Source organism: Bombina bombina, chromosome 7 (genome assembly GCF_027579735.1).
Source record: "Bombina bombina isolate aBomBom1 chromosome 7, aBomBom1.pri, whole genome shotgun sequence".
In the NCBI taxonomy this organism is placed as follows: Eukaryota; Metazoa; Chordata; class Amphibia; order Anura; family Bombinatoridae; genus Bombina; species Bombina bombina.
In genome coordinates this window covers 632,938,689-633,082,867 of record NC_069505.1, presented here as the reverse complement: position 1 = coordinate 633,082,867, position 144,179 = coordinate 632,938,689, and the positions used below count along the sequence as shown (strand labels likewise).

Genomic DNA, 144,179 nt, shown 5'->3' with positions numbered 1-144,179 from the left:
TGAAGTCAAGGTTGTGATCTCCTAATTACATCTTTAAGGTCCGATCATTCTCCAAACGAGGAACAAAGCTTCAATGAAACAACTATGTCAGGGTTGTTTCTACTTCTCTTCCTATTCACTGTGGTCCAGCTCTGCCGTTGGGGCTTAGGTTGAGGAGCGTGCGCTATCCCATCCAATCTGGGGTCTTCATTCAGTTTAGGTAGGGAAGGAGTAGTAATGTTAAAATTCGTACTAAAGGTCTCAATGTCGTCAGGTGTTTTATACATGAATACTTGAAAACCCTGTATTACTTTTAGTCAAAACGGGAAGCCCCATCTATATGGAATCTGTTGAGCCTGTAGGTGTTGGGTCAAAAACCTGGTCTCCCTTCTTTTAGCCAATGTCAGCAGGCTGAGATCTGTATAAATTTGAAGTGGTGTTCCTTCAAATGTGATATTTTTGGTCTTCCTGGCTGCTATGAAGATCTTTTCTTTGTCTTTGTATGACTGGAACTTCAGAATGACATCCCTGGGTGGATCAGAGTCTCTGGGAGGAGGTCTAAGAGCTCTGTGAGCCCTATCTAGAGGTAAAGTGATGTCTGTGGCAGAGCCAGTTAGGTGGCAGAAAAGCTTTTGTAGGTAGGTATCCAGGTTTTGTGGTTGAATCAATTCAGGTATGCCCCTGATGCGAAGATTCTGCCTCCTCCCTTGATTGTCTAAGTCTTCTACATGGGCTTGTAGGTTCTCAATGGTGGTAGATTGTTGTGGGATTTGTCTCAACATGGTGTCAAATTCAGTATTTAAATACTCCGTCCCCTCTTCAAGGTACTCAACTCTGTTTTTTTAACTTCTTTTAACCCATCAGTTGGCTTTCTTGTGATAACAGATTAGCAAAGTCCTCTTTTGTGGGCAAAGAGCTGAGGTCATCCTTAGTTAGTGGACTGGGAGGTTTAGCAGGAATGGATGAGGAATCTGAGTCTTCTGACTCACTGTTATTGCCCAAGTTATCTGCCATGAGATTGGGTGTGGATTCAAGCGGCTTGAAAAATTCCTTCAGTGCAGTACTACTGCTCTGTGTTCCTTTAGCAGGTTTTGGGCCTTTAACAGACCTAGTATTTTTTTAGCTAACATTGCAGGTAGCTGTGTCTGCATGGTCTCAGCGCTAATAGGGTCTTGTCTCTTTCCACAGGCTTCAAACTTATACAGTTGTTAAGTGCTATAGGCTTACAATTCAGCAGCAAAAGTTTTTCTCTCCTTCCACCTCTTCTTTCTCTTTTATGCACTGCAGTGAGTCTGGGTTGCCTGTTCCTATGACACTTTTAAGGCTGCCTGTCCAGAGTCTATAGTTATATGGACGTTTCAGACACTAATCCTCTGTTAGGCATCAGGAATATTGCTATTATGAGCCCTTCTGCTGCTGTCGTTTCTTTAGCCAGCCCCCATGTGCTTTTAAATAATTGCAGTGATTTGTTACATGTAGGCGACTGCTAGTTTAGGCCAAGGGGAGGTGTGCAGGACTATGTGGTGGCTGCTTAGGTTTTTTGGTGAAAAAACTATTGGGGCTATACTGTGAATGTGATGTCCGTCACTAACCTCACCCCTGCCCATGCAGAGTCAATGTCGCTATTTCGTTGGGCCTCTTTATGATTTACAAGGCCGCATCTGTCTGATAAACTCCGGTGTGCTACTTGGAAGCCTGCAGTAGTTTCGGTCCTGTTATCAATTCTCCAGGGACAGCGTGTTCCCTGAGTCTAACTACAGGCTTTGTCACCATCCTCTTCAGACCCTGACCCATCACTCACTAGTCTCACTGGGTAATGTATCTTATGACTGTGTGTAGACACACGTCACTACTCTTTTGGGGTCATCTGATGCTTATCATACGCTCACCACCCTCTTCAGACCCTGACCCATCACTCACTAGTCTCACTGGGTAATGTATCTTATGACTGTGTGTAGACACACGTCACTACTCTTTTGGGGTCATCTGATGCTTATCATACGCTCACCACCCTCTTCAGACCCTGACCCATCACTCACTAGTGTCACTGGGTAATGTATCTTATGACTGTGTGTAGACATATGTCACTACTCTTCTGGGATCATCTGATGCTTATCATACGCTCACCACCCTCTTTAGACCCTGACCCATCACTCACTAGTCTCACTGGGTAATGTATCTTATGACTGTGTGTAGACATATGTCACTACTCTTTTGGGGTCATCTGATGCTTATCATACGCTCACCACCCTCTTCAGACCCTGACCCATCACTCACTAGTCTCACTGGGTAATGTATCTTATGACTGTGTGTAGACATATGTCACTACTCTTCTGGGATCATCTGATGCTTATCATACGCTCACCACCCTCTTCAGACCCTGACCCATCACTCACTAGTCTCACTGGGTAATGTATCTTATGACTGTGTGTAGACATATGTCACTACTCTTCTGGGATCATCTGATGCTTATCATACGCTCACCACCCTCTTCAGACCCTGACCCATCACTCACTAGTCTCACTGGGTAATGTATCTTATGACTGTGTGTAGACATATGTCACTACTCTTCTGGGATCATCTGATGCTTATCATACGCTCACCACCCTCTTCAGACCCTGACCCATCACTCACTAGTCTCATTGGGTAATGTATCTTATAACTGTGTGCAGACACACGTCACTACTCTTTTGGGGTCATCTGATGCGTATCATACGCTCACCACTCTCTTCAGACCCTGACCCATCACTCACTAGTCTCACTGGGTAATGTATCTTATGACTGTGTGTAGACACACGTCACTACTCTTTTGGGGTCATCTGATGCGTATCATACGCTCACCACCCTCTTCAGACCCTGACCCATCACTCACTAGTCTCACTGGGTAATGTATCTTATGACTGTGTGTAGACATATGTCGCTACTCTTTTGGGGTCATCTGATGCTTATCATACGCTCACCACCTTCTTCAGACCCTGACCCATCACTCACTAGTCTCACTGGGTAATGTATCTTATGACTGTGTGTAGACATATGTCGCTACTCTTTTGGGGTCATCTGATGCTTATCATACGCTCACCACTCTCTTCAGACCCTGACCCATCACTCACTAGTCTCACTGGGTAATGTATCTTATGACTGTGTGTAGACATATGTCACTACTCTTTTGGGGTCATCTGATGCATATCATACGCTCACCACCTTAACGCCTTACATTCTGCTGGTTCTTACTCTAACTCAAAAATCTTTTTTATCATGCAGCTGCTTGAGGTTATTTTGTACAATAATTACTTTCTATTTGAGGATAAATTCTATCTTCAATTACAGGGGACAGCAATGGTCTCCAACTTTGCCCCAAATTATGCTAATATATACATGAACTCTTTCGAGGAAAAATTTGTTTTTGAAAATCCTCTGTTTCGTGAGTGTGGTGCCACCTGGTGGCATTACATTGACGATATTTTTGGAGTATGGTTGGACGACGTTGGAGCACTTGAGTTCTTTATTGCTGAGTTGAACAGTTCTACATCTAATATCAAATTTAAAATGACATGCAGCGAGGTTAGGATAGATTTCCTGGATGTTTCTGTCATTAAGAATGGCTGTGGTTTCAAAACTGCTATAATTAGAAAGGAAACATAGGAACAGCCTCCTCCAGTGTGACAGTGCTCACCATCCCTCACTCATTAAATCACTTCCCCGTAGCCAAATGTTGAGGGTCAAACGTATAGTTGCTGATTAATCAAAAGCCTCTATTAGACTTTTAGAGATGGGTGAGAAATGTTTTCAGAGAGGGTACCCAAATGATTTGATTTCTAGTGTCATCAAGGAGATATTACCTATTCAGAGAGAAACATTGTTAAAACCCAAACCACCTAAATGTGGTAACAAAAGAATTACATTTGTTTCTGAGTTTTCAAGGCAGAGTTCTGCCGTATTTAAAATAATACGCAGACATTGGGGCATTTTAAACAGTTGCAATCCAAACATAGAGGAATTCTGCCAGGTTCCCATGCCTGCTTATAAACGCAGTAATAATCTGCAAGATGTTTTCATTAAAGCAGACATTGGATCTAGCAAAGATAATCAACAGAGATTTATAACCAATAAAATGTAGGCTGTTTTCCTTGTTTGGGCTGCATACATTGCAGTTCAATTGTTAAGAGTCCTTATTTTTTGCATCCCCATACTGGCCATAAATACCAATATAAGGATCATTTTACCTGCAATACTAACTATGTGGTATATCTAATCAAATGCCCATGTGGGCGGGCCTATGTGGGTGAGTCCACCAGGCGTGTCCATGATCTCATCACAGAACATAATAGTAATATAAGATGTATGATGGTCACAGCACCTGTTGCCCACCACTTTTTGTTGGCTGGCCATCAGATCAACCAGCTTCAGTTTCAAGTTATTGAACAAGTTAAGACCCCTAGAAGGGGTGGTAATATGGATCTATTACTTAAATAATGGGAGACCTTTTGGATCTTTCAGTTGGATACCTTAGAACCGAAGGGGTTGAACAAGGAAATCAACTGGTCAGTGTTTTATTAATGACTCTATTATGATGGTACTTATTAATTTATCATGCCTTTATCATCTATTATGCATATTATGTGGTATGATTTCTTTATTTCATATTGCATTTTATTCCATCTCTCTGTTTAGGGACTCCAATGTTAAATGGTGTAATCCTCTATATCTGCTGGTCACTTTATATATGCTGTATTTATGTTGTTCTTACTAAATGCATGGCATTCTATTTATGTGTGCTACCCCCTTTTCCTATGAGGCGTCATAGCTGTCTTTTTATGTACATCCATCTGTTTTTCCACAAGATGGCACTATAACCATTTAGGTAATGGCAATTCAGAATGTAAGGGTTAAACTCCCAGGTAGTTGCCAATTTAAACAGGTGGTTTGTGAGTGTAATTTTATCACATGATTAAGGGGCATTGGCCCCGAAACGTTGTGTCTGTTTTGATCCTGTTTGGAAATTCAATAAACTAAGTAATAAGTTTTGCACTACTGGATAACCTCCACTTTTTTTGTTCTTTTAGAGCTTGGCAGTAGCTCTTGACGGCTCTCCTAATGGGGACTTGAGTGCTGGATTCCACCCCGCTTTGCTTGTTTGTAGACACACATCTCTACTCTTCTGGAGTCATCTGATACATATCGTACACTCACCATCCTCTTCAGACCCTGAACCATCACTCACTAGTCTCACTGGGTAATGTATTTAATGACTGCTTGTAGACATATGTCACTACTCTTCTGGGGTCATCTGATACATATTATACGTTTCCCTACCCTCTTCATACCCTGAATCATTACTCACTAGTCTCACTGGGTAATGTATGTTATGTAGACATATGTCACTACTCTTCTGGGGTCATCTGATGTGTATCATACATTCACCACCCTCTTCATACCCTGAACCATCACTCACTGGTCTCACTGGGTAATGTATCTTATGACTGTTTGTAGACATATGTCACTACTCTTCTAGGGTCATCTGATGCGTATCATACGCTCACTACCCTCTTCAGACCCTGACCCATCACTCACTAGTCTCACTGGGTAATGTATCTTATGACTGTTTGTAGACATATGTCACTACTCTTCTGGGGTCATCTGATGCGTATCATACGCTCCCTACCCTCTTCAAACCCTGACACATCACTCACTAGTCACACTGGATAATATATCTTATGACTGTAGACATATGCCACTACTCTTTTGGGGTTATCTGATGCGTATCATACGCTCACCACCCTCTTCACACCCTGATCCATCACTCACTGGTCTCACTGGGTAATGTATTTTATGACTGTGTGTAGACATATGTCACTACTCTTCTGGGGTCATCTGATGCGTATCATACGCTCACCACACTCTTCTCACCCTGATCCATCACTCACTGGTCTCACTGGGTAATGTATTTTATGACTGTGTGTAGACATATGTCACTACTCTTCTGGGGTCATCTGATGCGTATCATACCCTCCCTAACCTCTTTAGACCCTGAACCATCACTCACTAGTCTCACTGGGTAATGTATCTTATGACTGTGTGTAGACATATGTCACTACTCTTCTGAGGTCATCTGATGCGTATCATACTCTCACCCTCATCTTCATACCCTGAACCATCACTCACTAGTCTCACTGAGTAATGCATCTTATAACTGTTTGTAGACATATGTCACTACTCTTCTGGGGTCATCTGATGCTAATTATATGCTCACCACCCTCTTTAGACCCTGACCCATCACTCACTGGTCTCACTGGGTAATGTATCTTACGAATGTTTGTAGACATATGTCACTACTCTTCTGGGGTCATCTGATATTTATTATACGCTCACCATCCTCTTCAGACCCTGAACCATCACTCACTAGTCTCACTGGATAACGTATCTTATGACTGTGTGTAGACATATGTCACTACTCTTCTGGGGTCATCTGATGCGTATCATACTCTCACCCTCATCTTCAGACCCTGAACCATCACTCACTAGTCTCACTGGGTAACCTATCTTATGACTGTGTATAGACAAACGTCACTAATCTTCTGGGGTCATCTGATGCTTATCATACTCTCACCCTCATCTTCAGACCCTGAACCATCACTCACTAGTCTCACTGGGTAACCTATCTTATGACTGTGTATAGACAAACGTCACTAATCTTCTGGGGTCATCTGATGCTTATCATATGCTCACCACCCTCTTCAGACCCTGAACCATCACTCACTAGTCTCACTGGGTAACGTATCTTATGACTGTGTGTAGACACATGTCACTACTCTTCTGGGGTCATCTGATGCATATCATACGCTCACCACCCACTTCAGACCCTGACCCATCACTCACTAGTCTCACTGGGTAACGTATCTTATGACTGTGTGTAGGCACACGTCACTACTCTTCTGGGGTCATCTGATGCGTATCATACGCTCACCACCCTCCTCAGACCCTGACCCATCACTCACTAGTCTTACTGGGTAATGTATCTTATGACTGTTTGTAGACATATGTCATTACTCTTCTGGGGTCATCTGATGCTTATCATATGCTCACCATCCTCTTCAGACCCTGAACCATCACTCACTAGTCTCACTGGGTAACGTATCTTATGACTGTGTGTAGACATATGTCACTACTCTTCTGGGGTCATATGATGCGTATCATACGCTCACCACACTCTTCTCACCCTGATCCATCACTCACTGGTCTCACTGGGTAATGTATTTTATGACTGTGTGTAGACATATGTCACTACTCTTCTGGGGTCATCTGATGCGTATCATACCCTCCCTAACCTCTTTAGACCCTGAACCATCACTCACTAGTCTCACTGGGTAATGTATCTTATGACTGTGTATAGACATATGTCACTACTCTTCTGAGGTCATCTGATGCGTATCATACTCTCACCCTCATCTTCATACCCTGAACCATCACTCACTAGTCTCACTGAGTAATGCATCTTATAACTGTTTGTAGACATATGTCACTACTCTTCTGGGGTCATCTGATGCTAATTATATGCTCACCACCCTCTTCAGACCCTGACCCATCACTCACTGGTCTCACTGGGTAATGTATCTTACAAATGTTTGTAGACATATGTCACTACTCTTCTGGGGTCATCTGATATTTATTATACGCTGACCATCCTCTTCAGACCCTGAACCATCACTCACTAGTCTCACTGGATAACGTATCTTATGACTGTGTGTAGACATATGTCACTACTCTTCTGGGGTCATCTGATGCGTATCATACTCTCACCCTCATCTTCAGACCCTGAACCATCACTCACTAGTCTCACTGGGTAACCTATCTTATGACTGTGTATAGACAAACGTCACTAATCTTCTGGGGTCATCTGATGCTTATCATATGCTCACCACCCTCTTCAGACCCTGAACCATCACTCACTAGTCTCACTGGGTAACGTATCTTATGACTGTGTGTAGACACATGTCACTACTCTTCTGGGGTCATCTGATGCGTATCATACGCTCACCACCCTCCTCAGACCCTGACCCATCACTCACTAGTCTTACTGGGTAATGTATCTTATGACTGTTTGTAGACATATGTCATTACTCTTCTGGGGTCATCTGATGCTTATCATATGCTCACCATCCTCTTCAGACCCTGAACCATCACTCACTAGTCTCACTGGGTAACGTATCTTATGACTGTGTGTAGACATATGTCACTACTCTTCTGTGGTCATATGATGCGTATCATACTCTCACCCTCATCTTCAGACCCTGAACCAACCAGAAGACCAACCAGAAGAGTAGTGACTATCACTCACTAGTCTCACTGGGTAACGTATCTTATGACTTATGACTGTGTGTAGACATATGTCACTACTCTTCTGGGGTCATCTGATGCGTATCATACTCTCACCCTCATCTTCAGACCCTGAACCATCACTCACTAGTCTCACTGGGTAACGTATCTTATGACTGTGTGTAGACACACGTCACTAATCTTCTGGGGTCATCTGATGTGTATCATATGCTCACCACCCTCTTCAGACCCTGAACCATCACTCATTAGTCTCACTGGGAAACGTATCTTATGACTGTGTGTAGACATATGTCACTACTCTTCTGGGGTCATCTGATGCGTATCATACTCTCACCACCCTCTTCAAACCCTGAACCATCACTCACTAGTCTCACTAGGTAACGTATCTTATGACTGTGTGTAGACACACGTCACTAATCTTCTGGGGTCATCTGATGCGTATCATATGCTCACCACCCTCTTCAGACCCTGAACCATCACTCACTAGTCTCACTGGGTAACGTATCTTATGACTGTGTGTAGACATATGTCACTACTCTTCTGGGGTCATATGATGCGTATCATACTCTCACCCTCATCTTCAGACCCTGAACCAACCAGAAGACCAACCAGAAGAGTAGTGACTATCACTCACTAGTCTCACTGGGTAACGTATCTTATGACTTATGACTGTGTGTAGACATATGTCACTACTCTTCTGGGGTCATCTGATGCGTATCAAACTCTCACCCTCATCTTCAGACCCTGAACCATCACTCACTAGTCTCACTGGGTAACGTATCTTATGACTGTGTGTAGACACACGTCACTAATCTTCTGGGGTCATCTGATGCGTATCATATGCTCACCATCCTCTTCATACCCTGAACCATCACTCACTAGTCTTACTTGGTAATGTATCTTATATGTATCTATATAACTGATATATACTGTGCCTATAAAAGCATTTATTGTGTGTGCAGTCCTTGTGTAATGCGGCACTTAATTACTGATATATACTGTGCATATATAAACATTTATTGTGTGTGCAGACCTAAGGGATTAAATGCCTACCGGTCGCTAGCCGAAGCGAGGGTACATTTAACAACTTAACTCTATAATAAAAACACAACAACTTTTTGTGGATAAACTTTTAACCGTCACAGGTTAAACATTTATTAATTAAACCGACAAGGATATGATGGCGGCTATATGACAAACCCAGCACTGCAGAAGGTAAGCGGCCCAAACGGAAACTGCAGCAGAGCGGGACCTCTGCTCATAGAAAAATTGCTACTAAGGGGTTAATGAGATCATGTGACCCACCCGCAAGGGGAAGGAGGGGCACCTCACGTGCACTTGAGGCTATCCACCCCTCTCACTTTTAGATTGGTCATCACTCCCCCGTTCACCCTTTCAGCGCAACAGGGCTGTTACCTCCCGCCACCAGATAGCATTGTGATGATAACTGTGCCGCCAACAAACAAATAAAAACCCAACCGGACTTAAAGGAGGGTTGCTATGGCCTTACGAATGTCCTTTATAAAAATATCTAGGACATCTGTTTCTAAATGGACCCTATCCTTTCTATAATAATGCACCTTGTCGGCTGTAAGGGATTCGTGTTTAACTATGAATCCCCCAATACCCGTGACGGTTCTGCCAACTGAGGAATTTATCTTCTTCCTGACCTTATAAGCAGCGCTGTGGCTAGACATGTGGCGCCACTCCAATCTGGGAACTATGTTGGACCAAACGACCAACACCTTCGGAATCCGAGCCCGGATCCAAGCAATATCCGCCTGCATGATCTTGATCAGCTCCAAGACCGGAATCATTGCCACCTAAATGGAGAATTATTACGTGAGGTTTACCTCAGCGTACTAGGGCCTCCGAAATACGTGATGGGAGTGCGGGCCAACACATCCCTCTCTCCCCTAACCATCTAACTGATACTAGGGTGGAAGGAAAGCCCAAATTCTGCCCCCCCCCGGAAGGGCTGAACTATGAATGGAGGCCCAATGCACATAGGAGTGCCCCACGATCCAGATCCTCTTGGCGTCGCTGGAAGGTCCTGCAAAGACACATGGGATTAGCAACTGAAACAACATTACTCAACAACCGGTCGAATATAACACTTAAACTTATTAGAACGCCATCTACCCAAACGGCAGATGGCTTCCACTGAAGAACCCTTCAAAGCGGCATTAGTAGCTGCCCCTATGCGAAATGAATGGGGGGCTATTTTAGACACATCTAAGCCCGCGTGGGCGGCAGCCCTGGCTAGGATTCTATGAAACTGGAACAAAGAGAGGGAAGTTCCATTGCTGTGAATTAACAGGGGGCCCTGTTCTAGTGGTCTATGCTCTAGGAACTGGTTCACCTTCCTTACGGGGCAGCATTGACCATCGGACTGCGATATGGGGATCCAAGCACCTTTGCCGTCTTGATCTGTCTTAGATCTCGGCAAATAAACTAAAAGCGAATCGGTCCGGCCCTGACGTGGCCAAATTGCAGGCCTTTGTCCGTGCTAGACTTGGACAGTGCCACAAGCTCGCTTATTCGTAACGCTACCGAATAGGCTAATGCAAACGCAGCCCTGAATAATAAAAACTCAGAATGAGTAGAGCAGATATGCGGCAAAGCTTCCACCAGCCGTTCAAGCCGGTCGTGCGTGATGGGCTTTCGTTGTGGTTGCAGCTTGCCCCAACCTTTAACAACTTGACGCACAAATTTTGAGTTAGCTGAAACCGGCAAAGCAAACGTGCGGTAAAAGAATGATAAGGCCGCTAAGCGAGAATGAACAGCTCCCTGCCGGACGCCCCCCTGCCAAAGACTTACCAGCCAGTCACAAAGTGTGTCTTGTGATGCCTCAGCAGCCTCCACGTTCTGACGCCGGCAAAACTCTTCCCATTCATGCCAAAGTCTGACATAGGAGCGCCATGTGTTAGGGGCTAGTGACGCCTGCACTAAAGGGAGCAAGGATATCCAGGACAGAGAAGCTGCCAAAGGAAACCAGGACAGGGTAAGCCTTCTGCTGCAGCCTGAGGAGCCAATCGTCTGAACGTCACCCAATCAAACCTTGATAGCGCGTCTGCTAAGACATTATTGACCCCAGGGACATGTTGCGCCTGAAACTGGATATTAAGTTCAAGACAGTGTAACACCAGATGTCGCAACAAACAAACTACTGCCGCGGATGTGGCCAAAAGACCATTGACCGCGTGAACGACACTGAGATTATCTGTCCAGAAGTTTACCGTCCTGTTTGCAAATTGGTTGCCCCAAAGCTCGATAGCCAAAACGATAGGGAAGAGCTCCAAAAGGGTAAGATTTCGGGTTAGGCCCCTAGCTGACCAGTCTAGTGGCCAAGGCCCTGCACTCCACTGCCCCTTGAAATATGCTCCATACCCCTTTGATCCTGCAGCATCAGTAAATAAGTGCAACAACTGACTGAAATGGGTTCGGATCACCATAATCGAATCCCATTGAAATGCTGGAGAAAATTCCTCCAGATCTGCAGATCAGCTCTCATACCTTCGGAAACCCAAATTTTTTCAGAAGGTCTGAGTTTGCCCTTTAGCTTAGCCTCTAATCTACGATTGAAGACTCTCCCCATGGGGATAACTCTGCCTGCAAAATTAAGTAGGCCCAGCAATGACTGTAACTGCCTAAGTGTAATAGTCACGTTGGAAACGGCCGCTCTAACCGCCTCAAGCATATCCCGGACTTTCCCAGAGGGACCCTACAGAGCTTGTCTAAGGTATCGATTTCGATACCCAAAAACGTGATGCAAGTACCTGGGCCTTCGGTCTTGTCTTCCGCTAAAGGGACCCCGAATTGCAACATCAGGATCCTCATGGACTCCATTAGTTGCTGGCATTCGTCAGTTCCCGGACTCCCTACTAAGAGGAAATCATCAAGATAGTGTGCAATGTGGCTATTGTCCGCCTGCTGGGCCAAAACCCAGTGCAAGAATGTACTGAAGGTTTCAAATAATGCGCAAGAGATCGCGCAGCCCATGGGCAAGCACCTATCCACATAAAAACCCCTTTGAAACTTGCAACCCATCAAATAAAATGATGAAGGGTGCAAGGGCAACAGACGAAAAGCGGATTCTATATCCAATTTCGCCAACAAGGCACCTGGTCCTACCCCACGTACCAATTCCAGTGCACTATCAAAAGATTGATAGCGCACTGAGCTAAGCTCTGGGTCAATGGCATCATTGACCGAATAGCCTCTGGGGTGTGAGAGGTGCTGTATTAGACGGAATTTGCCCAATTCCTTCTTGGGTACCACACCTAAAGGGGATATTACCAGATGCGACAAAGGGGGGGAAGGAAAAGGACCTATTACACGGCCCAATGTTATTTCCTTATTCATCTTCTCCCTAACAATCTCTGGGTATTGGTACGCTGATTTAAGGTTACGGTAGCATCTAGAGCCCTCAATAGCCCTTGTCACTGGTATATGAAAACCAGCAGTAAAGCCGTTGAAAAGCAAAGATGCTGCTTGCGAATCTGGATACACTCTGAGCCAAGGCTCAAGAACGTGCACCTTCACTGGTGTTGGTGCTCTTAGGAACAAGAGCGAGCTTGTTTTGTGCTCTACCGGACAAAGAGTCCTGTTTTCTTGCACATTCACTCCCCGCATGGGACCCAGCACAGTATCTGCACACGTGCCTAACTGCACATGAGTTACCTCTGTCGCATTTATTATCTTGAAATGACCAGCAGGCACCTCCCCTGCGCTTCGCTTTGGAAGCACGAAAGGACTGGTTACCAGAGGTGTTGGTGGAGGAGGGGGACCCATGAGAGCCAAGGCGTTGCCAAAGGTGAGTATCAGTTGGATCGAAGGTGAGAACTGGATTACCAGCCATCTTCTGCCTGAATTCCGCATCATACTCCCTCCATGCCCCTTCACCAAACTTCCTCTGGATCCAATGTATGTTGTCGGTGTATTTAAGAATGGCATGACACTGGCTAGGGTATTTCTCTAAGTAGCAAGAAGAGAAAACCCTAAAACAGATTAATCACTCTTCAAACGTTTCCGGACGTTTGAACCTTTTAGGTCCAGTGCCATCTGCACTTTTCTCCCTCTGTCTACATGCCTCAGCCGATATTCAAATATGTTAACATATTTGCCCTGCTGAGGGGGTGTACGATGGTAATGAATCGCCATGCAGGGCAACTTTCCTTTCCGAAACTAGATTAATTGGCGGACGCTGGTCCGCTGGGGAAGTGCTATCCTGCATGGGATCGGGTGGAGCTATCGCCAGCTGCGTCTGTGTTATGTTCCCGACTGAACCTGACTGTATTACATGCCACATTTTCTTAACCATTGCAAACATGCGCTTCTGACCCTTACCCCTCAGCCCCAATGAGGTGTCGCTGTCACATTCAGAGTCTGAAAGGGATGAGTCAACTAGGTCATGTCGGTCGTGTGTAAATGTGGAGGACTTACCGGGGATAGCAACTGCATTGTCCTGCGACTCCGGACCTGAAGCCGACGGACCAGGCATAGGACCCTCTTCCCGTTGGTTTGAAATGTTAGACACATCTCGCTGCAATGATGAACCCGTCTGTTCATGAGGAGCTGCTGAAGTAGACGCAGCTGCAGGCGTGTCAACCTGCTGCGGCTCCATCTGCGTTGCGTTCTGCAACAAAGAGAAGAGATCGCGAGCACTACGGACACTGGTAAAGGGAGGGTTAGTAGCCCCCAAGCCTGACACATTCTGAGCACTCACGCTGGCACTCGAGACACTTGCAACCCCCCTGACACACCAGCTCCCCCTGCTGAATTCTGGATGTTATTAGCCCTAAGCGAATCAGGACCCACTGTTTCATGCACTGCATTCACCGCACTAACTTGCAATTGTAATGGTGCAGATATATTGGCCCCTAACTCATTACCATATAGAGATGGTGCCACATTCATACCTGAAATACCTACATTTGAAACAGATTGTACATTCATACTGTGAGTAGTTGTGCAGCTTCTGGCTGTGTGTGATGCTGCGCTAAATTGATTATGAGCTGCCCTATTGTCTATCTGCGTATGCCCTTGGGCCTGTTCAAGCGCGACATTATGGTGGCCTGGAGCCTGGGCGTGCATATGCATCATACCTATTTGGCCTTGTTGGTGTGATTCCATAGCACTTATTTGCCCGCTTATCTGACTGCCTATGCCTCGCCCTAGCGCATTAGCACCTGATAGCATTCCTCGACCAAAAGGGGTTAATCTATTGCCCCTAGCGGTAACACCTCTCCTTCTTTTAAGTCCTCTGGCAAACTAAATGGCGGACCCTGCGTTAATTCTAAGGCATCTGCCGTCGTCAAGACACCCCCTGCCTACTGCCGCCAACCTGCCGATAACCCGTACCCCTCCCCTGGCCGACATCCTCTGTTGGTGCTCACCTGCTCGGAGCTGAAGAGGATGCGGCCGCTCCCTGGGACTCCCGACACTGTTCTGAAAGACGAACCTGGAACCGGAAGTGGAAGGACGCATGACCGGAACTTCCGGTTGCTCACTTACGGCCTAGCTTAGAGGACCCGACACCGGCATCGCCTGAAGAGAAGCTGGAGGACCCGACGGGGATATCGCCGCCAGGATCGAGGAGACAGCCGACGCAGCCGACGGTGGGATCGCGGATATCAGAGAGGAGACCGCCTCTTCAGGTAAGATTACTGGGTGGCTGGGGGCCGCAGATGGGGGCAAAACAGGTGCAGAGGGCAACACAAAAGTCCCGGATGGGGCAATATGGGTTTTAGAAAAACCGCCCAGGCCCTGACCGGAGTGAAGGCCCAAAACGGGCCCTGTTTCCGCAATGCGGCCTAAGTGCGCCATGCGACCTGAGGGGGAGGCAAGGGCGCCGGTAGGTGAGTGGGCCACAGGCAAGGCTAAAGGGGGATCAGTCAAATATGAACCAGGGCCTGGGGGCAAATTATGACCTACCGGAAAGACCAGAGGGGTAGCTACTTGAGGGCCAAAATAAGTGGAAGGGCCTGGGGTTGCCACGTGGGCTGAGTATGAGGCCGCATCCTGACTAACGGTGCGTGCCTGCCGATTATCCAGGGCATTGATTAGACTGCCTATGGCTGGTGCCCTATCCGGAGTAGGCCTAGAAGTTGGAGAGGCCATGCCCTCCGAGTAGGCCGCAGCCTGTGGATTTTCCAGAGCATGTGGCCTGCCCGAGGGGGTGCCTATGGCTTGAGGCCTAACAACAGGAGCAGCTAATTCTACCTATACTGTACATATATAAACATTTATTGTGTGTGCAGACCTTATGTAATGTGACATATAATTACTGATATATACTGTGCTTATATAAATATTTATTGTTTGTGCAGACCTTATGTAATGTGACACTTAATTACTGATATATACTGTGCATATATAAACATTTATTGTGTGTGCAGACCTTATGTAATGTGACATATAATTACTGATATATACTGTGCATATATAAACATTTATTGTGTGTGCAGACCTTATGTAATGTGACATATAATTACTGATATATACTGTACATATATAAACATTTATTGTGTGTGCAGACCTTATGTAATGTGACATATAATTACTGATATATACTGTGCATATATAAACATTTATTGTGTGTGCAGACCTTATGTAATGTGGCACTTAATTACTGATATATACTGTGCATATATAAACATTTATTGTGTGTGCAGACCTTATGTAATGCAGCACTTAATTACTGATATATACTGTGCATATATAAACATTTATTGTGTGTGCAGACCTTATGTAATGTGACATATAATTACTGATATATACTGTGCATATAAACATTTATTGTGTGTGCAGACCTTATGTAATGTGACATATAATTACTGATATATACTGTGCATATATAAACATTTATTGTGTGTGCAGACCTTATGTAATGTGACATATAATTACTGATATATACTGTGCTTATATAAACATGTATTGTGTGTACAGACCTTATGTAATGCAGCACTTAATTACTGATATATACTGTGCATATATAAACATTTATTGTGTGTGCAGACCTTATGTAATGTGACATATAATTACTGATATATACTGTGCATATATAAACATTTATTGTGTGTGCAGACCTTATGTAATGTGACATATAATTACTGATATATACTGTGCTTATATAAACATGTATTGTGTGTACAGACCTTATGTAATGCAGCACTTAATTACTGATATATACTGTGCATATATAAACATTTATTGTGTGTGCAGACCTTATGTAATGTGACATATAATTACTGATATATACTGTGCATATATAAATATTTATTGTGTGTGCAGACCTTATGTAATGTGACATATAATTACTGATATATACTGTGCATATATAAACATTTATTGTGTGTGCAGACCTTATGTAATGTGACATATAATTACTGATATATACTGTGCATATATAAACATTTATTGTGTGTACAGACCTTATGTAATGTAGCATTAATTACTGATATATACTGTGCATATATAAACATTTATTGTGTGTACAGACCTTATGTAATGTAGCATTAATTACTGATATATACTGTGCATATATAAACATTTATTGTGTGTGCAGACCTTATGTAATGTGATACTTAATTACTGATAAATACTGTGCATATATAAACATTTATTGTGTGTACAGACCTTATGTAATGTGGCACTTAATTACTGATATATACTGTGCATATATAAACATTTATTGTGTGTGCAGACCTTATGTAATGTGACATATAATTAGTGATATATACTGTGCATATATAAACATTTATTGTGTGTGCAGACCTTATGTAATGTGACATATAATTAGTGATATATACTGTGCATATATAAACATTTATTGTGTGTGCAGACCTTATGTAATGCAGCACTTAATTACTGATATATACTGTGCATACCTTATGTAATGTAGCACTTAATTACTGATATGTACTGTGCATATAAACATGTATTGTGTGTGCAGACCTTATGTAATGTGGCACTTAATTACTGATACATACTGTGCATATATAAACATTTATTGTGTGTGTAGACGTTATGTAATGTGGCACTTAATTACTGATATATACTGTGCATATATAAACATTTATTGTGTGTGCAGACCGTATGTAATGTGACATATAATTACTGATATATACTGTGCATATATAAACATTTATTGTGTGTGCAGACCTTATGTAATGTGACATATAATTACTGATATATACTGTGCATATATAAACATTTATTGTGTGTGCAGACCTTATGTAATGTGACATATAATTACTGATATATACTGTGCATATATAAACATTTATTGTGTGTGCAGACCTTATGTAATGTGACATATAATTACTGATATATACTGTGCATATATAAACATTTATTGTGTGTGCAGACCTTATGTAATGTGACATATAATTACTGATATATACTGTGCATATATAAACATTTATTGTGTGTGCAGACCTTATGTAATGTGACATATACTTACTGATATATACTGTGCATATATAAACATTTATTGTGTGTGCAGACCTTATGTAATGTAGCATTAATTACTGATATATACTGTGCATATATAAACATTTATTGTGTGTGCAGACCTTATGTAATGTGACATATAATTACTGATATATACTGTGCATATATAAACAGTTATTGTGTGTGCAGACCTTATGTAATGTGACATATAATTACTGATATATACTGTGCATATATAAACAGTTATTGTGTGTGCAGACCTTATGTAATACGACATATAATTACTGATATATACTGTGCATATATAAACATTTATTGTGTGTGCAGACCTTATGTAATACGACATATAATTACTGATATATACTGTGCATATATAAACATTTATTGTGTGTGCAGACCTTATGTAATGTGACATATAATTACTGATATATACTGTGCATGTATAAACATTTATTGTGTGTGCAGCCCTTATGTAATGTGGCACTTAATTACTGATATATACTGCATATATAAACATTTATTGTGTGTGCAGACCTTATGTAATGTGACATATAATTACTGATATATACTGTGCATATATAAACATTTATTGTGTGTGCAGACCTTATGTAATGTGACATAAAATTACTGATATATACTGTGCATGTATAAACATTTATTGTGTGTGCAGCCCTTATGTAATGTGGCACTTAAGTACTGATATATACTGTGCATATATAAACATTTATTGTGTGTGCAGACCTTATGTAATGTGACATATAATTACTGATATATACTGTGCATATATAAACATTTATTGTGCGTGCAGACCTTATGTAATGTGACATATAATTACTGATATATACTGTGCATATATAAACATTTATTGTGTGCAGACCTTATGTAATGTGGCACTTAATTACTGATATATACTGTGCATATATAAACATTTATTGAGTGTGCAGCCCTTATGTAATGTGGCACTTAAGTACTGATATATACTGTGCATATATAAACATTTATTGTGTGTGCAGACCTTATGTAATGTGACATATAATTACTGATATATACTGTGCATATATAAATATTTATTGTGCGTGCAGACCTTATGTAATGTAACATATAATTACTGATATATACTGTGCATATATAAACATTTATTGTGTGTGCAGACCTTATGTAATGTGGCACTTAATTACTGATATATACTGTGCATATATAAACATTTATTGTGTGTGCAGCCCTTATGTAATGTGGCACTTAAGTACTGATATATACTGTGCATATATAAACATTTATTGTGTGTGCAGACCTTATGTAATGTGACATATAATTACTGATATATACTGTGCATATATAAACATTTATTGTGCGTGCAGACCTTATGTAATGTGACATAAAATTACTGATATATACTGTGCATATATAAACATTTATTGTGTGTGCAGCCCTTATGTAATGTGGCACTTAAGTACTGATATATACTGTGCATATATAAACATTTATTGTGTGTGCAGACCTTATGTAATGTGACATATAATTACTGATATATACTGTGCATATATAAACATTTATTGTGTGTGCAGACCTTATGCAATGTAGCACTTAATTACTGATATATACTGTGCATATATAAACAGTTATTGTGTGTGCAGACCTTATGTAATGTGACATATAATTACTGATATATACTGTGCATATATAAACAGTTATTGTGTGTGCAGACCTTATGTAATGTGACATATAATTACTGATATATACTGTGCATATATAAACAGTTATTGTGTGTGCAGACCTTTTGTAATGTAGCACTTAATTACTGATATATACTGTGCATATATAAACATTTATTGTGTGTACAGACCTTATGTAATGTGACATATAATTACTGATATATACTGTACATATATAAACATGTATTGTGTGTGCAGACCTTATGTAATGTGACATATAATTACTGATATATACTGTGTATGTATAAACATTTATTGTGTGTGCAGCCCTTATGTAATGTGGCACTTAAGTACTGATATATACTGTGCATATATAAACATTTATTGTGTGTGCAGACCTTAGGTAATGTGACATATAATTAATGATATATACTGTGCATATATAAACATGTATTGTGTGTACAGACCTTATGTAATGTGACATATAGTTACTGATATATAATGTGCATATATAAACATTTATTGTGTGTGCAGACCTTATGTAATGTGACATATAATTAGTGATATATACTGTGCATATATAAACATTTATTGTGTGTGCAGACCTTATGTAATGTAACATATAATTACTGATATATACTGTGCATATATAAACATTTATTGTGTGTACAGACCTTATGTAATGTGACATATAATTACTGATATATACTGTGCATATATAAACATTTATTGTGTGTGCAGACCTTATGTAATGTGACACTTAATTACTGATATATACTGTGCGTATATAAACATTTATTGTGTGTGCAGACCTTATGTAATGCAACACTTAATTACTGATATATACTGTGTATATATAAACATTTATTGTGTGTGCAGACCTTATGTAATGTGACACTTAATTACTGATATATACTGTGCATATATAAACATTTATTGTTTGTGCAGACCTTATGTAATGTGACATATAATTACTGATATATACTGTGCATATATAAACATTTATTGTGTGTACAGACCTTATGTAATGTGACATATAATTACTGATATATACTGTGCATATATAAACATTTATTGTGTGTGCAGACCTTATGTAATGTGACATATAATTACTGATATATACTGTACATATATAAACATTTATTGTGTGTGCAGACCTTATGTAATGTGACATATAATTACTGATATATTCTGTGCATATATAAACATTTATTGTGTGTGCAGACCTTATGTAATGTAGCATTAATTACTGATATATACTGTGCATATATAAACATGTATTGTGTGTGCAGACCTTATGTAATGTGACATATAATTACTGATATATACTGTGCATATATAAACATGTATTGTGTGTGCAGACCTTATGTAATGTGACATATAATTACTGATATATACTGTGCATATATAAACTTTTATTGTGTGTGCAGACCTTATGTAATGTGACATATAATTACTGATATATACTGTGCATATATAAACATTTATTGTGTGTGCAGAACTTATGTAATGTGACATATAATTACTGATATATACTGTACATATATAAACATTTATTGTGTGTGCAGACCTTATGTAATGTGACATATAATTACTGATATATACTGTGCATATATAAACATTTATTGTGTGTGCAGACCTTATGTAATGTGACATATAATTACTGATATATACTGTGCATATATAAACATTTATTGTGTGTGCAGACCTTATGTAATGCAGCACTTAATTACTGATATATACTGTGCATATATAAACATTTATTGTGTGTACAGACCTTATGTAATGTGACATATAATTACTGATATATACTGTGCATATATAAACATTTATTGTGTGTGCAGACCTTATGTAATGTGACATATAATTACTGATATATACTGTGCATATATAAACATTTATTGTGTGTGCAGACCTTATGTAATGTGACATATAATTACTGATATATTCTGTGCATATATAAACATTTATTGTGTGTGCAGACCTTATGTAATGCAGCACTTAATTACTGATATAAACTGTGCATATATAAACATTTATTGTGTGTATAGACCTTATGTAATGCTGCACTTAATTACTGATATATACTGTGCATCAGTGGCGTATTTAGGTTTTGTGCTGCCCTAGGCACTCAAAATTCTGTTGCCCCCCTCCAACCCCTGAAAAAAAAGGTTTTAGGCCTGTTTTCACCTTTAATATTTTTGGGGTCAGTGTGTAAAATGTTTTTTTTTTATTTGTTATAACAATTTAAAAGAAAATGGCTAGCAAAACACTTGCATACAGATGGGTTGAATTGCAAGCATCTCATACCATTTTCTCCCTGAGAGAAGGGAGAGAAAAGAAGGGGAGGGGAGAAAAGGGAGGGAAAGAAAAGAAGGAAGGGAGGGAGAGAGAGATTATTAGTAGCTAACGTACATTAGCGCTGAGAGTTTATGATTAGAGATCACATGAATGCAGAGACAGCTAGTTATTAGTAACTAACATACATTAGCGCTGAGAGTTTATGATTAGACATCACATGAATGCAGAGACAGCTAGCTATTAGTAGCTAATATACATTAGCGCTGAGAGTTTATGATTAGACATCACATGAATGCAGAGAAAGCTAGTTATTAGTAGCTAACATACATTAGCGCTGAGAGTTTATGATTAGACATCACATGAATGCAGAGACAGCTAGCTATTAGTAACTAACATACATTAGCACTGAGAGTTTATGATTAGACATCACATGAATGCAGAGACAGCTAGCTATTAGTAACTAACATACATTAGCGCTGAGAGTTTATGATTAGACATCACATGAATGCAGAGACAGCTAGTTATTAGTAGCTAACATACATTAGCACTGAGAGTTTATGATTAGACATCACATGAATGCAGAGACAGCTAGTTATTAGTAGCTAACATACATTAGCGCTGAGAGTTTATGATTAGACATCACATGAATGCAGAGACAGCTAGCTATTAGTAACTAACATACATTAGCACTGAGAGTTTATGATTAGACATCACATGAATGCAGAGACAGCTAGCTATTAGTAGCTAACATACATTAGCGCTGAGAGTTTATGATTAGACATCACATGAATGCAGAGACAGCTAGCTATTAGTAACTAACATACATTAGCGCTGAGAGTTTATGATTAGACATCACATGAATGCAGAGACAGCTAGCTATTAGTAGCTAACATACATTAGCACTGAGAGTTTATGATTAGACATCGCATGAATGCAGAGAAAGCTATTAGTAGCTAACATAAATTAGCGCTGAGCGTTTATGATTAGACATCACATGAATGCAGAGAAAGCTATTAGTAGCTAACATACATTAGCGCTGAGAGTTTATGATTAGACATCACATGAATACAGAGACAGCTAGCTATTAGTAGCTAACATACATTAGTGCTGAGAGTTTATGATTAGACATCACATGAATGCAGAGAAAGCTATTAGTAGCTAACATACATTAGCGCTGAGAGTTTATGATTAGACATCACATAAATGCAGAGGAAGCTAGCTATTAGTAACTAACATACATTAGCACTGAGAGTTTATGATAAGACATCACATGAATGCAGAGACAGCTAGCTATTAGTAGCTAACATACATTAGCGCTGAGAGTTTATGATTAGACATCACATAAATGCAGAGGAAGCTAGCTATTAGTAACTAACATACATTAGCACTGAGAGTTTATGATTAGACATCACATGAATGCAGAGACAGCTAGCTATTAGTAGCATACATTAGCACTGAGAGTTTATGATTAGACATCACATGAATGCAGAGGCAGCTAGCTATAAGTAGCTAACATACATTAGCGCTGAGAGTTTATGATTAGACATCACATGAATCCAGAGACAGCTAGCTATTAGTAGCTAATATACATTAGCGCTGAGAGTTTATGATTAGACATCACATGAATGCAGATAAAGCTAGCTATTAGTAGCTAACATACATTAGCACTGAGAGTTTATGATTAGACATCACATGAATGCACAGAAAGCTAGCTATTAGTAGCTAACATACATTAGCAATGAGCGTTTATGATTAGACATCACATGAATGCAGATACAGCTAGCTATTAGTAACTAACATACATTAGCGCTGAGAGTTTATGATTAGACATCACATGAATGCAGAGACAGCTAGCTATTAGTAACTAACATACATTAGCACTGAGAGTTTATGATTAGACATCACATGAATGCAGATAAAGCTAGCTATTAGTAACTAACATACATTAGCACTGAGAGTTCATGATTAGACATCACATGAATGCAGATAAAGCTAGCTATTAGTAGCTAACATACATTAGCACTGAGAGTTTATGATTAGACATCACATGAATGCAGAGACAGCTAGCTATTAGTAGCTAATATACATTAGCGCTGAGAGTTTATGATTAGACATCACATGAATGCAGATAAAGCTAGCTATTAGTAACTAACATACATTAGCACTGAGAGTTCATGATTAGACATCACATGAATGCAGATAAAGCTAGCTATTAGTAGCTAACATACATTAGCGCTGAGAGTTTATGATTAGACATCACATGAATGCAGAGACAGCTAGCTATTAGTAGCTAACATACATAAGCGCTGAGAGTTTATGATGAGACATCACATGAATGCAGAGACAGCTAGCTATTAGTAGCTAACATACATTAGCGCTGAGAGTTTATGATTAGACATCACATGAATACAGATATAGCTAGCTATTAGTAGCTAATATACATTAGCACTGAGAGTTTATCATTAGACATCACATGAATGCACAGAAAGCTAGCTATTAGTAGCTAACATACATTAGCACTGAGAGTTTATGATTAGAGATCACATGAATGCAGAGACAGCTAGCTATTAGTAGCTAACATACATTAGTGCTGAGAGTTTATTATTAGACATCACATGAATGCAGAGACAGCTAGCTATTAGTAGCTAACATACATTAGCGCTGAGAGTTTATGATTAGACATCACATGAATGCAGAGAAAGCTAGCTATTAGTAGCTAACATACATTAGCGCAGAGAGTTTATGATTAGACATCACTTAAATGCAGAGACAGCTAGCTATTAGTAGCTAACATACATTAGCACTGAGAGTTTATGATTAGAGATCACATGAATGCAGAGACAGCTAGCTATTAGTAGCTAACATACATTAGTGTTGAGAGTTTATTATTAGACATCACATGAATGCAGAGACAGCTAGCTATTAGTAGCTAACATACATTAGCGCTGAGAGTTTATGATTAGACATCACATGAATGCAGAGACAGCTAGCTATTAGTAACTAACATACATTAGCACTGAGAGTTCATGATTAGACATCACATGAATGCAGATAAAGCTAGCTATTAGTAGCTAACATACATTAGCACTGAGAGTTTATGATTAGACATCACATGAATGCAGAGACAGCTAGCTATTAGTAGCTAATATACATTAGCGCTGAGAGTTTATAATTAGACATCACATGAATGCAGAGACAGCTAGCTATTAGTAACTAACATACATTAGCACTGAGAGTTTATGATTAGACATCACATGAATGCAGAGACAGCTAGCTATTAGTAACTAACATACATTAGCACTAAGAGTTTATGATTAGACATCACATGAATTCAGAAAATGCTAGCTATTAGTAGCTAACTACATAAGCGCTGAGAGTTTATGATGAGACATCACATGAATGCAGAGACAGCTAGCTATTAGTAGCTAACATACATTAGCGCTGAGAGTTTATGATTAGACATCACATGAATGCAGAGAAAGCTAGCTATTAGTAGCTAATATACATTAGCACTGAGAGTTTATCATTAGACATCACATGAATGCACAGAAAGCTAGCTATTAGTAGCTAACATACATTAGCACTGAGAGTTTATGATTAGAGATCACATGAATGCAGAGACAGCTAGCTATTAGTAGCTAACATACATTAGTGCTGAGAGTTTATTATTAGACATCACATGAATGCAGAGACAGCTAGCTATTAGTAGCTAACATACATTAGCGCTGAGAGTTTATGATTAGACATCACATGAATGCAGAGAAAGCTAGCTATTAGTAGCTAACATACATTAGCGCAGAGAGTTTATGATTAGACATCACATGAATGCAGAGAAAGCTATTAGTAGCTAACATACATTAGCGCTGAGAGTTTGATTAGACATCACATAAATGCAGAGACAGCTAGCTATTAGTAGCTAACATACATTAGCGCTGAGAGTTTATGATTAGACATCACATAAATGCAGAGACAGCTAGCTATTAGTAGCTAACATACATTAGCGCTGAGAGTTTGATTAGACATCACATAAATGCAGAGACAGCTAGCTATTAGTAGCTAACATACATTAGCACTGAGAGTTTATGATTAGAGATCACATGAATGCAGAGACAGCTAGCTATTAGTAGCTAACATACATTAGTGTTGAGAGAGAGTTTATTATTAGACATCACATGAATGCAGAGACAGCTAGCTATTAGTAGCTAACATACATTAGCGCTGAGAGTTTATGATTAGACATCACATGAATGCAGAGACAGCTAGCTATTAGTAACTAACATACATTAGTGCTGAGAGTTTATGATTAGACATCACATGAATGCAGAGACAGCTAGCTATTAGTAGCTAACATACATTAGCGCTGAGAGTTTATGATTAGACATCACATGAATGCAGAGACAGCTAGCTATTAGTAGCTAACATACATTAGCGCAGAGAGTTTATGATTAGACATCACATGAATGCAGAGACAGCTAGCTATTAGTAACTAACATACATTAGTGCTGAGAGTTTATTATTAGACATCACATGAATGCAGAGAAAGCAAGCTATTAGTAGCTAACATACATTAGCGCTGAGAGTTTATGATTAGACATCACATGAATGCAGATACAGCTAGCTATTAGTAACTAACATACATTAGCGCTGAGAGTTTATTATTAGACATCACATGAATGCAGATGAAGCTAGCTATTAGTAGCTAACATACATTAGTACCGAGAGTTTATGATTAGACATCACATGAATGCAGATAAAGCTAGCTATTAGTAGAGCTAACATACATTAGCGGTGAGAGTTTATTATTAGACATCACATGAATGCAGAGAAAGCGAGCTATTAGTAGCTAACATACATTAGTACCGAGAGTTTATGATTAGAGATCACATGAATGCAGAGAAAGCTAGCTATTAGTAGCTAACATACATTAGCGCTGAGAGTTTATAATTAGACATCACATGAATGCAGAGACAGCTAGCTATTAGTAGCTAATATACATTAGCGCTGAGAGTTTATGATTAGACATCACATGAATGCAGATAAAGCTATTAGTAGCTAACATACATTAGAGTTGAGAGTTTATGATTAGACATCACATGAATGCAGAGACAGCTAGCTATTAGAGTTTATGATTAGACATCACATGAATGCAGAGACAGCTAGCTATTAGTAGCTAACATACATTAGTGCTGAGAGTTTATTATTAGACATCACATGAATGCAGAGACAGCTAGCTATTAGTAGCTAACATACATTAGCGCAGAGAGTTTATGATTAGACATCACATGAATGCAGATAAAGCTAGCTATTAGTAACTAACATACATTAGCGCTGAGAGTTTATAATTAGACATCACATGAATGCAGAGACAGCTAGCTATTAGTAACTAATATACATTAGCGCTGAGAGTTTATAATTAGACATCACATGAATGCAGAGACAGCTAGCTATTAGTAACTAATATACATTAGCGCTGAGGGTTTATGATTAGACATCACATGAATGCAGAGACAGCTAGCTATTAGAGTTTATGATTAGACATCACATGAATGCAGAGACAGCTAGCTATTAGAGTTTATGGTTAGACATCAAATGAATGCAGAGACAGCTAGCTATTAGAGTTTATGATTAGACATCACATGAATGCAGAGACAGCTAGCTATTAGAGTTTATGATTAGACATCACATGAATGCAGAGACTGCTAGCTATTAGAGTTTATGATTAGACATCACATGAATGCAGAGACAGCTAGCTATTAGAGTTTATGATTAGACATCACATGAATGCAGAGAAAGCTAGCTATTAGAGTTTATGATTAGACATCAAATTAATGCAGAGACAGCTAGCTATTAGAGTTTATGGTTAGACATCACATGAATGCAGAGACAGCTAGCTATTAGAGTTTATGGTTAGACATCACATGAATGCAGAGACAGCTAGCTATTAGAGTTTATGGTTAGACATCACATGAATGCAGAGACAGCTAGCTATTAGAGTTTATGGTTAGACATCACATGAATGCAGAGACAGCTAGCTATTAGAGTTTATGGTTAGACATCACATGAATGCAGAGACAGCTAGCTATTAGAGTTTATGGTTAGACACCACATGAATGCAGAGACAGCTAGCTATTAGTAACTAACATACATTAGCGCTGAGAGTTTATGATTAGACATCACATGAATGCAGAGAGAGCTGGCTATTAGTAGCTAACATACATTAGCGCTGAGAGTTTATTATTAGACATCACATGAATGCAGAGAAAGCAAGCTATTAGTAGCTAACATACATTAGCGCTGAGAGTTTATGATTAGACATCACATGAATGCAGAGACAGCTATTAGAGTTTTTGGTTAGACATCACATGAATGCAGAGACAGCTAGCTATTAGAGTTTATGGTTAGACACCACATGAATGCAGAGACAGCTAGCTATTAGTAACTAACATACATTAGCGCTGAGAGTTTATTATTAGACATCACATGAATGCAGAGGAAGCTAGCTATTAGTAGCTAACATACATTAGCACTGAGAGTTTATGATTAGAGATCACATGAATGCAGATACAGCTAGCTATTAGTAACTAACATACATTAGCGCTGAGAGTTTATTATTAGACATCACATGAATGCAGAGGAAGCTAGCTATTAGTAGCTAACATACATTAGCACTGAGAGTTTATGATTAGAGATCACATGAATGCAGAGAAAGCTAGCTATTAGTAGCTAACATACATTAGCACTGAGAGTTTATGATTAGACATCACATGAATGCAGAGACAGCTAGCTATTAGTAGCTAATATACATTAGCGCTGAGAGTTTATGATTAGACATCACATGAATGCAGATAAAGCTATTAGTAGCTAACATACATTAGAGTTGAGAGTTTATGATTAGACATCACATGAATGCAGAGACAGCTAGCTATTAGTAGCTAACATACATTAGCGCTGAGAGTTTATTATTAGACATCACATGAATGCAGAGAAAGCAAGCTATTAGTAGCTAACATACATTAGCGCTGAGAGTTTATGATTAGACATCACATGAATGCAGAGACAGCTAGCTATTAGTAGCTAACATACATTAGTGCTGAGAGTTTATTATTAGACATCACATGAATGCAGAGACAGCTAGCTATTAGTAGCTAACATACATTAGCGCAGAGAGTTTATGATTAGACATCACATGAATGCAGATAAAGCTAGCTATTAGTAACTAACATACATTAGCGCTGAGAGTTTATAATTAGACATCACATGAATGCAGAGACAGCTAGCTATTAGTAACTAATATACATTAGCGCTGAGAGTTTATAATTAGACATCACATGAATGCAGAGACAGCTAGCTATTAGTAGCTAATATACATTAGCGCTGAGAGTTTATAATTAGACATCACATGAATGCAGAGACAGCTAGCTATTAGTAACTAATATACATTAGCGCTGAGGGTTTATGATTAGACATCACATGAATGCAGAGACAGCTAGCTATTAGAATTTATGATTAGACATCACATGAATGCAGAGACAGCTAGCTATTAGAGTTTATGGTTAGACATCAAATGAATGCAGAGACAGCTAGCTATTAGAGTTTATGATTAGACATCACATGAATGCAGAGACAGCTAGCTATTAGAGTTTATGATTAGACATCACATGAATGCAGAGACAGCTAGCTATTAGAGTTTATGGTTAGACATCACATGAATGCAGAGACAGCTAGCTATTAGAGTTTATGATTAGACATCACATGAATGCAGAGACAGCTAGCTATTAGAGTTTATGATTAGACATCACATGAATGCAGAGAAAGCTAGCTATTAGAGTTTATGATTAGACATCAAATTAATGCAGAGACAGCTAGCTATTACAGTTTATGGTTAGACATCACATGAATGCTGAGACAGCTAGCTATTAGAGTTTATGGTTAGACATCACATGAATGCAGAGACAGCTAGCTATTAGAGTTTATGGTTAGACATCACATGAATGCAGAGACAGCTAGCTATTAGAGTTTATGGTTAGACATCACATGAATGCAGAGACAGCTAGCTATTAGAGTTTATGGTTAGACATCACATGAATGCAGAGACAGCTAGCTATTAGAGTTTATAGTTAGACATCACATGAATGCAGAGACAGCTAGCTATTAGAGTTTATGGTTAGACATCATATGAATGCAGAGACAGCTAGCTATTAGAGTTTATGGTTAGACATCATATGAATGCAGAGACAGCTAGCTATTAGAGTTTATGGTTAGACATCACATGAATGCAGAGACAGCTAGCTATTAGAGTTTATGGTTAGACATCACATGAATGCAGAGACAGCTAGCTATTAGAGTTTATGGTTAGACATCACATGAATGCAGAGACAGCTAGCTATTAGAGTTTATGATTAGACATCACACGAATGCAGAGAAAGCTAGCTATTAGAGTTTATGATTAGACATCACATGAATGCAGAGACAGCTATTAGAGTTTTTGGTTAGACATCACATGAATGCAGAGACAGCTAGCTATTAGAGTTTATGGTTAGACACCACATGAATGCAGAGACAGCTATTAGAGTTTATGGTTAGACATCACATGAATGCAGAGACAGCTATTAGAGGTTTTGGTTAGACATCACATGAATGCAGAGACAGCTAGCTATTAGAGTTTATGGTTAGACACCACATGAATGCAGAGAAAGCTAGCTATTAGAGTTTATGGTTAGACATGACATGAATGCAGAGACAGCTAGCTATTAGAGTTTATGGTTAGACATCACATGAATGCAGAGACAGCTAGCTATTACAGTTTATGGTTAGACATCACATGAATGCAGAGACAGCAGGCTATTAGAGTTTATGGTTAGACATCACATGAATGCAGAGACAGCTAGCTATTAGAGTTTATGATTAGACATCACATGAATGCAGAGACAGCTAGCTATTAGAGTTTATGATTAGACATCACATGAATGCACAGACAGCTAGCTATTAGAGTTTATGGTTAGACATCACATGAATGCAGAGACAGCTAGCTATTAGAGTTTATGGTTAGACATCACATGAATGCAGAGACAGCTAGCTATTAGAGTTTATGGTTAGACACCACATGAATGCAGAGAAAGCTAGCTATTAGAGTTTATGGTTAGACATCATATGAATGCAGAGACAGCTAGCTATTAGAGTTTATGGTTAGACATCAAATGAATGCAGAGACAGCTAGCTATTAGAGTTTATGGTTAGACATCACATGAATGCAGAGACAGCTAGCTATTAGAGTTTATGGTTAGACATCATATGAATGCAGAGACAGCTAGCTATTAGAGTTTATGGTTAGACATCACATGAATGCAGAGACAGCTAGCTATTAGAGTTTATGGTTAGACATCATATGAATGCAGAGACAGCTAGCTATTAGAGTTTATGGTTAGACATCACATGAATGCAGAGACAGCTAGCTATTAGAGTTTATGGTTAGACATCACATGAATGCAGAGACAGCTAGCTATTAGAGTTTATGGTTAGACATCACTTGAATGCAGAGACAGCTAGCTATTAGAGTTTATGGTTAGACACCACATGAATGCAGAGACAGCTAGCTATTAGAGTTTATGATTAGACATCACATGAATGCAGAGAAAGCTAGCTATTAGAGTTTATGGTTAGACATCACATGAATGCAGAGACAGCTAGCTATTAGAGTTTATGGTTAGACATCACATGAATGCAGAGACAGCTAGCTATTAGAGTTTATGGTTAGACATCACATGAATGCAGAGACAGCTAGCTATTAGAGTTTATGGTTAGACATCACATGAATGCAGAGACAGCTGGCTATTAGAGTTTATGGTTAGACATCACATGAATGCAGAGACAGCTAGCTATTAGAGTTTATGGTTAGACATCACATGAATGCAGAGACAGCTAGCTATTAGAGTTTATGTTAGACATCACATGAATGCAGAGACAGCTAGCTATTAGAGTTTATGATTAGACATCATATGAATGCAGAGACAGCTAGCTATTAGAGTTTATGATTAGACATCACATGAATGCAGAGACAGCTAGCTATTAGAGTTTATGATTAGACATCACATGAATGCAGAGACAGCTAGCTATTAGAGTTTATGATTAGACATCACATGAATGCAGAGACAGCTAGCTATTAGAGTTTATGGTTAGACATCACATGAATGCAGAGAAAGCTATTAGATTTTATGGTTAGACATCACATGAATGCAGAGACAGCTAGCTATTAGAGTTTATGGTTAGACATCACATGAATGCAGAGAAAGTTATTAGAGTTTATGGTTAGACATCACATGAATTCAGAGACAGCTAGCTATTAGAGTTTATGGTTAGACACCACATGAATGCAGAGAAAGCTAGCTATTAGAGTTTATGGTTAGACATCATATGAATGCAGAGACAGCTAGCTATTAGAGTTTATGGTTAGACATCACATGAATGCAGAGACAGTTAGCTATTAGAGTTTATGGTTAGACATCACATGAATGCAGAGAAAGCTAGAAAGCTAGCTATTAGAGTTTATGGTTAGACATCACATGAATGCAGAGACAGCTAGCTATTAGAGTTTATGGTTAGACATCAAATGAATGCAGAGACAGCTAGCTATTAGAGTTTATGGTTAGACATCACATGAATGCAGAGACAGCTAGCTATTAGAGTTTATGGTTAGACATCACATGAATGCAGATACAGCTAGCTAATAGAGTTTATGGTTAGACACCACATGAATGCAGAGACAGCTAGCTATTAGAGTTTATGGTTAGACATCACATGAATGCAGAGACAGCTAGCTATTAGAGTTTATGGTTAGACATCACATGAATGCAGAGACAGCTAGCTATTAGAGTTTATGGTTAGACATCACATGAATGCAGAGACAGCTAGCTATTAGAGTTTATGGTTAGACATCACATGAATGCAGAGACAGCTAGCTATTAGAGTTTATGGTTAGACATCACATGAATGCAGAGACAGCTAGCTATTAGAGTATATGGTTAGACATCACATGAATGCAGAGACAGCTAGCTATTAGAGTTTATGGTTAGACATCACATGAATGCAGAGACAGCTAGCTATTAGAGTTTATGGTTAGACATCACATGAATGCAGAGACAGCTAGCTATTAGAGTTTATGGTTAGACATCACATGAATGCAGAGACAGCTAGCTATTAGAGTTTATGGTTAGACATCACATGAATGCAGAGACAGCTATTAGAGTTTATGGTTAGACATCACATGAATGCAGAGACAGCTAGCTATTAGAGTTTATGGTTAGACATCACATGAATGCAGAGAAAGTTATTAGAGTTTATGGTTAGACATCACATGAATGCAGAGACAGCTAGCTATTAGAGTTTATGGTTAGACACCACATGAATGCAGAGAAAGCTAGCTATTAGAGTTTATGGTTAGACATCATATGAATGCAGAGACAGCTAGCTATTAGAGTTTATGGTTAGACATCACATGAATGCAGAGAAAGCTAGAAAGCTAGCTATTAGAGTTTATGGTTAGACATCACATGAATGCAGAGACAGCTAGCTATTAGAGTTTATGGTTAGACATCAAATGAATGCAGAGACAGCTAGCTATTAGAGTTTATGGTTAGACATCACATGAATGCAGAGACAGCTAGCTATTAGAGTTTATGGTTAGACATCACATGAATGCAGATACAGCTAGCTAATAGAGTTTATGGTTAGACACCACATGAATGCAGAGACAGCTAGCTATTAGAGTTTATGGTTAGACATCACATGAATGCAGAGACAGCTAGCTATTAGAGTTTATGGTTAGACATCACATGAATGCAGAGACAGCTAGCTATTAGAGTTTATGGTTAGACATCACATGAATGCAGAGACAGCTAGCTATTAGAGTTTATGGTTAGACATCACATGAATGCAGAGACAGCTAGCTATTAGAGTTTATGGTTAGACATCACATGAATGCAGAGACAGCTAGCTATTAGAGTATATGGTTAGACATCACATGAATGCAGAGACAGCTAGCTATTAGAGTTTATGGTTAGACATCACATGAATGCAGAGACAGCTAGCTATTAGAGTTTATGGTTAGACATCACATGAATGCAGAGACAGCTAGCTATTAGAGTTTATGGTTAGACATCACATGAATGCAGAGACAGCTATTAGAGTTTATGGTTAGACATCACATGAATGCAGAGACAGCTATTAGAGTTTATGGTTAGACATCACATGAATGCAGAGACAGCTAGCTATTAGAGTTTATGGTTAGACATCACATGAATGCATAGACAGCTAGCTATTAGAGTTTATGATTAGACATCACATGAATGCATAGACAGCTAGCTATTAGAGTTTATGGTTAGACATCAAATGAATGCAGAGACAGCTAGCTATTAGAGTTTATGGTTAGACATCAAATGAATGCAGAGACAGCTAGCTATTAGAGTTTATGGTTAGACATCACATGAATGCAGAGACAGCTAGCTATTGGAGTTTATGGTTAGACATCACATGAATGCAGAGACAGCTAGCTATTAGAGTTTATGGTTAGACATCACATGAATGCAGAGACAGCTAGCTATTAGAGTTTATGGTTAGACATCAAATGAATGCAGAGACAGCTAGCTATTAGAGTTTATGGTTAGACATCACATGAATGCAGAGACAGCTAGCTATTAGAGTTTATGATTAGACATCACATGCATGCAGAGACAGCTAGCTATTAGAGTTTATGGTTAGACATCACATGAATGCAGAGACAGCTAGCTATTAGAGTTTATGGTTAGACATCACATGAATGCAGAGACAGCTAGCTATTAGAGTTTATGATTAGACATCACATGAATGCAGAGACAGCTATTAGAGTTTATGGTTAGACATCACATGAATGCAGAGACAGCTATTAGAGTTTATGGTTAGACATCACATGAATGCAGAGACAGCTAGCTATTAGAGTTTATGGTTAGACATCACATGAATGCAGAGACAGCTAGCTATTAGAGTTTATGTTAGACATCACATGAATGCAGAGACAGCTAGCTATTAGAGTTTATGGTTAGACATCACATGAATGCAGAGACAGCTAGCTATTAGAGTTTATGGTTAGATATCACATGAATGCAGAGACAGCTAGCTATTAGAGTTTATGGATAGACATCACATGAATGCAGAGACAGCTAGCTATTAGAGTTTATGGATAGACATCACATGAATGCAGAGACAGCTAGCTATTAGAGTTTATGGTTAGACATCACATGAATGCAGAGACAGCTAGCTATTAGAGTTTATGGTTAGACATCACATGAATGCAGAGAAAGCTATTAGATTTTATGGTTAGACATCACATGAATGCAGAGACAGCTAGCTATTAGAGTTTATGGTTAGACATCACATGAATACAGAGAAAGTTATTAGAGTTTATGGTTAGACATCACATGAATGCAGAGACAGCTAGCTATTAGAGTTTATGATTAGACATCACATGAATGCAGAGACAGCTAGCTATTAGAGTTTATGGTTAGACATCACATGAATGCAGAGACAGCTAGCTATTAGAGTTTATGGTTAGACATCACATGAATGCAGAGACAGCTAGCTATTAGAGTTTATGGTTAGACATCACATGAATGCAGAGACAGCTAGCTATTAGAGTTTATGGTTAGACACCACATGAATGCAGAGAAAGCTAGCTATTAGAGTTTATGGTTAGACATCACATGAATGCAGAGACAGCTAGCTATTAGAGTTTATGGTTAGACATCATATGAATGCAGAGACAGCTAGCTATTAGAGTTTATGGTTAGACATCATATGAATGCAGAGACAGCTAGCTATTAGAGTTTATGGTTAGACATCATATGAATGCAGAGACAGCTAGCTATTAGAGTTTATGTTTAGACATCAAATGAATGCAGAGACAGCTAGCTATTAGAGTTTATGGTTAGACATCACATGAATGCAGAGACAGCTAGCTATTAGAGTTTATGGTTAGACATCATATGAATGCAGAGACAGCTAGCTATTAGAGTTTATGGTTAGACATCATATGAATGCAGAGACAGCTAGCTATTAGAGTTTATGGTTAGACATCAAATGAATGCAGAGACAGCTAGCTATTAGAGTTTATGGTTAGACATCACATGAATGCAGAGACAGCTAGCTATTAGAGTTTATGATTAGACATCACATGAATGCAGAGACAGCTAGCTATTAGAGTTTATGATTAGACATCACATGAATGCAGAGAAAGCTAGCTATTAGAGTTTATGGTTAGACATCACATGAATTCAGAGACAGCTAGCTATTAGAGTTTATGGTTAGACATCACATAAATGCAGAGACAGCTAGCTATTAGAGTTTATGGTTAGACATCACATGAATGCAGATATAGCTAGCTATTAGAGTTTATGGTTAGACATCACATGAATGCAGAGACAGCTAGCTATTAGAGTTTATGATTAGACATCACATGAATGCAGAGAAAGCTAGCTATTAGAGTTTATGGTTAGACATCACATGAATTCAGAGACAGCTAGCTATTAGAGTTTATGGTTAGACATCACATAAATGCAGAGACAGCTAGCTATTAGAGTTTATGGTTAGACATCACATGAATGCAGATATAGCTAGCTATTAGAGTTTATGGTTAGACATCACATGAATGCAGAGACAGCTAGCTATTAGAGTTTATGGTTAGACATCACATGCATGCAGAGACAGCTAGCTATTAGAGTTTATGGTTAGACATCACATGAATGCAGAGACAGCTAGCTATTAGAGTTTATGATTAGACATCACATGCATGCAGAGACAGCTAGCTATTAGAGTTTATGGTTAGACATCACATGAATGCAGAGACAGCTAGCTATTAGAGTTTATGGTTAGACATCACATGAATGCAGAGACAGCTAGCTATTAGAGTTTATGATTAGACATCACATGAATGCAGAGACAGCTATTAGAGTTTATGGTTAGACATCACATGAATGCAGAGACAGCTATTAGAGTTTATGGTTAGACATCACATGAATGCAGAGACAGCTAGCTATTAGAGTTTATGGTTAGACATCACATGAATGCAGAGACAGCTAGCTATTAGAGTTTATGTTAGACATCACATGAATGCAGAGACAGCTAGCTATTAGAGTTTATGGTTAGACATCACATGAATGCAGAGACAGCTAGCTATTAGAGTTTATGGTTAGATATCACATGAATGCAGAGACAGCTAGCTATTAGAGTTTATGGATAGACATCACATGAATGCAGAGACAGCTAGCTATTAGAGTTTATGGATAGACATCACATGAATGCAGAGACAGCTAGCTATTAGAGTTTATGGTTAGACATCACATGAATGCAGAGACAGCTAGCTATTAGAGTTTATGGTTAGACATCACATGAATGCAGAGAAAGCTATTAGATTTTATGGTTAGACATCACATGAATGCAGAGACAGCTAGCTATTAGAGTTTATGGTTAGACATCACATGAATACAGAGAAAGTTATTAGAGTTTATGGTTAGACATCACATGAATGCAGAGACAGCTAGCTATTAGAGTTTATGATTAGACATCACATGAATGCAGAGACAGCTAGCTATTAGAGTTTATGGTTAGACATCACATGAATGCAGAGACAGCTAGCTATTAGAGTTTATGGTTAGACATCACATGAATGCAGAGACAGCTAGCTATTAGAGTTTATGGTTAGACATCACATGAATGCAGAGACAGCTAGCTATTAGAGTTTATGGTTAGACACCACATGAATGCAGAGAAAGCTAGCTATTAGAGTTTATGGTTAGACATCACATGAATGCAGAGACAGCTAGCTATTAGAGTTTATGGTTAGACATCACATGAATGCAGAGACAGCTAGCTATTAGAGTTTATGGTTAGACACCACATGAATGCAGAGAAAGCTAGCTATTAGAGTTTATGGTTAGACATCATATGAATGCAGAGACAGCTAGCTATTAGAGTTTATGGTTAGACATCATATGAATGCAGAGACAGCTAGCTATTAGCGTTTATGGTTAGACATCAAATGAATGCAGAGACAGCTAGCTATTAGAGTTTATGGTTAGACATCACATGAATGCAGAGACAGCTAGCTATTAGAGTTTATGGTTAGACATCATATGAATGCAGAGACAGCTAGCTATTAGAGTTTATGGTTAGACATCATATGAATGCAGAGACAGCTAGCTATTAGAGTTTATGGTTAGACATCAAATGAATGCAGAGACAGCTAGCTATTAGAGTTTATGGTTAGACATCACATGAATGCAGAGACAGCTAGCTATTAGAGTTTATGATTAGACATCACATGAATGCAGAGACAGCTAGCTATTAGAGTTTATGATTAGACATCACATGAATGCAGAGAAAGCTAGCTATTAGAGTTTATGGTTAGACATCACATGAATTCAGAGACAGCTAGCTATTAGAGTTTATGGTTAGACATCACATAAATGCAGAGACAGCTAGCTATTAGAGTTTATGGTTAGACATCACATGAATGCAGATATAGCTAGCTATTAGAGTTTATGGTTAGACATCACATGAATGCAGAGACAGCTAGCTATTAGAGTTTATGATTAGACATCACATGAATGCAGAGAAAGCTAGCTATTAGAGTTTATGGTTAGACATCACATGAATTCAGAGACAGCTAGCTATTAGAGTTTATGGTTAGACATCACATAAATGCAGAGACAGCTAGCTATTAGAGTTTATGGTTAGACATCACATTAATGCAGATATAGCTAGCTATTAGAGTTTATGGTTAGACATCACATGAATGCAGAGACAGCTAGCTATTAGAGTTTATGGTTAGACATCACATGAATGCAGAGACAGCTAGCTATTAGAGTTTATGGTTAGACATCACATGAATGCAGAGAAAGCTAGCTATTAGAGTTTATGGTTAGACATCACATGAATTCAGAGACAGCTAGCTATTAGAGTTTATGGTTAGACATCACATAAATGCAGAGACAGCTAGCTATTAGAGTTTATGGTTAGACATCACATTAATGCAGATATAGCTAGCTATTAGAGTTTATGGTTAGACATCACATGAATGCAGAGACAGCTAGCTATTAGAGTTTATGGTTAGACATCACATGAATGCAGAGACAGCTAGCTATTAGAGTTTATGGTTAGACATCACATGAATGCAGAGAAAGCTAGCTATTAGAGTTTATGGTTAGACATCACATGAATGCAGAGACAGCTAGCTATTAGAGTTTATGGTTAGACATCACATGAATGCAGAGAAAGGCAGTGTAGGGCACAATTGGGCCTGGAGCAAAGCTAAGGGTTAAAGCCGTAGGGAGAGATAGGAGAAGAGGGCTGGCTATGGAGGTTAGTTGCAACAATGTTGCATGCAAGGGAGGGGCCCACTACTCACCTTAAAAGTGGGGATCATCAGCTTCCTGGCCCTATTCTTCCTGGAATCCGGTGCAGACGAGTTCTTTCTGTTATTGTTCATGGTAATTCTTAATTTCTGTGAATAATGCAGCGATCCAGACGATCCAAACTCCCTCCTCAGCGCTTCCACGAGTTGGTGTTTGAGAAACCTGGATCTGGGAAACAGAAAAAACAGATAAGTACACAGGATGACATTGAAGACCTAAATTACATAATTCCACCTACACAGTACACTACTTAGACTAGGCCTAGTACTAGTATAACACAGGCAAACATTGTGAGACACACAGTTAGCAGGTTAGATATCCATGCAGCAGGTGAGGGGGTGGAAGGAGACGATTCAGCCTATGCCTCTGTGGCAATGGCTAGGCCGGATGAGCAATCAGCCTGTCTCCAAACAGCTGGCCCTCAGGCTAGGCCTCAGGCGTCAAGTCCCGCTTCAGCACCATCACATGTACCAATTGAGGCTTATGTGGCAAACGCAAATACCCCTGTAGCTAGGCCAAGGTTAGATAGGGCACCAACACGCGGGGCAAGTACGGTCACTGAGGCACCTTTAAGCATGGCGCGGGACCCCTCTCTATTGGCGCCTCCTGTTAGCGCTACTCCGGTTTGGCCTGCTGGGTCTTCTGAGTTGGCCTTCTCGCCGGCCCAGCAGGCCCCCGTTGTGCCTACTTTGATAGCTGGGCCTGAATCTGTGGCCATGATGCCGGCGCAGCATGACATTTCATTATCTGGGCCCGCTTCTGTGGTCCTTCCGCTGGCGCAACAAGCCCCCGGTCTGCCCGTATTAGCCTCCCAGCCCGTCTCAACACCTCAGCAGGGCTTACCTGTAGCAGCGGTATCCTCCCTCATGTCCGCGATTCCTCCATCGGCAGTCCCAGCGGTGTCTTCCATCCTGGCATCATTAGTTGCAGCGATGTCTCCGGCGGGTATGCAGGCTCCTCCGTCGGGTCATCCAGGTCCTCCGGCGGGTCCTCTGGTTCAGCTCCACTCGACGGCGGTGTCCGGTCCTCCAAGCAAGGCCGCTGGTCCTCAGGGTCCAATGGTAAGTGCGCAACCGGAAGTTCCGGTCACGCGCCCATCCACGTCCGGTTCCGGTTTCAGCGTCAGGACTTCGAAGGGACGGTCACATTCTCTGCAGCTCCGGGAAGGTGAGCATCATGAGAGGATGTCGGCCGGGGGTGGGTTATGGGGCCGAAGGGGTCCTCAAGTTCGGCAAAGGAAGGCGCCATCTCGCATTAATACCAGATTGCAATTTAGTAGCATCGGGGCTCAGGATTCTAGTAGCGGGGTCATGCATAGAGGCCTTAAAAGTAAAAAGGGGGTTTCAACGAGAACTAATAGGTTGAACCCCTTAGGTAGGGGCATATTAGCGAGAACCAGGGCGATTGATTATCAATCAGGTTTCAATCCAGGAGGGCTAATAAGTGCGATTGAACCGCAGGGTCAGCACGCCCAGGCTCAGGGACAATTTAATGTGGCACGCCAACATAACGCTCAGGGTCAGGTTAATGCGGCGCGGCAACATAACGCGCAAGGGCAAGTTAATGTTGAAGTTCAGCATAATAGGGCAGATTCTCAGCAAATTAGGGCAGATTCTCAGCTAAGTAGTGCGCCATCACGCACGGTCAGTGGCGCTTCTGGCTTGCACGCGCACAACATGAATGTACACGCTGTGGCGCAGTTAGGGATTTCTAGTGTGAATGCACAGGCTGATCCTATGAGTCACAATATGAATGCACTCGCTGTGGCGCAGTTGGGGAATTCTAGTGTGAATGCACAAGCTGATCATATGAGTGTTTCGAATGTGAGGGTACGCAGTGGTACAAATGATGCTTTGAATGTGATATCAGCACCTCGGTCACGTGAGATAAGGGACAATCCTGCTTCATTGGTTCAGTTACAAGGTAGCAGTGTGAATGCGGGGCATGAAAGGGCAAATGAAATAGGGCAGGCAGGCTTACATGCAAATACCAGGTCAGGCTTGGGCCCTATTAACCCCCCCCTTTGCCGGTGTCCGTAGTGCTCGCGACCTGTTTTCTTTTTTACAGAACGCATCACAAGGGGATCCGAGCATGGAAGCAAACCAGGTTGATAGGCCTTCGGCTTCGGCTGTTAATCCACAGGAGCAGGCAGATGCACAGCAGCGTGAGAGCACGGCTAATTCCTTGCAGCAAAACGATGGTGCGGTTCCTGGTCCTTCTACCTCCGGTATGGAGCATCAGGACGGTGCAGTGGCCATTCCTGGTAAGCCCTTTACGTTTACACATGACCGACATGACCAGGTTGACTCATCCCTTTCTGAATCAGAGTGTGACACTTCACTTGGGCTACGGGGTAAGGGTCAAAAGCGCATGTTTGCTATGGTAAAGAAAATGTGGCAGGTAATGCAGTCAGGCGCAGTTGGCAGCATGGCGCAGGCGCAGCTTGCGATAGGTCCTCCAGAAAATTTGCAGATCAACTTAATTCCGGAAAGGAAAGTGGCCTTACACGGCGATTCCTTCCCCTCTTACACTCCCTCCTTGCATGGTCATTTGAAGCCAAGGACAATTAGAAAAATACAGCAGGGCAAATATGTGAATATATTTGAGTTATCTGCTGAAGCTTGTAGACAGCGAGAGAAAAGTGCGGACGGTACTGGACCTAAAAGGTTTAAGCGTCCTGAAACTTTTGAGGAGTGGCTAATTTGCTTTAGAGTTTTCTCCTCTTGCTACCTGGAGAAATACCCGAGCCAATGCCATGCTATCCTTAAATATACTGATAATATCCATTGGATTCAGAGGAAGTTTGCTGAGGGGGCTTGGCGAGATTATGATGCTGAGTTTAGGCAAAAGATGGCGGGTAATCCTGTGCTCACCTTTGATACAACTGACTCGCATCTTTGGCAACGCCTCGGCCCGCAAGGGCCATCCTCCTCCTCCACCCCCTCTAGCAATCAGTCCTTTCGTGCTTCCAAAACGAAGCGCAGAGGTGGTACCTGCTGGGCATTTCAAGATAATAAATGCGACAGAGGTAATTCATGTGCGTTCAGGCACGTATGCAGATACTGTGCCGGTTCACACTCCGGGAGTGAGTGTGCAAGAAAGAAGGATTCAACATCCGGGAGAACACAGAACAAGCTCTCTCTTGTCGCTAAAGGCCCCAACACCGGTGAAGGTGCGCGCCCTTGAGCCATGGCTTAGGGTGTATCCAGATTCGCGCGCAGCGTCTTTAATTTTTCAAGGCTTTACGGAAGGTTTTCGTATACCTGTGACGAAAGCCATTAGAGGTTCTAGAGGCTATCGTAACCTCAAATCAGCTTACCAACACCCTTCGGTTGTTAGGGACAAGCTGGATAAGGAAATATCTATGGGCCGGGTAGTGGGTCCTTTTTCCTTGCCCCCTTTGCCGAATCTGGTCATTTCACCACTTGGTGTGGTACCCAAGAAGGAATTGGGAAAATTCCGTCTAATACACCACCTGTCCCACCATAGGGGCTATTCCGTCAATGATGCTATTGATCCGGAACTCAGCTCAGTGCGATATCAATCCTTTGATAGCGCTTTGGACTTGGTGCGGGGGGTAGGTGCGGGCGCCTTGTTGGCAAAGCTGGATATTGAATCCGCCTTTCGCCTACTGCCCTTGCACCCTTCATCATTTTATTTGATGGGTTGCAAATTTCAGAACGGGTTTTACGTAGATAGGTGCTTGCCTATGGGCTGCGCAATCTCTTGCGCCTTGTTTGAAACCTTTAGTACATTTCTGCACAGGGTTTTGGAGCAACAGACAGTTAATAACTGCATTGCACACTATCTGGACGATTTCCTCTTGGTGGGGAGTCCGGGAACTAATGAATGTCAGCAACTGATGGACTCCATGAGAATCCTTATGCTGCAATTCGGTGTCCCTTTAGCTGAGGACAAGACTGAGGGCCCGGGTACTTGAATTACGTTCCTGGGTATCGAAATTGATACCGTAGACAGAATTTGTAGGCTGCCTTCTGGCAAAGTACGGGACATGCTTGAGGGGGTTGAAGCGGCTGTTTCCATGGTAACCATTACGCTTAGGCAGCTACAGTCATTACTTGGCCTTCTGAATTTTGCAGGCAGAGTTATCCCTATGGGGAGAGTTTTCAATCGGAGATTGGAGGCTAAGCTGAAGGGCAAGCTCAAACCTTCTGAAAAAATTTGGATTTCAGAAGGCATGAGAGCTGACCTGCGAGTCTGGAAGACCTTTCTTCAGGATTTCAATGGGATTCGATTATGGCGATCTGAGCCCATTTCCAGTCAGTTGTTGCATTTATTTACTGACGCCGCAGGGTCAAAGGGTTACGGGGCGTATTTCCGTGGGGAATGGAGTGCAGGCCCTTGGCCGCCAGAATGGTCGGCCCGGGGCTTAACACGTAACCTTACTCTTTTGGAGCTTTTCCCTATCGTTTTGGCGGTTGAACTTTGGGGCAATGAATTCGCAAACAGGACGATTAATTTCTGGACAGATAATCTCAGTGTTGTCCACGCGGTGAACGGTCTTTCGGCCACATCCGCTGTTGTAGTTTGTTTGCTGAGGCATCTGGTGTTACGCTGTCTTGAACTTAATATCCAGTTTCAAGCGCGGCACGTCCCGGGGGTTAATAATGTATTAGCAGATGCACTATCCAGGTTTGATTGGGTGACGTTCAGACGTTTGGCCCCTCATGCTGCATTAGAAGGCTTACCTTGTCCTGGTTTCCTTTGGCAGCTTCTCCGTCCTGGATATCCTTGCTCCCTCTAGTGCGGGCGTCACTTGCCCCTAGGATATGGCGCTCCTATGTCGGACTTTGGCGCGAATGGGAAGAATTTTGCCCATGTCAGAATATGGAGGCGATTGAAGCGTCTCAGGACACGGTATGTGATTGGCTGGTGAGTCTTTGGTGAAAGGGTTCGCGGCAGGGGGCTGTTCATTCTCGGTTGGCTGCCTTGTCATTCTTTTATCGTACACTTGCTTTGCCGGATCCGGGTAGTTCAAGATTTGTGCGTCAAGTTGTAAAAGGTTGGGGCAAGCTCCAACCACAACAAAAGGACTCTAGGGAGCCTATCACGCATGACCGGCTCGAGCGGCTGGTGGACGCTTTGCCGCACATCTGCGCAACGCATTATGAGTTTTTGTTATTTAGAGCTGCGTTTTTATTAGCCTATTCGGCAGCGCTTCGTATAAGTGAGCTCGTGGCGCCGTCCAAATCCTGCACTGACAAGGGCCTTCAGTTCGGCCACGTCAGGGCTGGAGCAGATTCACTGTTAATCTATTTGCCTAGATCCAAGACTGATCAAGAGGGCAAAGGGGCATGGATACCTATTCCTCAGTCTAGCGGTCACTGCTGCCCGGTGATGGCAGTTAACCAGTTTTTAGAACACAGGCCAGAGGAACAGGGTCCTTTGTTAATCCATGCGAACCGGACTTCTCTATCTTTGTTTCAGTTCCGTAGGGTGCTAGCGAGGGCTGCTGCGCATGCTGGTTTGGACGTGTCGAAAATAGCTCCCCATTCTTTCCGCATAGGGGCAGCTACTAATGCCGCGCTGCAGGGTTCCTCCGCGGAAGCCATTTGCCGTCTGGGTAGATGGCGTTCCAATAAGTTTAAGGGTTACATTCGACCGGTTGTTGAATAATATGTTAGTTGGTAGTGTTTGTTTTCCCTACTAATCACGTGTGTCTTTACAGGACCTGTCAGCGGCGCTAAAAGGATATGGATCGTGGGGCACTCCTATGTTCATTGGGCCTCCATACGTAGTTCGGCCCTTCCGGGGGGGCAGAATTTAGGTTTCCCTTTCACCCAAGTGTCAATTAGGTGGTTAGGTGAGAGAGGGATGTGTTGGCCAGCGCTTCCATCACGCATATCAGAGGCCCTAGTACGCTGGGGTAAACCTCACGTTATAATCCTTCATTTGGGTGGCAATGATGTGGGCGCCATTCCTGTCTTGGAGCTTATCAAAATAATGCAAGCAGATATTGCATGGATCAGAGCTCGCATTCCGAACGTGTTGGTCGGTTGGTCCAATATAGTTCCCAGGTTAAAATGGCGTCATATGTCTTCCCACAGCGCCGCTTACAAAGTTAGGAAGAAGATAAACTCTTCACTTGCTAGAACCGTCACAGGTAATGGGGGATTTGTGGTTAAACACGAATCCCTAACAGCCGACAAGGTCCATTACTATAGGAAGGATAGGGTTCATTTGGAGACAGTTGCCCTAGATATTTTTATAAAGGATATCCGTAAGGCCATAGTAACCCTCCTTTAAGTCCGGTTGGGTTGTGTTTGTCCTTTATTGGTGGCGGCACAGTTATCATTTTAATGCTATCTGGTGGCGGGAGGTAACGGCCCTGTTGCCTTGGAAAGGGTGAACAGGGGGAGTGATGACCAATCTAAAAGTGTGAGGGGTGGATAGCCTCGTGTGCACGTGAGGTGCCCCTCCCCCTTGCGGGTGGGTCACGTGATCTCATTAACCCCTTAGTAGCAATTTTTCTATGAGCAGAGGTCCCGCTCTGCTGCAGTTTCCGTTTGGGCCGTTTACCTTCTGCAGTGCCGGGTTGTCATTATAGCAATTCGTTCAGCCGCCATCTTACCTTGTTGGTTACCATAGTTACTTAGGCCTAGATTTGGAGTTCGGCGGTAGCCGTCAAAACCAGCGTTAGAGGCTCCTAACGCTGGTTTTGTGCGCCCGCTGTTATTTGGAGTCAGTGATTAAAGGGTCTAACGCTCACTTTTCAGCCGCGACTTTTCCATACCGCAGATCCCCCTACGCCATTTGCATAGCCTATCTTTTCAATGGGATCTTTCTAACGCTGGTATTTAGAGTCGTTTCTGAAGTGAGCGTTAGAGCTCTAACGACAAGATTCCAGCCGCTTGAAAATAGCAGGAGTTAAGAGCTTTCTGGCTAACGCCGGTTCATAAAGCTCTTAACTACTGTACCCTAAAGTACACTAACACCCATAAACTACCTATGTACCCCTAAACCGAGCTCCCCCCACATCGCCGCCACTCGATTAAAATTTTTAACCCCTAATCTGCCGACCGCCACCTACGTTATACTTATGTACCCCTAATCTGCTACCCCTAACACCGCCGACCCCTGTATTATATTTATTAACCCCTAACCTGCCCCCCACAACATCGCCGCCAGCTACTTAAAATAATTAACCCCTAATCTTCCGACCGCAAAGCGCCGCCACCTACGTTATCCCTATGTACCCCTAATCTGCTGCCCCTAACACCGCCGACCCCTATATTATATTTATTAACCCCTAATCTGCCCCCCACAACGTCGCCGACACCTGCCTACACTTATTAACTCCTAATCTGCCGAGCGGACCTGAGCGCTACTATAATAAAGTTATTAACCCCTAATCCGCCTCACTAACCCTATCATAAATAGTATTAACCCCTAATCTGCCCTCCCTAACATCGCCGACACCTACCTTCAATTATTAACCCCTAATCTTCCGATCGGAGCTCACCGCTATTCTAATAAATGTATTAACCCGTAAAGCTAAGTCTAACCCTAACACTAACACCCCCCTAAGTTAAATATAATTTACATCTAACGAAATTAATTAACTCTTATTAAATAACTTATTCCTATTTAAAGCTAAATACTTACCTGTAAAATAAACCCTAATATAGCTACAATATAAATTATAATTATATTATAGCTATTTTAGGATTAATATTTATTTTACAGGCAACTTTGTAATTATTTTAACCAGGTACAATAGCTATTAAATAGTTAAGAACTATTTAATAGTTACCTAGTTAAAATAATAACAAATTTACCTGTAAAATAAATCCTAACCTAAGATATAATTAAACCTAACACTACCCTATCAATAAAATAATTAAATAAACTACCTACAATTACCTACAATTAACCTAACACTACACTATCAATAAATTAATTAAACACAATTGCTACAAATAAATACAATTAAATAAACTAGCTAAAGTACAAAAAATAAAAAAAGAACTAAGTTACAGAAAATAAAAAAATATTTACAAACATAAGAAAAATATTACAACAATTTTAAACTAATTACACCTACTCTAAGCCCCCTAATAAAATAACAAAGCCCCCCAAAATAAAAAATTCCCTACCCTATTCTAAATTAAAAAAGTTACAAGCTCTTTTACCTTACCAGCCCTGAACAGGGCCCTTTGCGGGGCATGCCCCAAGAATTTCAGCTCTTTTGCCTGTAAAAAAAAACATACAATACCCCCCCCCCAACATTACAACCCACCACCCACATACCCCTAATCTAACCCAAACCCCCCTTAAATAAACCTAACACTAATCCCCTGAAGATCTTCCTACCTTGTCTTCACCATCCAGGTATCACCGATCCGTCCTGGCTCCAAGATCTTCATCCAACCCAAGCGGGGGTTGGCGATCCATAATCCGGTGCTGAAGAGGTCCAGAAGAGGCTCCAAAGTCTTCCTCCTATCCGGCAAGAAGAGGACATCCGGACCGGCAAACATCTTCTCCAAGCGGCATCTTCGATCTTCTTCCATCCGGAGCGAAGTGGCAGGACGGATCGGTGATACCTGGATGGTGAAGACAAGGTAGGAAGATCTTCAGGGGATTAGTGTTAGGTTTATTTAAGGGGGGTTTGGGTTAGATTAGGGGTATGTGGGTGGTGGGTTGTAATGTTGGGGGGGGGGTATTGTATGTTTTTTTTTACAGGCAAAAGAGCTGAAATTCTTGGGGCATGCCCCGCAAAGGGCCCTGTTCAGGGCTGGTAAGGTAAAAGAGCTTGTAACTTTTTTAATTTAGAATAGGGTAGGGAATTTTTTTATTTTGGGGGGCTTTGTTATTTTATTAGGGGGCTTAGAGTAGGTGTAATTAGTTTAAAATTGTTGTAATATTTTTCTTATGTTTGTAAATATTTTTTTATTTTCTGTAACTTAGTTCTTTTTTATTTTTTGTACTTTAGCTAGTTTATTTAATTGTATTTATTTGTAGGAATTGTGTTTAATTAATTTATTGATAGTGTAGTGTTAGGTTAATTGTAGGTAGTTTATTTAATTATTTTATTGATAGGGTAGTGTTAGGTTTAATTATATCTTAGGTTAGGATTTATTTTACAGGTAAATTTGTTATTATTTTAACTAGGTAACTATTAAATAGTTCTTAACTATTTAATAGCTATTGTACCTGGTTAAAATAATTAAAAAGTTGCCTGTAAAATAAATATTTATCCTAAAATAGCTATAATATAATTATAATTTATATTGTAGCTATATTAGGGTTTATTTTACAGGTAAGTATTTAGCTTTAAATAGGAATCATTTATTTAATAAGAGTTAATTTATTTAGTTAGATAAAAATTATATTTAACTTAGGGGGGTGTTAGTGTTAGGGTTAGACTTAGCTTTAGGGGTTAATCCATTTATTAGAATAGCGGTGAGCTCCGATCGGAAGATTAGGGGTTAATAATTGAAGGTAGGTGTCGGCGATGTTAGGGAGGGCAGATTAGGGGTTAATACTATTTATGATAGGGTTAGTGAGGCGGATTAGGGGTTAATAACTTTATTATAGTAGCGCTCAGGTCCGCTCGGCAGATTAGGGGTTAATAAGTGTAGGCAGGTGTCGGCGACGTTGAGGGGGGCAGATTAGGGGTTAATAAATATAATATAGGGGTCGGCGGTGTTAGGGGCAGCAGATTAGGGGTACATAGGGATAATGTAGGTAGCGGCGGTTTACGGAGCGGCAGATTAGGGGTTAAAAAAATATGCAGGGGTCAGCGATAGCGGGGGCGGCAGATTAGGGGTTAATAAGTGTAAGGTTAGGGGTGTTTAGACTCGGGGTACATGTTAGAGTGTTAGGTGCAGACGTAGGAAGTGTTTCCCCATAGGAAACAATGGGGCTGCGTTAGGAGCTGAACGCTGCTTTTTTGCAGGTGTTAGGTTTTTTTTCAGCTCAAACAGCCCCATTGTTTCCTATGGGGGAATCGTGCACGAGCACGTTTTTGAGGCCGGCCGCGTCCGTAAGCAACTCTGGTATCGAGAGTTGCATTTGCGGTAAAAATGCTCTACGCTCCTTTTTTGGAGCCTAACGCAGCATTTGTTTGAACTCTCGATACCAGAGTTAAATTTATGGTGCGGACAGAAAAAAGCCCGCGGAGCGTTAACAGCCCTTTTACCGCCGAACTCCAAATCTAGGCCTTAGTTAGTTAATAAATGTTTAACCTGTGACGGTTAAAATTTTACCCATAAAAAGTTGTTGTGTTTTTATTTCATTATAGAGTAAGTGTTTTATATTCTGTTCTACGGCTAGCGACCGGTAGGCATTTAATCCCTTAAGGCAGTGTAGGGCACAATTGGGCCTGGAGCAAAGCTAAGGGTTAAAGCCGTAGGGAGAGATAGGAGAAGAGGGCTGGCTAGGGAGGTTAGTTGCAACAATGTTGCATGCAAGGGAGGGGCCCACTACTCACCTTAAAAGTGGGGATCATCAGCTTCCTGGCCCTCTTCTTCCTGGAATCCGGTGCAGACGAGTTCTTTCCCCTCCCTCCCTTCCCTGTTATGAGATGGCTTCCAAATTTAATTATGATACTAGGTGCTAAGTATGCCTTCTCAGGCTAATTTAGTAGCCACATTATTGATTGAGCATTATCAAATTTAAATTGTTGTCCCCTAGTCAGGCGACGGGTATGCCTATTCAGGCTAACTTTGTCAGCCCATTTAGTTATTGGCCTACCATATCCGGCATACCTGGCTTCTGGCGGCTGAGTAGCGGATCCCCTTTTAGGGGGTAGTCCTTATTCCATACCCGCGCGGCGGGAGGTAACGGCCCTGTTGCCTTGGAAAGGGTGAACAGGGGGAGTGATGACCAATCTAAAAGTGTGAGGGGTGGATAGCCTCATGTGCACGTGAGGTGCCCCTCCTTCCCCTTGCGGGTGGGTCACGTGATCTCATTAACCCCTTAGTAGCAATTTTTCTATGAGCAGAGGTCCCGCTCTGCTGCAGTTTCCTTTTGGGCCGTTTACCTTCTGCTGTGCCGGGTTGTCATTATAGCAATTCGTTCAGCCGCCATCTGACCTTGTTGGTTACCATAGTTACTTAGTTAGTTAATAAATGTTTAACCTGTGACGGTTAAAATTTTACCCATAAAAAGTTGTTGTGTTTTTATTTATTATAGTATAAGTGTTTTTATTTATTATAGTATAAGTGTTTTTATATTCTATTCTACGGCTAGCGACCGGTAGGCATTTAATCCCTTAAGCTAGCTATTAGAGTTTATGGTTAGACATCACATGAATGCAGAGACAGCTAGCTATTAGAGTTTATGGTTAGACATCACATGAATGCAGAGACAGCTATTAGAGTTTATGGTTAGACATCACATGAATGCAGAGACAGCTAGCTATTAGAGTTTTTGGTTAGACATCACATGAATGCAGAGACAGCTAGCTATTAGAGTTTATGGTTAGACATCACATGAATGCAGAGACAGCTAGCTATTAGAGTTTATGGTTAGACATCACATGAATGCAGAGACAGCAAGCTATTAGAGTTTATGGTTAGACATCACATGCATGCAGAGAAAGCTAGCTATTAGAGTTTATGATTAGACATCACATGAATGCAGAGACAGCTAGCTATTAGAGTTTATGGTTAGACATCACATGAATGCAGAGACAGCTAGCTATTAGAGTTTATGGTTAGACAACACATGAATGCAGAGACAGCTAGCTATTAGAGTTTATGCTTAGACATCACATGAATTCAGAGACAGCTAGCTATTAGAGTTTATGGTTAGACATCACATGAATGCAGAGACAGCTAGCTATTAGAGTTTATGGTTAGACATCACATGAATGCAGAGACAGCTAGCTATTAGAGTTTATGGTTAGACATCAAATGAATGCAGAGACAGCTAGCTATTAGAGTTTATGGTTAGACATCACATGAATGCAGAGACAGCTAGCTATTAGAGTTTATTGTTAGACATCACATGAATGCAGAGACAGCTAGCTATTAGAGTTTATGGTTAGACATCACATGAATGCAGAGACAGCTAGCTATTAGAGTTTATGGTTAGACATCACATGAATGCAGAGACAGCTAGCTATTAGAGTTTATGGTTAGATATCAAATGAATGCAGAGACAGCTAGCTATTAGAGTTTATGGTTAGACATCACATGAATGCAGAGACAGCTAGCTATTAGAGTTTATGGTTAGACATCACATGAATGCAGAGACAGCTAGCTAATAGAGTTTATGGTTAGACACCACATGAATGCAGAGACAGCTAGCTATTAGAGTTTATGGTTAGACATCACATGAATGCAGAGACAGCTAGCTATTAGAATTTATGGTTAGACATCACATGAATGCAGAGACAGCTAGCTATTAGAGTTTATGGTTAGACATCACATGAATGCAGAGACAGCTAGCTATTAGAGTTTATGGCTAGACATCACATGAATGCAGAGATAGCTAGCTATTAGAGTTTATGGTTAGACATCACATGAATGCAGAGACAGCTAGCTATTAGAGTTTATGGTTAGACATCACATGAATGCAGAGACAGCTAGCTATTAGAGTTTATGATTAGACATCACATGAATGCAGAGACAGCTAGCTATTAGAGTTTATGGTTAGACATCACATGAATGCAGAGACAGCTAGCTATTAGAGTTTATGGTTAGACATCACATGAATGCAGAGACAGCTAGCTATTAGAGTTTATGGTTAGACATCACATGAATGCAGAGAAAGCTATTAGATTTTATGGTTAGACATCACATGAATGCAGAGACAGCTAGCTATTAGAGTTTATGGTTAGACATCACATGAATGCAGAGAAAGTTATTAGAGTTTATGGTTAGACATCACATGAATGCAGAGACAGCTAGCTATTAGAGTTTATGATTAGACATCACATGAATGCAGAGACAGCTAGCTATTAGAGTTTATGATTAGACATCACATGAATGCAGAGACAGCTAGCTATTAGAGTTTATGATTAGACATCACATGAATGCAGAGACAGCTAGCTATTAGAGTTTATGATTAGACATCACATGAATGCAGAGACAGCTAGCTATTAGAGTTTATGGTTAGACATCACATGAATGCAGAGACAGCTAGCTATTAGAGTTTATGGTTAGACATCACATGAATGCAGAGACAGCTAGCTATTAGAGTTTATGGTTAGACATCACATGAATGCAGAGACAGCTAGCTATTAGAGTTTATGGTTAGACATCACATGAATGCAGAGACAGCTAGCTATTATAGTTTATGGTTAGACATCACATGAATGCAGAGACAGCTAGCTATTAGAGTTTATGGTTAGACATCACATGAATGCAGAGACAGCTAGCTATTAGAGTTTATGGTTAGACATCACATGAATGCAGAGACAGCTAGGTATTAGAGTTTATGGTTAGACATCACATGAATGCAGAGACAGCTAGCTATTAGAGTTTATGATTAGACATCACATGAATGCAGAGACAGCTAGCTATTAGAGTTTATGGTTAGAGATCACATGAATGCAGAGACAGCTAGCTATTAGAGTTTATGGTTAGAGATCACATGAATGCAGAGACAGCTAGCTATTAGAGTTTATGGTTAGACATCAAATGAATGCAGAGACAGCTAGCTATTAGAGTTTATGGTTAGACATCACATGAATGCAGAGACAGCTAGCTATTAGAGTTTATTGTTAGACATCACATGAATGCAGAGACAGCTAGCTATTAGAGTTTATGGTTAGACATCACATGAATGCAGAGACAGCTAGCTATTAGAGTTTATGGTTAGACATCACATGAATGCAGAGACAGCTAGCTATTAGAGTTTATGGCTAGACATCACATGAATGCAGAGACAGCTAGCTATTAGAGTTTATGGTTAGACATCATATGAATGCAGAGACAGCTATTAGAGTTTATGATTAGACATCACATGCATGCAGAGAAAGCTAGCTATTAGAGTTTATGATTAGACATCACATGAATGCATAGACAGCTAGCTATTAGAGTTTATGGTTAGACATCACATGAATGCAGAGACAGCTGGCTATTAGAGTTTATGGTTAGACATCACATGAATGCAGAGAAAGCTAGCTATTAGAGTTTATGGTTAGACATCACATGAATGCATAGACAGCTAGCTACTAGAGTTTATGGTTAGACATCACATGAATGCAGAGACAGCTGGCTATTAGAGTTTATGGTTAGACATCACATGAATGCAGAGAAAGCTAGCTATTAGAGTTTATGGTTAGACATCACATGAATGCAGAGACAGCTAGCTATTAGAGTTTATGGTTAGAGATCACATGAATGCAGAGACAGCTAGCTATTAGAGTTTATGGTTAGACATCACATAAATGCAGAGACAGCTAGCTATTAGAGTTTATGGTTAGACATCATATGAATGCAGAGACAGCTAGCTATTAGAGTTTATGGTTAGACATCACATGAATGCAGAGAAAGCTAGCTATTAGAGTTTATGGTTATACATCACATGAATGCAGAGACAGCTAGCTATTAGAGTTTATGGTTAGACATCACATGAATGCAGAGACAGCTAGCTATTAGAGTTTATGGTTAGACATCACATGAATGCAGAGACAGCTAGCTATTAGAGTTTATGGTTAGACATCAAATGAATGCAGAGACAGCTAGCTATTAGAGTTTATGGTTAGACATCACATGAATGCAGAGACAGCTAGCTATTAGAGTTTATGATTAGACATCACATGAATGCAGATACAGCTAGCTAAAAGAGTTTATGGTTAGACACCACATGAATGCAGAGACAGCTAGCTATTCGAGTTTATGGTTAGACATCACATGAATGCAGAGACAGCTAGCTATTAGAGTTTATGGTTAGACATCACATGAATGCAGAGAAAGTTATTAGAGTTTATGGTTAGACATCACATGAATGCAGAGACAGCTAGCTATTAGAGTTTATGGTTAGACACCATATGAATGCAGAGAAAGCTAGCTATTAGAGTTTATGGTTAGACATCACATGAATGCAGAGACAGCTAGCTATTAGAGTTTATGGTTAGACATCACATGAATGCAGAGACAGCTAGCTATTAAGAGTTTATGGTTAGATACCACATGAATGCAGAGAAAGCTAGCTATTAGAGTTTATGGTTAGACATCACATGAATGCAGAGACAGCTAGCTATTAGAGTTTATGGTTAGACATCATATGAATGCAGAGACAGCTAGCTATTAGAGTTTATGGCTAGACATCATATGAATGCAGAGACAGCTAGCTATTAGAGTTTATGGTTAGACATCAAATGAATGCAGAGACAGCTAGCTATTAGAGTTTATGATTAGACATCACATGAATGCAGAGACAGCTAGCTATTAGAGTTTATGATTAGACATCACATGAATGCAGAGAAAGCTAGCTATTAGAGTTTATGATTAGACATCACATGAATGCAGAGACAGCTAGCTATTAGAGTTTATGATTAGACATCACATGAATGCAGAGAAAGCTAGCTATTAGAGTTTATGGTTAGACATCACATGAATTCAGAGACAGCTAGCTATTAGAGTTTATGATTAGACATTACATGAATGCAGAGACAGCTAGCTATTAGAGTTTATGGTTAGACATCACATAAATGCAGAGACAGCTAGCTATTAGAGTTTATGGTTAGACATCACATGAATGCAGAGACAGCTAGCTATTAGAGTTTATGGTTAGACATCACATGAATGCAGAGAAAGGCAGTGTAGGGCACAATTGGGCCTGGAGCAAAGCTAAGGGTTAAAGCCGTAGGGAGAGATAGGAGAAGAGGGCTGGCTAGGGAGGTTTGTTGCAACAATGTTGCATGCAAGGGAGGGGCCCACTACTCACCTTAAAAGTGGGGATCATCAGCTTCCTGGCCCTCTTCTTCCTGGAATCCGGTGCAGACGAGTTCTTTCTGTTATTGTTCAGGGTAATTCTTAATTTCTGTGAACAATGCAGCGATCCAGACGATCCAAACTCCCTCCTCAGCGCTTCCACGAGTTGGTGTTTGAGAAACCTGGATCTGGGAAACAGAAAAAACAGATAAGTACACAGGATGACATTGAAGACCTAAATTACATAATTCCACCTACACAGTACACTACTGAGATTAGGCCTAGTACTAGTATAACACAGGCAAACATTGTGAGACACACAGTTAGCAGGTTAGATATCCATGCAGCAGGTGAGGGGGTGGAAGGAGACGATTCAGCCTATGCCTCTGTGGCAATGGCTAGGCCGGATGAGCAATCAGCCTGTCTCCAAACAGCTGGCCCTCAGGCTAGGCCTCAGGCGTCAAGTCCCCCTTCAGCACCATCACATGTACCAATTGAGGCTTATGTGGCAAACGCAAATACCCCTGTAGCTAGGCCCAGGTTAGATAGGGCACCAACACGCAGGGCAAGTACGGTCACTGAGGCACCTTTAAGCATGGCGCGGGACCCCTCTCTATTGGCGCCTCCTGTTAGCGCTACTCCGGTTCGGCCTGCTGGGTCTTCTGAGTTGGCCTTCTCGCCGGCCCAGCAGGCCCCCGTTGTGCCTACTTTGATAGCTGGGCCTGAATCTGTGGCCATGACGCCGGCGCAGCATGACATTTCATTATCTGGGCCCGCTTCTGTGGTCCTTCCGCTGGCGCAACAAGCCCCCGGTCTGCCCGTATTAGCCTCCCAGCCCGTCTCAACACCTCAGCAGGGCTTACCTGTAGCAGCGGTATCCTCCCTCATGTCCGCGATTCCTCCGTCGGCAGTCCCAGCGGTGTCTTCCATCCTGGCATCATTAGTTGCAGCGATGTCTCCGGCGGGTATGCAGGCTCCTCCGTCGGGTCCTCCAGGTCCTCCGGCGGGTCCTCTGGTTCAGCTCCACTCGACGGCGGTGTCCGGTCCTCCAAGCAAGGCCGCGGGTCCTCAGGGTCCAATGGTAAGTGCGCAACCGGAAGTTCCGGTCACGCGCCCATCCACTTCCGGTTCCGGTTTCAGCGTCGGGACTTCGAAGGGACGGTCACATTCTCTGCAGCTCCGGGAAGGTGAGCATCATGAGAGGATGTCGGCCGGGGGTGGGTTATGGGGCCGAAGGGGTCCTCAAGTTCGGCAAAGGAAGGCGCCATCTCGCATTAATACCAGATTGCAATTTAGTAGCATCGGGGCTCAGGATTCTAGTAGCGGGGTCATGCATAGAGGCCTTAAAAGTTAAAAAGTAAAAAGGGGGTTTCAACGATGTCAAGAGTATGTCAAGGGAACTGAAATTTAAAGAGCTTAAATAAGAATGTAACATCAGGTGCTTTAGAACCACAACTGCTAGGATATGACACTATTAAATAGAGTGTATTGTATTAGTGAATAGTATGGGATACACATGGTGATCCTGCGCAACAATGTGTTACTCAGTAATCACACAATACAATATTAATATACAGGTGCAGTTTCCCACATATCCCCTATGGCTGCCACATGTGTCAGGGTTGACACTGTGGAAGGAAAAAATAAAGCAGCAGGGGTAGTTGAAAACAAACCTGATATAAGAGTTGTATGCAGTGTAATGTTTATAATATTCAGACTCTTGCAAGAGAAAACAAAATATGGCTGCCACACACTGAGAAAAACTTATGGAAGCGAGAGGATCAGAACAAATACAAATAATATTGGCACTCATATAAGTTTAGATTTCTTTTTAGGAGAGTAAGGCAAAGATACAATGTTCTGCGGTAGCTCAGAGGATCAAACTAGAGCAGTGCTTACCAAGCAGGAGCGCGAAGCAAAACTCGCCACAAGCTGAGGGAGTGAGCAGAGAATAGGAGCTGCTGCTATCAGCGGTAATGTGAAGCTGGCGGATGACGTCACCGCGTTCCCGTAGAACACTGCTGAGAGCTGACAGGCAAGGAGAGCGGTAGCTGGAACCGGAGTGCGGCAGAGAGATAAAGCAGAGTCCTCTCAACTTTAAATGTAGAACACAGGAAAAACGATAAGTTGCCTTAAAATAATACAAGACAACAGAGATAGGAGTTTCAATGTTAAGTTTCTCAGGAGTTCAGAGGTTTGTGAACAGCGTTCACAGGATGGCATAGGTTCACAGAGGATCTAGGAAAGATTACTGCAATACTAAGCAATGAGATATCATAAGGAGGAGCCTTAAATAGGGAAAGGAGTGAGTCTGCACTGGGTCTTAAAGGTATAGTGGTTATGATACCTGACAAACGAGAACTAATAGGTTGAACCCCTTAGGTAGGGGCATATTAGCGAGAACCAGGGCGATTGATTATCAATCAGGTTTCAATCCAGGAGGGCTAATAAGTGCGATTGAACCGCAGGGTCAGCACGCCCAGGCTCAGGGACAATTTAATGTGGCACGCCAACATAACGCTCAGGGTCAGGTTAATGCGGCGCGGCAACATAACGCGCAAAGGGCAAGTTAATGTTGAAGTTCAGCATAATAGGGCAGATTCTCAGCAAATTAGGGCAGATTGTCAGCTAAGTAGTGCGCCATCACGCACGGTCAGTGGCGCTTCTGGCTTGCACGCGCACAACATGAATGTACACGCTGTGGCGCAGTTAGGGATTTCTAGTGTGAATGCACAGGCTGATCCTATGAGTCACAATATGAATGCACTCGCTGTGGCGCAGTTGGGGAATTCTAGTGTGAATGCACAAGCTGATCATATGAGTGTTTCGAATGTGAGGGTACGCAGTGGTACAAATGATGCTTTGAATGTGATATCAGCACCTCGGTCACGTGAGATAAGGGACAATCCTGCTTCATTGGTTCAGTTACAAGGTAGCAGTGTGAATGCGGGGCATGAAAGGGCAAATGAAATAGGGCAGGCAGGCTTACATGCAAATACCAGGTCAGGCTTGGGCCCTATTAACCCCCCCCTTTGCCGGTGTCCGTAGTGCTCGCGACCTGTTTTCTTTTTTACAGAACGCATCACAAGGGGATCCGAGCATGGAAGCAAACCAGGTTGATAGGCCTTCGGCTTCGGCTGTTAATCCACAGGAGCAGGCAGATGCACAGCAGCGTGAGAGCACGGCTAATTCCTTGCAGCAAAACGATGGTGCGGTTCCTGGTCCTTCTACCTCCGGTATGGAGCATCAGGACGGTGCAGTGGCCATTCCTGGTAAGCCCTTTACGTTTACACATGACCGACATGACCAGGTTGACTCATCCCTTTCTGAATCAGAGTGTGACACTTCACTTGGGCTACGGGGTAAGGGTCAAAAGCGCATGTTTGCTATGGTAAAGAAAATGTGGCAGGTAATGCAGTCAGGCGCAGTTGGCAGCATGGCGCAGGCGCAGCTTGCGATAGGTCCTCCAGAAAATTTGCAGATCAACTTAATTCCGGAAAGGAAAGTGGCCTTACACGGCGATTCCTTCCCCTCTTACACTCCCTCCTTGCATGGTCATTTGAAGCCAAGGACAATTAGAAAAATACAGCAGGGCAAATATGTGAATATATTTGAGTTATCTGCTGAAGCTTGTAGACAGCGAGAGAAAAGTGCGGACGGTACTGGACCTAAAAGGTTTAAGCGTCCTGAAACTTTTGAGGAGTGGCTAATTTGCTTTAGAGTTTTCTCCTCTTGCTACCTGGAGAAATACCCGAGCCAATGCCATGCTATCCTTAAATATACTGATAATATCCATTGGATTCAGAGGAAGTTTGCTGAGGGGGCTTGGCGAGATTATGATGCTGAGTTTAGGCAAAAGATGGCGGGTAATCCTGTGCTCACCTTTGATACAACTGACTCGCATCTTTGGCAACGCCTCGGCCCGCAAGGGCCATCCTCCTCCTCCACCCCCTCTAGCAATCAGTCCTTTCGTGCTTCCAAAACGAAGCGCAGAGGTGGTACCTGCTGGGCATTTCAAGATAATAAATGCGACAGAGGTAATTCATGTGCGTTCAGGCACGTATGCAGATACTGTGCCGGTTCACACTCCGGGAGTGAGTGTGCCAGAAAGAAGGATTCAACATCCGGGAGAACACAGAACAAGCTCTCTCTTGTCGCTAAAGGCCCCAACACCGGTGAAGGTGCGCGCCCTTGAGCCATGGCTTAGGGTGTATCCAGATTCGCGCGCAGCGTCTTTAATTTTTCAAGGCTTTACGGAAGGTTTTCGTATACCTGTGACGAAAGCCATTAGAGGTTCTAGAGGCTATCGTAACCTCAAATCAGCTTACCAACACCCTTCGGTTGTTAGGGACAAGCTGGATAAGGAAATATCTATGGGCCGGGTAGTGGGTCCTTTTTCCTTGCCCCCTTTGCCGAATCTGGTCATTTCACCACTTGGTGTGGTACCCAAGAAGGAATTGGGAAAATTCCGTCTAATACACCACCTGTCCCACCCTAGGGGCTATTCCGTCAATGATGCTATTGATCCGGAACTCAGCTCAGTGCGATATCAATCCTTTGATAGCGCTTTGGACTTGGTGCGGGGGGTAGGTGCGGGCGCCTTGTTGGCAAAGCTGGATATTGAATCCGCCTTTCGCCTACTGCCCTTGCACCCTTCATCATTTTATTTGATGGGTTGCAAATTTCAGAACGGGTTTTACGTAGATAGGTGCTTGCCTATGGGCTGCGCAATCTCTTGCGCCTTGTTTGAAACCTTTAGTACATTTCTGCACAGGGTTTTGGAGCAACAGACAGTTAATAACTGCATTGCACACTATCTGGACGATTTCCTCTTGGTGGGGAGTCCGGGAACTAATGAATGTCAGCAACTGATGGACTCCATGAGAATCCTTATGCTGCAATTCGGTGTCCCTTTAGCTGAGGACAAGACTGAGGGCCCGGGTACTTGAATTACGTTCCTGGGTATCGAAATTGATACCGTAGACAGAATTTGTAGGCTGCCTTCTGGCAAAGTACGGGACATGCTTGAGGCGGTTGAAGCGGCTGTTTCCATGGTAACCATTACGCTTAGGCAGCTACAGTCATTACTTGGCCTTCTGAATTTTGCAGGCAGAGTTATCCCTATGGGGAGAGTTTTCAATCGGAGATTGGAGGCTAAGCTGAAGGGCAAGCTCAAACCTTCTGAAAAAATTTGGATTTCAGAAGGCATGAGAGCTGACCTGCGAGTCTGGAAGACCTTTCTTCAGGATTTCAATGGGATTCGATTATGGCGATCTGAGCCCATTTCCAGTCAGTTGTTGCATTTATTTACTGACGCCGCAGGGTCAAAGGGTTACGGGGCGTATTTCCGTGGGGAATGGAGTGCAGGCCCTTGGCCGCCAGAATGGTCGGCCTGGGGCTTAACACGTAACCTTACTCTTTTGGAGCTTTTCCCTATCGTTTTGGCGGTTGAACTTTGGGGCAATGAATTCGCAAACAGGACGATTAATTTCTGGACAGATAATCTCAGTGTCGTCCACGCGGTGAACGGTCTTTCGGCCACATCCGCTGTTGTAGTTTGTTTGCTGAGGCATCTGGTGTTACGCTGTCTTGAACTTAATATCCAGTTTCAAGCGCGGCACGTCCCGGGGGTTAATAATGTATTAGCAGATGCACTATCCAGGTTTGATTGGGTGACGTTCAGACGTTTGGCCCCTCATGCTGCATTAGAAGGCTTACCTTGTCCTGGTTTCCTTTGGCAGCTTCTCCGTCCTGGATATCCTTGCTCCCTCTAGTGCGGGCGTCACTTGCCCGTAGGACATGGCGCTCCTATGTCGGACTTTGGCGCGAATGGGAAGAATTTTGCCCATGTCAGAATATGGAGGCGATTGAAGCGTCTCAGGACACGGTATGTGATTGGCTGGTGAGTCTTTGGCGAAAGGGTTCGCGGCAGGGGGCTGTTCATTCTCGGTTGGCTGCCTTGTCATTCTTTTATCGTACACTTGCTTTGCCGGATCCGGGTAGTTCAAGATTTGTGCGTCAAGTTGTAAAAGGTTGGGGCAAGCTCCAACCACAACAAAAGGACTCTAGGGAGCCTATCACGCATGACCGGCTCGAGCGGCTGGTGGACGCTTTGCCGGACATCTGCGCAACGCATTATGAGTTTTTGTTATTTAGAGCTGCGTTTTTATTAGCCTATTCGGCAGCGCTTCGTATAAGTGAGCTCGTGGCGCCGTCCAAATCCTGCACTGACAAGGGCCTTCAGTTCGGCCACGTCAGGGCTGGAGCAGATTCACTGTTAATCTATTTGCCTAGATCCAAGACTGATCAAGAGGGCAAAGGGGCATGGATACCTATTCCTCAGTCTAGCGGTCACTGCTGCCCGGTGATGGCAGTTAACCAGTTTTTAGAACACAGGCCAGAGGAACAGGGTCCTTTGTTAATCCATGCGAACCGGACTTCTCTATCTTTGTTTCAGTTCCGTAGGGTGCTAGCGAGGGCTGCTGCGCATGCTGGTTTGGACGTGTCGAAAATAGCTCCCCATTCTTTCCGCATAGGGGCAGCTACTAATGCCGCGCTGCAGGGTTCCTCCGCGGAAGCCATTTGCCGTCTGGGTAGATGGCGTTCCAATAAGTTTAAGGGTTACATTCGACCGGTTGTTGAATAATATGTTAGTTGGTAGTGTTTGTTTTCCCTACTAATCACGTGTGTCTTTACAGGACCTGTCAGCGGCGCTAAAAGGATATGGATCGTGGGGCACTCCTATGTTCATTGGGCCTCCATACGTAGTTCGGCCCTTCCGGGGGGGCAGAATTTAGGTTTCCCTTTCACCCAAGTGTCAATTAGGTGGTTTGGTGAGAGAGGGATGTGTTGGCCAGCGCTTCCATCACGCATATCAGAGGCCCTAGTACGCTGGGGTAAACCTCACGTTATAATCCTTCATTTGGGTGGCAATGATGTGGGCGCCATTCCTGTCTTGGAGCTTATCAAAATCATGCAAGCAGATATTGCATGGATCAGAGCTCGCATTCCGAACGTGTTGGTCGGTTGGTCCAATATAGTTCCCAGGTTAAAATGGCGTCATATGTCTTCCCACAGCGCCGCTTACAAAGTTAGGAAGAAGATAAACTCTTCACTTGCTAGAACCGTCACAGGTAATGGGGGATTTGTGGTTAAACACGAATCCCTAACAGCCGACAAGGTCCATTACTATAGGAAGGATAGGGTTCATTTGGAGACAGTTGCCCTAGATATTTTTATAAAGGATATCCGTAAGGCCATAGTAACCCTCCTTTAAGTCCGGTTGGGTTGTGTTTGTCCTTTATTGGTGGCGGCACAGTTATCATTTTAATGCTATCTGGTGGCGGGAGGTAACGGCCCTGTTGCCTTGGAAAGGGTGAACAGGGGGAGTGATGACCAATCTAAAAGTGTGAGGGGTGGATAGCCTCGTGTGCACGTGAGGTGCCCCTCCCCCTTGCGGGTGGGTCACGTGATCTCATTAACCCCTTAGTAGCAATTTTTCTATGAGCAGAGGTCCCGCTCTGCTGCAGTTTCCGTTTGGGCCGTTTACCTTCTGCTGTGCCGGGTTGTCATTATAGCAATTCGTTCAGCCGCCATCTTACCTTGTTGGTTACCATAGTTACTTAGTTAGTTAATAAATGTTTAACCTGTGACGGTTAAAATTTTACCCATAAAAAGTTGTTGTGTTTTTATTTCATTATAGAGTAAGTGTTTTATATTCTGTTCTACGGCTAGCGACCGGTAGGCATTTAATCCCTTAAGGCAGTGTAGGGCACAATTGGGCCTGGAGCAAAGCTAAGGGTTAAAGCCGTAAGGAGAGATAGGAGAAGAGGGCTGGCTAGGGAGGTTAGTTGCAACAATGTTGCATGCAAGGGAGGGGCCCACTACTCACCTTAAAAGTGGGGATCATCAGCTTCCTGGCCCTCTTCTTCCTGGAATCCGGTGCAGACGAGTTCTTTCCCCTCCCTCCCTTCCCTGTTACAAGATGGCTTCCAAATTTAATTATGATACTAGGTGCTAAGTATGCCTTCTCAGGCTAATTTAGTAGCCACATTATTGATTGAGCATTACCAAATTTAAATTGTTGTCCCCTAGTCAGGCGACGGGTATGCCTATTCAGGCTAACTTTGTCAGCCCATTTAGTTATTGGCCTACCATATCCGGCATACCTGGCTTCTGGCGGCTGAGTAGCGGATCCCCTTTTAGGGGGTAGTCCTTATTCCATACCCGCGCGGCGGGAGGTAACGGCCCTGTTGCCTTGGAAAGGGTGAACAGGGGGAGTGATGACCAATCTAAAAGTGTGAGGGGTGGATAGCCTCGTGTGCACGTGAGGTGCCCCTCCTTCCCTTTGCGGGTGGGTCACGTGATCTCATTAACCCCTTAGTAGCAATTTTTCTATGAGCAGAGGTCCCGCTCTGCTGCAGTTTCCGTTTGGGCCGTTTACCTTCTGCTGTGCCGGGTTGTCATTATAGCAATTCGTTCAGCCGCCATCTTACCTTGTTGGTTACCATAGTTACTTAGTTTAGTTAATAAATGTTTAACCTGTGACGGTTAAAATTTTACCCATAAAAAGTTGTTGTGTTTTTATTTCATTATAGAGTAAGTGTTTTTTATATTCTTTTCTACGGCTAGCGACCGGTAGGCATTTAATCCCTTAAGCTAGCTATTAGAGTTTATGGTTAGACATCACATGAATGCAGAGACAGCTAGCTATTAGAGTTTATGGTTAGACATCACATGAATGCAGAGACAGCTAGCTATTAGAGTTTATGGTTAGACATCATATGAATGCAGAGACAGCTAGCTATTACAGTTTATGGTTAGACATCACATGAATGCAGAGACAGCTAGCTATTAGAAATTATGGTTAGACATCACATGAATGCAGAGACAGCTAGCTATTAGAAATTATGGTTAGACATCACATGAATGCAGAGACAGCTAGCTATTAGAGTTTATGGTTAGACATCACATGAATGCAGAGACAGCTAGCTATTAGAGTTTATGGTTAGACATCACATGAATGCAGAGACAGCTAGCTATTAGAGTTTATGGTTAGACATCACATGAATGCAGAGACAGCTAGCTATTAGAGTTTATGGTTAGACATCACATGAATGCAGAGACAGCTAGCTATTAGAGTTTATGGTTAGACATCACATGCATGCAGAGAAAGCTATCTATTAGAGTTTATGGTTAGACATCACATGAATTCAGAGACAGATAGCTATTATAGTTTATGATTAGACATCACATGAATGCAGAGACAGCTATTAGAGTTTATGATTAGACATCACATGCATGCAGAGAAAGCTAGCTATTAGAGTTTATGATTAGACATCACATGAATGCAGAGACAGCTAGCTATTAGAGTTTATGATTAGACATCACATGAATGCAGAGACAGCTAGCTATTAGAGTTTATGGTTAGACATCACATGAATGCAGAGACAGCTAGCTATTAGAGTTTATGGTTAGACACCACATGAATGCAGAGAAAGCTAGCTATTAGAGTTTATGGTTAGACATCACATGAATGCAGAGACAGCTAGCTATTAGAGTTTATGATTAGACATCACATGAATGCAGAGAAAGCTAGCTATTAGAGTTTATGGTTAGACATCACATGAATGCAGAGACAGCTAGCTATTAGAGTTTATGGTTAGACACCACATGAATGCAGAGAAAGCTAGCTATTAGAGTTTATGATTAGACATCACATGAATGCAGAGAAAGCTAGCTATTAGAGTTTATGGTTAGACATCACATGAATGCAGAGACAGCTAGCTATTAGAGTTTATGGTTAGACATCACATGAATGCAGAGACAGCTAGCTATTAGAGTTTATGGTTAGACATCACATGAATGCAGAGACAGCTAGCTATTAGAGTTTATGATTAGACATCACATAAATGCAGAGACAGCTAGCTATTAGAGTTTATGATTAGACATCACATGAATGCAGAGACAGCTATTAGAGTTTATGGTTAGACATCACATGAATGCAGAGACAGCTATTAGAGTTTATAGTTAGACATCACATGAATGCAGAGACAGCTAGCTATTAGAGTTTATGGTTAGACATCACATGAATGCAGAGACAGCTAGCTATTACAGTTTATGGTTAGACATCACATGAATGCAGAGACAGCTAGCTATTAGAGTTTATGATTAGACATCACATGAATGCAGAGACAGCTATTAGAGTTTATGGTTAGACATCACATGAATGCAGAGACAGCTATTAGAGTTTATAGTTAGACATCACATGAATGCAGAGACAGCTAGCTATTAGAGTTTATGATTAGACATCACATGAATGCAGAGACAGCTAGCTATTAGAGTTTATGATTAGACATCATATGAATGCAGAGACAGCTAGCTATTAGAGTTTATGATTAGACATCACATGAATGCAGAGAAAGCTAGCTATTAGAGTTTATGATTAGACATCACATGAATGCAGAGAAAGCTAGCTATTAGAGTTTATGGTTAGACATCACATGAATGCAGAGACAGCTAGCTATTAGAGTTTATGATTAGACATCACATGAATGCAGAGAAAGCTAGCTATTAGAGTTTATGGTTAGACATCACATGAATGCAGAGACAGCTAGCTATTAGAGTTTATGGTTAGACATCCCATGAATGCAGAGACAGCTAGCTATTAGAGTTTATGGTTAGACATCACATGAATGCAGAGACAGCTAGCTATTAGAGTTTATGATTAGACATCACATGAATGCAGAGAAAGCTAGCTATTAGAGTTTATGGTTAGACATCACATGAATGCAGAGACAGCTAGCTATTAGAGTTTATGATTAGACATCACATAAATGCAGAGACAGCTAGCTATTAGAGTTTATGATTAGACATCACATGAATGCAGAGACAGCTATTAGAGTTTATGGTTAGACATCACATGAATGCAGAGACAGCTATTAGAGTTTATAGTTAGACATCACATGAATGCAGAGACAGCTAGCTATTAGAGTTTATGGTTAGACATCACATGAATGCAGAGACAGCTAGCTATTACAGTTTATGGTTAGACATCACATGAATGCAGAGACAGCTAGCTATTAGAGTTTATGATTAGACATCACATGAATGCAGAGACAGCTATTAGAGTTTATGGTTAGACATCACATGAATGCAGAGACAGCTATTAGAGTTTATAGTTAGACATCACATGAATGCAGAGACAGCTAGCTATTAGAGTTTATGGTTAGACATCACATGAATGCAGAGACAGCTAGCTATTACAGTTTATGGTTAGACATCACATGAATGCAGAGACAGCTAGCTATTAGAGTTTATGATTAGACATCACATGAATGCAGAGACAGCTATTAGAGTTTATGGTTAGACATCACATGAATGCAGAGAAAGCTAGCTATTAGAGTTTATGGTTAGACATCACATGAATGCAGAGACAGCTAGCTATTAGAGTTTATGGTTAGACATCACATGAATGCAGAGACAGCTAGCTATTAGAGTTTATGGTTAGACATCACATGAATGCAGAGACAGCTAGCTATTAGAGTTTTTGGTTAGACATCACATGAATGCAGAGACAGCTAGCTATTAGAGTTTATGGTTAGACATCATATGAATGCAGAGACAGCTAGCTATTAGAGTTTATGGTTAGACATCACATGAATGCAGAGACAGCTAGCTATTAGAGTTTATGATTAGACATCACATGAATGCAGAGACAGCTAGCTATTAGAGTTTATGGTTAGACATCACATGAATGCAGAGACAGCTAGCTATTAGAGTTTATGGTTAGACATCACATGAATGCAGAGACAGCTAGCTATTAGAGTTTATGGTTAGACATCACATGAATGCAGAGACAGCAAGCTATTAGAGTTTATATGGTTAGACATCACATGCATGCAGAGAAAGCTAGCTATTAGAGTTTATGATTAGACATCACATGAATGCAGAGACAGCTAGCTATTAGAGTTTATGGTTAGACATCACATGAATGCAGAGACAGCTAGGTATTACAGTTTATGGTTAGACATCACATGATTGCAGAGACAGCTAGCTATTAGAGTTTATGGTTAGACATCACATGAATGCAGAGACAGCTAGCTATTAGAGTTTATGGTTAGACATCACATGAATGCAGAGACAGCTAGCTATTAGAGTTTATGGTTAGACATCACATGAATGCAGAGACAGCTAGCTATTAGAGTTTATGGTTAGACATCACATGAATGCAGAGACAGCTAGCTATTAGAGTTTATGGTTAGACATCACATGAATGCAGAGACAGCTAGCTATTAGAGTTTATGGTTAGACATCACATGAATGCAGAGACAGCTAGCTATTAGAGTTTATGGTTAGACATCACATGAATGCAGAGACAGCTAGCTATTAGAGTTTATGGTTAGACATCACATGAATGCAGAGACAGCTAGCTATTAGAGTTTATGGTTAGACATCAAATGAATGCAGAGACAGCTAGCTATTAGAGTTTATGGTTAGACATCACATGAATGCAGAGACAGCTAGCTATTAGAGTTTATGGTTAGACATCACATGAATGCAGAGACAGCTAGCTAATAGAGTTTATGGTTAGACACCACATGAATGCAGAGACAGCTAGCTATTAGAGTTTATGGTTAGACATCACATGAATGCAGAGACAGCTAGCTATTAGAATTTATGGTTAGACATCACATGAATGCAGAGACAGCTAGCTATTAGAGTTTATGGTTAGACATCACATGAATGCAGAGACAGCTAGCTATTAGAGTTTATGGCTAGACATCACATGAATGCAGAGATAGCTAGCTATTAGAGTTTATGGTTAGACATCACATGAATGCAGAGACAGCTAGCTATTAGAGTTTATGGTTAGACATCACATGAATGCAGAGACAGCTAGCTATTAGAGTTTATGGTTAGACATCACATGAATGCAGAGAAAGCTATTAGATTTTATGGTTAGACATCACATGAATGCAGAGACAGCTAGCTATTAGAGTTTATGGTTAGACATCACATGAATGCAGAGACAGCTAGCTATTAGAGTTTATGGTTAGACATCACATGAATGCAGAGACAGCTAGCTATTAGAGTTTAAGGTTAGACATCACATGAATGCAGAGACAGCTAGCTATTAGAGTTTATGGTTAGACATCACATGAATGCAGAGACAGCTAGCTATTAGAGTTTATGGTTAGACATCACATGAATGCAGAGACAGCTAGCTATTAGAGTTTATGGTTGGACATCACATGAATGCAGAGACAGCTAGCTATTAGAGTTTATGGTTAGACATCACATGAATGCAGAGACAGCTAGCTATTAGAGTTTATGGTTAGACATCACATGAATGCAGAGACAGCTAGGTATTAGATTTTATGGTTAGACATCACATGAATGCAGAGACAGCTAGCTATTAGAGTTTATGATTAGACATCACATGAATGCAGAGACAGCTAGCTATTAGAGTTTATGGTTAGAGATCACATGAATGCAGAGACAGCTAGCTATTAGAGTTTATGGTTAGAGATCACATGAATGCAGAGACAGCTAGCTATTAGAGTTTATGGTTAGACATCAAATGAATGCAGAGACAGCTAGCTATTAGAGTTTATGGTTAGACATCACATGAATGCAGAGACAGCTAGCTATTAGAGTTTATTGTTAGACATCACATGAATGCAGAGACAGCTAGCTATTAGAGTTTATGGTTAGACATCACATGAATGCAGAGACAGCTAGCTATTAGAGTTTATGGTTAGACATCACATGAATGCAGAGAAAGCTAGCTATTAGAGTTTATGGTTAGACATCACATGAATGCAGAGACAGCTAGCTATTAGAGTTTATGGTTAGACATCACATGAATGCATAGACAGCTAGCTATTAGAGTTTATGATTAGACATCACATGCATGCAGAGAAAGCTAGCTATTAGAGTTTATGTTAGACATCACATGAATGCAGAGACAGCTAGCTATTAGAGTTTATGGTTAGACATCACATGAATGCAGAGACAGCTAGCTATTAGAGTTTATGGTTAGACATCACATAAATGCAGAGACAGCTAGCTATTAGAGTTTATGGTTAGACATCACATGAATGCAGAGACAGCTAGCTATTAGAGTTTATGATTAGACATCAAATGAATGCAGAGACAGCTAGCTACTAGAGTTTATGGTTAGACATCACATGAATGCAGAGACAGCTGGCTATTAGAGTTTATGGTTAGACATCACATGAATGCAGAGAAAGCTAGCTATTAGAGTTTATGGTTAGACATTACATGAATGCAGAGACAGCTAGCTATTAGAGTTTATGGTTAGACATCACATAAATGCAGAGACAGCTAGCTATTAGAGTTTATGGTTAGACATCACATGAATGCAGAGACAGCTAGCTATTAGAGTTTATGATTAGACATCACATGAATGCAGAGACAGCTAGCTATTAGAGTTTATGGTTAGACATCACATGAATGCAGAGACAGCTAGCTATTAGAGTTTATGGTTAGACATCACATGAATGCAGAGAAAGCTAGCTATTAGAGTTTATGGTTAGACATCACATGAATGCAGAGACAGCTAGCTATTAGAGTTTATGGTTAGACATCACATGAATGCAGAGACAGCTAGCTATTAGAGTTTATGGTTAGACAATACACGCTGATCTAAGCAGTGCACAGACGCTTACAGTCCGTTTGTTACTAATTCCGGCAGTAAGCACTGCGCTCGCAGACCCACCACAGCTGATAAGGGGAGACAGCGTATCGGCACAAGGTCTTCTCCTCTATTTTTTCTGTTGTCCCCACTCTCATGTATCTGGTTACAGTCTATAAGTCAAAGATCAAATTTTTTTCTATTATCTGATAATGAACTTGCCCTCTGCTGTTTTTTCTTAAAGGACATGATATGTAAAATATGGTTATTTTGAAAATAATGCATATATATTAGAGATGTTATTTCTAAGTTTAATTATCACATATTCTGGCCTTTACATTTAAACTGTTATTTGGTAATATTCTGTTCTTATTGGTCTATTACAGATATGTTTATGAACATTTAAATGTACTTTCAATTGTTATTATGCTGATACACCTAGGTATTGTACATAGGATTTAATATGGCCTATACTATGTAGCTCTCTGACTTTTCTGTACTTCAATTTTATTTTGCTCATGTTATGAGAAATGTTATGTTAAGATTGCTGCAGATATGGTTATGAAAACAATAATAATAAAAAAAGGTCTTCTCCTCCAGCCTCACCTTGTAAGAAAATCCACGGGCAAGTTTCTCACCAAGAACGCTTCCACTGCAAAAAGGCCAGCGGCTCTAAATGAAGCAACGGTTTAAAGGATCACTGCCTGTGAAGAGCGACCTTAATCAGCGCACGTACCTTGTCTTCTCAGTAAAAGCCTGCACTTTATCGCTCACTGTACTGTGTGCTGACTTTTAGAGAGAGGATAGGGCAGATGTGCTGCCCCTCCCAAATCTGGTGCCCTAGGCACCAGCCTTGTCGGCCTATGGCATAATAAGCCCCTGGGTTAATCAAGTAGCTTGTAAGGTTATATTTTGCTGCAGTGTAGGGATTCCCCTCCCACCCCTGATCTTTATCTGATCTCTTCCAAACAGCTTGGTTCCCTCCCACTGGTCACCACCATCTTAGGTACTGGCAGACAGTCTTTCAGTATGCAGTTTAGAGCATTTTGTTATTGTTTATTTATGTATTTATTTCTGTAGTGTAGGGATCCCTCCACACCTTTCTTACCCTCCCCCCTCCCACTGTCCAACACCAGTAATAAATTAGTCTTCCGGTAGCAAAATGATATTTTTTAAATTTGATTTTATATAATTATTAATTTTATATATTTTTCTGTAGTGTAGGGATCCCACTCACACTCCCCAACTCCAAATATTTTTTTTCCTGTAGTGTAGGGTCCCCCCTCTAATTCAAATTTTTTGGTAGTGTAGGGACTCCCCATATTTTTTAGTAGCATAGGGCCCAATCCCTCCCACTCCGTTCATAACATTTTTGTAGTGTAGGGAACACCACCCTTTCTCCCCCCTCCTCCGCTGCGTTGCCCACCCACCTCCCTCCTTTTGTCTCACTCAGCACCAATGGCGGATCATCTCTCTGTAATGATCGGTGATCTGGCTTTAGGTATATACAAGCAATAGGGCAATAAATGCATGTTCTAACGTATTATATTGTAACATTTTTATTACAGATTTATGTTCCATAAATGGACATACTCCTGGACACAATTACAACAGACAAGGCTACCAGTCACCATGATATTATTTTCCTCTCCCTTATTTAACCCTCTACGGGTGCTGTTTGGTGACACTGAACATTCCCATTCTGGGCACTGCCATCTTGCAGAGGAGGTATTTTTGCACTCTGTGGTGAACATTCACAGATCAGTGATGGTGACGTCGTTTTCACAGCTCTATTGTGCGCTTTAGGTTTGCATGCAAAATACGGAGCAGGAGGGTTACATTTTTTTCTAAACAGATTAAAAGTTACATAACATATATATATATATATATATAAAAAAGCTTAATGAATAGTATAGCGCAATGCAGCCACTGCTGAGATGTAACGCTCATGCTCAGTATCGTGCGCTAACCTGATAGGCAGCTGTCAAACACCTGCCATTGTCACTAGTCTATAAATGGCCACCACTTCTGTATGAAAATACAGACCCTCACCAACCGGCTCCTGTAAGGTATAAAAATAAGATCTGAAGAGCACAATAACATAACAAGTTGTAACGAGGCTACTGTAATCATTCCAGCAGTTCATTGTCCCTTTTAATCAGATAAAAAAAAGGCAAGGTTGGGTTATTGGGTATTGCAGCAGTGCGGTGTGAGAGTTCACAAGATATTCCTGGTAGGGTGGTGGGATTGTGTGATTAATGAATGAGACGAACTGATGAAGCCTAGAAGCTTATACGATATAGTTCTGAGGGTCTATAAGATGTAGGGGTCATGGGTGTTGGTTTGGTTCCTCAGTAGATGACCATGAGAACACTGGCTGTTGTCTGATGTGAGGAGTTTGTGGTCCATTTGTTGATACAATTACAGAATAACTGAGCTGGAGAGAAGAAACATATGATTTGTTATAGATTGGCAGACATGTTCCTGGCAGAACAATGCAGTATGAGGAGCAGCAAATGGGTTTACGTGAGCTTGTTTGTTGAGCATGAAGATAAGTCCATAGGACAATACATTCACGTATATACGCCCAGGATACATACTGGTGTTGGCACCCCATTCACGTATATACACCCAGGATACATTCTGGTGTCTGCACCCCATTCACGTATATACACCCAGGATACATTCTGGTGCCTGCACCCATATTAAAATAAATTGTAGTCTCTTTAAAAAAAAAAAAAAAAAAAAGTTATATATATATACACATACTATTTATGTATATTTATTTACATAGTGGACTTGGTCTGAGTCTCATTCATATATAAGGTACATATCCAGTGCTGTCACAGTCTGAGAAATAATGCCATAGGCCCCTTATTATCCTCGTTGTGCTACTAGGAGCCAGCTTTCCTGATGTCAAGGAGGGGGCTTCTCGTTATTTTCTGATGGTATAGTTTCTTCAGTCAATTGTTTATTTTCTGATGAGGCCACATCTTCTTCTTCAGATGATGTCATGGCTTCTTCTTTTAAGGATTTGATTTCTTGGGCTGGAGTCTTTAGGTTCTCAGACAGAGAAGTTTCCACCTTTGCTGATGTCTTTTTATCATTAGATGTTGCCAGAAATCCTCGGTAGACACCACTCCGATCCATAGCTCGGCGAAGCCGCTCCCAGCCACCTTCCTCCCCATGCAAGGCTTGGTTGTACAGTCTGGTGTGCTCACGAAGCTCACGAATGGATCGTTGGGTTTCTCGGCTCCTGTGCATGAGGGCTATGGATCGTAGGGAGGCTTCTATAAGTGCAGGTGGAGGGCGGATAGGCACTGTTGGAGAAGATGTATCAGTGGAGGAAGAAGAGTAGGCAGGCTGGGTGGGTTTTGGGGCTAGACGAGGGGCTATACGAGGGTAAGACCTTAGGATGGGGAGGTAAGAGGCAGAAGATGAGCGCTTGCGATGACACCGAAGGGTAGGTTGTAGCACAATGAGATGAGGCTGGAAGTGATTGAAAAAAAAAAAAAGGTATCAAAATTTGTGTGATAGCCACACTGAAGGGGCAGGAACAAAGACAATAGAGATACTGAGATACACATGGGCTTATTGCCAATATATAGGAATGTGCAGTTGAGCTTCTGAGAAGTTGGACTTTTTCTCTCACCTGTTTTAGTACAACATTCTGTAGAATATAGACGGGAGTGTAGGTAACAGGCACTGGCTGCTGTTCTTCTTCCAACTTTATTATTGTGGAGGTTGTTTGCTCTTCACCACTTAAACTGTCTGAACTGCTGTCTGTGGAGATGAAGAAGAAGACAAAGATGACTAAAATACAGTAACTGAAGACAAAACAACAGACTAAAAGAAAGAATGTGCATGGTGAACGATGTGGGGTCATTTAAGGATTAAGGGTTTGAGTATGATGTAGGGTGAGAAATGGTGAGAGATTAAACAGAGGGGGGATAGACAGAATGAGAGAATAAAAGAGGGGGGTAGACAGAATGAGAGAATAAAAGAGGGGGGATAGACAGAATGAGAGAATAAAAGAGGGGGGATAGACAGAATGAGAGAATAAAAGAGGGGGATAGACAGAATGAGATAATAAAAGAGGGGGATAGACAGAATGAGAGAATAAAAGAGGGGGGTAGACAGAATGAGAGAATAAAAGGGGGGGGATGACAGAATGAGAGAATAAAAGAGGAGGGGATAGACAGAATGAGAGAATAAAAGAGGGGGATAGACAGAATGAGAGAATAAAAGAGGAGGGGATAGACAGAATGAGAGAATAAAAGAGGGGGATAGACAGAATGAGAGAATAAAAGAGGAGGGGATAGACAGAATGAGAGAATAAAAGAGGGGGATAGACAGAATGAGAGAATAAAAGAGGAGGGGATAGACAGAATGAGAGAATAAAAGAGGGGGATAGACAGAATGAGAGAATAAAATAGAGGGGGGATAGACAGAATGAGAGAATAAAAGAGGGGGGATAGACAGAATGAGAGAATAAAAGAGGGGGATAGACAGAATGAGAGAATAAAAGAGGAGGGGATAGACAGAATGAGAGAATAAAAGAGGGGGATAGACAGAATGAGAGAATAAAAGAGGGGGGATAGACAGAATGAGAGAATAAAAGAGGGGAGATAGACAGAATGAGAGAATAAAAGAGAGGGATAGACAGAATGAGAGAATAAAAGAGAGGGGGGATAGACAGAATGAGAGAATAAAAGAGGGGGGTAGACAGAATGAGAGAATAAAAGAGGGGGGTAGACAGAATGAGAGAATAAAAGAGGGGGGATAGACAGAATGAGAGAATAAAAGAGAGGGGGGATAGACAGAATGAGAGAATAAAAGAGGGGGGTAGACAGAATGAGAGAATAAAAGAGGGGGGTAGACAGAATGAGAGAATAAAAGAGGGGGATAGACAGAATGAGAGAATAAAAGAGGGGGATAGACAGAATGAGAGAATAAAAGAGGGGGATAGACAGAATGAGAAAATAAAAGAGGGGGATAGACAGAATGAGAGAATAAAAGAGGGGGATAGACAGAATGAGAGAATAAAAGAGGGGGATAGACAGAATGAGAGACTAAAAGAGAGGGGGGGAGACAGAATGAGAGAATAAAAGAGGGGGGATAGACAGAATGAGAGAATAAAAGAGGGGGGATAGACAGAATGAGAGAATAAAAGAAGGGGTAGACAGAATGAGAGAATAAAAGAGGGGGGATAGACAGAATGAGAGAATAAAAGAGGGGGATAGACAGAATGAGAAAATAAAAGAGGGGGATAGACAGAATGAGAGAATAAAAGAGGGGGATAGACAGAATGAGAGACTAAAAGAGGGGGGGGGAGACAGAATGAGAGAATAAAAGAGGGGGGATAGACAGAATGAGAGAATAAAAGAGGGGGGATAGACAGAATGAGAGAATAAAAGAGGGGGATAGACAGAATGAGAGAATAAAAGAGGGGGGATAGACAGAATGAGAGACTAAAAGAGGGGGGATAGACAGAATGAGAGAATAAAAGAGGGGGATAGACAGAATGAGAGAATAAAAGAGGGGGGATTGACAGAACGAGAGAATAAAAGAGAGGGGGGAGACAGAATGAGAGTATAAAAGACGGGGGATAGACAGAATGAGAGAATAAAAGAGGGGGGATAGACAGAATGAGAGAATAAAAGAGAGGGGGGGAGACAGAATGAGAGTATAAAAGAGGGGGGATAGACAGAATGAGAGAATAAAAGAGGGGGGATAGACAGAATGAGAGAATAAATGAGGCGTTAGACAGAATGAGAGAATAAAACAGGGGGATAGACAGAATGAGAGAATAAAAGAGGGGGATAGACAGAATGAGAGAATAAAAGAGGGGGGTAGACAGAATGAGAGTATAAAAGAGGGGGATAGACAGAATGAGAGAATAAAAGAGAGGGGGGGAGACAGAATGAGAAAATAAAAGAGGGGGGATAGACAGAATGAGAGAATAAAAGAGGGGGGATAGACAGAATGAGAGAATAAAAGAGGGGGAGTAGACAGAATGAGAGAATAAAAGAGGGGGTAGACAGAATGAGAGAATAAAAGGGGGGATAGACAGAATGAGAGAATAAAAGAGGGGGGATAGACAGAATGAGAGAATAAAAGAGGGGGGATAGACAGAATGAGAGAATAAAAGAGGGAGGATAGACAGAATGAGAGAATAAAAGAGGGGGGGATAGACAGAATGAGAGAATAAAAGAGGGGGGATAGACAGAATGAGAGAATAAAAGAGGGAGGATAGACAGAATGAGAGAATAAAAGAGGGGGGATAGACAGAATGAGAGAATAAAAGAAGGGGTAGACAGAATGAGAGAATAAAAGAGGGGGGTAGACAGAATGAGAGAATAAAAGAGGGGGATAGACAGAATGAGAGAATAAAAGGGGGGGATAGACAGAATGAGATAATAAAAGAGGGGGGGATAGACAGAATGAGAGAATAAAAGAGGGGGTATAGACAGAATGAGAGAATAAAAGAGGGGGGATAGACAGAATGAGTGAATAAAAGAGGGGATAGACAGAATGAGAGAATAAAAGGGGGGATAGACAGAATGAGAGAATAAAAGAGGGGGAGTAGACAGAATGAGAGAATAAAAGAGGGGGTAGACAGAATGAGAGAATAAAAGGGGGGATAGACAGAATGAGAGAATAAAAGAGGGGGTAGACAGAATGAGAGAATAAAAGGGGGGATAGACAGAATGAGAGAATAAAAGAGGGGGGATAGACAGAATGAGAGAATAAAAGAGGGGGATAGACAGAATGAGAGAATAAAAGAGGAGGGGATAGACAGAATGAGAGAATAAAAGAGGGGGGATAGACAGAATGAGAGAATAAAAGAGGGGCGATAGACAGAATGAGTGAATAAAAGAGGTGGGGTAGACAGAATGAGATAATAAAAGAGGGGGATAGACAGAATGAGAGAATAAAAGAGGGGGGATAGACAGAATGAGAGAATAAAAGAGGGGGGATAGACAGAATGAGAGAATAAAAGAGGGGGATAGACAGAATGAGAGAATAAAAGAGGGGGGATAGACAGAATGAGAGAATAAAAGAGGGGGATAGACAGAATGAGAGAATAAAAGAGGAGGGGATAGACAGAATGAGAGAATAAAAGAGGGGGATAGACAGAATGAGAGAATAAAAGAGGGGGGATAGACAGAATGAGAGAATAAAAGAGGGGGGATAGACAGAATGAGAGAATACAAGAGGAGATAGACAGAATGAGAGAATAAAAGAGGGGGATAGACAGAATAAGAGAATAAAAGAGGGGGATAGACAGAATGAGAGAATAAAAGAGGGGGATAGACAGAATGAGAGAATAAAAGAGGGGGGATAGACAGAATGAGAGAATAAAAGAGGGGGGATAGACAGAATGAGAGAATAAAAGAGAGGGGAGATAGACAGAATGAGAGAATAAAAGAGGGGGGATAGACAGAATGAGAGAATAAAAGAGGGGGAGATAGACAGAATGAGAGAATAAAAGAGGGGGGATAGACAGAATGAGAGAATAAAAGAGGGGGGATAGACAGAATGAGAGAATAAAAGAGGGGGGGATAGACAGAATGAGAGTATAAAAGAGGGGGGATAGACAGAATGAGAGAATAAAAGAGGGGGATAGACAGAATGAGAGAATAAAAGAGGGGGTATAGACAGAATGAGTGAATAAAAGAGGGGGATAGACAGAATGAGAGAATAAAAGAGGGGGGATAGACAGAATGAGAGAATAAAAGAGGGGGGGTAGACAGAATGAGAGAATAAAAGAGGGAGGATAGACAGAATGAGAGAATATAAGAGGGGGGATAGACAGAATGAGAGAATAAAAGAGGGGGGATAGATAGAATGAGAGAATAAAAGAGGGGGGGATAGACAGAATGAGAGAATAAAAGAGGGGGATAGACAGAATGAGAGAATAAAAGGGGGGGATAGACAGAATGAGAGAATAAGAGAGGGGGGATAGACAGAATGAGAGAATAAAAGAGGGGGATAGACAGAATGAGAGAATAAAAGAGGGGGATAGACAGAATGAGAGAATAAAAGAGGGGGATAGACAGAATGAGAGAATAAAAGAGGGGGATAGACAGAATGAGAGAATAAAAGAGGGGGGATAGACAGAATGAGAGAATAAAAGAGGGGAGTAGACAGAATGAGAGAATAAAAGAGAGGGATAGACAGAATGAGAGAATAAAAGAGGGGGGATAGACAGAATGAGAGAATAAAAGAGGGGGATAGACAGAATGAAAGAATAAAAGAGGGGGGATAAACAGAATGAGAGAATAAAAGAGGGGGGGATAGACAGAATGAGAGAATAAAAGGGGGGGATAGACAGAATGAGAGAATAAAAGAGGGGGGGATTGACAGAATGAGAGAATAAAAGAGAGGGGGATAGACAGAATGAGAGAATAAAAGAGGGGGGATAGACAGAATGAGAGAATAAAAGAGGGGGAAAGACAGAATGAGAGACTAAAAGAGGGGGTAGACAGAATGAGAGAATAAAATAGAGGGGGGATAGACAGAATGAGAGAATAAAAGAGGGGGATAGACAGAATGAGAGAATAAAAGAGGGGGGGATAGACAGAATGAGACAATAAAAGAGGGGGGGATAGACAGAATGAGAGAATAAAAGAGGGGGGGTAGACAGAATGAGAGAATAAAGGAGGGGGGTAGACAGAATGAGAGAATAAAAGAGGGGGATAGACAGAATGAGAGAATAAAAGAGGGGGGATAGACAGAATGAGAGAATAAAATAGAGGGGGATAGACAGAATGAGAGAATAAAAGAGGGGGGATAGACAGAATGAGAGAATAAAATAGAGGGGGATAGACAGAATGAGAGAATAAAAGAGGGGGGGGGATAGACAGAATGAGACAATAAAAGAGGGGGGGATAGACAGAATGAGAGAATAAAAGAGGGGGATAGACAGAATGAGAGAATAAAAGAGGGGGATAGACAGAATGAGAGAATAAAAGAGGGGGGATAGACAGAATGAGAGAATAAAAAAGGGGGGATAGACAGAATGAGAGAATAAAAGAGGGGGGTAGACAGAATGAGATAATAAAAGAGGGGGGATAGACAGAATGAGAGAATAAAAGAGGGGATAGACAGAATGAGAGAGTAAAAGAGGGGGGATAGACAGAATGAGAGAATAAAAGAGGGGGGATAGACAGAATGAGAGAATACAAGAGGGGGGATAGACAGAATGAGTGAATAAAAGAGGGGATAGACAGAATGAGAGAATAAAAAGGGGGGGATAGACAGAATGAGAGAATAAAAGAGGGGGAGTAGACAGAATGAGAGAATAAAAGAGGGGGTAGACAGAATGAGAGAATAAAAGGGGGGGATAGACAGAATGAGAGAATAAAAGAGGGGGTAGACAGAATGAGAGAATAAAATAGAGGGGGGATAGACAGAATGAGAGAATAAAAGAGGGGGATAGACAGAATGAGAGAATAAAAGAGGAGGGGATAGACAGAATGAGAGAATAAAAGAGGGGGGATAGACAGAATGAGAGAATAAAAGAGGGGGGATAGACAGAATGAGAGAATAAAAGAGGGGGGATAGACAGAATGAGAGAATAAAAGGGGGGGATAGACAGAATGAGAGAATAAAAGAGGGGGTAGACAGAATGAGAGAATAAAATAGAGGGGGGATAGACAGAATGAGAGAATAAAAGAGGGGGATAGACAGAATGAGAGAATAAAAGAGGAGGGGATAGACAGAATGAGAGAATAAAAGAGGGGGGATAGACAGAATGAGAGAATAAAAGAGGGGGGATAGACAGAATGAGAGAATAAAAGAGGGGGGATAGACAGAATGAGAGAATACAAGAGGAGATAGACAGAATGAGAGAATAAAAGAGGGGGATAGACAGAATGAGAGAATAAAAGAGGGGGATAGACAGAATGAGAGAATAAAAGAGGGGGATAGACAGAATGAGAGAATAAAAGAGGGAGGATAGACAGAATGAGAGAATAAAAGAGGGGGGATAGACAGAATGAGAGAATAAAAGAGAGGGGATAGACAGAATGAGAGAATAAAAGAGGGGGAGATAGACAGAATGAGAGAATAAAAGAGGGGGGATAGACAGAATGAGAGAATAAAAGAGGGGGGATAGACAGAATGAGAGAATAAAAGAGGGGGGGATAGACAGAATGAGAGTATAAAAGAGGGGGGATAGACAGAATGAGAGAATAAAAGAGGGGGATAGACAGAATGAGAGAATAAAAGAGGGGGGATAGACAGAATGAGAGAATAAAAGAGGGGGATAGACAGAATGAGAGAATAAAAGAGGGGGGATAGACAGAATGAGAGAATAAAAGAGGGGGGATAGACAGAATGAGAGAATAAAAGAGGGAGGATAGACAGAATGAGAGAATATAAGAGGGGGGATAGACAAAATGAGAGAATAAAAGAGGGGGGATAGATAGAATGAGAGAATAAAAGAGGGGGGATAGACAGAATGAGAGAATAAAAGAGGGAGATATACAGAATGAGAGAATAAAAGAGGGGGGATAGACAGAATGAGAGAATAAAAGAGGGGGGGTAGACAGAATGAGAGAATAAAAGAGGGGGGAGTAGACAGAATGAGAGAAAAAAAGGGGGGGGATAGACAGAATGAGAGAATAAGAGAGGGGGGATAGACAGAATGAGAGAATAAAAGAGGGGGGTAGACAGAATGAGAGAATAAAAGAGGGGGATAGACAGAATGAGAGAATAAAAGAGGGGGATAGACAGAATGAGAGAATAAAAGAGGGGGATAGACAGAATGAGAGAATAAAAGAGGGGGGATAGACAGAATGAGAGAATAAAAGAGGGGAGATAGACAGAATGAGAGAATAAAAGAGAGGGATAGACAGAATGAGAGAATAAAAGAGGGGGGATAGACAGAATGAGAGAATAAAAGAGGGGGATAGACAGAATGAAAGAATAAAAGAGGGGGGGATAGACAGAATGAGAGAATAAAAGAGGGGGGGATAGACAGAATGAGAGAATAAAAGGGGGGGATAGACAGAATGAGAGAATAAAAGAGGGGGGATTGACAGAATGAGAGAATAAAAGAGAGGGGGATAGACAGAATGAGAGAATAAAAGAGGGGGGATAGACAGAATGAGAGAATAAAAGAGGGGGAAAGACAGAATGAGAGACTAAAAGAGGGGGTAGACAGAATGAGAGAATAAAATAGAGGGGGGATAGACAGAATGAGAGAATAAAAGAGGGGGATAGACAGAATGAGAGAATAAAAGAGGGGGGGGGATAGACAGAATGAGACAATAAAAGAGGGGGGGATAGACAGAATGAGAGAATAAAAGAGGGGGGTAGACAGAATGAGAGAATAAAGGAGGGGGGTAGACAGAATGAGAGAATAAAAGAGGGGGATAGACAGAATGAGAGAATAAAAGAGGGGGATAGACAGAATGAGTGAATAAAATAGAGGGGGATAGACAGAATGAGAGAATAAAAGAGTGGGGATAGACAGAATGAGAGAATAAAAAAGGGGGGATAGACAGAATGAGAGAATAAAAGAGGGGGATAGACAGAATGAGAGAATAAAAGAGGGGGGATAGACAGAATGAGAGAATAAAAGAGGGGGATAGACAGAATGAGAGAATAAAAGAGGGGGATAGACAGAATGAGAGAATAAAAGAGGGGGGTAGACAGAATGAGAGAATAAAAAAGGGGGATAGACAGAATGAGAGAATAAAAGAGGGGGATAGACAGAATGAGAGAATAAAAGAGGGGGGTAGACAGAATGAGAGAATAAAAGAGGGGGGATAGACAGAATGAGAGAATAAAAGAGGGGGATAGACAGAATGAGAGAATAAAAGAGGGGGGTAGACAGAATGAGAGAATAAAAGAGAGGAGATAGACAGAATGAGAAAATAAAAGAGGGGGATAGACAGAATGAGAGAATAAAAGAGGGGGGATAGACAGAATGAGAGAATAAAAGAGGGGGGGATAGACAGAATGAGAGAATAAAAGAGGGGGGATAGACAGAATGAGAGAATAAAAGAGGGGGATAGACAGAATGAGAGAATAAAAGAGGGGGATAGACAGAATGAGAGAATAAAAGAGGGGGGATAGACAGAATGAGAGAATAAAAGAGGGGGGATAGACAGAATGAGAGAATAAAAGAGGGGGGAGTAGACAGAATGAGAGAAAAAAAGGGGGGGGATAGACAGAATGAGAGAATAAGAGAGGGGGGATAGACAGAATGAGAGAATAAAAGAGGGGGGTAGACAGAATGAGAGAATAAAAGAGGGGGATAGACAGAATGAGAGAATAAAAGAGGGGGATAGACAGAATGAGAGAATAAAAGAGGGGGATAGACAGAATGAGAGAATAAAAGAGGGGGGATAGACAGAATGAGAGAATAAAAGAGGGGAGATAGACAGAATGAGAGAATAAAAGAGAGGGATAGACAGAATGAGAGAATAAAAGAGGGGGGATAGACAGAATGAGAAAATAAAAGAGGGGGATAGACAGAATGAAAGAATAAAAGAGGGAGGGATAGACAGAATGAGAGAATAAAAGAGGGGGGGGATAGACAGAATGAGAGAATAAAAGGGGGGGATAGACAGAATGAGAGAATAAAAGAGGGGGGATTGACAGAATGAGAGAATAAAAGAGAGGGGGATAGACAGAATGAGAGAATAAAAGAGGGGGGATAGACAGAATGAGAGAATAAAAGAGGGGGAAAGACAGAATGAGAGACTAAAAGAGGGGGTAGACAGAATGAGAGAATAAAATAGAGGGGGGATAGACAGAATGAGAGAATAAAAGAGGGGGATAGACAGAATGAGAGAATAAAAGAGGGGGGGGGGTAGACAGAATGAGACAAAAAAAGAGGGGGGGATAGACAGAATGAGAGAATAAAAGAGGGGGGTAGACAGAATGAGAGAATAAAGGAGGGGGGTAGACAGAATGAGAGAATAAAAGAGGGGGATAGACAGAATGAGAGAATAAAAGAGGGGGATAGACAGAATGAGTGAATAAAATAGAGGGGGATAGACAGAATGAGAGAATAAAAGAGTGGGGATAGACAGAATGAGAGAATAAAAAGGGGGGATAGACAGAATGAGAGAATAAAAGAGGGGGATAGACAGAATGAGAGAATAAAAGAGGGGGGTAGACAGAATGAGAGAATAAAAAAGGGGGGATAGACAGAATGAGAGAATAAAAGAGGGGGATAGACAGAATGAGAGAATAAAAGAGGGGGGATAGACAGAATGAGAGAATAAAAGAGGGGGATAGACAGAATGAGAGAATAAAAGAGGGGGGTAGACAGAATGAGAGAATAAAAGAGAGGAGATAGACAGAATGAGAAAATAAAAGAGGGGGATAGACAGAATGAGAGAATAAAAGAGGGGGGATAGACAGAATGAGAGAATAAAAGAGGGGGGGATAGACAGAATGAGAGAATAAAAGAGGGGGGATAGACAGAATGAGAGAATAAAAGAGGGGGATAGACAGAATGAGAGAATAAAAGAGGGGGATAGACAGAATGAGAGAATAAAAGAGGGGGGATAGACAGAATGAGAGAATAAAAGAGGGGGGATAGACAGAATGAGATAATAAAAGAGGGAGGATAGACAGAATGAGAGAATATAAGAGGGGGGATAGACAGAATGAGAGAATAAAAGAGGGGGGATAGATAGAATGAGAGAATAAAAAAGGGGGGGATAGACAGAATGAGAGAATAAAAGAGGGGGATAGACAGAATGAGAGAATAAAAGGGGGGGATAGACAGAATGAGAGAATAAGAGAGGGGGGATAGACAGAATGAGAGAATAAAAGAGGGGGATAGACAGAATGAGAGAATAAAAGAGGGGGATAGACAGAATGAGAGAATAAAAGAGGGGGGATAGACAGAATGAGAGAATAAAAGAGGGGGTAGACAGAATGAGAGAATAAAAGAGGGGGGGTAGACAGAATGAGAGAATAAAAGAGGGGGGATAGACAGAATGAGAGAATAAAAGAGAGGGATAGACAGAATGAGAGAATAAAAGAGGGGGGATAGACAGAATGAGAGAATAAAAGAGGGGGATAGACAGAATGAGAGAATAAAAGAGGGGGGATAGACAGAATGAGAGAATAAAAGAGGGGGGATAGACAAAATGAGAGAATAAAAGAGGGGGATAGACAGAATGAGAGAATAAAAGAGGGGGGATAGACAGAATGAGAGAATAAAAGAGGGGAGATAGACAGAATGAGAGAATAAAAGAGAGGGATAGACAGAATGAGAGAATAAAAGAGGGGGGGATAGACAGAATGAGAGAATAAAAGAGGGGGATAGACAGAATGAAAGAATAAAAGAGGGGGGATAGACAGAATGAGAGAATAAAAGAGGGGGGATAGACAGAATGAGAGAATAAAAGGGGGGGATAGACAGAATGAGAGAATAAAAGAGGGGGGGATTGACAGAATGAGAGAATAAAAGAGAGGGGGATAGACAGAATGAGAGAATAAAAGAGGGGGGATAGACAGAATGAGAGACTAAAAGAGGGGGTAGACAGAATGAGAGAATAAAATAGAGGGGGGATAGACAGAATGAGAGAATAAAAGAGGGGGATAGACAGAATGAGAGAATAAAAGAGGGGGGGATAGACAGAATGAGACAATAAAAGAGGGGGGGATAGACAGAATGAGAGAATAAAAGAGGGGGGTAGACAGAATGAGAGAATAAAGGAGGGGGGTAGACAGAATGAGAGAATAAAAGAGGGGGATAGACAGAATGAGAGAATAAAAGAGGGGGGATAGACAGAATGAGAGAATAAAATAGAGGGGGATAGACAGAATGAGAGAATAAAAGAGGGGATAGACAGAATGAGAGAATAAAAAAGGGGGGATAGACAGAATGAGAGAATAAAAGAGGGGGATAGACAGAATGAGAGAATACAAGAGGGGGGATAGACAGAATGAGAGAATAAAAGAGGGGGGATAGACAGAATGAGAGAATAAAGAGGGGGGATAGACAGAATGAGAGAATAAAAGAGGGGGGATAGACAGAATGAGAGAATAAAAGAGGGGGATAGACAGAATGAGAGAATAAAAGAGGGGGGATAGACAGAATGAGAGAATAAAAGAGGGGGGTAGACAGAATGAGAGAATAAAAGAGGGGGGATAGACAGAATGAGAGAATAAAAGAGGGGGGATAGACAGAATGAGAGAATAAAAGAGGGGGATAGACAGAATGAGAGAATAAAAGAGGGGGGATAGACAGAATGAGAGAATAAAAGAGGGGGATAGACAGAATGAGAGAATAAAAGAGGGGGGATAGACAGAATGAGAGAATAAAAGAGGGGGGATAGACAGAATGAGAGAATAAAAGAGGGGGATCGACAGAATGAGAGAATAAAAGAGGGGGATAGACAGAATGATAGTATAAAAGAGGGGGATAGACAGAATGAGAGAATAAAAGAGAGGGGGATAGACAGAATGAGAGAATAAAAGAGGGGGGATAGACAGAATGAGAGAATAAAAGAGGGGGATAGACAGAATGAGAGAATAAAAGAGGGGGATAGACAGAATGAGAGAATAAAAGAGGGGGGATAGACAGAATGAGAGAATAAAAGAGGGGGGATAGACAGAATGAGAGAATAAAAGAGGGAGGATAGACAGAATGAGAGAATATAAGAGGGGGGATAGACAGAATGAGAGAATAAAAGAGGGGGGATAGATAGAATGAGAGAATAAAAAAGGGGGATAGACAGAATGAGAGAATAAAAGAGGGGGATAGACAGAATGAGAGAATAAAAGGGGGGGATAGACAGAATGAGAGAATAAGAGAGGGGGGATAGACAGAATGAGAGAATAAAAGAGGGGGGATAGACAGAATGAGAGAATAAAAGAGGGGGATAGACAGAATGAGAGAATAAAAGAGGGGGGATAGACAGAATGAGAGAATAAAAGAGGGGGGATAGACAGAATGAGAGAATAAAAGAGGGGGATAGACAGAATGAGAGAATAAAAGAGGGGGGATAGACAGAATGAGAGAATAAAAGAGGGGGGATAGACAGAATGAGAGAATAAAAGAGGGGGGATAGACAGAATGAGAGAATAAAAGAGGGGGATAGACAGAATGAGAGAATAAAAGAGGGGGGATAGACAGAATGAGAGAATAAAAGAGGGGGGATAGACAGAATGAGAGAATAAAAGAGGGGGATAGACAGAATGAGAGAATAAAAGAGGGGGGATAGACAGAATGAGAGAATAAAAGAGGGGGGGATAGACAGAATGAGAGAATAAAAGAGGGGGATAGACAGAATGAGAGAATAAAAGAGGGGGATAGACAGAATGAGAGAATAAAAGAGGGGGGATAGACAGAATGAGAGAATAAAAGAGGGGGATAGACAGAATGAGAGAATAAAAGAGGGGGGATAGACAGAATGAGAGAATAAAAGAGGGGGATAGACAGAATGAGAGAATAAAAGAGAGGGGATAGACAGAATGAGAGAATTAAAGAGGGGGGATAGACAGAATGAGAGAATAAAAGAGGGGGATAGACAGAATGAGAGAATAAAAGAGGGGGGATAGACAGAATGAGATAATAAAAGAGGGGGGATAGACAGAATGAGAGAATAAAAGGGGGGATAGACAGAATGAGAGAATAAAAGAGGGGGGATTGACAGAATGAGAGAATAAAAGAGAGGGGGATAGACAGAATGAGAGAATAAAAGAGGGGGATAGACAGAATGAGAGAATAAAAGAGGGGATAGACAGAATGAGAGACTAAAAGAGGGGGTAGCCAGAATGAGAGAATAAATAGAGGGGGGAATAGACAGAATGAGAGAATAAAAGAGGGGGATAGACAGAATGAGAGAATAAAAGAGTGGGGATAGACAGAATGAGACAATAAAAGAGGGGGGATAGACAGAATGAGACAATAAAAGAGGGGGGGATAGACAGAATGAGAGAATAAAAGAGGGGGGTAGACAGAATGAGAGAATCAAGGAGGGGGGGTAGACAGAATGAGAGAATAAAAGAGGGGGATAGACAGAATGAGAGAATAAAAGAGGGGGGATAGACAGAATGAGAGAATAAAGAGAGGGGGATAGACAGAATGAGAGAATAAAAGAGGGGGGATAGACAGAATGAGAGAATAAAAAAGGGGGGATAGACAGAATGAGAGAATAAAAGAGGGGGATAGACAGAATGAGAGAATAAAAGAGGGGGGTAGACAGAATGAGAGAATAAAAGAGGGGGGATAGAGCAGAATGAGAGAATAAAAGAGGGGGGATAGACAGAATGAGAGAATAAAAGAGGGGGGATAGACAGAATGAGAGAATAAAAGAGGGGGGGTAGACAGAATGAGAGAATAAAAGAGGGGGGATAGACAGAATGAGAGAATAAAAGAGGGGGGGAATAGACAGAATGAGAGAATAAAAGAGGGGGGATAGACAGAATGAGAGAATAAAAGAGGGGGGATAGACAGAATGAGAGAATAAAAGAGGGGGATAGACAGAATGAGAGAATAAAAGAGGGGGGATAGACAGAATGAGAGAATAAAAGAGGGGGGATAAACAGAATGAGAGAATAAAAGAGGGGGGTAGACAGAATGAGAGAATAAAAGAGGGGGATAGACAGAATGAGAGAATAAAAGAGGGGGGATAGACAGAATGAGAGAATAAAAGAGGGGGGATAGACAGAATGAGAGAATAAAAGAGAGGGGGATAGACAGAATGAGAGAATAAAAGAGGGGGGATAGACAGAATGAGAGAATAAAAGAGGGGGGATAGACAGAATGAGAGAATAAAAGAGGGGGTAGACAGAATGAGAGAATAAAAGAGGGGGATAGACAGAATGAGAGAATAAAAGAGGGGGATAGACAGAATGAGAGAATAAAAGAGGGGGGATAGACAGAATAAGAGAATAAAAGAGGGGGGTAGACAGAATGAGAGAATAAAAGAGGGGGGATAGACAGAATGAGAGAATAAAAGAGGGGGGATAGTCAGAATGAGAGAATAAAAGAGGGGGGATAGACAGAATGAGAGAATAAAAGAGGGGGGATAGACAGAATGAGAGAATAAAAGAGGGGGATTGAGAGAATAAAAGAGGGGGATAGACAGAATGAGAGAATAAAAGAGGGGGAGAGACAGAATGAGAGAATAAAAGAGGGGGATAGACAGAATGAGAGAATAAAAGAGGGGGGTATACAGAATGAGAGAATAAAAGAGGGGGGATAGACAGAATGAGAGAATAAAAGAGGGGGATAGACAGAATGAGAGAATAAAAGAGGGGGGATAGACAGAATGAGAGAATAAAAGAGGGGGGTAGACAGAATGAGAGAATAAAAGAGGGGGGATAGACAGAATGAGAGAATAAAAGAGGGGGGATAGACAGAATGAGAGAATAAAAGAGGGGGGTATACAGAATGAGAGAATAAAAGAGGGGGGATAGACAGAATGAGAGAATAAAAGAGGGGGGATAGACAGAATGAGAGTATAAAAGAGGGGGGATAGACAGAATGAGAGTATAAAAGAGGGGGGTAGACAGAATGAGAGTATAAAAGAGCGGGTAGACAGAATGAGAGAATAAAAGAGGGGGTAGACAGAATGAGAGAATAAAAGAGGGGGGATAGACAGAATGAGAGCATAAAAGAGGGGGGGTATACAGAATGAGAGAATAAAAGAGGGGGGATAGACAGAATGAGAGAATAAAGAGGGGGGGTAGACAAATGAGAGAATAGAAGAGGGGGATGGACAGAATGAGAGTATAAAAGAGGGGGATAGACAGAATGAGAGAATAAAAGAGAGGGGGGTAGACAGAATGAGAGAATAAAAGAGGGGGGATAGACAGAATGAGAGAATAAAAGAGGGTGGGTAGACAGAATGATAGTATAAAAGAGGGGGATAGACAGAATGAGAGAATAAAAGAGGGGGGATAGACAGAATGAGAGAATAAAAGAGGGGGGATAGACAGAATGAGAGAATAAAAGAGGGGGGATAGACAGAATGAGAGAATAAAAGAGGGGGGGATAGACAGAATGAGAGAATAAAAGAGGGGGGATAGACAGAATGAGAGAATAAAAGAGGGGGGATAGACAGAATGAGAGAATAAAAGAGGGGGGTAGACAGAATGAGAGAATAAAAGAGGGGGGTAGACAGAATGAGAGTATAAAAGAGGGGGGATAGACAGAATGAGAGTATAAAAGAGGGGGGATAGACAGAATGAGAGAATAAAAGAGGGGGGATAGACAGAATGAGAGAATAAAAGAGGGGGGATAGACAGAATGAGAGAATAAAAGAGGCGTTAGACAGAATGAGAGAATAAAACAGGGGGATAGACAGAATGAGAGAATAAAAGAGGGGGATAGACAGAATGAGAGAATAAAAGAGGGGGTAGACAGAATGAGAGAATAAAAGAGGGGGGATAGACAGAATGAGAGAATAAAAGAGGGGGGATAGACAGAATGAGAGAATAAAATAGGGGGGATAGACAGAATGAGAGAATAAAAGAGGGGGGATAGACAGAATGAGAGTATAAAAGAGGGGGGTAGACAGAATGAGAGTATAAAAGAGGGGGGTAGACAGAATGAGAGAATAAAAGAGGGGTAGACAGAATGAGAGAATAAAAGAGGGGGGATAGACAGAATGAGAGAATACAAGAGGGGGGGTATACAGAATGAGAGAATAAAAGAGGGGGGGATAGACAGAATGAGAGAATAAAGAGGGGGGGTAGACAGAATGAGAGAATAAAAGAGGGGGGATAGACAGAATGAGAGTATAAAAGAGGGGGATAGACAGAATGAGAGAATAAAAGAGAGGGGGGTAGACAGAATGAGAGAATAAAAGAGGGGGATAGACAGAATGAGAGAATAAAAGAGGGGGGTAGACAGAATGAGAGAATAAAAGAGGGGGGATAGACAGAATGAGAGTATAAAAGAGGGGGATAGACAGAATGAGAGAATAAAAGAGAGGGGGATAGACAGAATGAGAGAATAAAAGAGGGGGATAGACAGAATGAGAGAATAAAAGAGGGGGGATAGACAGAATGAGAGAATAAAAGAGGGGGATAGACAGAATGAGAGAATAAAAGAGAGGGGGGTAGACAGAATGAGAGAATAAAAGAGGGGGGATAGACAGAATGAGAGAATAAAAGAGGGGGGATAGACAGAATGAGAGAATAAAAGAGGGGGGATAGACAGAATGAGAGAATAAAAGAGGGGGGATAGACAGAATGAGAGAATAAAAGAGGGGGGATAGACAGAATGAGAGTATAAAAGAGGGGGGATAGACAGAATGAGAGTATAAAAGAGGGGGGATAGACAGAATGAGAGAATAAAAGAGGGGGGATAGACAGAATGAGAGAATAAAAGAGGGGGATAGACAGAATGAGAGAATAAAAGAGGGGGGATAGACAGAATGAGAGAATAAAAGAGGGGGGATAGACAGAATGAGAGAATAAAAGAGGGGGATAGACAGAATGAGAGAATAAAAGAGGGGGATAGACAGAATGAGAGAATAAAAGAGGGGGATAGACAGAATGAGAGAATAAAAGAGGGGGGATAGACAGAATGAGAGAATAAAAGAGGGGGGATAGACAGAATGAGAGAATAAAAGAGGGAGGATAGACAGAATGAGAGAATAAAAGAGGGGGGATAGACAGAATGAGAGAATAAAAGAGGGGGGATAGACAGAATGAGAGAATAAAAGAGGGGGGGATAGACAGAATGAGAGAATAAAAGAGGGGGGATAGACAGAATGAGAGAATAAAGAGGGGGGGATAGACAGAATGAGAGAATAAAAGAGGGGGGATAGACAGAATGAGAGAATAAAAGAGGGGGATAGACAGAATGAGAGAATAAAAGAGGGGGATAGACAGAATGAGAGAATAAAAGAGGGGGGATAGACAGAATGAGAGAATAAAAGAGGGGGGATAGACAGAATGAGAGAATAAAAGAGGGGAGATAGACAGAATGAGAGAATAAAAGAGAGGGATAGACAGAATGAGAGAATAAAAGAGGGGGGATAGACAGAATGAGAGAATAAAAGAGGGGGGATAGACAGAATGAAAGAATAAAAGAGGGGGGATAGACAGAATGAGAGAATAAAAGAGGGGGGGATAGACAGAATGAGAGAATAAAAGGGGGGGGATAGACAGAATGAGAGAATAAAAGAGGGGGGGATTGACAGAATGAGAGAATAAAAGAGAGGGGGATAGACAGAATGAGAGAATAAAAGAGGGGGGATAGACAGAATGAGAGAATAAAAGAGGGGGAAAGACAGAATGAGAGACTAAAAGAGGGGGTAGACAGAATGAGAGAATAAAATAGAGGGGGGGATAGACAGAATGAGAGAATAAAAGAGGGGGGATAGACAGAATGAGAGAATAAAAGAGGGGGGGGGATAGACAGAATGAGACAATAAAAGAGGGGGGGATAGACAGAATGAGAGAATAAAAGAGGGGGGTAGACAGAATGAGAGAATAAAGGAGGGGGGTAGACAGAATGAGAGAATAAAAGAGGGGGATAGACAGAATGAGAGAATAAAAGAGGGGGATAGACAGAATGAGTGAATAAAATAGAGGGGGATAGACAGAATGAGAGAATAAAAGAGTGGGGATAGACAGAATGAGAGAATAAAAAAGGGGGGATAGACAGAATGAGAGAATAAAAGAGGGGGGATAGACAGAATGAGAGAATAAAAGAGGGGGGATAGACAGAATGAGAGAATAAAAGAGGGGGATAGACAGAATGAGAGAATAAAAGAGGGGGATAGACAGAATGAGAGAATAAAAGAGGGGGGTAGACAGAATGAGAGAATAAAAAAGGGGGGATAGACAGAATGAGAGAATAAAAGAGGGGGGATAGACAGAATGAGAGAATAAAAGAGGGGGTAGACAGAATGAGAGAATAAAAGAGGGGGGATAGACAGAATGAGAGAATAAAAGAGGGGGATAGACAGAATGAGAGAATAAAAGAGGGGGGTAGACAGAATGAGAGAATAAAAGAGAGGAGATAGACAGAATGAGAAAATAAAAGAGGGGGATAGACAGAATGAGAGAATAAAAGAGGGGGGATAGACAGAATGAGAGAATAAAAGAGGGGGGGATAGACAGAATGAGAGAATAAAAGAGGGGGGATAGACAGAATGAGAGAATAAAAGAGGGGGATAGACAGAATGAGAGAATAAAAGAGGGGGATAGACAGAATGAGAGAATAAAAGAGGGGGGATAGACAGAATGAGAGAATAAAAGAGGGGGGATAGACAGAATGAGAGAATAAAAGAGGGGGGAGTAGACAGAATGAGAGAAAAAAAGGGGGGGGATAGACAGAATGAGAGAATAAGAGAGGGGGGATAGACAGAATGAGAGAATAAAAGAGGGGGGTAGACAGAATGAGAGAATAAAAGAGGGGGATAGACAGAATGAGAGAATAAAAGAGGGGGATAGACAGAATGAGAGAATAAAAGAGGGGGATAGACAGAATGAGAGAATAAAAGAGGGGGGATAGACAGAATGAGAGAATAAAAGAGGGGAGATAGACAGAATGAGAGAATAAAAGAGAGGGGATAGACAGAATGAGAGAATAAAAGAGGGGGGATAGACAGAATGAGAGAATAAAAGAGGGGGATAGACAGAATGAAAGAATAAAAGAGGGAGGGATAGACAGAATGAGAGAATAAAAGAGGGGGGGATAGACAGAATGAGAGAATAAAAGGGGGGGATAGACAGAATGAGAGAATAAAAGAGGGGGGATTGACAGAATGAGAGAATAAAAGAGAGGGGGATAGACAGAATGAGAGAATAAAAGAGGGGGGATAGACAGAATGAGAGAATAAAAGAGGGGGAAAGACAGAATGAGAGACTAAAAGAGGGGGTAGACAGAATGAGAGAATAAAATAGAGGGGGGATAGACAGAATGAGAGAATAAAAGAGGGGGATAGACAGAATGAGAGAATAAAAGAGGGGGGGGGGTAGACAGAATGAGACAATAAAAGAGGGGGGGATAGACAGAATGAGAGAATAAAAGAGGGGGGTAGACAGAATGAGAGAATAAAAGAGGGGGGTAGACAGAATGAGAGAATAAAAGAGGGGGATAGACAGAATGAGAGAATAAAAGAGGGGGATAGACAGAATGAGTGAATAAAATAGAGGGGGATAGACAGAATGAGAGAATAAAAGAGTGGGGATAGACAGAATGAGAGAATAAAAAAGGGGGGATAGACAGAATGAGAGAATAAAAGAGGGGGATAGACAGAATGAGAGAATAAAAGAGGGGGGATAGACAGAATGAGAGAATAAAAAAGGGGGGATAGACAGAATGAGAGAATAAAAGAGGGGGATAGACAGAATGAGAGAATAAAAGAGGGGGGATAGACAGAATGAGAGAATAAAAGAGGGGGATAGACAGAATGAGAGAATAAAAGAGGGGGGTAGACAGAATGAGAGAATAAAAGAGAGGAGATAGACAGAATGAGAAAATAAAAGAGGGGGATAGACAGAATGAGAGAATAAAAGAGGGGGGGATAGACAGAATGAGAGAATAAAAGAGGGGGGGATAGACAGAATGAGAGAATAAAAGAGGGGGGATAGACAGAATGAGAGAATAAAAGAGGGGGATAGACAGAATGAGAGAATAAAAGAGGGGGATAGACAGAATGAGAGAATAAAAGAGGGGGGATAGACAGAATGAGAGAATAAAAGAGGGGGGATAGACAGAATGAGATAATAAAAGAGGGAGGATAGACAGAATGAGAGAATATAAGAGGGGGGATAGACAGAATGAGAGAATAAAAGAGGGGGGATAGACAGAATGAGAGAATAAAAAAGGGGGGGGATAGACAGAATGAGAGAATAAAAGAGGGGGATAGACAGAATGAGAGAATAAAAGGGGGGGATAGACAGAATGAGAGAATAAGAGAGGGGGGATAGACAGAATGAGAGAATAAAAGAGGGGGATAGACAGAATGAGAGAATAAAAGAGGGGGATAGACAGAATGAGAGAATAAAAGAGGGGGGATAGACAGAATGAGAGAATAAAAGAGGGGGTAGACAGAATGAGAGAATAAAAGAGGGGGGGTAGACAGAATGAGAGAATAAAAGAGGGGGGATAGACAGAATGAGAGAATAAAAGAGAGGGATAGACAGAATGAGAGAATAAAAGAGGGGGGATAGACAGAATGAGAGAATAAAAGAGGGGGATAGACAGAATGAGAGAATAAAAGAGGGGGGATAGACAGAATGAGAGAATAAAAGAGGGGGGATAGACAAAATGAGAGAATAAAAGAGGGGGATAGACAGAATGAGAGAATAAAAGAGGGGGGATAGACAGAATGAGAGAATAAAAGAGGGGGGATAGACAGAATGAGAGAATAAAAGAGAGGGATAGACAGAATGAGAGAATAAAAGAGGGGGGGATAGACAGAATGAGAGAATAAAAGAGGGGGATAGACAGAATGAAAGAATAAAAGAGGGGGGATAGACAGAATGAGAGAATAAAAGAGGGGGGATAGACAGAATGAGAGAATAAAAGGGGGGGATAGACAGAATGAGAGAATAAAAGAGGGGGGGATTGACAGAATGAGAGAATAAAAGAGAGGGGGATAGACAGAATGAGAGAATAAAAGAGGGGGGATAGACAGAATGAGAGACTAAAAGAGGGGGTAGACAGAATGAGAGAATAAAATAGAGGGGGGATAGACAGAATGAGAGAATAAAAGAGGGGGATAGACAGAATGAGAGAATAAAAGAGGGGGGGATAGACAGAATGAGACAATAAAAGAGGGGGGGATAGACAGAATGAGAGAATAAAAGAGGGGGGTAGACAGAATGAGAGAATAAAGGAGGGGGGTAGACAGAATGAGAGAATAAAAGAGGGGGATAGACAGAATGAGAGAATAAAAGAGGGGGGATAGACAGAATGAGAGAATAAAATAGAGGGGGATAGACAGAATGAGAGAATAAAAGAGGGGATAGACAGAATGAGAGAATAAAAAAGGGGGGATAGACAGAATGAGAGAATAAAAGAGGGGGATAGACAGAATGAGAGAATACAAGAGGGGGGATAGACAGAATGAGAGAATAAAAGAGGGGGGATAGACAGAATGAGAGAATAAAGAGGGGGGATAGACAGAATGAGAGAATAAAAGAGGGGGGATAGACAGAATGAGAGAATAAAAGAGGGGGATAGACAGAATGAGAGAATAAAAGAGGGGGGATAGACAGAATGAGAGAATAAAAGAGGGGGGTAGACAGAATGAGAGAATAAAAGAGGGGGGATAGACAGAATGAGAGAATAAAAGAGGGGGGATAGACAGAATGAGAGAATAAAAGAGGGGGATAGACAGAATGAGAGAATAAAAGAGGGGGGATAGACAGAATGAGAGAATAAAAGAGGGGGATAGACAGAATGAGAGAATAAAAGAGGGGGGATAGACAGAATGAGAGAATAAAAGAGGGGGGATAGACAGAATGAGAGAATAAAAGAGGGGGATCGACAGAATGAGAGAATAAAAGAGGGGGATAGACAGAATGATAGTATAAAAGAGGGGGATAGACAGAATGAGAGAATAAAAGAGAGGGGGATAGACAGAATGAGAGAATAAAAGAGGGGGGATAGACAGAATGAGAGAATAAAAGAGGGGGATAGACAGAATGAGAGAATAAAAGAGGGGGATAGACAGAATGAGAGAATAAAAGAGGGGGGATAGACAGAATGAGAGAATAAAAGAGGGGGGATAGACAGAATGAGAGAATAAAAGAGGGAGGATAGACAGAATGAGAGAATATAAGAGGGGGGATAGACAGAATGAGAGAATAAAAGAGGGGGGATAGATAGAATGAGAGAATAAAAAAGGGGGGATAGACAGAATGAGAGAATAAAAGAGGGGGATAGACAGAATGAGAGAATAAAAGGGGGGGATAGACAGAATGAGAGAATAAGAGAGGGGGGATAGACAGAATGAGAGAATAAAAGAGGGGGATAGACAGAATGAGAGAATAAAAGAGGGGGATAGACAGAATGAGAGGATAAAAGAGGGGGGATAGACAGAATGAGAGAATAAAAGAGGGGGGATAGACAGAATGAGAGAATAAAAAAGGTAGGGATAGACAGAATGAGAGAATAAAAGAGGGGGATAGACAGAATGAGAGAATAAAAGAGGGGGGATAGACAGAATGAGAGAATAAAAGAGGGAGGATAGACAGAATGAGAGAATATAAGAGGGGGGATAGACAGAATGAGAGAATAAAAGAGGGGGGATAGATAGAATGAGAGAATAAAAAGGGGGGATAGACAGAATGAGAGAATAAAAGAGGGGGATAGACAGAATGAGAGAATAAAAGGGGGGGATAGACAGAATGAGAGAATAAGAGAGGGGGGATAGACAGAATGAGAGAATAAAAGAGGGGGATAGACAGAATGAGAGAATAAAAGAGGGGGATAGACAGAATGAGAGAATAAAAGAGGGGGGATAGACAGAATGAGAGAATAAAAGAGGGGGATAGACAGAATGAGAGAATAAAAGAGGGGGGATAGACAGAATGAGAGAATAAAAGAGGGGGGATAGACAGAATGAGAGAATAAAAGAGAGGGATAGACAGAATGAGAGAATTAAAGAGGGGGGATAGACAGAATGAGAGAATAAAAGAGGGGGATAGACAGAATGAGAGAATAAAAGAGGGGGGATAGACAGAATGAGATAATAAAAGAGGGGGGATAGACAGAATGAGAGAATAAAAGGGGGGATAGACAGAATGAGAGAATAAAAGAGGGGGGATTGACAGAATGAGAGAATAAAAGAGAGGGGGATAGACAGAATGAGAGAATAAAAGAGGGGGATAGACAGAATGAGAGAATAAAAGAGGGGATAGACAGAATGAGAGACTAAAAGAGGGGGTAGCCAGAATGAGAGAATAAAATAGAGGGGGAATAGACAGAATGAGAGAATAAAAGAGGGGGATAGACAGAATGAGAGAATAAAAGAGTGGGGATAGACAGAATGAGACAATAAAAGAGGGGGGATAGACAGAATGAGACAATAAAAGAGGGGGGGATAGACAGAATGAGAGAATAAAAGAGGGGGGTAGACAGAATGAGAGAATCAAGGAGGGGGGGTAGACAGAATGAGAGAATAAAAGAGGGGGATAGACAGAATGAGAGAATAAAAGAGGGGGGATAGACAGAATGAGAGAATAAAATAGAGGGGGATAGACAGAATGAGAGAATAAAAGAGGGGGGATAGACAGAATGAGAGAATAAAAAAGGGGGGATAGACAGAATGAGAGAATAAAAGAGGGGGATAGACAGAATGAGAGAATAAAAGAGGGGGGTAGACAGAATGAGAGAATAAAAGAGGGGGGATAGAGAGAATGAGAGAATAAAAGAGGGGGGATAGACAGAATGAGAGAATAAAAGAGGGGGGATAGACAGAATGAGAGAATAAAAGAGGGGGGGTAGACAGAATGAGAGAATAAAAGAGGGGGATAGACAGAATGAGAGAATAAAAGAGGGGGGAATAGACAGAATGAGAGAATAAAAGAGGGGGGATAGACAGAATGAGAGAATAAAAGAGGGGGGATAGACAGAATGAGAGAATAAAAGAGGGGGATAGACAGAATGAGAGAATAAAAGAGGGGGGATAGACAGAATGAGAGAATAAAAGAGGGGGGATAAACAGAATGAGAGAATAAAAGAGGGGGGTAGACAGAATGAGAGAATAAAAGAGGGGGATAGACAGAATGAGAGAATAAAAGAGGGGGGATAGACAGAATGAGAGAATAAAAGAGGGGGGATAGACAGAATGAGAGAATAAAAGAGAGGGGGATAGACAGAATGAGAGAATAAAAGAGGGGGGATAGACAGAATGAGAGAATAAAAGAGGGGGGATAGACAGAATGAGAGAATAAAAGAGGGGGTAGACAGAATGAGAGAATAAAAGAGGGGGATAGACAGAATGAGAGAATAAAAGAGGGGGATAGACAGAATGAGAGAATAAAAGAGGGGGGATAGACAGAATAAGAGAATAAAAGAGGGGGGTAGACAGAATGAGAGAATAAAAGAGGGGGATAGACAGAATGAGAGAATAAAAGAGGGGGGATAGTCAGAATGAGAGAATAAAAGAGGGGGATAGACAGAATGAGAGAATAAAAGAGGGGGATAGACAGAATGAGAGAATAAAAGAGGGGGATTGAGAGAATAAAAGAGGGGGATAGACAGAATGAGAGAATAAAAGAGGGGGAGAGACAGAATGAGAGAATAAAAGAGGGGGATAGACAGAATGAGAGAATAAAAGAGGGGGGTATACAGAATGAGAGAATAAAAGAGGGGGGATAGACAGAATGAGAGAATAAAAGAGGGGGATAGACAGAATGAGAGAATAAAAGAGGGGGGATAGACAGAATGAGAGAATAAAAGAGGGGGGTAGACAGAATGAGAGAATAAAAGAGGGGGGATAGACAGAATGAGAGAATAAAAGAGGGGGGATAGACAGAATGAGAGAATAAAAGAGGGGGGTATACAGAATGAGAGAATAAAAGAGGGGGGATAGACAGAATGAGAGAATAAAAGAGGGGGGATAGACAGAATGAGAGTATAAAAGAGGGGGGATAGACAGAATGAGAGTATAAAAGAGGGGGGTAGACAGAATGAGAGTATAAAAGAGCGGGTAGACAGAATGAGAGAATAAAAGAGGGGGTAGACAGAATGAGAGAATAAAAGAGGGGGGATAGACAGAATGAGAGCATACAAGAGGGGGGTATACAGAATGAGAGAATAAAAGAGGGGGGATAGACAGAATGAGAGAATAAAGAGGGGGGGTAGACAAAATGAGAGAATAGAAGAGGGGGATGGACAGAATGAGAGTATAAAAGAGGGGGATAGACAGAATGAGAGAATAAAAGAGAGGGGGGTAGACAGAATGAGAGAATAAAAGAGGGGGGATAGACAGAATGAGAGAATAAAAGAGGGTGGTAGACAGAATGATAGTATAAAAGAGGGGGATAGACAGAATGAGAGAATAAAAGAGAGGGGATAGACAGAATGAGAGAATAAAAGAGGGGGGATAGACAGAATGAGAGAATAAAAGAGGGGGGATAGACAGAATGAGAGAATAAAAGAGGGGGGATAGACAGAATGAGAGAATAAAAGAGGGGGGATAGACAGAATGAGAGAATAAAAGAGGGGGGATAGACAGAATGAGAGAATAAAAGAGGGGGGTAGACAGAATGAGAGAATAAAAGAGGGGGGTAGACAGAATGAGAGTATAAAAGAGGGGGGATAGACAGAATGAGAGTATAAAAGAGGGGGGATAGACAGAATGAGAGAATAAAAGAGGGGGATAGACAGAATGAGAGAATAAAAGAGGGGGGTAGACAGAATGAGAGAATAAAAGAGGCGTTAGACAGAATGAGAGAATAAAACAGGGGGATAGACAGAATGAGAGAATAAAAGAGGGGGATAGACAGAATGAGAGAATAAAAGAGGGGGTAGACAGAATGAGAGAATAAAAGAGGGGGGATAGACAGAATGAGAGAATAAAAGAGGGGGGATAGACAGAATGAGAGAATAAAATAGGGGGGATAGACAGAATGAGAGAATAAAAGAGGGGGGATAGACAGAATGAGAGTATAAAAGAGGGGGGTAGACAGAATGAGAGTATAAAAGAGGGGGGTAGACAGAATGAGAGAATAAAAGAGGGGGTAGACAGAATGAGAGAATAAAAGAGGGGGGATAGACAGAATGAGAGAATACAAGAGGGGGGTATACAGAATGAGAGAATAAAAGAGGGGGGATAGACAGAATGAGAGAATAAAGAGGGGGGGTAGACAGAATGAGAGAATAAAAGAGGGGGATAGACAGAATGAGAGTATAAAAGAGGGGGATAGACAGAATGAGAGAATAAAAGAGAGGGGGGTAGACAGAATGAGAGAATAAAAGAGGGGGGATAGACAGAATGAGAGAATAAAAGAGGGGGGTAGACAGAATGAGAGAATAAAAGAGGGGGGTAGACAGAATGAGAGTATAAAAGAGGGGGATAGACAGAATGAGAGAATAAAAGAGAGGGGGGATAGACAGAATGAGAGAATAAAAGAGGGGGATAGACAGAATGAGAGAATAAAAGAGGGGGGTAGACAGAATGAGAGTATAAAAGAGGGGGATAGACAGAATGAGAGAATAAAAGAGAGGGGGGTAGACAGAATGAGAGAATAAAAGAGGGGGGATAGACAGAATGAGAGAATAAAAGAGGGGGGATAGACAGAATGAGAGAATAAAAGAGGGGGGATAGACAGAATGAGAGAATAAAATAGGGGGGTAGACAGAATGAGAGAATAAAAGAGGGGGGGATAGACAGAATGAGAGTATAAAAGAGGGGGGTAGACAGAATGAGAGTATAAAAGAGGGGGGTAGACAGAATGAGAGTATAAAAGAGGGGGGATAGACAGAATGAGAGAATAAAAGAGGGGGTAGACAGAATGAGAGAATAAAAGAGGGGGGGATAGACAGAATGAGAGTATAAAAGAGGGGGGTAGACAGAATGAGAGTATAAAAGAGGGGGGTAGACAGAATGAGAGTATAAAAGAGGGGGGATAGACAGAATGAGAGAATAAAAGAGGGGGTAGACAGAATGAGAGAATAAAAGAGGGGGGGATAGACAGAATGAGAGTATAAAAGAGGGGGGTAGACAGAATGAGAGTATAAAAGAGGGGGGTAGACAGAATGAGAGTATAGAAGAGGGGGGATAGACAGAATGAGAGAATAAAAGAGGGGGTAGACAGAATGAGAGAATAAAAGAGGGGGGTAGACAGAATGAGAGTATAAAAGAGGGGGGTAGACAGAATGAGAGAATAAAAGAGGGGGTAGACAGAATGAGAGAATAAAAGAGGGGGGATAGACAGAATGAGATAATAAAAGAGGGGGGGTAGACAGAATGAGAGAATAAAAGAGGGGGGATAGACAGAATGAGAGAATAAAAGAGGGGGGTAGACAGAATGAGAGTATAAAAGAGGGGGGTAGACAGAATGAGAGTATAGAAGAGGGGGGATAGACAGAATGAGAGAATAAAAGAGGGGGTAGACAGAATGAGAGAATAAAAGAGGGGGGTAGACAGAATGAGAGTATAAAAGAGGGGGGTAGACAGAATGAGAGAATAAAAGAGGGGGGTAGACAGAATGAGAGAATAAAAGAGGGGGGATAGACAGAATGAGATAATAAAAGAGGGGGGGTAGACAGAATGAGAGAATAAAAGAGGGGGGATAGACAGAATGAGAGAATAAAAGAGGGGGGGTAGACAGAATGAGAGAATAAAAGAGGGGGGTAATGTAGGGAGAACCACTGACCTGAGAACCCTGAATCCTTTTCATTGCTCACTGGGGACGATCCCTTGTCCTCCTCAGGCTGCTGTGTGTTGTCCTCACTTTCGGGGGGTTTGTCAGTAGAGGAGGGGGCCATGGCTGGGGGTGAGACATGCATTAGACATGTAACTGTCAGATATTGTCTTCTTGTCTGCTCAGAGTCTCACTCTTTGTTTCCTGTTTGCTCTCTGCATCTCTCCCTCTTGTGCCTGGTTAGACCGCTCCCAGTCTGGCAGTAAAGTACATTCCCGCCCCTTGTACTGTACAACGTGATGTTCTGTACTGTACTCACTGTACAAGTGCTGCCCCGCCTGTACTGTACATACCTGAGCAGCTACACGTGTTATCTACACCACTGTTTGTATTTTTATATAGTCTGTTTGTCCTTCTACCAAACGTGTACGTCTGTGTATGTATGTATGTATGTATGTATCTATCTGTCTATCTGTCTATCTATCTATATATCTATCTATCTATCTATCTATCTATCATCTATCTATCTATCTATCTATCTGTCTATCTATATATCTATCATCTATCTATTTATCTATCTATCTATCAATCTATCTATCTATCTATCATCTATCTATCTATCTATCTATCATCTATCTATCTATCTGTCTATCTGTCTATCTATCTATATATCTATATATCTATCTATCATCTATCTATCTATCTATCTATCTGTCTATCTATATATCTATCATCTATCTATTTATCTATCTATCTATCAATCTATCAATCTATCTATATATCTATTTATCTATCTATCTATCATCTATCTATCTATCTGTCTATCTATCTATATATCTATCATCTATCTATTTATCTATCTATATATCTATCATCTATCTATATATCTATATATCTATCATCTATCTTTATATGTCTGTATCTATCTATCTATCTATCTATCTATCTATCTATCTATCATCTATCTATCTATCTATCTATCTATCTATCTATCTATCATCTATCTTTATATGTCTGTATCTATCTATCTATCTATCTATATATCTATCATCTATCTATCTATCTATCATCTATCTTTATCTGTCTGTATCTATCTATCTATCTATCTATCTATCATCTATCAATCTATCTATATATCTATATATCTATCATCTATCTTTATCTGTCTGTCTGTATCTATCATCTATCTATCTATCTATCATCTATCTATCTATCTATCTATCTATCTAATTATCTATCTATCTATCATCTATCTTTATCTGTCTGTATCTATCTATCTATCTTACTATCTATCTATCTATCTATCTATCTATCTATCTATCTATATATCATCTATCTTTATCTGTCTGTATCTATCTATCTATCTACCTATCTATCTATCTATTTATCTATCTATAATCTATCTATCTATATATCATCTATCTATTTCTCTCTGTCTACTATCTATCTATCTATCTATCTATCTATAATCTATCTATCTATATATCATCTATCTATTTCTCTCTGTCTACTATCTATCTATCTATCTATCTATCTCTGTCTACTATCTATCTATCATCTATCTATCTATCCATCTATCTATCATCTATCTATCTATCTATCTATCTATCTATCTCTGTCTACTATCTATCATCTATCTATCTATCTCTGTCTACTATCTATCTATCTATCTATCATCTATCTATCTATCTATCTATCTATCAATCATCTATCTATCTATCTCTGTCTACTATCTATCATCTATCTATCTGTCATGTGAATACAGATACATTTAATCTTACCGTTCTCTCTCGCTCCCTTGCCTCTCTCCCTCTCTCTCTCCCTGATCTGTATTACTCTCTCACACACTCCTCCTCTGTCTCCTCCCCTCAGTAATTCACCACGTGTATCTGTCATGCTTCTCTCTCAGTGTTCAACTATTAATCTGTAACCTATATATAATCTATCTGGATTGGATATGTGTGTCTATATCTTTTTAAAGCAATATCTATCTATCTATCTATCTATCTATCTATCTATATCTAATCTATCTATCTGTCTGTCTATCGATTTATCTTTCTATCTATTTGTCTTCTGTTTGCCTATGAATCTGTTAATCTATCAGTTTGCATTTGCCTACCTGTCCATCTATCAGTCTGTCTTGTCTGCCTATCCTTCACTATCTCTGTCTATGCGCCCATCCATCAGTCTGTCTGCCTATCCTCTATGTCTGTCTACCTGTCCATCCATCAGTCTGTCGCCTATCCCTCTCTATGTCTGTCTACCTGTCCATCTATCAGTCTATCTGCCTAGCCTTCTCTAGGTCTGTCTACCTGTCCATCCATCAGTCTGTCTGCCTATCCTTCTCAATGTTTGTCTACCTGTCCATCCATCAGTCTTTCTGCCTATCCTTCACTATCTCTGTCTACCTGTCCATCCATCAGCCTGTCTGCCTATCCTTCTTTATGTCTGTCTACACGTCTATCCATCAGTCTTTCTGCCTATCCTTTACTATCTCTGTCTACCTGTCCATCCATCCATCAGTCTGTCTGTCTATCCTTTACTATCTCTGTCTACCTGTCCATCCATCCATCAGTCTGTCTGTTTATCCTTCTCTATGTCTGTCTACCTGCCCATCCATCAGTCTGTCTGCCTATCCTTCTCTATGTCTGTCTACCTGTCCATCCATCAGTCTGTCTGCCTATCCTTCTCTATGTCTGTCTACCTGTCCATCCATCCATCCATCCATCCATCCATCCATCCATCCATCCATCAGTCTTTCTGACTATTCTTCTCTATGTCTGTATACCTGTCCATCCATCAGTCTGTTTGTTTATCTTCTCTATATCTGTCTACCTGTCCATCCATTAGTCTGTCTGCCTATCCTCTATGTCTGTCTACCTGCCCATCCATCAGTCTGTCTGCCTATCCTTCTCTATGTCTGTCTACCTGTCCAGCCATCAGTCTGTCTGCCTATCCTTCTCTATGTCTGTCTACCTGTCCATCCATCTGTCTTTCTGCCTATTCTTCTCTATGTCTGTCTACCTGACCATCCATCAGTCTGTCTGCCTATCATCTATGTCTGTCTACCTGTCCATCCATCAGTCTGTCTGTTTATCTTTCTCTGTGTCTGTCTACCTGCCCATCCACCAGTCTGTCTGCCTATCCTTCACTATCTCTATCTACCTATTTATCTATAAGTCTGTCTGCCTATCCTCTATCTCTGTCTACCTGTCCATCCATTAGTCTGCCTATCCTTTACTATCTCTGTCTACCTGTCAATCCATCAGTCTGACTGCCTATCCTTTTCTATGTCTGTCTTCCTGTCCATCCATCAGTCTATCTGACTATCCTTCACTATCTATGTCTACCTGTCTATCAGTCTGTCTGCCTACCCTTCTCTATGTCTGTCTACCTGTCCATCCATCAGTCTGTCTGCCCATCCTTCAGTTTATTCCTAGCTTAGTATTCTTCCATCTAACAGCCTGCCCCTCAGTTTGTCCATCTGTTTATCCATCCATCTATCCACTTGTCCTCAATCACTCTGTCTTCTTGTCTGTCCATGAATCTAACAATCTGCTTGCCTATCCATCCAGTTCTTCTGCCAGATCTTCTGTCTGTCCATTTTTCACTTCATCTGTCATTGAGCCTATACTTACATTTCTCTGTCTACTTGTCTGTCTGTCCATTTGTCTGACGGTCCTCCTGTCTGTCAGTGTGTTCTTTAGTCTGTCTTCCGTGCCCTCCATTAGTCTGTCTGCTTGTCCTCTCTCTGTCTGTCTGCCTCCTGTCATTCTGTGCGTCCCTCCATCTCCCTAACTGTGTATCAGTCACACTTCACCTGTATAACAGCCATGTGCTCAGTCTATAATGTGCCTAAGTATCCTACAGACTGTTGTAGTGAAATATACAAATAATGTGTTTATACATTTATTATTCCATCCATCTATCTTTATGTATCCAGCTGTATATTATTTAGCATCTTCCCATTGCCGGTGTACACACATGCAGTGTAATAAACAATCTGCTTGGTCTATCAGTAAACATGTTTATGTACAATGTGTCCATCAGACGCTAGCGTGTCTGCCTGTACGATTTATACAGAGGTTTGCAGCTATAAGAATTATGAAAAAGAAAAATATAGAGCATCAGTCTATGACGTAAACATTTTTTCATACACTTTGGGGCCTATTTATTAAGGTGCGAGCGGACATGATCCGACATGTCCGCTGTCGGCATTTATCATTACACCAGCAGTTCTTGTGAACTGCTGGTGCAATGCCGCCCCCTGCAGATTTGCGGCCAATCGGACGCTAGCAGGGGATGTCAATCAACCAACTCTTGTTGTACACTAATGTAACCTGACCAGATTGCAAGCTCTTGTAGCATTCTGCTGTAACCTAATCAGATTGCAAGCTCTTGTAGCACACAGCTGTAACCTGATCAGATTGCAAGCTCTTGTAGCACACTGCTGTAACCTGATCAGATTGCAACTTCTTGTATTACACTGCTGTAACCTGATCAGATTGCAAGCTCTTGTAGCACACTGCTGTAACCTGATCAGATTGCAAGCTCTTGTATTACACTGCTGTAACATGATCAGAGTGCAAGCTCTTGTATCACACTGCTGTAACCTGATCAGATTGCAACTTCTTGTATTACACTGCTGTAACCTGATCAGATTGCAAGCTCTTGTATTACACTGCTGTAACCTAATCAGATTGCAAGCTCTTGTATTACACTGCTGTAATCTGATCAGATTGCAAGCTCTTGTATTACACTGCTGTAATCTGATCAGATTGCAAGCTCTTGTAGCACACTGCTGTAACCTGATCAGATTGCAAGCTCTTGTATTACACTGCTGTAACATGATCAGAGTGCAAGCTCTTGTATCACACTGCTGTAACCTGATCAGATTGCAACTTCTTGTATTACACTGCTGTAACCTGATCAGATTGCAAGCTCTTGTATTACACTGCTGTAACCTAATCAGATTGCAAGCTCTTGTATTACACTGCTGTAATCTGATCAGATTGCAAGCTCTTGTAGCACACTGCTGTAACCTGATCAGATTGCAAGCTCTTGTATTACACTGCTGTAACATGATCAGAGTGCAAGCTCTTGTATCACACTGCTGTAACCTGATCAGATTGCAAGCTCTTGTAGCACACTGCTGTAACCTGATCAGATTGCAAGCTCTTGTATCACACTGCTGTAACCTGATCAGATTGCAAGCTCTTGTATTACACTGCTGTAACCTGATCAGATTGCAACTTCTTGTATTACACTGCTGTAACCTGATCAGATTGCAAGCTCTTGTAGCATACTGCTGTAACCTAATCAGATTGCAAGCTCTTGTAGCACACTGCTGTAACCTGATCAGATTGCAAGCTCTTGTAGCATACTGCTGTAACCTAATCAGATTGCAAGCTCTTGTAGCACACAGCTGTAACCTGATCAGATTGCAAGCTCTTGTATTACACTAATGTAACCTGATCAGATTGCAAGCTCTTGTATTACACTGCTGTAACCTAATCAGATTACAAGCTCTTGTAGCACACAGCTGTAAATTCAAAGTGATGGAAAACAGCACACCTGTATCTTCTTTTGTGGGGCACGGAGTAACAGACTTGCCAGGTCTCTGTAGAATCCACAAATTTCAAAAAACTCCAGCCACCAACTTCATTAAAAGACCTTTATTATCTTATTCTGGGTCCAAGTATACAATGTTTCAAGCCAACATTAGGCTCTTAATCATGTACCTATCATGTACCTATTAATCAGGTACATGATTAGGAGCCTAATGTTGGCTTGAAACGTTGTATACTTGGACCCAGAATAAGATAATAAAGGTCTTTTAATGAAGTTGGTGGCTGGAGTTTTTTGAAATTTGAGCACACAGCTGTAACCTGATCAGATTGCAAGCTCTTGTATTACACTAATGTAACCTGATCAGATTGCAAGCTCTTGTATCACACTGCTGTAACCTGATCAGTTTGCAAGCTCTCGTAGCACACTGCTGTAACCTGATCAGATTGCAACATCTTTTATTACACTGCTATAACCTGATCAGATTGCAAGCTTTTGTATTACACTACTGTAACCTGATCAGACTACAAGCTCTTGTAGCACACTGCTGTGACCTGATTAGAGTGCAAGTTTTTGTATTACACTGCTGTAACCTGATCAGATTGCAAGCTCTTGTATTACACTGCTGTAACCTGATCAGATTGCTGCTGTAACCTGATCAGATTGCAAGCTCTTGTAGCACACTGCTGTAACCTGATCAGATTGCAAGCTCTTGTAGCACACTGCTGTAACCTGATTAGATTGCAAGCTCTTGTATCACACTGCTGTAACCTGATCAGATTGCAAGCTCTTGTAGCACACTGCTGTAACCTGATTAGAATGCAAGCTTTTTTTTCATCACACTGCTGTAACCTGATCAGATTGCAAGCTCTTGTAGCACACTGCTGTAACCTGATTAGATTACAAGCTTTTTTTAATCACACTGCTGTAACCTGATCAGATTGCAAGCTCTTGTAGCACACTGCTGTAACCTGATCAAATTGCAAGCTCTTGTAGCACACTGCTGTAACCTGATCAGATAGCACAGTGCTGTAACCTGATCAGATTGCAAGCTCTTGTATAACACTTCTGTAACCTGATCAGATAGCACAGTGCTGTAACCTGATCAGATTGCAAGCTCTTGTATTACACTGCTGTAACCTGATCAGATTGCTGCTGTAACCTGATCAGATTGCAAGCTCTTGTAGCACACTGCTGTAACCTGATCAGATTGCAAGCTCTTGTAGCACACTGCTGTAACCTGATTAGATTGCAAGCTCTTGTATCACACTGCTGTAACCTGATCAGATTGCAAGCTCTTGTAGCACACTGCTGTAACCTGATTAGATTGCAAGCTTTTTTTTATCACACTGCTGTAACCTGATCAGATTGCAAGCTCTTGTAGCACACTGCTGTAACCTGATTAGATTGCAAGCTTTTTTTAATCACACTGCTGTAACCTGATCAGATTGCAAGCTCTTGTAGCACACTGCTGTAACCTGATCAAATTGCAAGCTCTTGTAGCACACTGCTGTAACCTGATCAGATAGCACAGTGCTGTAACCTGATCAGATTGCAAGCTCTTGTATAACACTTCTGTAACGTGATCAGATAGCACAGTGCTGTAACCTGATCAGATTGCAAGCTCTTGTATAACACTTCTGTAACCTGATCAGATAGCACAGTGCTGTAACCTGATCAGATTGCAAGCTCTTGTATAACACTGCTGTAACCTGATCAGATTGCAAGCTCTTGTATCACACTGCTGTAACCTGATCAGATCGCAAGATATTGTATTACACTGCTGTAACCTGATCAGATTGCAAGATCTTGTATCACACTGCTGTAACCTGATCAGATAGCACAGTGCTGTAACCTGATCAGATTGCAAGCTCTTGTATAACACTTCTGTAACCTGATCAGATAGCACAGTGCTGTAACCTGATCAGATTGCAAGCTCTTGTATAACACTGCTGTAACCTGATCAGATTGCAAGCTATTGTATCACACTGCTGTAACCTAATCAGATTGCAAGCTCTTGTATTACACTGCTGTAACCTGATCAGAGTGCAAGCTCATGTATTGCACTGCTTTAACCTGATCAGATTGCAAGCTCTTGTAGCACACTGCTGTAACCTGATCAGATTGCAATCTCTTGTATTGCACTGCTGTAACCTGATCAGATTGCAAGCTCTTGTATTACACTGCTGTAACCTGATCAGATTGCAAGCTCTTGTATTACACTGCTGTAACCTGATCAGATTGCAAGCTCTTGTATTACACTGCTGTAACCGGATCAGATTACAAGGTCTTGTATTACATAGCTGTAACCTGATCAGATTGCAAGCTCTTGTAGCACACTGCTGTAACTTGATCAGATTGCTAACTCTTGTATCACACTGCTATAACCTGATCAGATTGCAAGCTTTTGTAGCACACTACTGTAACCTGATCAGATTGCAAGCTCTTGTATCACACTGCTGTAATCTGATCAGATTGCAAGCTCTTGTAGCACACTGCTGTAATCTGATCAGATTGCAAGCTCTTGTATCACACTGCTGTAACCTGATCAGAGTGCAAGCTCTTGTATCAAACTGCTGTAATCTGATCAGATTGCAAGATCTTGTATCACACTGCTGTAACCTGATCAGATTGCAAGCTCTTGTAGCACACTGCTGTAACCTGATCAGATTGCAAGCTCTTGTATTACACTGCTGTAACCTGATCAGATTGCAAGCTCTTGTATTACACTAATGTAATCTGATCAGATTGCAAGCTTTTGTAGCTCACTGCTGTAACCTGATCAGATTGCAAGCTCTTGTAGCACACTGCTGTAATCTGATCAGATTGCAAACTCATGTAGCACACTGCTGTAATCTGATCAGATTGCAAGCTCTTGTATCACACTGCTGTAACCTGATCAGATTGCAAGCTCTTGTATTACACTGCTGTAACCTGATCAGAATGCAAGCTCTTGTATTACACTGCTGTAATCTGATCAGATTGCAAGCTCTTGTAGTACACTACTGTAACCTGATCAGATTGCAAGCTCTTGTAGCACACTACTGTAACCTGATCAGATTGCAAGCTCTTGTAGTACACTACTGTAACCTGATCAGATTGCAAGCTCTTGTATCAAACTGCTGTAATCTGATCAGATTGCAAGATCTTGTATCACACTGCTGTAATCTGATCAGATTGCAAACTCATGTAGCACACTGCTGTAATCTGATCAGATTGCAAGCACTTGTATCACACTGCTGTAACCTGATCAGATTGCAAGCTCTTGTATCACACTGCTGTAACCTGATCAGATTGCAAGCTCTTGTAGTACACTGCTGTAACCTGATCAGAGTGCAAGCTCTTGTAGTACACTGCTGTAACCTGATCAGATTGCAAGCTCTTGTATTACACTAATGTAATCTGATCAGATTGCAAGCTTTTGTAGCTCACTGCTGTAACCTGATCAGATTGCAAGCTCTTGTAGCACACTGCTGTAATCTGATCAGATTGCAAACTCATGTAGCACACTGCTGTAATCTGATCAGATTGCAAGCTCTTGTATCACACTGCTGTAACCTGATCAGATTGCAAGCTCTTGTATTACACTGCTGTAACCTGATCAGAATGCAAGCTCTTGTATTACACTGCTGTAATCTGATCAGATTGCAAGCTCTTGTAGTACACTACTGTAACCTGATCAGATTGCAAGCTCTTGTAGCACACTACTGTAACCTGATCAGATTGCAAGCTCTTGTAGTACACTACTGTAACCTGATCAGATTGCAAGCTCTTGTATCAAACTGCTGTAATCTGATCAGATTGCAAGATCTTGTATCACACTGCTGTAATCTGATCAGATTGCAAACTCATGTAGCACACTGCTGTAATCTGATCAGATTGCAAGCACTTGTATCACACTGCTGTAACCTGATCAGATTGCAAGCTCTTGTATCACACTGCTGTAACCTGATCAGATTGCAAGCTCTTGTAGTACACTGCTGTAACCTGATCAGAGTGCAAGCTCTTGTAGTACACTAATGTAATCTGATCAGATTGCAAGCTCTTGTAGTACACTATTGTAATCTGATCAGATTGCAAGCTCTTGTAGTACACTGCTGTAACCTGATCAGATTGCAAGCTCTTGTATTACACTACTGTAACCTGATCAGATTGCAAGCTCTTGTAGCACACTGCTGTAACCTGATCAGATTGCAAGCTCTTGTATCACACTGCTGTAACCTGATCAGAATGCAAGCTCTTGTATCACACTGCTGTAATCTTATTTTATTGCAAGCTCTTGTAGCACACTGCTGTAACCTGATCAGAGTGCAAGCTCATGCATTGCACTGCTGTAACCTGATCAGATTGCAAGCTCTTGTAGCACACTGCTGTAACCTGATCAGATTGCAAGCTCTTGTATTGCACAGCTGTAACCTGATCAGATTGCAAACTCTTGTAGCACACTGCTGTAACCTGATCAGATTGCAAGCTCTTGTAGCACACTGCTGTAATCTGACCAGATTGCAAGCTTTTGTATCACACTGCTGTAACCTGATCAGATTGCAAGCTCTTGTATTACACTGCTGTAACCTGATCAGATTGCAAGCTCTTGTAGCACACTGCTGTAACCTGATCAGATTGCAATCTCTTGTATTGCACTGCTGTAACCTGATCAGATTGCAAGCTCTTGTATTACACTGCTGTAACTGGATCAGATTACAAGGTCTTGTATTACATAGCTGTAACCTGATCAGATTGCAAGCTCTTGTAGCACACTGCTGTAACTTGATCAGATTGCTAACTCTTGTATCACACTGCTATAACCTGATCAGATTGCAAGCTTTTGTAGCACACTACTGTAACCTGATCAGATTGCAAGCTCTTGTATCACACTGCTGTAATCTGATCAGATTGCAAGCTCTTGTAGCACACTGCTGTAATCTGATCAGATTGCAAGCTCTTGTATCACACTGCTGTAACCTGATCAGAGTGCAAGCTCTTGTATCAAACTGCTGTAATCTGATCAGATTGCAAGATCTTGTATCACACTGCTGTAACCTGATCAGATTGCAAGCTCTTGTAGCACACTGCTGTAACCTGATCAGATTGCAAGCTCTTGTATTACACTGCTGTAACCTGATCAGATTGCAAGCTCTTGTATTACACTAATGTAATCTGATCAGATTGCAAGCTTTTGTAGCTCACTGCTGTAACCTGATCAGATTGCAAGCTCTTGTAGCACACTGCTGTAATCTGATCAGATTGCAAACTCATGTAGCACACTGCTGTAATCTGATCAGATTGCAAGCTCTTGTATCACACTGCTGTAACCTGATCAGATTGCAAGCTCTTGTATTACACTGCTGTAACCTGATCAGAATGCAAGCTCTTGTATCAAACTGCTGTAATCTGATCAGATTGCAAGATCTTGTATCACACTGCTGTAATCTGATCAGATTGCAAACTCATGTAGCACACTGCTGTAATCTGATCAGATTGCAAGCTCTTGTATCACACTGCTGTAACCTGATCAGATTGCAAGCTCTTGTATCACACTGCTGTAACCTGATCAGATTGCAAGCTCTTGTATTACACTGCTGTAATCTGATCAGATTGCAAGCTCTTGTAGTACACTGCTGTAACCTGATCAGATTGCAAGCTCTTGTAGTACACTGCTGTAACCTGATCAGAGTGCAAGCTCTTGTAGTACACTAATGTAATCTGATCAGATTGCAAGCTCTTGTAGTACACAGCTGTAACCTGATCAGATTGCAAGCTCTTGTATTACACTGCTGTAACCTGATCAGATTGCAAGCTCTTGTATCACACTGCTGTAATCTTATCAGATTGCAAGCTCTTGTAGCACACTGCTGTAATCTGATCAGATTGCAAGCTCTTGTATCACACTGCTGTAACCTGATCAGATTGCAAGCTCTTGTAGCACACTGCTGTAACCTGATCAGATTGCAAGCTTTTGTAGTACACTGCTGTAACCTGATCAGATTGCATGCTCTTGTATTACACTGCTGTAATTTGATCAGATTGCAAGCTCTTGTATTACACTAATGTAATCTGATCAGATTGCAAGCTTTTGTAGCTCACTGCTGTAACCTGATCAGATTGCAAGCTCGTGTAGCACACTGCTGTAATCTGATCAGATTGCAAGCTCTTGTATCACACTGCTGTAACCTGATCATATTGCAAGCTCTTGTATCACAGTGCTGTAATCTGATCAGATTGCAAGCTCTTGTAGCACACTGCTGTAACCTGATCAGATTGCAAGCTTTTGTAGTACACTGATGTAACCTGATCAGATTGCAAGCTCTTGTATTACACTGCTGTAACTTGATCAGATTGCAAACTCTTGTATTACACTGCTGTAATCTGATCAGATTGCAAGCTTTTGTAGCTCACTGCTGTAATCTGATCAGATTGCAAACTCATGTAGCACACTGCTGTAATCTGATCAGATTGCAAGCTCTTGTATCACACTGCTGTAACCTGATCAGATTGCAAGCTCTTGTATCACACTGCTGTAATCTGATCAGATTGCAAGCTCTTGTAGCACGCTGCTGTAATCTGATCAGATTGCAAGCTCTTGTATCACACTGCTGTAACCTGATCACATTGCAAGATCTTGTAGCACACTGCTGTAACCAGATCAGATTGCAAGCTCTTGTAGTACACTGCTGTAACCTGATCAGATTGCAAGCTCTTGTATTACACTAATGTAATCTGATTAGATTGCAAGATCTTGTATCACACTGCTGTAACCTGATCAGATTGCAAGCTCTTGTATTACACTGCTGTAACCTGATCAGATTGCAAGCTCTTGTAGTACACTGCTGTAACCTGATCAGATTGTAAGCTCTTGTAGTACACTGCTGTAACCTGATCAGATTGCAAGCACTTGTATTACACTGCTGTAACCTGATCAGATTGCAAGCTCTTGTATCACACTGCTGTAACCTGATCAGATTGCAAGCTCTTGTATCACATTGCTGTAACCTAATCAGATTGCAAGCTCTTGTATTACACTGCTGTAACCTGATCAGAGTGCAAGCTCATGTATTGCACTGCTGTAACCTGATCAGATTGCAAGCTCTTGTAGCACACTGCTGTAACCTGATCAGATTGCAATCTCTTGTATTGCACTGCTGTAACCTGATCAGATTGCAAGCTCTTGTATTACACTGCTGTAACCTGATCAGATTGCAAGCTCTTGTATTACATAGCTGTAACCTGATCAGATTGCAAGCTCTTGTAGCACAGTGCTGTAACCTGATCAGATTGCTAACTCTTGTATCACACTGCTGTAACCTGATCAGATTGCAAGCTCTTGTATCACACTGCTGTAACCTGATCCGATTGCAAGCTCTTGTATCACACTGCTGTAATCTGATCAGATTGCAAGCTCTTGTAGCACACTGCTGTAATCTGATCAGATTGCAAGATCTTGTATCACACTGCTGTAACCTGATCAGAGTGCAAGCTCTTGTATCAAACTGCTGTAATCTGATCAGATTGCAAGCTCTTGTAGCACACTGCTGTAATCTGATCAGATTGCAAGATCTTGTATCACACTGCTGTAACCTGATCAGATTGCAAGATCTTGTATCACACTGCTGTAATCTGATCAGATTGCAAGCTCTTGTAGTACACTGCTGTAACCTGATCAGATTGCAAGCTCTTGTATTACACTAATGTAATCTGATCAGATTGCAAGCTCTTGTAGTACACTGCTGTAACCTGATCAGAGTGCAAGCTCTTGTATTACACTGCTGTAATCTAATCAGATTGCAAGCTCTTGTATTACACTGCTGTAACTTCATCAGATTGCAAGCTCTTGTAGCAGACTGCTGTAACCTGATCAGAGTGCAAGCTCTTGTAGCACACTGCTGTAACTTGATCAGATTGGGAACTCTTATAGTACACTACTGTAACCTGATCAGAGTGCAAGCTCTTGTAGCACACTGCTGTAACTTGATCAGATTGGGAACTCTTATAGTACACTACTGTAACCTGATCAGAGTGCAAGCTCGTGTAGCACACTGCTGTAACTTGATCAGATTGGGAACTCTTATAGTACACTACTGTAACCTGATCAGAGTGCAAGCTCTTGTATTACACTGCTGTAACCTGATCACATTGCAAGCTCTTGTAGTACATTGCTGTAACCTGATCAGAGTGCAAGCTCTTGTATTACACTGCTGTAACCTGATCAGATTGCAAGCTCTTGTATTACACTGCTGTAACCTGATCAGATTGCAAGCTCTTGTATTACACTGCTGTAACCTGATCAGATTGCAAGATCTTGTATCACACTGCTGTAACCTGATCAGATTGCAAGCTCTTGTAGTACACTAATGTAAACTGTTCAGATTGCTCTGGTACCATCTAACAAGAATAGGTTGCAATCTATTTTGCTATATTGTTAGAAGTAAATCTGTTTATCTTGCTTCTAGAGGAAAATGAAATGCAAAACATAAAATAGCTGCTCTCAGTTAGTGCTGGCATGAGCTGTGTAGATCACCATAAGCCCCTGTGTTTATGAGTATGTATATACAAACAGCCACACACTTACCTCGTGTCTATGCTCACCGTCTGTTGTGTATCTCTGTAACTCGTACTGTACTGACGGCCTTCCATTACACACCTCTCTGCACGCTCTGTTCCTCCTTTGTCTCCTCCCTTTGTTCAGCCTACTAATGTTCAGAACATTACGGTTCCTCCCTCCCCCTTTATATCTATCTATCTATCTATCTATCTATCTATCTGTCTGTCTGTCTGTCTGTCTGTCTGTCTATCTGTCTGTCTATCTATCGATCTATATATCTGTCTGTCTGTCTATCTATCTGTCTGTCTATCTATCTGTCTGTCTATCTATCGATCTATATATCTATCTGTCTGTCTATCTATCTATCTGTCTGTCTGTCTGTCTGTCTGTCTGTCTGTCTATCTATCTATCTATCTATCTATCTGTCTGTCTGTCTGTCTGTCTGCCTGTCTGTCTGTCTATCTATCTGTCTGTCTATCTATCGATCTATATATCTGTCTGTCTGTCTATCTATCTATCTATCTATCTATCTATCTATCTATCTATCTGTCTGTCTGTCTGTCTGTCTGTCTGTCTATCTGTCTGTCTGTCTATCTATCTATCTATCTGTCTGTCTGTCTGTCTGTCTATCTATCTATCTGTCTGTCTGTCTGTCTTTTTGCAGACAATATCAATTAGATTACAAGTGGCGCTCTAATAATAACACCGGACAGGAAAAGCAGTATCGCTAGAAATACTGGTGCAATGATAAATGCCAACAGCGTATGCTGTCAACATTTATTGATATGCAGGGCGGACATGATCCGCTATATCGTATCATGTCCGTCCGCACTTTAATAAATGGACCCCTTATTATGAAACTGTGCTAGAGAATTTAGCTTGACTTGAAGTAAAGTGTAAAACACATCAAAAACTTATTAAAATAAACTATTATACCCATGTAAACAATTATTAATTAAAAATATTTAAATATTGATTATTATTATAATTTTTCTTTAAGTTTAAGAAGGGATATGGTATATGGCAAGAAGTTTGACTTGAAAGTGCTCCAATGTATATATATATATATGTTTAAATATGTTTATGTGTTTATATGTGTATGTGTGTACGTACGCATGTCTGCATATGTCTATATATATGTGCATACACGTGTATGTGTTTATATGTGTATATGTGTACGTACGCATGTCTGCATATGTCTATATATATGTGCATACACGTGTATGTGTTTATATGTGTATATGTGTACGTACGCATGTCTGCATATGTCTATATATATGTGCATACACGTGTATGTGTTTATATGTGTATATGTGTACGTACGCATGTCTGCATATGTCTATAAATATGTGCATACACGTGTATGTTTTTATATGTGTATGTGTGTACGTACGCATGTCTGCATATGTCTATATATATGTGCATACACGTGTATGTGTTTATATGTGTATATGTGTACGTACGCATGTCTGCATATGTCTATATATATGTGCATACACGTGTATGTGTTTATATGTGTATGTGTGTACGTACGCATGTCTGCATATGTCTATATATATGTGCATACACGTGTATGTGTTTATATGTGTATGTGTGTACGTACGCATGTCTGAATATGTCTATATATATGTGTGCATACACGTGTATGTGTTTATATGTGTATATGTGTACGTACGCATGTCTGAATATGTCTATATATATGTGTGCATACACGTGTATGTGTTTATATGTGTATATGTGTACGTACGCATGTCTGAATATGTCTATATATATGTGCATACACGTGTATGTGTTTATATGTGTATATGTGTACGTACACATGTCTACAGGGCCGCCACTAGAAATTTTGGGGCCCCTGACTTAACCATTGATCAGGGCAACCTCCTTTGACGTGCAATTTTTGACCAAGTGACTAAAACGTGTATGCACTTTATTCTTAAGTGTCTATTTAAATTGGAATTGTTGTAAAGGCAGTAACATATAAACACACAGACACACTCATACACTGAAACACACACTCACACATAAGGATTCACATATAGACACTCTAGAAGACACGCAAAGAAACTCAGACACAGACAACCAAACAGACACTTAGCACTTGTTTACAGTGACCTGACAAGTAATAAGGTAAACTACAGTTTTGTGAAAAAATGAGATTTAGAAAACAAAATATGGAGTTCTGATTATATTTTTTGCAAAGGAAGATGCCAACTAAATGATGACAACAGCATGCAGTGGCTGAAAGGAAGGGCCCTGAACTGCCTAAACAATAATCTAAAGGTTAAATGGTGGATTGGTAACTTCCGGAAAGGTCTCATTAGTCTCAAAGTCTGTAGAAAGATGTGAATAATCAGTAGTAAGGTCAAAATGTCCTAAAAAGGAACAGACAATGTTTATGTGCATAGTGGTTTAGTGCACACTCAGAAATCCTCTCAAATGCTAATACTTTACTCCTTGTAATAACAATTCCCATGCTCAATTAGCACTCTGCTGTAGTACCCACGGGTGGCTGCCAAAATGTAAAAAAAAAAAAAAAAATTTTTTTTTTTTTAGTTCTTGCCTCATGGGGCCCCCCTGGCCCATTGGGCCCCTGACAGGAGTCACCCCTGTCACCCCCTGATGGCGGCCCTGCATGTCTACATATGTCTATATATATATGTGCATACACGTGTATGTGTTTATATGTGTATATGTGTACGTACACATGTCTGCATATGTCTATATATATGTGCATACATGTGTATGTGTTTATATGTGTATATGTGTACGTACACATGTCTGCATATGTCTATATATATGTGTGCATACATGTGTATGTATGTGTTTATATGTGTAAACATGTATGTGCATGCATACATATATACAATTTTAAACTGTTTTAATGTGTTTTGGATAGAAATACTTTCAAAGTCCTTCACTTTTAAATAAATGTTCTTTTTATTTTTCTATAGATATTTCTATGTATATCTGTATAAATTCATATAGATATACAGATAAAAAAATATATACAGATAAGTTATAGAAATAATTATTTAAACATAAAAAGAACAGTTTCTTCTAAGTTAAGAACATAGGAATGTGAAGAATTCCTAACGCTTCGTCGACCTTTAACGCAGTTGATATAGCGCAGTGTTGGTTAGGGAGGTTGCGATATACTGAAGTTAGTGCACCTGAGTTTTTTTACTTTCAACTTGTAATACCTGTGCTAATCCGGCAACGCTAAAGTAATGTCACCTCTCAAGCGCCTTATTTCTAGAGAAACAGACCCAGTTTGGCTAATCTCTCCTCATAACTTAAATTCTCCATCACCCTTATTAGCTTTGTGGCCCTTCTCTGAACTTTTTCTAGTTCTGCAATATCTTTTTTTGTGATCGGTCCCCAGAACTGCACTCCATACTCAAGGTGAGGTTTTATCAGGGATTTATATATTAACAGAATTATGCTTTCCTCCATTGCATCAATGCCTCTTTTAATACATGCTAGTATCTTATTAGCCTTTGTAGCCGCTGCCCTGCATTGTGCACCCATCTTTATCTTGTTATCTATTAATACACCCAAATCCCTGTTCATAATCCCCCTGCCCCCCCTCTCCACTCTGCGTGCCCATGTGTGTGAGCCGGAGCTCAGGGGATTGACCCATAGGGGGGTTAGAGATCAGGGGCAAGGGAAGGAGAGGCGAGAGGGGAGACATATGATATTGATTCTGTCTGTAATCCAAAAATATTACTGAAAAGGTAGTTTGTTTGTTTCTTAACGTAGTGACTCAAAATGTGTCAACATCAGAGATTATAGAGAAGGTAAAGTGTGCAAGCAGGTGTATGTACTAGGGGCCCATACCCCATACTGCCCCAGTAATCCCTGGTAACATGACACTGACATATACAGGATCCTCAGTTATACACAGATACGTCTCAGGCAGTGAAGGGATTCATGCCATGTGTAATATACCCCCTAGGGCCCAGCTGTCCCTCATGCCAGGTCTGTGCCCACCACGTGTGTTAGAAGTACAGTACCAGCTCCCCACAAGTTCTCACACAGTAATATTTTGGGCATGAGTTTGTCAGTACAAACAATTACATAATGTGAGGATTTACAGTACGAGAAACAGCCGCAAGGTACACAGCGCTCTGGAAGGGAAGTGACGCCTACCCATGTCCCAGGCTGTGTGCCAGCTGGGAACATCACAGAACTTCTAGTCATAGGACCTGAGCCAAATGTACAGTATGTCCCAAGGAAGTCACCGCTGTACCAACCCAAACACTCAAACCATGTGCACAAAAACGTGTTCTAAGTACAAGCTAGGTACTAGCCGCAGGGAACATACTACTGTATTAGCTGTAAACAATGTACAGTACCTACCTCTCTATTAGCTAACCACTTGCTGTGTCACCTACCTGCTGACACTGTATACTGTAAGTACTGTAAATATTATATTACTGTATCAGCTGTAACTAATGTACAGTACTTACCTCTATTACTAACTACATACTGTATCACTTACCTACTGACACTGTATACTGTAAGTACATGACCTCTTGTTCTGTAGTTATTATATTACTGTATCAGCTGTAACTAATGTACAGTACTTACCTCTATTACTAACTACTGCTGTATCACTTACCTACTGACACTGTATACTGTAAGTACATGACCTCTTGTTCTGTAGTTATTATATTACTGTATCAGCTGTAACTAATGTACAGTACTTACCTCTATTACTAACTACTGCTGTATCACTTACCTACTGACACTGTATACTGTAAGTACATGACCTCTTGTTCTGTAGTTATTATATTACTGTATCAGCTGTAACTAATGTACAGTACTTACCTCTATTACTAACTACATACTGTATCACTTACCTACTGACACTGTATACTGTAAGTACATGACCTCTTGTTCTGTAGTTATTATATTACTGTATCAGCTGTAACTAATGTACAGTACTTACCTCTATTACTAACTACATACTGTATCACTTACCTACTGACACTGTATACTGTAAGTACATGACCTCTTGTTCTGTAGTTATTATATTACTGTATCAGCTGTAACTAATGTACAGTACTTACCTCTATTACTAACTACATACTGTATCACTTACCTACTGACACTGTATACTGTAAGTACATGACCTCTTGTTCTGTAGTTATTATATTACTGTATCAGCTGTAACTACAGTACAGTACTTACCTCTATTACTAACTACTGCTGTATCACTTACCTACTGACACTGTATACTGTAAGTACATGACCTCTTGTTCTGTAGTTATTATATTACTGTATCAGCTGTAACTAATGTACAGAACTTACCTCTATTACTAACTTACTGCTGTATCACTTACCTACTGACACTGTATACTGTAAGTACATGACCTCTTGTTCTGTAGTTATTATATTACTGTATCAGCTGTAACTAATGTACAGTACTTACCTCTATTACTAACTACTGCTGTATCACTTACCTACTGACACTGTATACTGTAAGTACATGACTTCTTGTTCTGTAGTTATTATATTACTGTATCAGCTGTAACTAATGTACAGTACTTACCTTTAATACTAACTTACAGCTAGATTACAAGTTTTGCGTAAGCTTCATAACGCTGGTTTTTCCCTAACGCCGCTATTACAAGTCTTGTAGGTACAGCTGTACCGCACACCTTTTTGGCCTTAATGCAACGTAACTACCGCAGCTTTCCAAAAGTCCTTTTTCAATGGGACTCCCATAGTGGCGGTATTACGAGTTTACCCGAGAGGCCAAAAAGTGAGCGGTACACCCTATACCAACAAGATCCGTACCACCATCTAAAGTCAGTAGTTATGAGTTTTACGTTACAAAGCTGTAACATAAAACTCATAACTAAACTGTTAAAAAGTACACTAATGGGGGGCGTGTCCAAGCAGCGACTGGGAACGGTTGCACTTTCTTAATGCTCCAGCCGATTGCCTAATAACCCGTCGGTTTGGGGTACTTTTTACAGCGACTTACAGCACAATACGATTGGCACTGTTGATGCAGTGGTCTGTTTGAAGAAAACCGGATAGTTCTCTGTATTTGTGACGCTGGAACATAGGAACGGACAGTAAAGCCTGGAGCAGCGGCTCAGGACAGGCAGCGCTACCCCCCTCGGTTTCCCGAGGGTCATTGTCTGGGCTGGAGATCAAATATTACTCTCTCACTCCTTTTCAGTTGCTTTGAACAAGCAAAGAGACCTAGAGAAAAGAAATTTCGAGTCTACAAAGAAATCTAATACTGCGTAGCAAATATGGCTGCCACAGTGGAAACTACTTATGAGAACCGCATCGACGCCATTATGGTGAGACTGGAGCATTGCTTTATTGACTTAATGCATAGAGCTCCTTGGGACTTTTTCACACAATCACACTTGGCATACTTCGACTTAGGGAGCAGAGCAAAAGCTAAAGAAGACAAGCTGTGGAGGTCGGAGCTGCGGCCAAGGGCGCTCCCGCGGTTTCCCCTCTACAAAGCAATAAGGAAATAATAGTGAGAACTGTGTCGTCTTCCCTGGTGTCATACCGAAAGAAGATGCCCCGACAAATTAACAAGCTACAAATGACTGATCAGCTACAGGGGACTCCTGTGCGTAGAGTCCCTCTCAGGGCTGACACAATGTATAAGGACAGTGATGGCGTCGGCACAAACTGGATAATAGCTGCTAACCAAACCAAGAAGCTCAGTTCCCGTGGTCAAGCTGTCCCGCGGCATGAATTCGAAGCACTCCTTCAACAGGGAAATGGAGGCAAACCCAGGTCCGTAGCATACACTGACAACTTCTTGCCTCTCACGGATGCGGCTCAAACTTGGCAGGTGGACATGTTTTGCAACTCCTGAAGAAAAGCCCCTAACAGACAGTCTATAATGCACAAATACTGGGACAAATTAAGGCCAGCTTGATAAATCAGTGGTATCGTTAAAGCAGTTGTATATTGTTGGTTTGAGTGGGTTTTAAACTTGTTTCCCTATGTTTATGATTAAGTGATAATGTTAGGTGTATCATTTATATTTGTTATCCCAGCAGACTATTTGCAGCACTCTGTAGCACGCTAGTAGTGAGCCTTTATGGAAAACTTTGCGCTTTTGACACTATGGAGGTATAGCGAATGTATTTATGCCCTTCAACACCTAAAAGTGTTTCCTATGGGGTTTTCGGGGGGGCCCCGGGGGGACACACATATGTAATTGAAAAAGGGATATTGATGCAGACGCGGTCTCAGATATCGGTAAGAAAAGGTGTAAAATAAGGTATAGCAATATCAACACCCCTCTGGTGGTCTACGGCCGGGACTGCTGCCGGGTGTTCATAACATTAATCAATTTCATCAAATTGTGTTATACCCAAAAGAAAACTCTTTAAATAGTTTCATAGTTAATATTACACCACAACTAATTGAAAGTGTATATGGATAACCACTCAGGCTTAATAAGGTGGCTTAGGTTGGCTGGGATATTAGTTACGAGCAGATGCACTGTTTTCAAATTTGTTATGCATTTCTCTAGTTAGACCATGAGATTGGTTAATTGTTCTCTTTCTTTTAATTTTTGTTTTAGTATAGTGAGTTAAACGCTAACAAAGCATCCAGTCCTGACCGTTGCACCTTAATAAACATGTGATTTATGATGTCTTTAAATATGGTGCAAGGCGGTAAATTGTAGATTCTCCTACCTATCACAAGTCTGTTAATAGCCCCGAATATCATTTTTGCATGGATACAGGCCCAAGAGAGGCCTACATTTTAGTTATAGGGGGCCAATGAAAGAGAGCTATTGTTTTTGATGTATAGCTATAGTCAGCTCTATGATAAATACTCTGCGGGTTTGTATCATTTAAGATATCATCAAAACAAGGAAAGAAATGGATGTTTTGGTTTCTAATTATCATTACATGAACACATGTCTGAGTTATGCTATCCTGTAACTTTATCGATTTATATCATGTACAACCGCTTAATGATTTGTATGTCTTACTGACTTTAATAAAGCTCTTTTGAAAAAAAAAAAAAAAAAAAAAGGACACTAACACCCATAAACTACCTATTAACCCCTAAACTGAGGCCCTCTCGCAAACACTATAATACATTTATTAACCCCTAATCTGCCGCTCCGGACATCACCGCCACTTAAAAATGTATTAACCCCTGTTCTGCTGCTCCCCGACATTGTTGCCACTATAATAAACTTATTAACCCCTAAACCGCCTTCCCACATCGCAAACACTATTTAAATATTATCAACTCCTAATCTGCCGTACGCCCACACCGCCACTATAATAAACCTATTAAACACTAAACCGCAAGCCCCCCACAACGAAATATACTAAAATAAATTATAAACCCCTAAACCTCTGGCCTCCCACATCACTACATAAATATATTAACCCCTAAACCTAACCCTAACTTTAACCCTAACCCTACACCATGTGTGAATACAGCACCACTGAATGTGCACGGTATAGTGGAAAAACTGCAACTCCTCTAAAACACTCAATGATTCATATAATCCACCAGCACTTTATGGGTATAAAACTTTCATCTTTTATTGAAGGACCAAGTTAAAATAAGCAACGTTTCGTGACCTTCTGTCACTTAATCATGCTCTCTGTTACATATTAACAAAATTCCTTTTTAAACATTTACGGCTAGATTTAGAGTTTTGTCGGTAACGACCCGCGTAGCTAACGCTGGCTTTTTTCTGGCCGCATCTTTTAAATAACTCTGGTATTGAGAGTTCACAGAATGGCTGCATTAGGCTCCAAAAAAGGAGCGTAGAGCATATTTAACACAACTTCAACTCTCGATACCAGAGTTGCTTACGGACGCGGCCAGCTTCAAAAATGTGCTCGTGCACGATTCCCCCATAGAAAACAATGGGGCTGTTTGAGCTGAAAAAAAACCTAACACCTGCAAAAAAGCTGCGTTCAGCTCCTAACGCAGCCCCATTGTTTGCTATGGGGAAACACTTCCTACGTCTGCACCTAACACTCTAACATGTACCCCGAGTCTAAACACCCCTAACCTTACACTTATTAACCCCTAATCTGCCGCCCCCGCTATCGCTGACCCCTGCATATTTTTTTAACCCCTAATGTGCCGCTACGTAAACCGCCGCTACTTACATTATCCCTATGTACCCCTAATCTGCTGCCCCTAACACCGCCGACCCCTATATTATATTTATTAACCCCTAATCTGCCCCCCACAACGTCGCCTCCACCTGCCTACACTTATTAACCCCTAATCTGCCGAGCGGACCGCACCGCTATTATAATAAAGTTATTAACCCCTAATCCGCCTCACTCCCGCCTCAATAACCCTATAATAAATAGTATTAACCGCTAATCTGCCCTCCCTAACATCGCCGACACCTAACTTCAAACATTAACCCCTAATCTGCCGACTCCAGCTCACCGCTATTCTAATAAATGTATTAACCCCTAAAGCTAAGTCTAACCCTAACACTAACACCCCCCTAAGTTAAATATAATTTAAATCTAACGAAATAAATTAACTCTTATTAAATAAATTATTCCTATTTAAAGCTAAATACTTACCTGTAAAATAAATCCTAATATAGCTACAATATAAATTATAATTTTCTTTCATGTAATTAACAAGAGTCCATGAGCTAGTGACGTATGGGATATACATTCCTACCAGGAGGGGCAAAGTTTCCCAAACCTTAAAATGCCTATAAATACACCCCTCACCACACCCACAAATCAGTTTTTACAAACTTTGCCTCCAAGGGAGGTGGTGAAGTAAGTTTGTGCTAGATTCTACGTTGATATGCGCTCCGCAGCAAGTTGGAGCCCGGTTTTCCTCTCAGCGTGCAGTGAATGTCAGAGGGATGTGAGGAGAGTATTGCCTATTGAATGCAGTGATCTCCTTCTACGGGGTCTATTTCATAAGGTTCTCTGTTATCGGTCGTAGAGATTCATCTCTTACCTCCCTTTTCAGATCGACGATATACTCTTATATTTACCATTTCCTCTACTGATTCTCGTTTCAGTACTGGTTTGGCTTTCTACAAACATGTAGATGAGTGTCCTGGGGTAAGTAAGTCTTATTTTCTGTGACACTCTAAGCTATGGTTGGGCACTTTATTTATAAAGTTCTAAATATATGTATTCAAACATTTATTTGCCTTGACTCAGAATGTTCAACTTTCCTTATTTCCAGACAGTCAGTTTCATATTTGGGATTATGCATTGAATTATCATATTTTTTCTTACCTCAAAAATTTGACTTTTTTCCCTGTGGGCTGTTAGGCTCGCGGGGGCTGAAAATGCTTCATTTTATTGCGTCATTCTTGGCGCGGACTTTTTTGGCGCAAAAATTATTTTCCGTTTCCGGCGTCATACGTGTCGCCGGAAGTTGCGTCATTTTTTGACGTTATTTTGCGCCAAAAATGTCGGCGTTCCGGATGTGGCGTCATTTTTGGCGCCAAAAGCATTTAGGCGCCAAATAATGTGGGCGTCTTATTTGGCGCTAAAAAATATGGGCGTCGCTTTTGTCTCCACATTATTTCAGTCTCATTTTTCATTTGCTTCTGGTTGCTAGAAGCTTGATGTTTGGCATTTTTTCCCATTCCTGAAACTGTCTTATAAGGAATTTGATCTATTTTGCTTTATATGTTGTTTTTTCTCTTACATATTGCAAGATGTCTCACGTTGCATCTGAGCCAGAAGATACTACAGGAAAACCACTGCCTGCTGGATCTACCAAAGCTAAGTGTATCTGCTGTAAACTTTTGGTAGCTATTCCTCCAGCTGTTGTTTGTAATAATTGTCATGACAAACTTGTTAAAGCAGATAATATTTCCTTTAGTGATGTACCATTGCCTGTTGCAGTTCCCTCAACATCTAAGGTGCAGAATGTTCCTGATAACATAAGAGATTTTGTTTCTGAATCCATAAAGAAGGCTTTGTCTGTTATTTCTCCTTCTAGTAAACGTAAAAAGTCTTTTAAATCTTCTCTCTCTACAGATGAATTTTTAAATGAACACCATCATTCTGATTCTTTGGACTCTTCTGGTTCAGAGGATTCTATCTCAGAGATTGATGCTGATAAATCTTCATATTTATTTAAGATGGAATTTATTCGCTCTTTACTTAAAGAAGTACTAATTGCTTTAGAAATAGAGGATTCTAGTCCTCTTGATACTAATTCTATACGTTTGGATAAGGTTTTTAAAGCTCCTGCGGTTATTCCAGAAGTCTTTCCTGTTCCTAATGCTATTTCTGCTGTAATTTCCAAGGAATGGGATAAATTGGGTAATTCATTTACTCCTTCTAAACGTTTTAAGCAATTATATCCTGTTCCGCCTGACAGGTTAGAATTTTGGGACAAAATCCCTAAGTTGATGGGGCTATTTCTACCCTTGCTAAACGTACTACCATTCCTACGTCAGATGGTACCTCGTTTAAGGATCCTTTAGATAGAAAAATTGAATCTTTTCTAAGAAAAGCTTATCTATGTTCAGGTAATCTTCTTAGACCTGCTATATCATTGGCTGATGTTGCTGCAGCTTCAACTTTTTGGTTGGAAACTCTAGCGCAACAAGTAACAAATCGTGATTCTCATGATATTATTATTCTTCTCCAGCATGCTAATAATTTCATCTGTGATGCCATTTTTGATATTATTAGAGTTGATGTTAGGTTTATGTCTCTGGCTATCTTAGCCAGAAGAGCTTTATGGCTTAAGACCTGGAATGCTGATATGGCTTCTACATCAACTCTACTTTCCATTTCTTTCCAGGGAAACAAATTATTTGGTTCTCAGTTGGATTCTATTATTTCAACTGTTACTGGTGGGAAAGGAACTTTTTTACCACAGGATAAAAAGTCTAAAGGTAAAAACAGGGCTAACAATCGTTTTCGTTCCTTTCGTTTCAACAAAGAACAAAAGCCTGATCCTTCGTCCTCAGGAGCAGTTTCAGTTTGGAAACCATCTCCAGTCTGGAATAAATCCAAGCCTGCTAGAAAGGCAAAGCCTGCTTCTAAGTTCACATGAAGGTACGGCCCTCATTCCAGTTCAGCTGGTAGGGGGCAGGTTACGTTTTTTCAAAGAAATTTGGATCAATTCTGTTCACAATCTTTGGATTCAGAACATTGTTTCAGAAGGGTACAGAATTGGTTTCAAGATGAGACCTCCTGCAAAGAGATTTTTTCTTTCCCATGTCCCAGTAAATCCAGTGAAAGCTCAAGCATTTCTGAATTGTGTTTCAGATCTAGAGTTGGCTGGAGTAATTATGCCAGTTCCAGTTCCGGAACAGGGGATGGGGTTTTATTCAAATCTCTTCATTGTACCAAAGAAGGAGAATTCCTTCAGACCAGTTCTGGATCTAAAATTATTGAATCGTTATGTAAGGATACCAACGTTCAAGATGGTAACTGTAAGGACTATATTGCCTTTTGTTCAGCAAGGGAATTATATGTCCACAATAGATTTACAGGATGCATATCTGCATATTCCGATTCATCCAGATCATTATCAGTTCCTGAGATTCTCTTTTCTAGACAAGCATTACCAATTTATGGCTCTACCGTTTGGCCTTGCTACAGCTCCAAGAATTTTCACAAAGATTCTCGGTGCCCTTCTGTCTGTAATCAGAGAACAGGGTATTGTGGTATTTCCTTATTTGGACGATATCTTGGTACTTGCTCAGTCTTTACATTTAGCAGAGTCTCATACGAATCGACTTGTGTTGTTTCTTCAAGATCATGGTTGGAGGATCAATTTACCAAAAAGTTCTTTGATTCCTCAAACAAGGGTAACCTTTCTGGGTTTTCAGATAGATTCAGTGTCCATGACTCTGTCTTTAACAGACAAGAGACGTCTAAAATTGATTACAGCTTGTCGAAACCTTCAGTCTCAATCATTCCCTTCGGTAGCCTTATGCATGGAAATTCTAGGTCTTATGACTGCTGCATCGGACGCGATCCCCTTTGCTCGTTTTCACATGCGACCTCTTCAGCTCTGTATCCTGAACCAATGGTGCAGGGATTACACGAAGATATATCAATTAATATCTTTAAAACCGATTGTTCGACACTCTCTAACGTGGTGGACAGATCACCTTCGTTTAATTCAGGGGGCTTCTTTTGTTCTTCCGACCTGGACTGTAATTTCAACAGATGCAAGTCTCACAGGTTGGGGAGCTGTGTGGGGATCTCTGACGGCACAAGGAGTTTGGGAATCTCAGGAGGTGAGATTACCGATCAATATCTTGGAACTCCGTGCAGTTTTCAGAGCTCTTCAGTTTTGGCCTCTTCTGAAGAGAGAATCGTTCATTTGTTTTCAGACAGACAATGTCACAACTGTGGCATACATCAATCATCAAGGAGGGACTCACAGTCCTCTGGCTATGAAAGAAGTATCTCGAATTTTGGTTTGGGCGGAATCCAGCTCCTGTCTAATCTCTGCGGTTCATATCCCAGGTGTAGACAATTGGGAAGCGGATTATCTCAGTCGCCAAACGTTGCATCCGGGCGAATGGTCTCTTCACCCAGAGGTATTTCTTCAGATTGTTCAAATGTGGGGGCTCCCAGAGATAGATCTGATGGCCTCTCATCTAAACAAGAAACTTCCCAGGTATCTGTCCAGATCCCGGGATCCTCAGGCGGAGGCAGTGGATGCATTATCACTTCCTTGGAAGTATCATCCTGCCTATATCTTTCCGCCTCTAGTTCTTCTTCCAAGAGTAATCTCCAAGATTCTGAGGGAATGCTCGTTTGTTCTGCTAATAGCTCCGGCATGGCCTCACAGGTTTTGGTATGCGGATCTTGTCCGGATGGCATCTTGCCAACCATGGACTCTTCCGTTAAGACCAGACCTTCTGTCACAAGGTCCTTTTTTCCATCCGGATCTGAAATCCTTAAATTTAAAGGTATGGAGATTGAACGCTTGATTCTTGGTCAAAGAGGTTTCTCTGACTCCGTGATTAATACTATGTTACAGGCTCGTAAATCTGTATCTCGAGAGATATATTATAGAGTCTGGAAGACTTATATTTCTTGGTGTCTTTCTCATCATTTTTCTTGGCATTCTTTTAGAATACCGAGAATTTTACAGTTTCTTCAGGATGGTTTAGATAAGGGTTTGTCCGCAAGTTCTTTGAAAGGACAAATCTCCGCTCTTTCTGTTTTTTTTCACAGAAAGATTGCTATTCTTCCTGATATTCATTGTTTTGTACAAGCTTTGGTTCGTATAAAACCTGTCATTAAGTCAATTTCTCCTCCTTGGAGTTTGAATTTGGTTCTGGGAGCTCTTCAAGCTCCTCCGTTTGAACCTATGCATTCATTGGACATTAAATTACTTTCTTGGAAAGTTTTGTTCCTTTTGGCCATCTCTTCTGCTAGAAGAGTTTCTGAATTATCTGCTCTTTCTTGTGAGTCTCCTTTTCTGATTTTTCATCAGGATAAGGCGGTGTTGCGAACTTCTTTTGAATTTTTACCTAAAGTTGTGAATTCCAACAACATTAGTAGAGAAATTGTGGTTCCTTCATTATGTCCTAATCCTAAGAATTCTAAGGAGAAATCGTTGCATTCTTTGGATGTTGTTAGAGCTTTGAAATATTATGTTGAAGCTACGAAATCTTTCCGTAAGACTTCTAGTCTATTTGTTATCTTTTCCGGTTCTAGGAAAGGCCAGAAAGCTTCTGCCATTTCTTTGGCATCTTGGTTGAAATCTTTAATTCATCTTGCCTATGTTGAGTCGGGTAAAATTCCGCCTCAGAGAATTACAGCTCATTCTACTAGGTCAGTATCTACTTCCTGGGCGTTTAGGAATGAAGCTTCGGTTGACCAGATCTGCAAAGCAGCAACTTGGTCCTCTTTGCATACTTTTACTAAATTCTACCATTTTGATGTATTTTCTTCTTCTGAAGCAGTTTTTGGTAGAAAAGTTCTTCAGGCAGCGGTTTCAGTTTGAATCTTCTGCTTATGTTTTTTGTTAAACTTTATTTTGGGTGTGGATTATTTTCAGCAGGAATTGGCTGTCTTTATTTTATCCCTCCCTCTCTAGTGACTCTTGTGTGGAAAGATCCACATCTTGGGTAGTCATTATCCCATACGTCACTAGCTCATGGACTCTTGTTAATTACATGAAAGAAAACATAATTTATGTAAGAACTTACCTGATAAATTCATTTCTTTCATATTAACAAGAGTCCATGAGGCCCACCCTTTTTTGTGGTGGTTATGATTTTTTTGTATAAAGCACAATTATTCCAATTCCTTATTTTATATGCTTCGCACTTTTTTTCTTATCACCCCACTTCTTGGCTATTCGTTAAACTGATTTGTGGGTGTGGTGAGGGGTGTATTTATAGGCATTTTAAGGTTTGGGAAACTTTGCCCCTCCTGGTAGGAATGTATATCCCATACGTCACTAGCTCATGGACTCTTGTTAATATGAAAGAAATGAATTTATCAGGTAAGTTCTTACATAAATTATGTTATATTGTAGCTATTTTAGGATTAATATTTATTTTACAGGCAACTTTGTAATTATATTAACCAGGTACAATAGCTATTAAATAGTTAATAACTATTTAATAGCTACCTAGTTAAAATAATAACAAAATTACCTGTAAAATAAATCCTAATATAGCTACAATATAAATTATAATTATATTATAGCTATTTTAGGATTTATATTTATTTTACAGGTAACTTTGTATTTATTTTAACCAGGTACAATAGCTATTAAATAGTTAAGAACTATTTAATAGCTAAAATAGTTAAAATAATTACAAAATTACCTGTAAAATAAATCCTAACCTAAGTTACAATTAAACCTAACACTACACTATCAATAAATTAATTAAATAAAATACCAACAATTATCTACAATTAAACCTAACACTACACTATCAATAAATTATTTAAATACAATATCTACAAATAAATACAATGAAATAAACTAACTAAAGTACAAAAAATAAAAAAGAACTAAGTTACAAAAAATAAAAAAATATTTACAAACATTAGAAAAATATTACAATAATTTTAAACTAATTACACCTACTCTAAGCCCCCTAATAAAATAACAAAGCCCCCCAAAATAAAAAAATGCCCTACCCTATTCTAAATTTAAAAAAGTTCAAAGCTCTTTTACCTTACCAGCCCTGAACAGGGCCCTTTGCGGGGCATGCCCCAAAGAATTCAGCTCTTTTGCCTGTAAAAAAAAACATACAATACCCCCCCAACATTACAACCCACCACCCACATACCCCTAATCTAACCCAAACCCCCCTTAAATAAACCTAACACTAAGCCCCTGAAGATCTTCCTACCTTATCTTCACCCTGCCAGGTTCACCGATCCGTCCTCGGAAGTCTTGATCCAAGCCTCGGAAGTGTTGATCCAAGCCCAAGCGGGGGGCTGAAGAGTGACGTCCATCCTCGGACTGAAGTCTGGATCCAAGCGGCGACTGAAGAAATCCATCATCGGGCTGAAGTCGGAAGTCCATCATCGGGATGAAGTCTTCTATCAAGCCGCATCTTCAATCTTCTATCTTCTGGAGCGGAACCATCTTCTTCCAAGCCGACGCGGAACATCCTCTTCAACCGACGACTAGACGACGAATGACGGTTCCTTTAAATGACGTCATCCAAGATGGCATCCCTCAAATTCCGATTGGCTGATAGGATTCTATCAGCCAATCGGAATTAAGGTAGGAATATTCTGATTGGCTGATGGAATCAGCCAATCAGAATCAAGTTCAATCCGGTTGGCTGATCCAATCAGCCAATCAGATTGAGCTCACATTCTATTGGCTGTTCCGATCAGCCAATAGAATGCGAGCTCAATCTGATTGGCTGATTGGATCAGCCAATCGGATTGAACTTGATTCTGATTGGCTGATTCCATCAGCCAATCAGAATATTCCTACCTTAATTCCGATTGGCTGATAGAATCCTATCAGCCAATCGGAATTCGAGGGACGCCATCTTGGATGACGTCATTTAAAGGAACCGTCATTCGTCGTCTAGTCGTCGGTTGAAGAGGATGTTCCGCGTCGGCTTGGAAGAAGATGGTTCCGCTCCGCTCCAGAAGAAAGAAGATTGAAGATGCGGCTTGATAGAAGACTTCATCCCAATGATGGACTTCCGACTTCAGCCCGATGATGGATTTCTTCAGTCGCCGCTTGGATCCAGACTTCAGCCCGAGGATGGACGTCACTCTTCAGCCCCCCGCTTGGGCTTGGATCAACACTTCCGAGGACCGATCGGTGAACCTGGTATGGTGAAGATAAGGTAGGAAGATCTTCAGGGGCTTAGTGTTAGGTTTATTTAAGGGGGGTTTGGGTTAGATTAGGGGTATGTGGGTGGTGGGTTGTAATGTTGGGGGGGGTATTGTATGTGTTTTTTTTACAGGAAAAATAGCTGAATTTCTTGGGGCATGCCCCGCAAAGGGCCCTGTTCAGGGCTGGTAAGGTAAAAGAGCTTTGAACTTTTTTAATTTAGAATAGGGTAGAGCATTTTTTATTTTGGGGGGCTTTGTTATTTTATTAGGGGGCTTAGGGTAGGTGTAATTAGTTTAAAATTGTTGTAATATTTTTCCAATGTTTGTAAATATTTTTTTATTTTTTGTAACTTAGTTCTTTTTTATTTTTTGCACTTTAGTTAGTTTATTTAATTGTATTTATTTGTAGGTATTGTATTTAATTAATTTATTGATAGTGTAGTGTTAGGTTTAATTTTAGGTAATTGTAGGTATTTTATTTAATTTATTTATTGATAGTGTAGTGTTAGGTTTAATTGTAACTTAGGTTAGGATTTATTTTACAGGTAAATTTGTAATTATTTTAACTATTTTAGCTATTAAATAGTTCTTAACTATTTAATAGCTATTGTACCTGGTTAAAATAAATACAAAGTTACCTGTAAAATAAATATAAATCCTAAAATAGCTATAATATAATTATAATTTATATTGTAGCTATATTAGGATTTATTTTACAGGTAAGTATTTAGCTTTAAATAGGAATAATTTATTTAATAAGAGTTAATTAATTTCGTTAGATTTAAATTATATTTAACTTAGAGGGGTGTTAGTGTTAGGGTTAGACTTAGCTTTAGGGGTTAATACATTTATTAGAATAGCGGTGAGCTCCGGTCGGCAGATTAGGGGTTAATGTTTGAAGTTAGGTGTCGGCGATGTTAGGGAGGGCAGATTAGGGGTTAATACTATTTATTATAGGGTTAGTGAGGCGGATTAGGGGTTAATAACTTTATTATAATAGCGGTGCGGTCCGGTCGGCAGATTAGGGGTTAATAAGTGTAGGCAGGTGGAGGCGATGTTGAGTGCGGCAGATTAGGGGTTAATAAATATAATATAGGGGTCGGCGGTGTTAGGGGCAGCAGATTAGGGGTACATAGCTATAATGTAGGTGGTGGCGCTTTGCGGTCGGCAGATAAGGGGTTAATTATTGTAGGTAGCTGGCGGCGACGTTGTGGGGGCAGGTTAGGGGTTAATAAATATAATACAGGGGTCGGCGGTGTTAGGGGCAGCAGATTAGGGGTACATAAGTATAATGTAGGTGGCGGTCGGCAGGTTAGGGGTTAGAAAAATTTAATCGAGTGGCGGCGATGTGGGGGGACCTCGGTTTAGGGGTACATAGGTAGTTTATGGGTGTTAGTGTACTTTAGAGCACAGTAGTTAAGAGCTTTATGAAGCGGCATTAGCCCAGAAAGCTCTTAACTACTGACTTTTTTCTGCGGCTGGAGTTTTGTCGTTAGATTTCTAACGCTCACTTCAGACACGACTCTAAATACCGGAGTTAGAAAGATCCCATTGAAAAGATAGGATACGCAAATGACGTAAGGGAATCTGCGGTATGTTTAAAAGGAAAGTGGAATACCTAATTAGGTATGTAACAGTTTAAGTGGTAATTTTTTGGAAGGAAGGAAAGCAGTTATAGGGTTAAAAGAGGGGAGTGTTCCCTGCAGAGCAGGGAGGGGGGAACTTGAGAGGGTGGAGATTCAGAGCTAATAATTAGAGCTGCAGAACTGAAAGTAAACCACTAACCTGTTTTTTGTCTTGCAGGTTACACCATGGAGAGGTCCAAGCGGTCTGCGAAGGTCCCACGAAGATTGTTGGAAGAAGAGGATGTCCCTGCAAAGAAGAAGAAGAGTGTGGTTACTGATAGTGGTGAAATGTCCCTGCCTTTGTCTGTAATCCCTGTTGTTTCTGAACTTGCTGGTTCTGGGCCTGTGTCTGTGGGCTCTTCTTTTCCTACCCCCTTTAGCCCTGTATATTCTATCTCTCTACCTGTTTCTTCCTCTGCTGTTTTTACAGCTCCTACTCTTTTCCCTAACGTCTCTGTGTCCTCTGCTTCCCCTCTTGCTTCCTCTCATGCCTCTGTTTCTTTTCCCTCTTCAGTTATCTTTTCTGTCCCTAGTGTGGCCACGCTTTCCCTAGCTAGCACTTCTCTGGCCGGGGGGTTGGTGGGGCAGCCGGTTCCTCACCGGAACCCGGCTGTAGCTCCCCAATCTGTGGCTGATGTGTTGTTGTACTCCCCGGAGATGCGTTTTTCCCCGGGGAGCAGGAGCGTATCGCCATCCCCCCCCTTTGTCTCTGGGCAGAGGGGGATGGTGGGTAGGCCTCAGGCGCCATGCGGTGCAGAGCCTCGTGGGGAGTCTGTAGTATTGGAGCCTCAGTTGCGCGCGCCCGCTCTAGCTCCGCCCACCGCACGTCCGGTCGCCATCTTGGGACTCCCTGCGCAGTCAATTCAGATTGCAGCGATGGAGGGAGCTGGAGCGGTCGCGGGTGGTTCTGTGCCCTTGGGACATCAGGTCCCTGCGGGCGGCTTGTTACAGGTAGGTGGAGCCGCAGGGGGGAACGGGAGGGCCGGGGGGCCAGTCACTCGCGGGGCAAAGGGAAACAAGAGGGGGATGAATGATAATACTAATAAAGGCAGAAATAAGCCTAATAGGAAATCTGATAGGATTCAGGCGGCAAATAAAGGGCCATTAGGGCCAGTTTGTACTCCGGTACATGTGAGATCTGTTAGAAAAGCGGGGCATATGGATTTAATGGCAAGTTTAAGAAAAAGGCTCATATCAAGGCATCTGTCAGGGGGGCAGTCTGCAGGATCTGGGGGGTTAGGAGGTGCGACTGGGGGACTCCCTGGGCAGCTTGTTTCTCCCTGTGTTGCTCCCACTTTTCATTTTGTACCACAGGTTGCTGTTCGTGAAGCGCAGGAGATTGGAGTTGCTGGTGGCAGTGCGGCGCAAGGCGGACAGAGAGCTGAGGTAGTCTCATCAGCAGGAGAGAAGGTGGTGGAAGGTTCCTCTGGATCCACGCAGGCCGGGACAGTAGCGGCATCAGGAAATGGTGAGCCTGCTATTGCACAACACACAGGGGGGGATGATTCATCTAGCTCAGGGGATTCAGACAGTTCCACGGGGCTAAGAGATGAAGGGCATCGAAAATTGTTTAAAAAAATAAGGAGGTTGGTTGACAGGAAAACTAAAAATGTGGGGGTGCGCGGCGCAGCAACTGGCGATAAGGAGATGCTGATGCTGGGGCGGTTGCAGCCCCTGCGGGAGGTAAAAAAGGGAAGAAAGGCGGCGTAGCGAGTACGGCTGACACTTATCCTTGCATAGTTCGTTCGCTGCATTCGCATTTAAAGCCTAGGATTGCGAAAAAAATCAGGGAAGGGCGCTACGTAAAAATCTTTGAGCTGTCTAGGGCTGCGTATCAGGTTAGGGAGATGGCGGAAGATGGTACGGGGGATAAGAAGATACATAGGCCAGAAACATACCAGGAATGGATGAGGTGTTTTAGGGTATTAGCTTCTTGTTACATAGAAGCCAACCCAGATCAGGCTGTTAACATCCTTAAGTATATGGAGGTCATTGATGACATCCATGAAAGGGGAAAAGGTACTGCGTGGCGACAGTACGATGCACAATTTAGAAGAATGTTGGAGGCAAACTCGGTTTTAACTTTCGGGATGAAGGAGATGGACCTATGGTCCAATCCGGATCTCTTGGATAATACGGGGTCTGGGCCGGTGAAATCATTTAGCCCTGGTCAGCAAAACCGTCCCTTTCGAAAGAGAGGGGGCAGGGAATGCTGGCGTTTCCAAGAGAAACTATGCGACAGGGGTACTCAATGTCTTTTTAGGCATGTGTGTATTTATTGCAGTGGTACCCATCCAGGCAATGATTGCAGTAGGAAGAGAGACAGTTATACGGGAAAACAACAATTTGGTCAGGGGTCCGCTGGGAAGAATGCTCGGTCAGAGGAACCTCGGGGTATGCCTTTGGGCACTTAGGTGGTTGTGAAAAAAGTAGCAGTAGGAGTTTTACAAGCGAGCTTGAGTTATAGTTGGGAAGTTCTGTGGGCAGTTGTTGTTAGTGCCAAAGTGGGAATCAGTAACGTTTGGACTTGGTCTGGTTCGTCGAGTTCAATAGAGTTGGTAGGGAAGTTGTAGTTGATGAGGTTGATAAGCCAGTGGCTATCAATTCTTTTAGTTGCCATTTGGCAAAGTTGCAGGGTTGGGGGTCAGTCAAGGTATTGGTGAGGTGTTCGCCGGGTGCTTATCGGGCGCTACGTTAGTTCTCTGCCGGGGGAATGTATTTGCTAGTCGGTTTTTTGGTTTGGGGTCGTTGTTAGGCGTGTTGCGGTTTTTGTTGGGGTGATAGCTAAGGGGGTTGGATTGAGATAGCTATTGCTTAAGGGCGTTTTTTAAGGTGGGCTAATTTTGGGTACGGGCAGCAACCGTGGTGGTTTAGGGTAACGGGTGTCCCACATATTTCTGACAGGTGGCGTGTTCTGGGGTGCTGCGTTAAGGCTTCTGAAGGGCTCGCTGGCTCCCAGGACGTGGCAGGCGTACGGCGTGGCTTGGCGTGAGTGGGGTAAATTTTTACAGTCTGTTGGTACCACATGGAGGACACCTTCGGTACAGTTCTTTATTATGTGGTTGGGCTCCTTAGATCGGGCAGGTTTATCTCCTGGCGCTATAGGTGGAAAAGCAGCGGCTGTCGCATTTTTCTCTAAATTGTATGGGGTGGAGGATGTTTCTAGAGAATTTTTGGCTAGGGCTGCGTTGAAAGGGGTACGCAGGTTAGGGACTAAGAGAAGAGATGAGAGGGAGCCTATCACCAGGGCGAGGCTTGCGCAGCTGATACAACAGCTTGAGGTGGTATGTGATTCTAGTTTTGAGGTACTATTGTTTTCATTAGCATTTTCGCTTGCGTACTTTGCTGCTCTCAGGATTAGTGAATTAGTGGCGCGATCCAAAACTAATACGGGTTTGGGTTTATTGGATGTACATGTTAGGTTAGTGGACCAGGCGGTCCTAGTCTTTGTGGCTAGATCAAAAACGGATCAGGTAGGAAAGGGTAGATGGCTCAATTTGCATTCGCAGGTGGAGCCATCAATATGCCCAGTTTTGCTTTGTAAGAAATTTAGGCAAATTAGGCCGAGTGTAAGGGGGCTGTTTTTGGTACATGAGGACGGGTCTTTTTTGTCCCAGTTTCAGTTTAGAGCAGTGTTACGGAAGGTAGTTTGTAGTTTGGGGTGGGATCCAGCGGTGGTAGCTCCTCATTCTTTTCGCATTGGGTCTGCCACTGATGCAGCCATGGGGGGTTGTTCTGAGAGTGAGATCAAGGTCCTGGGCCGTTGGTCTTCCGGGCAGTATAAGAAATACATTAGGCCCCTGAAGCAGTAGTAGGTTAAAGTGCAGTAGGTTTGTAGTTCTATGGTTAGCGATGTGTTTTTTGGTGTTTCTTTGAGGAAGCCAGGACCTTATTGTTGGTTGATGTTTTTTCAGGTCAGGACACGGGATGCCGGAGGATTTGGATAGTTGGACATTCTTATGTTCATTGGGCGGCCATACGGGCAGCATCCCGGGCGGGAGGTCAGCAGTTGGGACTGCCGACTAACAAGGTGTCGATTAGGTGGCTGGGTAGGAGGGGCATGCTGTGGTCCCAGTTGCCCGAGCAGATTGGCGAAGCCAGAAGGAGATGGGGGAGACCTCATGTGATTCTACTTAATTTAGGTAGAAATTATGTAGGAACTATGCCGATGGGAGATCTTGCGGATATTATGGTTTCTGATGTTAGATGGCTGAGAACACAGTTTAAGGGTGTGACCATTATATGGTCAAACATTATATCCAGGAACATATGGAGGCATATGGCTACTAGGAAGGCCGGTTTTCGTGTAAAGAGAAAACTAAATAGGGATGTTGGCAAAGAGGTTTTGGCTTCAGGTGGGAAGGTGGTGTTACATGACAATATTCGTATTGATTATGCAGGTTTGTTTAGGAAGGATCAGGTGCATTTATCTGATGCAGGTAATGATTTGTTCCTGGAAAATATTCGGCAGGTCCTGGCTTCCAGTTATGTTTAGTGGGGCAAGAGTACCTTGTCCTCTTTGGGGTGGCGGAAAGGGGTGTGGCATAACAAGATAATTGGCCGGTAACATCATAGAAGGAAGGTACAGTGGGCGTGTAGGACCCTAGTCGCCGAGGGGCTAGGGATAGGTCGGCTCGCTGGTCGATCTTCCTTGGGCAGAGAAGTAAGCGGAATGAGGGCGTCCTCATTTCCAGGGCGGCCACACCCCTTAGAGGGTTAATTAGGACAAGATCTTCTTGCCAGCTTGGTGGTTAATCAGGTTAGGGTTATTTATTTATTTAATAAAGCAACCCCTCCCCCTGTTGGGGAGGTGGTTTTTTCTCCCAACTCTGTGTGTTGTGTCGTTATTATATAGATAAGATGGTTTTTGGGGAGGGTTGGTGTCAGGTTGACTGAATGAAACTAAAAAATTTAACCCCTTAAGGAATTTTTTTAATATGTAACAGAGAGCATGATTAAGTGACAGAAGGTCACGAAACGTTGCTTATTTTAACTTGGTCCTTCAATAAAAGATGAAAGTTTTTTACCCATAAGTTCTGGTGGATTATATGAATCTTTAACCCTAACCCTAACAGCCCCTAACTTTAACATAATTAAAATAGAGCTAAGTTAAAGTTACAATTAATACCTAAATAATTCCTATTTAAAACTAAATTCTTACCTGTAAAATAAACCCTAAGATAGCTACAATATAACTAATAGTTACACTGTATCTATCTTAGGGTTTATTTTTATTTTACAGACAACTTTGTATTTATTTTAACTAGGTAGACTAGTTACTAAATAGTTATTAACTCTTTACTAACTACCTAGTTAAAATAAATACAAATTTACCGGTGAAATAAAACCTAACCTGACTTACACTAAAACCTTACACTAAAACCTAACATTACAAAAAATAAAATAAATTAAATTAATAAAATACAATTTTCTAAATTACAAAAAATAAAAAACGAAATGATCAAAAATAAAAACGAATTACTCTTAATCTAATAGCCCTATCAAAATAAAAATACCACCCAAAATAAAAAAAACCCTAGTCTAAACTAAACTACCAATGGCCCTTAAAAGGGCCTTTTGTGGGGCATTGCCCCAAAGAAATCAGCTCTTTTACCTGTAAAAAAAATACAAACACCCCCCAACAGTAAAACCCACCACCCACACCAACTTGAAAATGGCATCTGGATGGGCATTGCCCTTAAAAGGGCATTTAGCTCTTTTACATTGCCCAAAACCCTAAGCTAAAAATAAAACCCACCCAATAAACCCTTAACCCCTTAACGACCAACGACGTATGGGGTACGTCCTGCAAAAAAATGCAGTTAATGACCAAGGACGTACCCCATGCGTCGTTGGTCTTTGAAAGCAGTGGAAGCGATCCTGATAGCTTCCAGCTGCTTTCATGTTATTGCAGTGATGCCTCAATATTGAGGCATCCTGCAATAACTGTTTTTAGCCATCCGATGCAGAGAGAGCCACTCTGTGGTCCTCTCTGCATCGGCTATCGATAGCCGTTACCGTTGGTGGGTGGGAGCTCATCCAGGGAGACGGGTGGGCAGTTATTGGTGGAGGAGGGATCTTGTGCGGGTGCGTGCGCGTGCACGTGCGCGTGCACGAGAGCCATGCACGCACGTGCACGTGAGATCAATGCAAACAGCATCAATATGCTGTAGATCTGGAGGGTGGGAGAGAGGACTGGGGAGGGTGGGATTTTCAAATCAAGGCATCTGGGAGAGGGTGGGGGGTTGGATGTTGAGGGGGGGGGGCAGCTACACTACAAAAATATTTAATAAAATAGAAAAATTTAAATACATTATTATTTTTCAAACTGGGTACTGGCAGACAGCTGCCAGTACCCAATATGGTGCCCAATAAAGGCAGAGGGGGGGGGGGGGGTTAAAGAGCTGTTTGGGGGGGGATCAGGGAGGTTGGGGGCTAAGGAGGGTCCTACACAGCAGAATATTATTTTTTTTTGCCAGTACTTAAGATGGCGGGGACAATTGTGGGGTGGGGGAGGGAAGGGATCTGTTTGGGAGGGATCAGGGGGTGGGATGTGTCAGGTGGGAGGCTGATCTCTACATTAAAGCTAAAATTAACCCTGCAAGCTCCCTACAAGCTACCTAAGTAACCCCTTCACTGCTAGACATAATACACGTGTGATGCACAGCGGCATTTAGCGGCCTTCTAATTACCAAAAAGCAACGCCAAAGCCATATATGTCTGCTATTTCTGAACAAAGGGGATCCCAGAGAAGCATTTACAACCATTTGTGCCATAATTGCACAAGCTGTTTGTAAATAATTTCAGTGAGAAACCTAAAGTTTGTGAAATATTTAAAGTTTTTTTTTAATTTGATCGCATTTGGCGGTGAAATGGTGGCATGAAATATACCAAAATGGGCCTAGATCAATACTTGGGGTCGTTTACTACACTACACTAAAGCTAAAATTAACCCTACAAGCTCCCTACATGCTCCCTAATTAACCCCTTCACTGCTGCGCATAATACACGTGTGGTGCGCAGTGGCATTTAGCGGCCTTCTAATTACCAAAAAGCAACGTAAAAGCCATATATGTCTTCTATTTCTGAACAAAGGGGATCCCAGAGAAGCATTTAAAACCATTTGTGCAATAATTGCACAATCTGTTTGTAAATAATTTCAGTGAGAAACCTAAAGTTTGTGAAAACATTTGTGAAAAAGTGAACTTTTTTTTTTATTTGATCGCATTTGGCAGTGAAATGGTGGCATGAAATATACCAAAATGGGCCTAGATCAATACTTTGTGATGTCTTCTAAATATATATATACATGTTAAAGGATATTCAGGGATTCCTGACAGATATCAGTGTCCCAATGTAACTAGCGCTAATTTTGAAAAAAAGTGGTTTGGAAATAGCAAAGTGCTACTTGTATTTATGGCCCTATAACTTGCAAAAAAAGCAAAGAACATCTAAACATTGGGTATTTCTAAACTCAGGACAAAATTTAGAAACTATTTAGCATGGGTGTTTTTGGGTGGTTGTAGATGTGCAACAGATTTTGGGGGTCAAAGTTTGAAAAAATTGTTTTTTTTTCCATTTTTTCCTCATATTTTATAATTTTTTTAATAGTAAATTATAAGATATGATGAAAATAATGGTATCTTTAGAAAGTCCATTTAATGGCGAGAAAAACGGTATATAATATGTGTGGGTACAGTAAATGAGTAAGAGGAAAATTACAGCTAAACACAAACACCGCAGAAATGTAAAAATAGCCTTGGTCCCAAACGGTCAACAAATGGAAAAGTGCTCTGGTCACTAAGGGGTTAAAAAAACCTAACACTAACCCCCGACGATCTACTTACAGTTTTTGAAAACCAGACATACTTTCTCATCCAGGCGGCAGAAGTCTTCATTTAAGCGAGCAGAAGTCCTCCTCGAAGCCGGCAGAAGTCTTCATCCAAGCGGGCAGAAGTCTTCATCCAGAAGGCATCTTCTATCTTCATCCATCCAGCAAAAAGATTTCTATCAGCCAATAGGAATTAAAGGGGAAAAAATCCTATTGGCTGTTGCAATCAGCCAATAGGATTGAGCTCTTATTCTATTGGCTCTTACAATCAGCCAATAGAATGAGAGCTCAATCCTTTTGGCTGATTGGATCAGCCAATAGGATGAAAGCTCAATCCAATTGGCTGATTGCAACAGCCAATAGGATTTTTCCCCTTTAATTCCTATTGGCTGATTTTTATCAGCGAATTGGAATGTAAGGGACACCATCTTGGATGACGTCACTTAAAGGGAACTTAATTTTCGAGCGACGATCAGAACAAGAGGATGCTCTGCGCTGGATGTCTTGAAGATGGTCCCGCTCAGCGCCGGATGGATGAAGATAGAAGATGCAGTCTGGACGAAGACTTCTGCCCGCTTGGATGAGGACTTCACCGGCTGGATGAGGATGGATGTCCAGACTTCGAAAACTGTAAGTGGATCTTCGGGGGTTAGTGTTAGGTTTTATTAAGGGTTTTTGGGTGGGTTTTATTTTTAGCTTAAGGTTTGGGCAATGTAAAAGAGCTAAATGCCCTTTTAAGGGCAATGCCCATCCAAATGCAATTTTCAGGGCAATGGTTAGCTTAGGTTTATTTAGATAGAATTTTATTTGGGGGGTTGGTTGTGTGGGTGGTGGGTCTTACTGTTGGGGGGTTGTTTGTATTTTTTTTTACAGGTAAAAGAGCTGATTACTTTGGGGCAATGCCCCGCAAAAGGCCCTTTTAAGGACTATTGATAGTTTAGTGTAGGCTAGGGTTTTTTTTTATTTTGGGGGGGCTTTTTTATTTTGATAGAGCTATTAGATTAGGAGTAATTCATTTTTATTTTTGATAATTTCGTTTTTTATTTTGTGTAATTTAGTGTTTCTTTCATGGAATTGGCAAGAGTCCATGAGCTAGTGACGTATGGGATATACAATCCTACCAGGAGGGGCAAAGTTTCCCAAACCTCAAAATGCCTATAAATACACCCCTCACCACACCCACAAATCAGTTTTACAATCTTTGCTTCCTATGGAGGTGGTGAAGTAAGTTTGTGCTAAGATTTCTACGTTGACATGCGCTTCTCAGCATTTTGAAGCCCGATTCCTCTCAGAGTACAGCAAATGTCAGAGGGACATGGAGAGTATCACCTATTGAATGTAATGATTTTCCTAACGGGGGTCTTTTTCATAGGTTCTCTGTTATCGGTCGTAGAGATTCATCTCCTACCTCCCTTTTCAGATTGACGATATACTCTCATATTCCATTACCTCTACTGATAACTGTTTCAGTACTGGTTTGGCTATCTGCTATATGGGGATGGGTGTCTTTGGGTAAGTATGTTTTTATTACTTAAAGGGACACTGAACCCAAAAATTTTGTTTTGTAATTCAGAAAGAGCATGCAATTTTAAGCAACTTTCTAATTTACTCCTATTATCAATTTTTCTTTGTTCTCTTGCTATCTTTATTTGAAAAAGAAGGCATCTATGCTTTTTTGGGGTTCAGTACTCTGGACAGCAATTTTTTATTGGTGGATGAATTTATCCACCAATCAGCAAGGACAACCCAGGTTGTTCACCAAAAATGGTCCGGCATCTAAACTTACATTCTTGTATTTTAAATAAAGATACCAAGAGAATGAAGAAAATTTGATAATAGGAGTAAATTAGAAAGTTGCTTAAAATTTCATGCTCAATCTGAATCACAAAAGATTTTTTTTGGGTACAGTGTCCCTTTAAGACACCTCAGCTATGGTTTTGGTACTTTATGCATTTATATAAAGTTCTAAATATATGTATTGTACTTATATTTGCCATGAGTCAGGTTCATGTCTTTCCTTTTGCAGATTGTCAGTTTCATATTTGGGAAAAATTAATATTAAGAAATATTTTTTTCTTACCTGGGGTTTAGTCTTTTTTCAATTGACTATTTTGTTTCAAATTGCGGGCTGACTTAATGCTACACTTTATTGAACGGGAGGGCCGGGGGGCCAGTCACTCGCGGGGCAAAGGGAAACAAGAGGGGGATGAATGATAATACTAATAAAGGCAGAAATAAGCCTAATAGGAAATCTGATAGGATTCAGGCGGCAAATAAAGGGCCATTAGGGCCAGTTTGTACTCCGGTACATGTGAGATCTGTTAGAAAAGCGGGGCATATGGATTTAATGGCAAGTTTAAGAAAAAGGCTCATATCAAGGCATCTGTCAGGGGGGCAG

At 41.1% G+C, this 144,179-nt stretch overlaps 1 protein-coding gene across 2 annotated transcripts; it reads right to left on the bottom strand.

Moving 5' to 3' along the window:
• Positions 1-71,213: 71,213 nt before the first annotated feature.
• Positions 71,214-115,164, bottom strand: LOC128636169 (CLOCK-interacting pacemaker). Of its 2 annotated transcripts, XM_053689220.1 has the most exons (4): positions 115,077-115,164; positions 100,955-101,068; positions 73,323-73,453; positions 71,214-73,159 (listed from the first exon to the last, which is right to left on the bottom strand). In XM_053689220.1, exons 2-4 carry the CDS (start codon positions 101,064-101,066, stop codon positions 72,587-72,589), a joined length of 816 nt encoding a protein of 271 aa, XP_053545195.1. In that variant the 5' UTR covers positions 101,067-101,068; positions 115,077-115,164; the 3' UTR covers positions 71,214-72,586. The 2 variants fall into 2 exon arrangements, with proteins under 2 accessions (XP_053545195.1, XP_053545193.1); XM_053689218.1 differs by lacking the exon at positions 115,077-115,164 and having other exon boundaries at positions 100,955-101,407.
• Between the last annotated feature and the right edge of the window lie 29,015 nt (positions 115,165-144,179).

What these genes read in the sequence shown, in the direction of transcription:
- LOC128636169 (XM_053689218.1), bottom strand. Translation starts at nt 101,087, where the DNA reads ATGCATGTCTCACCCCCAGCCATGGCCCCCTCCTCTACTGACAAACCC. An exon ending in AAAGGATTCAGGGTTCTCAG is followed by an intron (nt 73,454 to 100,954) that starts GTCAGTGGTTCT and finishes TCATCTCCACAG; the next exon opens with ACAGCAGTTCAGACAGTTTA. An exon ending in AGAATGTTGTACTAAAACAG is followed by an intron (nt 73,160 to 73,322) that starts GTGAGAGAAAAA and finishes AATCACTTCCAG; the next exon opens with CCTCATCTCATTGTGCTACA.